Source organism: Canis aureus, chromosome 20 (genome assembly GCF_053574225.1).
Source record: "Canis aureus isolate CA01 chromosome 20, VMU_Caureus_v.1.0, whole genome shotgun sequence".
Classification (NCBI taxonomy): Eukaryota; Metazoa; Chordata; class Mammalia; order Carnivora; family Canidae; genus Canis; species Canis aureus.
This window is the reverse complement of record NC_135630.1, coordinates 26,624,443-26,768,621: the sequence shown is the minus strand read 5'-3', so window position 1 is coordinate 26,768,621 and position 144,179 is coordinate 26,624,443. Positions and strand designations below refer to the sequence as shown.

Genomic DNA, 144,179 nt, shown 5'->3' with positions numbered 1-144,179 from the left:
GGTATGAGTTCTAGCAATCTTATGGTGGAGTCTTTTTGGTTTTTGATGTACTGTATCATGTCATCTGCGAAGGGAGAGAGTCTGAATTCTTCTTTGCCAATTTTAATACTTTTTATTTCTTATTGTTGTCTGATTGCTGAGGCTAGGACGTCTATTTCTATGTTGAATACCAGTGGTAGTAGTGGACATCCTTGTCTTGTTCCTGATCTTAGGGGGAAGGCTCCTAGTGTTTCTCCATTGAGAATGATATTTGCTGTGGGCTTTTGGAATATGGCTTTTAAGATGCTGAGGAATGTTCCCTCTATCCCTACACTCTGAAGAGTTTTGATCAGGAATGGATGCTGTATTTTGTCAAATGCTTTCTCTGCATCTATTGAGGATCATATGATTCTTGTTTTTTCTCTTGCCGACATGATCAATCATATATTCCTGATATATGATGGTATTCTATTCCTTGGATTTCTGGGGTGGACTTGGTAGACAGTATAGTACACTTAATTGTTGCATAACTTGATGAAATTTGACGTATATGCCTGTAGTATAATGGGGATTCTTTTTTGCCTCTCCCTTTAGTTACTTACATACTGATTCAAAGCCTATTGGTCTCTTAAGTGATCAATCTGCTCATTTCATGCCAGTGAGGTGTCTGTTCCCGGGCCCCTACTAAGGCAAAAACCAAGTGTAGGAAGATGTGCTTGTAACATGAGCCCAAATGACCTGTAGAGAGAAGAGGGGCTAGAAACCCTCTCAAGGCACACCTGCGTGTGTCTTTGTAATACAATTGACAATGTAAATAGAGCACGTTCCTTATTTCTGGGCAATACTGAAATGGAGGACCTCGTGATTATATAGCCAACATGTCGGAGACTGGGGTGGCATCCCCACAACACATCTGGTGCTGGTTATAAGGACCATCTTTGGGGGCATTTGCCCTTCTCTTCTGGGGTCTCATTCTAACACAGTGTTCAGCATCAGAATATACTGGAGTATGCCAAGATGGGGAGAAACAACAGAATACTTCATGTCAGAAATTGGGGATGCTCGAGGACTGGTTCACTGACACATGTGGATTAGGAGAAGTAGGGATGAGACTATCGGTAGAAGATACCTTTGATTTCTGTGTGGTCTGAATGTCTTAAATGGTACTGTCAAGAGGCGGTGTCTCAGTCATTTGCATACATCCAAAGTTAAAATGAAAACTAGAGTAAAAGAATTTGTAAATGATGAGTCTAACTCATAGATAGGTGGGATAAGGGAAAGATGTAAGAAAGATTGAATAATAAGGAAATAATAAGTATGCAATCTGTTGCTCCTGATTATCACTAGTAGCTAAAATGACCCAGAGTGCTTAGATCTCAAGGTCAGATGAAGCTCAGACTTCCCTCATTCTCAAACCTTCCCCTCAAGGAAATAATGAACTTGGACAACAGGGATCAACTCTCAGACCCCTGGGCTGCAAAAGGAATTCCAGTTTGGGGGATGACCAAATTAAGAAATCACTGAAAGTAGGAGGTAGGGTGTGATGAAGATGTTGCATTTTAAACATGAGAATCATCAGGTCCCTGGAAACATTTATTAAAATGGATGTGAGAGTAAGTCATTTGGGGGCTGTGTCCTTAGCTTGGAAGGCTACAGAGTGGAAGGGAATGTTTGGGTCTATATATTACACACATCTCATTGCAGAACAATCATAGGTGGCTGTACAAGATCCATACACAGGTTACTCCTAAGTAAGCCATCCAGATTGGAGACAGGACAAAAGGTACTGTTGGTTTTGTGTACTCTGAGGAGATGGGTGCTGCTCTCAGGGCACCAGAGCAGAAAAATTGATCTATTTTCCCTTCCCTCTGGGAAAGGTGGAAGCTGGAAGGGCTCAAAGCAGTGAAAGTTCTGCTGCTAGGCACCCTTCAGTTTGAAAAATCATAGCCTCCACACTGGACACCAGAATATCTAAACCAGTATGCACTTGGAACCTACAGTTCAGTACACATGCAGTGCACCTGGCTTGAGGGTTGGAAATGTGGCCACAGCTATTTTTTGCTCTTCTACTCACATCTGGGAGAGTACAAAGGTGTCACAGAACAAACACCTAGGAACAAAGGTGTCACAGAACAAACACCTCTATGTGGAACCTGCCACCTGGGAAAAGACTGGACATCTCCCCCCAGGCACGGACACATGAGAATCACTGCAACAGACCCCACCCTAAATAGACAGCTGGAAGAACAGGGGAACTGCAAGATTAGTGAGCAGCACTGGAAAACTCCAGGGCTGAGAGAAAATAGTATAGAGACCTCAAAAATTTCTGCTTACAATTCAATTACCTGTCAGATTAAATCTTTCTAATATTGTTTATCTTTTACAACCTTAACTATAATATAATAACAAATATTTGTTTTAATATTTTCCTTTTTGTGTTTCATATTTCTACAAGTACCTCTCTTAGTTTTATTCTTCAGTTTCTAATTCATTTCAATGTACCTAATTGATTTTTGTAGATATATGAGTAATGGGTTTGGGTGGGTTACCTTGTTTCATTTCATAATTGTGGAAGTTAGTAATTTCTACCATACATATTAAAATACACTCAGAGCCATGTGGAGCCCCGTGTTTGTTATTCTTCTGGTTTATCTTCTCTCTTCCTTTCGATTCCACCCTTCTTTTTTATCTTGGTTCTGCCTTTGTAGTTGCTGTTGTGTCTCTATGTACGTTTTGCTGATTAATATGTTTGCATTTAGCACCTACTGTAATACAGAACGACATACACTAAAAATGGAAAATATGGGAATACCAGCAGTCCTCTTGGCTTTTCTGAAGAGCCACCATTAGGTTTAACATTGTATACCTGAATTTTACCTCTAACATGTTACTGAAATAGATATTCATTAGGTTGTGGCAGAGAATTTTACTTCTGGTTCTTTCTGGTTTGGTCTATTATTTTTCTCTTCCTTTAGTGTAGTGCAGAATGGCTATATGAGTGATAAGGTCAAAAATATCAACCAGGACCTAAATAAAATACACCCAGATAATTCCAAAGTGTCTAGGACTGGAAAATAATGGAAAAAGAGAAACAAAACCAAATAAAACAGAAAGACCACAAAAGGGAAAAACAAATTTCAAGGATAGTATAAATAAAAAAAAAAAGTGGGGAGGCTGTTCTATATTATAGCAGGTGCTAAATCCAAATTTAACACCTACTATAATACAGAAGAACATACACTGAAAATGGAAAAGATCAACCTCTAGGCCCACTCTGTGAGATTATTTTCTCTCCCACGCACCACAGACTCCCCACCCTTCCTTTTTTAATTTATACTAGTCTTGAAATTTGTTTTTCCCTTTTGTGGTTTTTCCATTTTCTTTGGTTTTGTTTCTCTTTTTCCATTATTTTCCAGTCCTAAATATCCTTGGAATTATCTGTGTATATTTTACTTAGGTCCTGGTTGATATTTTTGACTCTGCTCACTCCTATAGCCATTCTGCACTACACAAAAGGAGGAGAAGAATTGACAAAAACAGAAGGAACCAGAAGTAAAACTCTGTGCCACAAACCTAAGGAATATGTATTTCAGTAATATGTCACTGGTAAAATTCAGAGATACTATGTTAAATCTAATGGTGGCTCTAGTAAAAAGCAGAGGACTCATGGTATTCCCATACTGCATAATTGGGAAAATCAGGCTGAAATTAAAAGTACATCTATGACTTACAGTTTAAACTGGATGCTACCACTTAGGCATAAAGAGGTAGCAGGGCCACTGAGTGATGTGGAAGACAACTTCGTGGAAACAAAGGAAGCTGGAAGAAAGAGAAAGAAAATTCAGAATTAACAATGGCATATATCAGGATCTAAGTCATATTTGGAGAAGGAATAATATTCATCTTAGTAAGATTCCAGAAGTTTTAGAGCGAGAGATAGAGAAGAACATAAACCATATTGGAACAAACCATAGCTGAAAACTTTTCTGAACAGGTATTCATATCTAAGAGACAAAGAAGAATCCCCCCAAATTACACAAATGTGATCAACACCTGACATATAATATTGGAGCTTGAAATTTCAAAGATCAATAGAAAGCTCTAAAAAAAGGTGGAGGGATCCCTGGGTGGCACAGCGGTTTGGCGCCTGCCTTTGGCCCAGGGTGTGATCCTGGAGACCCGGGATAGAATCCCACATTGGGCTCCCAGTGCATGGAGCCTGCTTCTCCCTCTGCCTATGTCTCTGCCTCTCTCTCTCTCTCTATCATTAAAAAAAAAATTAAAAAATAATAAATAAATAAATAAATAAGGAGACAAGTGATTATAAACTTCTATGGATAGAAATGTTGATTAAAAGCACACCTAATCAAAGAGATCTGGCTTCCCAGAAAAGGCCAGTGAGTTATATTTGGGTAGTAAATGAGAAAAACATGCAACCAGGAATCCTTTATCTCACAAGTCCGGAATTGGGCAGAAGACATGAACAGACGTTTCAGTGAACAAGACTTACTGTTAGCTGACAAACAAATGACAAAATTCTCCACAACCATTGCCATTAAGTAGATACAAATATAAACCACAAGGACATACCAGCTCTCACCCCTGAGAATGGTATCATTCACAAGACAGGAAACCATGCTGGCGAGGATGCAGAGAAAGGGGACCGCTTTTGCACTTCTGGTGGGAATGTAGGCAGGTGCAATATCATATATATATCTTCTATCCTATTTCAGTAACATGTTAGAGGTAAAATTCAGAGACGCAATGTTAAATCTAATGGTGGCTCTTCAAAAAAGGAAAGAGGACTGCTGGTATTCCCATCTTTTCCACTTTCAGTGTATGTCATTCTGTATTATAATAGGTGCTAAATGCAAAGTTATATTAATCAGCAAAATGTACATAGAGACACAACAGCAACCACAAAGGCAGAACCAATATATATGCCACACACACATATGGGGCTGAGATTGTGCATCGCTGAATGTAGGAGCTTCACTCCTAAAATGGAGAAAGCAGTGCCTTGTCCTTTCACCCAACACACCCTGTATGATCCAGCCTTCATTGTTTCTCAATAGATAGATAGATAGATAGATAGATAGATAGATAGATAGATGATATAGATATAGATATAGATACAGATATAGATATAGATTAGATATAGATATAGATATAGAAGATATAGATATAGATGATATATAGATATATAAATAGATAGATAGATGATAGATTAGATAGATAGATAGATTAGATAGATAGATAGATAGATAGATGATAGATAGATATAGATATAGGTATAGGTATAGGTATATAGATATAGATGATATAGATATAGATAGATATATAGATAGATATAGATATAGATGATAGATATAGATGATAGATATATATAGATGATATAGATATAGATATAGATATAGATGATATAGATATAGATATAGATATAGATAGATATAGATATGCCATACACACACTAACATCTTATTATTACTCAGGCCTCAGAAACTATGTATACCTGTCATATGCTTGACATTAAAGATGAGGAGAGTATTCTGCTGAGTGAAATAAGTCAATCAGAAAAAAGACAATCATTGTGGGGAGCCTGGCCTAGGACTCAATCCCCAGACATACAATCATGCCCTGTGGTGAGAAAATTCCTCAACTGCTGAGCCACCCAGATGTCCCAAAAAAGACAGAACATAAGTACTCTTTTATTCAGTTATGTCAGATTAGGGATTGGTGAAAATGACAGATAGAAATGGAAGGTACATCTGATATATTTATCCAGCTCAGACAGACAAAGAAATGGAATATGTAAATAAAGTAGTTAAACAACATGAAGCCTGAATTAGAAGGTTGAAAGATCTAACTTTGCTCCAAAAAGAAAACATGGAGAATGAAACAATGAAAGCATATCAAGACAGAAGAGTGGAATATTTCCTTTTTTTCACAACCATGTATGTTTTCTCAGGATTATGGGACATTTTTTGGATGAACATTTTGAAAACTTATACTAGGAAAAGCCTAGTGAATAAGAAAACACGATCAAGGCATTTAAATATGTAGTAAGCCAGATATACATGGAGTCATAGGCCGTCTTCTGTCTTTAGAATTTCAATACCCTATAATAGTTTGTCTGCATAAAGGGAAGAATTCTAATTCTCACTTCCAAGAACAACTGGTTGCCTGGACTCAGACAAATCACTTGCCTTCTCTGGACGTTATTTTCTACATCTCTCACTGGGAATAATAACACCACCTATCACTTGGTATGGTGAAGCCCAAAGAGATTCAATATATGAAGTCCCCTAGCAATTCCACCATAATGATGGGTCATGTGAATTGACATGAGATCTTCTGGGATACTGGTCACCAGCACTTTACTCTGTGCCAGGAGGAAGTAGGTCCTCAGATTGCTGAAGGCAACAAATCCATTCCTATTGGGGTCTGGGTCCAGGGAGCTGAAGCGTCTACCAGAAATCCAGCCCTATCTGGGCCAGCTATGGGGTGTTTATCCATTCCACTTCCTGAATAGGTGAAAATGGTGCCATGACCCTGTCATAGCCTCTGTACTGAGCCTCAAGGAGGTGGGCTAGTTACTGCTCCTCCTCCTCTCCAGGGAGACTAAAAAGGAAGTAGGGAAATTTGAGTAGGAGTGGAAGTACCTCAAGTGTGAGGACTGTTATTCAATGGAAGGAATCTACAGAGGGGAGATTGAGCTCAGGATAGCATCAGTATACCTTGGTTTGTGTTTGTGAACATGTCACTCCAACTCTCTGAGCAGTGGTTCCAGGACCAGGGGCTCTATATTGTACTGGTGCCCATGAAATGGTTGAGAAGCAATGAAGGCTGGATCATACAGTGTGTTGGATGAATAGACAAGGCACTGCTTTCTCCATTTTAGGAGTGAAGCTCCTACATTCAGCGATGCACAATCTCAGCCTCAAAGAGGTCATTGACATGTCCAAATTCTCACAGGATGTATCTTGCTGGATCCATGTGTGGCCTTAGCTATTCATGCTGCTCTGCACTGAAACAACCAGCAGGGCTGGGCTTCTGGGAAGACCAGGCAGGAGTCTCCTAGGCCTGAGGTGCAGCTTGGGAGGGGTGAGGATGAGCAATAGTTATAGGCCTTTACCCTGCCTTGTTTTCTTATTAAATCCTAAGAACACCAAGTGAGTGCTATTATCCCCCATTTAACAGCAGAGGGACCCTGGGCTCAGAAAGGTGACTCTCACTTACCAAGAATACAGTGGAGAAGGGAAATTCATATCCTCATCTCCAGCGGGCACTTTCCCACAGCCCCACATAAGTTTTTGGAAGCATGTAATGAGGGTACAATACAGAGACATACAGTGAGTTTTTGGCCTCAAGAGATCAGCGGGCCTTCCTCCATCTGGAGATGATAAGAGGTTAAAATGCCCACATCTCTTGGCCTGGGGAGTCCTTACAAGACTCAAAGCTCCAGAGGGAAAAGCCTCATGCCACCCACCCAACCAAGAACACTCTTGTTGACAGAAGCCTTCCGTGCCTTCATTCAGGTGGAGCACATTGGCTTCAGGATACCACAGGAGTTCCAGAGGCAGGTTTGTGTTGCACAGCCTTTCTTACATCTGCTCTACAAGGCAGCACATACAACACCTGTCTTTTTCCAGGGGCCTACCAGGTGGGCTCCTGCAATCCAAAGAGGGACCTAGAGCTTTAGAAGTCCATGTGGTCTTGGAGGGTCCTTTCCTCCCTTCCTGGAGGAGAGTGTGTCTCTCACTGGTGTCTCACAGTGGTGAGAGTGGACATCTATGTCTTGTTCCTGATCTTAGGGAAAGGCTCCCAGTGTTCCCCCATTGAGAATGATATTTACTGTGGGCTTTTTGGAGATGGCGTTTAAGATGCTGAGGAATGTTCCCTCTATCCCTACACTCTGAAGAGTTTTGATCAGGGATTGTGATACTGTATTTTGTCAAATGTTTTCTCTGCATCTATTGAAATGATCATACGGTTCTTTTTTTTTTCTCTTGTTGTTATGATCTATCACATTGTTTGCTTTATAGTGTTGAACCAGCCTTGCATCCCGGGGATAAATCCCACTTGGTCATTGTGAATAATCTTCTTAATGTTCTGTTGGATCCTATTGGCTAGTATCTTGTTGAGTATATTTGCATCTGTGTTCAGCAGATAGATTGGTATATAATTTTTTTTTTGTTGGGGTCTTTGTCTGGTTTTGGAATTAAGGTGACACTGGCCTCATAAAACGAGTTTGGAAGTACTCCATTTCTTTCTATCTTCTGAAAAGATTTAGTAGAATAGGTATTGTTTCTTTAAACATTTGATAGAATTCCCCTGGAAAGCCATCTGACTTGGACTTTTGTATCTTGGAAGGTTTTTGATGATTCCTTCGATATCCACCCTGCTTATTGTTGTGTTCAGATTTTCTATTTCTTCCTGTTCCTGTTTTGGTGTTTTTGGTTTTCCAGAAATGGGTCCATTTCTTCTAGATTTCCTACTTTGTTTTGGTGTATACCTGCTTATAATATGTTTTTAAGATCATTTGTTTTTCCTTGATTGTTATCTCTCATTTGCCATTTGTGATTTAATAATTAAAATCTTTTGTTTTTAATAAGGGTGGCTAATGGTGTATCAATCTTATTAATTCTTTCAAAGAACCAACTCCTGGTTTTGTTGATATGTTCAACAGTACTTCTGGTCTTTATTTCATAGAGTTATGCTTGAAAATTTATTAACTCTCTCTTTCTGCTGGGAGTAGGTTTTATTTGCTATTCTTTCTCCAGCTCCCTTAGTTGCAATTTTATCTTTGTGTATCTGAGTTTCTTCCAATTTTTTGAGGGATACTTGTATTGCAGGGTATTTCCATCTCAGGACTGCTTTTGCTGTACTCCAAAGATTTTGAATGATTGTATTTTCATTCTCACCATAATTCTCATTCATTTTCATTCTCATTTCATTCTAATTTGTTTTTATGAATATTTTAATTCTTCTTGAATTCCCTGGTTGACCCTTTCATCTTTTTGCAGGATAGTCTTTAACCTCCAGATTTCTGAATTTCTTCCAAAATTTTTTTTTGTGATTTTTCAGACATTGTCTGAAAATAGACAGGGACCATCCTAAACTTTTGGTATTGTTTAAGACCTGATTTGTGACCCAGTATGTGTTTTATTCTGGGGAAAGTTCCATGTGCAATTGACAATATATGTATTCAGTTGCATTTGGATGTAAACTTCTGCAAATATCTGAGAAATCCATGTAGTCTAGTGTATCATTTAAAACTGTTGTTTCATGGAGTTTTACTCAGCCATTGGAAACGGCAAATACCCAACATTGGCTTTGACAGGGATGGATTTGGAGGGTATTATGCTGAGTGAAATAAATTAATCGAAGAAGGACAAACATTATATGAACATTATATGGTCTCATTAATTTGGAGAACATAAGAAATAGTGAAAGGGAATAAAGGAAAAGGAGATAAAATAAGTTAAAATATCAGTGAGGGTGACATAACATGAGTGATACCTAACTCTGAGAAATGAAAAGGGGTTAATGGAAGGGGAGGTGGGCTGGGGGTTTGGGTGACTGGATGATGGGCACTGAGGGGGCACTTGGCGTGATGGGCACTGGGTGCTATACTATGTGTTGGCAAATTGAACTCAAAGAAAAAATTAAAGAAATAAAAATCTTGATTCTTGGAAACTGTGTACTTAGAATATCTGTCATTTGCAGTAAGCATCATGTTGATGTCTCCCAGTATTAGTGTATTATTATCAAAGTATGTCTTTGGTTGCTAATTGATTTATATACTTTGCAGCTCCCACATTAGGAGCATAAATATTCATGATTAAGTCCTCTTGTTGGATAGACCCTTTCAGTATGATATAGTGTCCCTCTTCATCACTTACTATAGTCTTTAGGATAAAATTTAATTTATCTGATGTGAGGATTGCTACCCTTCTTTGTTATTAGGATCATTTTAGGGCAACCCTGGTGGCACAGCGGTTTCATGCCACCTGCAGTTCAGGGTGAGATCCTGGAGACCTGGAATCGATTCCCACATCAGACTCCCTGCATGGGTCCTGCTTCTCCCTCAGCCTGTGTCTCTGCCTCTCTCTCTCGCTCTGTATTTCTCATGAATAACTAAAAAAATTTAAAAAATCTAAAACAAACAAACAAACAAACAAAAAACCAGGACCATTTTAATGGTAAGTGGTTCTGCAACATTTTATTTTCAGGCTGTAGATGTCCCTGGGCCTCAAATGAGTCACTTTTAGACAGAAAATAGATGGGTCTTGCTTTTTTATCCAGTCTGAAGCCCTGAGCCTTTTGATGGGGTCATTAAGCCCATTCATGTTAAGCGTTACTTTTGAAAGATATGAATTTAGTGTCATCATAATATGTATTCAATCGCTGTTTTTGTAAATAGTTTCCTTGGCCTTCCTATGTCTTTTACAGAGTCCCCCTTAATATTTCTTACAGAGCTGGTTTGGTGTCGCATATTCTTTCAGTTTCTACCTATCTTGGAAGCTCTTGTTCTCTCCTTCTATTCTGAATGAGAGCCTTGCTGTATAAGGTATTCTTGGCTGCATGTTCTTCTCATTAAGCACCCTGAATATATCCTGCCAGCAATTTCTGGCCTGCCAGGGCTCTATAGAGAGGACTGCTGTTACTATAATATTTCCCCCCATATAAGTTAGGGATCAATTGTCTACCCCTGCATTAAGAATTTTCTCTTTATTTTTGGAATTTGCAAGTTTCACTATGAAATGTAGAGGTGTTGAATAGTTATTTTTTATTTTTTTTTTATTTAGGGGAACCTCTCTATCTTCTGGATCTGAATGCCTGTTGCCCTCCCCAAATTAGGGAAATTCTCAGCTATGATTTGTTTAAGTATGCTTCCGGTTCTCTGTCCCCCTTGGTGCCCTCTAGAACCCTAAATAAACATAGATTTTTCCTTCTAAGGTTATTTACTTACCTCAACCTTTTGTCATGGTCTTTAAATTTTTCCTCTTTTGCCTCAGTTTTTTTTTTTGCCATCAACTTGTCTTCTATGTCACTCATTCTTCTTCTACATTTTTAACCCTCATTGATAGGATTGCATCTCATTCAATTGATTTTTAATTTTGGCCTGATTAGATCTAAATCCTGCAGTCATGAAGTCTCTTGACTCCTTTATGCTTTTTTCCAGAGCCACCAGTAATTTTATAATTGTGCTTTTGAATTGGCTTTCTGACATCGAATTGTGATCCAAATTCTGTAATTCTGTGCTAGAGATTACTGTTTCCAACTCACTTTTTGTGGTTAGTTGTTCTTTCTGCTCATTTTTCTCAGTGTAGAGTGGCTGTTTGAGCAGGGTGAATCAAGAATGTCAACCACGACTTAAGTAAATTACACCTCTAGGCGACTCTGACATTGTCAGAGCCCAGAAAATGAAAACAGTGATCAGAACAAAATAAAACAAAAAGAACAGTAAAGTGGAAAACTAATTTTAATACAAAGCACTGAAATAATACAAGGCCAAGGATCCCAAAGCATATGAAAGGAAAGTAAGAAGAAAAAGGAAGAGAAAAAAAGCAAAAGTAAAGAGGAAAATAGAGAAAAGAAAAAAAGGGAGAAAAAGGTAAAAGGGGGAGGGTGACAGGGAAAAGGTGGTGGTGAAGAATTTGTAGTGGAGGTAGAACCTAGTCCACCTAGGTTGTCCTAGATGGTGATCCTTTTGGTTCTGAGTGCTTTAAATTCCGTATGTAGGAAGATGCTCAGTCCCAAATTTATATAAACCAGAAACCCCAAACATTGACCATCATTTATCTCAAACATAAATGAGATAAGTGATGGGGGGCAGAATGAAAATGAAGAGAGAATATAATCCTACAGAATTATTCAGCATGGTATACCACTTGCTTGTGGGTGCATGGTGGTCATGTTTTAAAAAGTATTAACTTCCACCATTGTATAACAAAATGGAAAGGAAAGAAAAATCACAATGGTCTTCCCCATAAAATCTCATTTATCTCCCCAAATTAAATTGAGTGTGTTGAAGGAAATCTAGATTTGGATAATATATCTAGGACATGTGATTGTAGAAATATGAGAGTCAAAAAGGAAGAAACTTAAAAATGAAAAGGTGGCAAAATATTGTGGTTAAGGTGAGAAAGAGAAAAAATTGGAAAATTTGAGTCTGATATAAAAAAGAGTTGCATGGCAAAAAAGGGAAGAAAAAGGGGATACCCTCTTGTTCTATATACTGTAAATACCTCAACTTGCCCTGGAGTTTTCCAGCACTGCTTGATCCATAACTTGATCTTCCCCTGTCCTTCCAGCTGGTCTTCTGGAGGAGAGGCTGCTGCGCTGATTTGCAAGTGTGTGTACCTGGGGAAGATGGCTCACTGCCACCAGGTGCAGGGCTCAGTGGGATCTGTTTGTCCTGTGAGGCTTATGTTCGTTGGTGGCTCTGCCTCTTCCAGGAACAGGGTGACAGTAGGAAGGACAACAACACTGGTGGTGGCCAGCTCTCCAGGTCTGAAGTTAGCTCCCTGCAGTAACTACCACAGTCTCCCAGTCCACACTGGCCTGGATGCTCTGGGGGCCATGGGCCCTGATTGGCACAGCCTGGGGACATCCAGCAGCAGGAATGCCCTCACTGACCTGTTTCCTCTCGCCTCTGCCTATCCTGGGGCAAATGGGTGATCCTGGGCTGTGTCACACAGTGTCATGGGATCCAGGGCCTGAGCTGCTCAAATTGTGCTCTTGGGGCTGTGACTTCAAAGGCAGTATGGTGCAGACCCATCTATCCTGACCCCATGCCTGACTGACCAGCTTCTCCCTGTGGCCCCCAGGGTGCACACTCCAGCCCTTTACCAAGATCAGCCCGCAGTGTGCGTTGCACTCTCCCCTGGGCACACCTCCTCTGTTAGTGATTCTAGGGCCCTGGAGGCTCCACTGCCCCTCCTGCCATACTGACCAAGTTCACTGCTCAGTGCCATTGTGTCTGGGAAGAATCCAGAGTGGATTTATAAATTTCCATCTTCTCTGGGCTGAGCTTCATCTCCCTGAGGATTTACCACCAGGCTTTAGCACTGCTCTGGCTGTGTCTCTCCCCCTACTTGATTCCTTTTCTTCCTGCCTTCCTACCCTGTTAGAAGCAAAAAATCTTCTCTGTAGCATTCCAGCTGATCTCCCTTTAAATCTCAGGTGGTATTCCAGTATCAGTAATACTTTTAATTCTTGTTCCTGATCCTCCACATGTGAGACCTGCAGATGGGTGACCACATTGATCTCAGAATCCTTTCTACATCATTTTCATCATATTGAAAGGGATATTTCTCCATTGATGCTCCCCTCCTGCATCTCCTCTGTTCACAAACCCTTTTGATTATAGGTGCTTGAGAACGAATCTTCTCCCTTAGCCAGAGGGCTGTGGCAGGTACATCCCCAGGTGCAGCTATATGCCATGCCCAAGGGTGCTTTATGGGGACCCAGGCTGCATGTGATTGCTAAAATAAGTGATACCAAAGGTGAGGGCTCTAGGGTCCCGAGACAGGTCCCCGTGGATTCCATGGGTGACCAAGGAGTTCAGGGTCATGGGCTGAACCTTAAGAAATAGAGAGGCAAAAGGATGCCAAAGAGAGCAAGCAGGCCACATGAGGGTAGAGGGTGAACAATTCAAGGGTTTTAAGGTCAGACCAAGTGTATAATATCTTCATTCAAGACCATCCATGGTCATCTGTATTATGATACAGGCACGTGTCTGAGAGTGTGTAGGTTCTGTTGAGACTAACATAATAAACCAAATGTCCCCATACAGTGGGTCAAATGAGTTTTGGGGTTTTTCCAGTGCATAGAAGATTTACATTTGTACTACACTGTATCCTGTTGAGTATGAAGTAGGTTAATATCCTGATTTCTAGACATACCTATGTATAGCCTCTCAAGATCCTCCCTGGGCTGGGAATTCTAGAGGCCTGTGTGACCCTGCTCATGTAGTCAGTAGCTCTCCATATCATGTTACCACAGAGCTGGTTTCCTAAATCCCACATTGAGGACTGAAACTCTGGGATGAAGGGCCAGGTTCTCTACTCCTGTGTGATTTTTCCATACTAGCTACTGAATGATAGGTCTGTTCTAAACATCAGGGTCATGGACTCATGTTGGGGTCTTTCTTCCACCTGTGAGGGTTATCTCCAATTCTTTCGATGCTGGGATCAAAGGCTGGAAGCCCTTAAGTGTAGGAAAAAGCCTCTGCATTTCTCTCATTTCACCTATAGACTGGGGACTTTGAACAAGATAGATTATTTCTAATGTCATAATCAACTCTTTACATGGCTAGAGTTGTCATAAGAAGGAAGTGGTGGGTTAAGCTCCTAGTCTCCCAGGACACTCAGGTGAGAGAATGGACAAGCTAGTTACAGATTGTGAAGAGTTGTTTTCATTCTCCAAGGAATCTTGCAAACCATGAATTTGCCTCTGCATTGGGAAGAATTCCTTCATTAATTGATAGGTAAGAGACTGTGGTAACATACCCAGGACATGATATTGGAGAAAAACACTAATGTATAGGCCAACTCGAGGGATTTACAGTATACAGAATCAGAGGATAATCCCCCTTGTTCTTTTTTATTTCTGGTTGCTCCCCCCCCTTTTTTCTTCTCTCTCTTTTTTCCTTTTTTTCTTTTTATTCTTTTTTCTTTTTTTAAAATCTTTCTCTTATCTCTTTTTCTCCTTTTCCCAATACAACCTGTTTTTGACCACTCTGCACTGGTAAAATGACTAAAACTAAAACCTCACCTCAAAAGAAAGAATCAGAAACGGTCCTCTCTCTCACAGAGTTACAAAATTGGGATTACAATTCAATGTCACAAAACCAATTCAGAAGCTACTGGTGGCTCTAGAAAAAAGCATAAAAAGACTCAAGAGACTTCATGATGGCAGAATTTAGATCTAATTTGGCAGAAATTAAAAATCAATTAAATGAGATGTAATCCAAACTAGAGGTCCTAACGACAATGTTTAATGAGGTAGAAGAATGAGTGTGTGGAATAGAAGACAAGTTGATGGCAAAGAGGGAAATTGAGGAAAAAAGAGACAAACAATTAAAAGATCATGAGGATAGATTAAGGGAAATAAATGACAGCATGAGGAAGAAAAATCTATGCTTAATTGGGGTTCCAAAGGGCACTGAAATGGACAGAGGCCAGAATACAAATTTGAAAAAATCATAGCTGAAAACTTTCCTAATCTGAGTAGGGAAACAGGCATTCAGATCCAAGAAGTAGAGAGAACCCCCCTAAAATCAATAAAAACCTCTCAAAACCTCGATATTTAATAGTGAAGCTTGGCAATTCCAAAGATAAAGAGAAGATCTTTAAAGCAGCAAGAAACAAGAAATCTCTAACTTTTATCGGGAGAAATATTAGATTAACAGCAGACCTCTCCACAGAGACCTGTCAGGCCAGAAAAGGCTGGCAGGATATATCCAGGGTCCTAAATGAGAAGAACATGCAGCCAAAAATACTTTATCCAGGAAGGCTCTCATTCAGAATAGGAGAGATAAAGAGCTTCCAAGATAGGCAGAAACTCAAAGAATATGAGACCTCCAAAATGACTCTGCAAGAAATATTAAAGGGGATACTGTAAGAGAAAGAAGAAGTCCAAGAAAACAATGTACAAAAACAGGGACTAAATAGGTATCATGATGACACTAAATTCATATCTTCCAATTGCAGGTCTGAAAGTGAATGGGCTTAATCACCCCATCAAGAGGTGCAGGGTTTCAGACTGGATAAAAAAGCAGGACCTATCCATTTGCTGTCTACAAGAGACTCATTTTAGACATAAGGATACCTACAGCCTGAAAATAAAAGGTTGCAGAACTATGGACCATGCAAATAGTCCTTAAAAGAAAGCAGGGATTGCCACCCTAAATATCAACTTAACTAAAGTTTATCCCAAAGTCTGTAATGAGAGATGAAGAGGGACACTATATCATACTTAAGGGATCTATCCAACAAGAGGACTTAACAATCCTCAATATATATGCCCCGAATGTGGGAGCTGCCAAATATATCAATCAATGAATAACCAAAGTTAAGACATACTTAGATAATAAAAAATTTATACTAGGTGACTTCAAAGTAGCGCTTTCTACACTCGATAGGTCTTCTAAGCACAACATCTCCAAACAAAGAAGAGCTTTAAATGATACACTGGACCAGATGGATTTCATAGATATTTACAGAACTATACATCCAACCTTAATGGAAAACACATTCTTCTCAAGCGTACCTGGAATTTGCTCCAGAATAGACCACATACTTGTCACAAATCAGGTCTTAACCAATACCAAAAGATTGGGATGATCCCTTACATATTTTTAGACCATAATGTCTTGAAATTAGAACTAAATCATAATAAGTTTGGAATGATTTCGAACACATTTAGAAAGGGTCAAACAGAAAATTAGGGAAGAATTAAAAAGATTTGTGGAAACTACTAAGAATGAAGGTACAACTATTCAAAATCTTTGGGATACAACGAAGGCAGTCATGATGGGGAAAAACTTTGCAATACAAGCATCCATCCAAAAATTGGAAAGAATTCAAATACAAAAGCTCAACTTGCACCTAAGGAGCTGGAGAAAAAACAGCAAAAATAACAAACACCCAGCAGAAGAAGAAAGTTAATAAAGATTCAAGCAGAACTCCATGAAATAGAGACAAGAAGAACTGTAGAACAGATCAATCAAAACAGGGTTTGTTTCTTTGATACAATTAATAAGATAGATAAACCATTAGCCAGCCTTATTAAAAAGAAGAGTGAAAAGACACAAATTAATAAAATCATGAATGAGAAAGGAGAGATCGCTACCAACACGAAGGAAATAAAAACGATTTTAACAACATTTTATGAGCAGCTATATGCCAATGAATTAGGACATCTAGAATAAATGGATGCATTTCTGGAAAACCAAAAAATACAAAACCTGGAACAGGATGAAATAGAAAACCTTAACAGGGCAATAACCAGGGAGGAAATTGAAGTAGTCATCAAAAATTCCCAAGATACAAAAGTCCAGGGACAGATGGCTTCCCTGGGGAATTCTATCAAATATTTAAAGAAGAAAACAAACGTTTTCTACTAAAGCTGTTCAGAAAGATAGAAAGAGATGGATACTTCCAAACTCATCCTATGAGGCCAGCATCACCTTAATTCCAAAACCAGACAAAGACCCCACCAAAAAGAGGAATTATAGACCAATATCCCTGGTGAACATCGATGCAAAAATTCTCAACATGATACTAGCCAATAGGATACTACACTACATTAAAAAGATTATTCCATGACCAACAGGGATTTATCCTCGGGATGCAAGGCTGGTTTAACACTCATAAAACAGTCAATGTGATTGATCATATAAACAAGAGTAAAAGAAGAACCATATGATCCTCTCAAAAGATGCATAGAAAACATTTGACAAAATACAGCATCCATTCATGATTAAAACTCTTCAGAATGTAGGGAGAGAGGGAACATTCCTCAGCATCTTAAAAGCCACCTATGAGAAGCATACAGCAAATATCATTCTTAATGGGAAAACACTGGGAGACTTTCCTTTAAGATCAGGAACAAGACAGGGATGTCCACTCTCACCACTGCTATTCAACATAGTACCAGGATTCCTAGCCTCAGCAATCAGACAACAAAAAGAAATTAAAGGCATTCAAGTGGAAAATAAGGTGACACTATATATAGAAAACCAAAAACACTCCACCCCAGTATTGCTAGAAGTCACACAGCAATTCGGCAGTGTAGCAGGATACAAAATAAATGTCCAGATATCAGTGGAATTTCTATACACTAAGACTGAATAAAGGGAAATTAAGGAGTCAATCCAATTTACAATTGCACCCAAAAGCATAAGATACCAAGGAAGAAATGTAACCAAAGAGGTAAAGGATCTAGACCCTAAAAACTACAGAAAATTTTTGAAAGAAATTGAAGAAGACACAGAGATGGAAAAATGTCCCATGCTCATAGATTGGAAGAAATAATATTGAGAAAATGTCAATGTTACCCAGGGCAATTTACACGTTTAATGCAATCCCTATCAAAATACCATGGACTTTCTTCAGAAAGTTAGAACAAATAATTTTAAGATTTGTGTGGAATCAGAAAAGACCCCGAATAGCCAGGAAAATTTTAAAAAAGAAAACCATAGCTGGGGGCATCACAATGCCAGATTTCAGGTTGGACTATAAAGCTGTGGTCATCAAGACAGTGTGGTACTGGAATAAAAAAAGAGACACATAGATCAAGGGAACAGAATAGAGAATCCATAATTGGACCCTCAATTTTATGGTCAACTAATATTCAACAATGGAGGAAAGACTATCCATTGGAAAAAAGACAGTCTCTTCAATAAATGGTACTGGGAAAATTAGACATCCACATGCCGAAGAATGAAACTAAACCATTCTCTTACACCACACACAAAGAAACTCAAAATGGATGAAAGATATTAATGTGAGGCAAGATTCCATCAAAACCAGGCAGCCCTGGTGGTGCAGCGGTTTAGTGCCGCCTGCAGCCCAGGGTGTGATCCTGGAGACCCTGGATCGAGTCCTCATCAGGCTCTCTGTATGATGCCTGCTTCTTCCTCTGCCTGTGTCTCTATCTCTGTCTCTCTCTCTCTCCCTCTGTCTCTCCTTCTCTCTGAATAAGTAAATAAAATCTTTAAAAAAAAGATTCCCTCAATACCTAGAGGGAAACACAGGCAACACCTTTTTAGAATTGGCCATAGTAACTTCTTGCAAGATATATCCATGAAGGCAAGAGAAACAAATGCAAAAAAAAAATTATTGGGACTTTCTCAAGATAAAAAGCCTTTGCACAGCAAAGAAACAGTCAACAAAACTAAAAGACAACGTACAGAATGGTAGAAAATATTTGCAAATGACGTATCAGATAAAGGACAAGTATCCAAGATCTATAAAAACGTATTAAGCTCAGCAGCAAAGAGACAAACAATCCAATCATGAAATGGGCAAAAAACATGAACAGAAATATCACAGAAGACATAGTCATGGCCAACAAGCATGTGAGAAAATGCTCCTCATCACTGGCCTTCAGGAAAATACAAATCAAAACCACAATGAGATACCACCTCACACGAGTGAGGATGAGGAAAATTAAAAAGGCAGGAAACCACAAATGTTGAACAGGATGTGTAGAAATGGGAACCCTCTTGCACTTTTGGTGGAATGTGAACTAGTGCAGCCACTCTGGAAAACTGTGTGGAGCTTCTTCAAAGAGTTAAAAATACATCTGCCCTATGACCAGCAATTGGCAGGAGTTAGAAGGGGGGGGTCGGTGGGGTGTTGGGGTGACTGGGTGATGGGCACTGAGGGGTGCACTTGATGCAATGAGCAGTGAGTGTTATTCTATATGTTGGCAAATTGAATACCTGTAAAAATAAATTAAAAAAAGAAAGATGAATGGATAAAGAAGATGTGGTATATGTATACAATGGAATATTACTCAGCCATTAGAAATGATGAATATCGACCCTTTGTTTCAACATGGATGGAACTGGAAGTTATTATGCTAAGTGAAATAAGTCAATTGGAGAAAGACATACATTATATGGTTGAATTAATTTGGGGATTATAAAAATATTGAAAGGCAATAAAATGGAAAGGAGAGAAAATGAGTGGAAAATATAAGTGAGGTTGACAAAACAAGAGAGATACCTAACTCTGGGAATTGAAGAAGGGTTAGTGGTAAGGGGAGGTGGGCTAGGGCTTGGGGTCACTGGGTGATGGGCACTAAGGAGGGCACTTGGTGGTATGAGCACTGGGTGTGATGCGATATTTTGGCAAATCGAACTTCAATTAAATATGTACAAAAAATAAACAATTTAAAAAAGAAAAAAAACAAACCTAATACATGGTTTATTCTATGGAATGCCAATTTCTCAGACACTGCTTTTGTGGTACGTATATGTGCATGAGGAATAAATAATGCACAATGACATTGATTCACACATTTTAACACAAGATTTGATTCTAGTGATTCTACTTTCCTGCACATTACTATTCATCTCATTTGATGTGCTGATCATGAGTCGGGAATTGGAAGGTTGTACAGGACAGTCATGTATGTTTTTGATAAAAGGTCCCAAGAAAAATTTCAGGAAGTAAGCAATAGCTTTCTTTTCTTTCTCTCTCTCTAGGCTCTTAAATCTGTCAATACTAAATTGTCTTAACATAAAATACTTGTATTTAAGCAAACCTCTTTCATGTTAGAGTAAGGATCTGGGATTTCAGACTGCAACATTTCAATCCAGCTCTGGAACTTGTGAAATTGTGAGATCTCAGAAAAGATATTAGCTTTTTCTTAAGCTTCCTGATCACTATCCATACATTTATTCATTCAATGCCCATCAAACACATATTTGATGTTTTGTTGACTCTACCTCTTCCTCAGGTGAAGAAACAGAAGCGGGTAAATGAGGTTCAAGAATTCTGAATTAAGGATCTAAGATATGAATTGAAGCTTGTAGTTCCAAAGCTCATACTCTATTTAATTAAGTAAACTGCAGTGATTACTCAGGCATGGGATCATTGGTTACTGTGCAAAGGAGGTTTAGCGTCTGATTCTATATCAGAAACCACCTGTGCCAAGGGAAATCCCAATATTGTCTACCATTATGAGATCATCTCACTGGTTACATAGTACACGGAAGCTCATAGTGGTACAGATCCTGCCATAGTCACTAAAAGGAAAAGAACATAGAAACATGGTCAATCCAGAGTCATACTTCTGGCCAGTTTAAACCATGATTATGTTCAGCTTAAAGCTGTAACAGTGGCCAATTCAAAGTCATGGTTGTGGTATATTTGCAGATTCTGAGGGTTTGGTGTCACCATTAGATAACCTGATCAAAGTCTGTCAGTGCTGAGCTGTTCCTCAGCACATTACCTCAATCTGCTCAGAATCAAGGAGTTTCTTTCATGGTATTTGATAGCTTTTTATGTATGATGAGTGCTAGTAATGCTGAAATCCTGTGATCCTACCCCTGGGACAAGGAAAGATCAGACTCAAGGGCCAGTTTATGGTTAGCTTGGTATCCACTACCCACATTGATTTCTCTTGTACAGTTGAGATGCACAGCTGATCAAAGCCTGGTCTATCAGCATCATGGTGTCGTCTGACTTCAGGACATAGCACAGATATAATAAGAATTGGAAGCAGAGTTGAATGTCCAGCTGGCTCATTAGTGGAGAATGCGACTCTTGATCTAGTCATGTGTATAGTGTCCATGTATGACATGGAGCCTTCATAAGGAAAAAAAAATTATGAAACACATGTGGTAGTATGTCTGATAACAGCATCACCCTGAGGCCTAAAATATGCTTGAATGTCATGAATTCACAATATATGTTCATCATTGTCAGGCAGTTAAAGGGAAGCTACTTATTGAAAGAGCTGTCATGAGACAGTATTCTTGGAAGGTCCTGGGTTCTGAGTCAGCTTGGGAGCAGTACACTTGTAATTGAAGGTGGTCCACTGTTGCCAGGAAGACTCCATCTGAGGCACCTGGCTGTGTGAACCTTGGGGGAGGATAATCACCATTGGGTGACAGTCGCTATACTTGGGGGCAACTGCTTTGTGTTTTGGGTCAGGGATTGAAACCAGGAGGTGGATGATTGAGCTAGCATGCAAACTTTACTCTTTGCTCAGGCTGTCCTCCAAGTTGTGAAATGTCTTGCACAGGGATCAGGGCAGCATGATTTGAGAAAGAGTATGAGGCAGCCCAAGGTTCTGGAGTGCAGAGCATGAACTCTAGGAGTCTAGACAGGTCTCAGATATTCAGGGATTTATCTCCACAGGGAACTAACTCCAGTCCTCTCCTGAAACCCTTCCTCATGATTTTGTAACTCTTGGCAATTCATCAACATCATGCTTTCAGCTTGTAAAGACATTGTTCTGTATTTCTATATTGCCTCACCTAAAGAAAGGCATGTCTCCACACAGTGTCAGCTAGCGATTTTCTTGTTGTTCTTTGACAGTAAGTGCATTTGGCATCATGTAACTTATTCCTGATTTTCCAACGTATAATAAAGGGTTGTTTATCATAGGTCCTGGATGCAGATAGAATTTCAGAAAACACTGAGTTTGTGTCATTGAAGTTTGTACCATACCTGAACTCTGATAATGTTATCACTCATTTGGATTATCTCCTAACATAAAGACGTCAACATTTCTTTCTATAATCATCCATTTCCCAGTATGTACAATGAAAAACCCAAAACAAATCTATTTATTAAACCAACTTTGTACTCCTGGCTAAAAATTTGTGTGAAAATATTTCAGGTTACCAAAACAGAAAAATTCACCCATCAAAGGAGTCAATGGTAGGTACAATAAAAATTCATTAATTAAATTGACTCCAGAAATATTGTTCTCGTGGCTACTGGATGTTTCTGTCAGCTAAGATTCTGCCTCCTGGTTTCAGGTCTGTTAGTGACCTCAAGGCCCTCAGATTCATCAATTTTCAGCATGGAGCCTGCTTAGTATTCTCACATCCTTTCCATCTGTCACTCTCCTCCTTTCACTTTGTCTTTTCCTCTCTCTGAAAAAAAATCATTATTCAGTGAAAATATCAGGAAGGTGACAAAACTTGAGAGACACCTAACACTGGGAAATGAACAAGGGGTAGTGGAAAAGGAGGTGGGCGGGGGTTGGAGTGACTGGGTAACAAGCACTGAGGGGGGCACTTGACAGGATGAGCACTGTGTATTGTGCTATATGTTGGCAAATTGAACTCCAATAAAAAATTTTTTAATATTTTAAAAATCATTATTCAATTTTGTTCAGGGTACCATTCTAAAGACAAATATATTAAGCCATATATACAAAGCCATATTATGTTCCATGTGTGAAAATCTTAATTTAAATGGCCAGGCATTAGTTTATATCCAAAATAGTAAAATGCACTGAGAAATCTAATATGGTCAAATTAAAAGGTTGCTGTTGAGAAGCTAACATCTGGATATATTAGTTCATCTTAAATATTAGCAAATAAAACTCCTATTATGATTTAATAAATAGACCTTATTACTGATATTAGAGTTAGGCTGATGTAACAATGCAACATATAATATAAAATTTTCCCTATCACCCTATCCTTTGGCACACAATTTCCACAAATACTCACACCCACATCAGTTTGGAATATTCATCACAAAGAACCACCCGGTGTAGACATATTATTATCATTGTCATCAAACACTGCTATTAAGGACTGTTCTATGTTATGCATTAGTGTGTGTTTTGATGTATGCATAATATTATGTATCCCAGGACCCTGGGACCATGACCTGAGCCAAACGGAGATGCTCAACCAAATGAACCACTAAGGTGCCCATGTTATTACTGTTTTACATTTGGGTCAAGATGACCCCAGTTTACATTAATTTAAGTGTACCACACATGTTTGACACTTAAATTTATTGAAACTGCTCTTACCCCAAGCATATATATCATGTGTCCCCATAGAGCACTATTACCATTCCATTCATCATATTCCTTATGCTGTACCTTTCACCCTGTGACTCAATGAATATGTGGAAGCCTCTCCCCTCCACTCCTTTTCACAACTATGGCTATTTGTAAATGATATGCATTCAGTATTAAATCTTTCCCATACTGGATGATTTTAATAACAACAGATTCACGAATAAATACAATAGAGTAAAAGACTCAAAGGAAGGAACAGAAGATAAAAATTGACTAACATTGTAAAGGCCCACCAAAGCTGTTTGAAATCAAGTGCAAAACTGACCAAAAGAGATGACAGCATATGTGGATCTACAGAAGTAGAAATGGTTTTGGAAGACATTAGAAACATTCAACTAGGTTTCACAAAAATCTCTATGAGCAAAGGAAACCTATCTTTGGATTCGATGTGCACAACAGTTCTATTTTACATTGATTATTTCATGTTACTTAAGTTGCCATTACCTTTTATAAAGTTTTTGTTTATTTGAGATGAGAGAGAGAGACAGAGTGAAAGCAAGAGAGAGTATATGCTAGGTGAGGTAGAGAAAAGGTAGAAGCACAAACCTGCTGAGCTGAGTTCCCAAAGAGGAGAGGGATCACAGGTCCATGGACCTTGGCCTGAGCTGAAGGTTTTTCCTCATCCACCAATGACGATGGCCTAGCAGTGCTTCCATTATGCTTATTACCCAGTCATTACCATTCAGTCTTCTCCTGGATCCATATAAAGAGTGATCTCACAAATACCTGAGCACCACCAACAATGAACTGATAGTTATTCTGTGCCCTCCTAGATGTTGCCAATGCTGTGGTGCTGGATATTTTCATAAAATCTAAGTGAATGATTCTCCATCCACTTGTATTATAAGCCTGCCCCATTTGCCAGAATAAGAAAGGCTCCTCTCTTAGTTCTTCTCTTTATGAAGTGAATAAACCTATGATAAGGAACAATATAGTTTTCAGAGTAAGGACCATTTTGGTGGGTTGTTGGAAGGGGAGCATATTAACTGTGCAGTAAGGGACATTTGCTCAGAAGCACTTTCTCCCCCCCTTGAATTCTGTATTTGGAATTGCTGCTTCAGTTACCTTGAGACATCTATCCCCCAGGAAAAGCTCATGCTTTCTCCATGGGTGCAATCTGTCTGCCTTTGGGGGCCTTTGGCACTACTACTGTTGCTCATTTCATGTCAATACTTCCCAGAGGAACCAATGACAAAGTACTCACATGAACTGACACCCATTTATCCGACTTTTGTAACTGCAGGTCATGTCCAAAATCATCCAAACTGATATGTATTCTGGAATCAGTCTGTTGCTTGGGAAAATAGTAAGGCAGATGATGCATCCTTGCTATACTGAGTCTGGACAGACACCCAGATTCCATCTTGCTGAAGCCTCAGAGTGTGTGAGATAGGGAGCATTCCCTTTTGAGAAAATAGGTCCATGGTTCTACACTCCTAGGAAACCAATGTATTCTCTTTCAGTGGACTGGGTATGAGTGCAAAGGTTTGGGGAAGGTGACTTGTTGACTCTATGCTGTGTGTAAGAGTGTGATTGTGAGTGTGTATGTGTGTGTGAGAAAGAGAGAGAGAGAGAGAAGGAGATTGAGGCATAGAGAGAAAATAAACGCAGATAGAGACACAGAGAAATACAGGAAAGGGAGAATGATAAAGAAAGACAGAGGTACTGACACCACACGATAGCCTCAGTACACATTCTCAAAAAAACAAAACAAAACAAAAAACCTCATTAACAGCACATTTCAGAGTCCTGAGACCATGGGTGGCCCAACAGTGCAGATCCGTTTTCTCTGGCCCTCCATGAAAATGAGCAAAAGTCCCAAAATTTGTCCCTAATTTTCTTCAAGATCTAATTTATTATATGAGAGAAAGATATCAGAAGAGGTTGAGAAGGGCAGAAGGAGAGAGAAAAACACATCCTTTGCTGAGCAGGGAACCCAACACTAGGCTTGATTCCAGGTCACAGAAAGCCTGACCTTTGCTGACAGCAGACTGTTAAATGCCTGAGCAACTCAGGCACCGGTACCTGAGTTATTTTTGAGTGGCATGAAAATGTACTGATAGGTACTCTGTGTCTTTCTAGATGCACCCTATGAACTTTTGGTCATTACACTGTTCCAGATGATCAGAGTGGAAGTGAAAATTAATGTTTTCAAGGAGATCTTGAGTATCTTTTTTAAAATGATTTTTTAACTTTATTTATTCGTGTGTGTGTGTGTGTGAGAGAGAGAGAGAGAGAGAGAGAGAGATAGAGAGAGAGAGGCAGAGAGAGAAGCAGGCTCCACACTGGGAGCCCGATACAGGACTCGATCCCAGGAATCCACAATCATGCCCTGGACCAAAGGCAGGAGGCAAACCGCTGAGCCACCCAGGGATCCCCAACTTTGAGTATCTTTAACTGATGAATGAATGTTGCTTTCTTGGTTGCTTTCCACACCACTTCCGATGGAAATCACATAGTGTTCATTTGAGGTAAAATACAAAATCTTCCTTTTGAGAAGTGTGCTGAGTGGTTGCCTCTAGCCAAGCATTACATTTTTTTAGAGGATTTTTACGGTTGGCGATACCAAAGCTGGAAATAAACTGCATGATGGGGCACTTTCCCTCAAAAACAGTTTCTCCTGCTTGCTTCAGATTTGTTGTAGTCACCATTTTGAATGGGCTGGAGAAACACATCCTTCAGGAAGCAACTTCCTCCAGTCATCCTGTGATTTTTTGGGGTACCAGAATCTCAAAAATGATGTTCCATCTGGCTTCCTCAAGTCATTGAGAGCTTTTTTTTTTTCATTGAGAGCTTTAAAATGAATGCAGACCAACAGGATAATGGGAGCTGAGCCAAATGTCCTCTTTTCTGTACCTGCAAGTGTCATAAGAAACTAGTGATAGTGGTACATATTCTGGAACCAGGCTCTTCCTATCTATAGTCAGGAGAAGCAACCTGAATCTGGGTTCTCACTGGAATTAGAATCAAAGCTGTAGAGGAAAAATTGAGTAGGAAAAGTCACAGAGAGTGACAAAATAAGAGACTCCTGTCATAGGAAACAAACAGAGGGTACTGAAGGGGAGGTTGGTGGTAGGATACGGTGTCTATGTGAAAGGCACTGAGGTTGGCACTTGATGGGATATGCACTGAGTGTTATACTATATGTTGGCAAATCAAACACCAATGAAAAATATACAAAAATTAACCACCAGAAAACAGGTCTTCGAGGCGAAGAGCCATGGTCATGCTTTCACAAGCAAACACACAGAATTCAGGTAAGGAGTTTGTGTCCATGGAGATAGGAGGAAGTGGACAGACATAGACTCTAGTGCTCAGTGAGTTCAGCTAAGGGATGGAGGCTGATTCCAGAGGTAACGTGCTCTGCGCAGCTCCATTTTATGGTCCACAGGACATCAATTTGAGGTTTTCCCTGATTATCTTAGGTTCCTCAGTCCCAAACTGTATCTGTGTATTCATAATAAAGGTCACAGGAGGACTGACCCCTGGTGGTCACTGCGAAGTCATCAGCATAACCTCTCTCATTCCTTTTCCCCAAAGTATTTAGCCCTGAGAAGCCCCTGTTCTAAAACCCCTGGGTAGGGATCAAGCTCCAGGTTGGAAAGGATCCTGATCATCTTGTCTGGGGTCTTGGTCCCCAAACTCATCTACATACACACCCAGGTTCTAGCTTGCATCAGAAAGGAAAGAATGAGCTCCTGGAATGTGAGGTGTCCCCCCTCTGCCTCATTCAACTGACTATGAAACAACACATGTGTCTGTGGTCCTAGTCTCCTCTTCTGCCTACAAGAGGCCTCTGCTGGGATTCCTGTAGGACCTGAATGTGGACCTTCCTGTCTGAGCATTGCCAGGACCTCATGTAGTGCCTGCCTCATGGATAGGAGCACAGAGACCAACAGAAGTGTCAGGCCAACAGTCATGTCAGACCAGCAAATTCCACTGCAAGAATACCCAGGGCATGGAGGTCACAGCTTCCTCCTTTTTGGATCCTAGATCTGAGCTATCCAAGAAGGAAGCTGATACCCAGACATGCCTGCATATGTTGAAGTTACATAAAGTCAGTGAAGTTCCATTCTTCATCATACAACCACATTTCTGGTGCCCAGTAGAGTATTTTTAGAAAACAGATTTTTTCCATTTTCACGAATGGCTCTCCTGGGCAGCTGCTCTCTGTCTGACACAGTGGCTCTCATGGACGCCCTCTAACCCGGTATGTGGGCATCATCCATCACAGGTGGATCTCAGGTGGATCCATGTCAAAATGAGAGCTATGGTGATCTTGTGGAAATGGGGAAATGCCAGGTGAAGGGTGCCCTTTCTCTCAAGAAAAGTTTGCATCTGTGGCCAATGTCTTATTGAAGAGCTCTAACTCCCATAGCCCACAGAAGGTCTGAGGATCTCGAGGAAGAACAAATGTTCAGATGGCTTCCTGAAGAGGCCTTAGCTGGAGTAGCAGGAATATGGGGCTCCACTCTCTAATCACATCATCCTCATGCTTGTGTCTCTAAAGATTGGGCAGTGGAGAATACTGAGGGTGCATTTACTGAAGATGAAGAATCCTTAGGTATGGTACCAGAGTGAGGCGTGAATCAAAGGATAGGGTCCCTGGGAGCAGTGGGATTATATCTGTTATTTGTAGAATGAGGGTGGGCAGGGTGATATCAAGAAGATGAAGTGTAGGAATACAATTGTTTCTCCCTTTGTTCTTTTATTACAATTAATTATGAGAGAGAGACAAAGAGAGTGAGAGAGACAGAAAGTGCTGAGGGATAGGGAGAGGGATATTCACAATCCACACTGAACAGGGAGCCTGACACAGGCCTACACTTAGGATCTTGTGATAAGGGATCCCTGGGTGGCGTAGCGGTTTGGCGCCTGCCTTTGGCCCAGGGCACGATCCTGGAGATCCGGGATCGAATCCCACATCGGGCTCCCTGCATGGAGCCTGCTTCTCCCTCTGCCTATGTCTCTGCCTCTCTCTCTCTCACTGTGTGCCTATCATAAATAAATAAAAAAAAATTTAAAAAAAAAAGGATCTTGTGATAATGATTCAAGCTGCAGTCAGATAGTCAGAAGATGTTCTTCTTTGGTCTATTCTATCATAAATATTTGGGGTACTTGGATTAATAGTAATAAACATTCAGACCTGGGATTGTGTTATGCAGTTGGTCATTTTTCTTTTTCATTATTATATATCATTCCTGAAGACCAGTTCCTGCTCCCTTTGCCACTGGGAAACACTAACATCCTTCCTTATATTTGGATAGAATCTCTTGATAAGAGAGCAGGAGAGGTTCTGTTTCAGGTTATTGCCTTTGCTCATGGATGGAGCCAATCTCATGAAATATAGGTCTGCCACGCACATCTGAACTTGCACAAAGAGTGCATATGTTGAAGTCAGGTGCTGGCACAGCCAGGGACCCACTTTCTCTGCACCTATATATCACACAGTACTAGTACTGGGCTACCCTTGTTCTCTCCGGGCGTGTAAGGGTGCTCTAGGATGGGCATCACAGAAATGGACCCTTGCAACACGTGCTTCTTGTTCCAGCAGAAGTGAGGCTGGAGGGATGGCCAGAAGCACAGTTCCCTCCTCCTCTTCTTGCATAATCTTCAGGTCTGGGAAAAGAATAAAACCTGTACTTCCCTGCCTGTGAGAGAGGCTCAAGTGCAGCCACCCTAGGCCTTGGCTGAATGCAGGGAATCTAGAGGAACAGTGTGAAAGCTGCAGGGCTGGTGGCACACACTTGTGCTAAAGGTCCTGTAGAGCTAGTCTCATGGTCTGACCAGGCCCAGGACACAGACCCTAAACAGGGTGGCCAGTGTGTTCCTGTCTTATGTCACTACTATAACTACAGAGTACAGGGTCTGCTCCCCATACCAGGGTCTGGGCCCAGCCTCAGACTTTCCCTCATGCTTACCTGGAGCCAATGGCCTAACCCTTCTTGGGACCAGACAAATTCTGGCTCGTGGTGATAATGATGATGCCTCACTGGCTTTATTAAACCTATCACTCCAGATTTAGACTAAAGGAAATTGGGCAAGATTCCTTACCTCTAGCATCACATTCATCTCCTCCATGAGCTATGATATATATGGGATGTTCTAAAGATTCATTGTGTCCCAGATTTAGGAGTCTCTCATGGTTTGTGTCACTCTCTAATTTTTCCCACTCAATTCCACTCCTTTCCCTCATAATCCCATTCACTATTTCTCATATTACAGGATAAGGGCATTTGATGGGAGGAACACTGGTTGGTACACTATATGTTGGCAAATTGAAATTACATAACACTGAATAAATAAACATTTAAAAAATAAATAAAGGTTAAGTTTGTGTCAAAAACCTAAGAGAACCCCAAGCACAAAGCACTCATGATAACTCAGGAGGATGTCACCCTCATAGGCACATGCAGCCCCATCCCCTAAGCCTGCAGGCCCATTGCAACTATTCCAGCACTGCCTGGTTTGGCTCTTTGATCAACTGATTAAGAAGGGTCACATAATAAGCTGATCATTCCCTGAGCATTCCCATGCCATAGAATATAATGGTTGGGCAATTTTGAGCAAGTAATGTTTGGGAAATAGGAGAGTGAAGCAGGAGTGAGCAGAAAGAGGGAGCAAACCATGGGAAGAGAAAGGCATAGGCAATTTTGCAGCTTCTTTATTCAAAACATTTTATTTTTATATTAATGAGAGATACAAACACACACAGAGAGAGAGAGAGAGAGAGGCAGAGACACAGGCAGAGGGGAAGCAGGCTCCATGCAGGGAGCCTGATGTGAGACTAGACCTGTGTCTTCCATATCAGGCCCCAGGCTGAAGGCGGCACTAAACCGCTGAGCCATCCTGGATGCCCATGGTCACTTCTTTGAAGGATGGAATGACAAGCCTTCTTTCCTGGTTGAAGATATGGAATCTGAGACTCTGGAGGCCATTCCTCACATAAAGTTGAAAGGATCATTGAATTCAGGGTTGTATACCTGAGGATACTAGAGCAGAAGGCAAAATTTAGTTCGGGGGGAGGGATATCAATCCTAGAAACTGTGACTAATATCCTCTCCCCTTAACTGTCCCCTCTTTTTTCCCCAGGCCACCCCAACCCCATTCCTATGCTGCTGCACAAGGAAGATGGTGACTGTGAAGACTCAGATCCTTAAATCAACATCATATGTAATTTATTTTCTCTCATGCGTTTTACACTATTTTGTTATTTATGTAGTTATTTATTATATTTTGAGAGAGAGAGAGAGACTCTGTTTGTGGGTGGAGGGACAGAAGGTGAGAGAGAATCCCATGAAGATTTCCTGCATATCCTGCTATTGAGCTCAAACCAGCACCCTGAGTTCAGGACCTGTGCCAAAATCTTTAATAAGACACCCAACCTACTGAGTCACCAGGCACCACTATACTCTCCCTTAATGATATGCTCCTTGGTAGTATCTTCATCGTGAAGCGTTTGTTCTCATCCAGCACTTGAAAACGTTGGATCTTCAAATGTATAATCTCTTTTCAGCTATGCTCAACTTCCCTAGCCTTCTCCAGGTAGGTGGTCCCAAGTATACTAGGAAAATTGAAAGTATAAATCATAGTCACTTCATTCAGAGAGATTTATGACCCAAAGCCAATCAAGGAACCAGCCCATTATCTTACAATCAGCCAAGGGAGAAGGAATTGTCTATAAAAGTTAGAGGGTAGGAGTTTTGGTGGCTGTACCCTGCACCTGTGCATGGTTTACACCAGAACCTTCAGTCCAACTGGTTCAAGCTTCTACCGAATAACACTTAGACCACTGTTGCCATAGGCTCAGGATTCTACATCATAACCATTGTCCCACTAGGACCTATGTATAACTGAGAGCTTTCCTAACACTTGTCCCAATTTCTTACCTAGGGCCCATCTATCAGAAAGAATCACCATTCACAATCGTATAGGGTACCTCACTTCTGGACAGCTCACTCTAGTCTCTCCATACAATAGCTTTCGTCAAGGCATAAATTAAGCCTTCCTTTTACCCCCTTGAGTGAGTTTGCAACCTTCTTTCTGATGCTGGGGCTCTGCTCAACACAAATAATACTGAATGACTCCCTGCTCTAACAAGAGCTGAGTAAATATTCTTTGCTTATTTTCATTTGATTAGCCATTGTTCATTGTACAGGCAATCACAAAGGATCCACAGGATTTCTTCAGAGCCTCCTGTTGCTTTGAGCAAGGGTAGTGCTCAGAGAGGCTCCCTATGTCTTTCTCCCAGCAGCTATGGAGTCCCTGATGACATGAAGAGGGAGCCCTGGATCTGAAATGTGTTCACTGAGGCAGTTCCTAGTCAGATTGTAATGAGTCTGGCACCTGGGACTTATTTTTGTTCCCATTTCTTTGGACTCTTTAGTGGAATAGACTATTACTATAGGTCTCTTTCTGTTGTGTTGCTTTGTTACCACTTTGTCCTGTGCTGTGTAAAACTGGTTTCTGTCATAAGAAGTATAATCTGAGCATAGAAGCAGGAATCCTGCCCTGTGAGTTTTCTCTGAGCCAGCCTCACAGAGCAATGAGTGTGAGGATCTCACAGGACTGGCACCCACCCTGAAGAAGAGCTTTGCTGAGGGTCCAGAATCCTATCAGTTGAGGTTGTCTATCTGAATTTTGTGTCCTGAGAGTATTCACTGTGAGGTTGTGACTGCTGGGGTGGACAACAGCATTGGCTATTTGTTCTTTGGTGTCCAGTTGGCATTTTGGGTAATGGCCTGAGGTACACAAATGTGATATTTCCATCAAATGTCACCAGCTATATTGAGATCATCTAAACCTGAACCCTCCCCTCTACCTGAAAAATTGTATGTTCCTCCAATGTCTGCTTCTCACGTCTTAATTCTTGATCCTCACCACATCACCAATGATGTTTTGTGTTTTCAAGACCAACTATAGATCACCGGAATGGAATGGAATCTCTCTAGAGAAATCTCTTAGAAAAGAAGTAAGATGAATGGGCAGCATGGTTGGTTAATACACTGAGGTCTCACAAATGATATCAGCATCAAAAGTTTTCATTAACCATTTGTTGGCCAAAGCTAAAGAACAATTTGACAAGGTGAGGCAACAATAAACTAGACCCACCTCTTTAATAAATGCTCCCTCTCCCCTTCTTCCTGTTGTTATTCTATCTCCACTTCTGTTCTTGATGTACTGGTCACTCTCCCCCCTGAATCTCCAAAATGGGGGACTGCAAAATGAAAACACAAACAGGCAGTTGCATGACCAAAGATAATATTGAACTCTGGCTTGAACTCATCAGCAAGCCGCCAAGAAAACCAACTGATTCTCTAGGCTTTCCTACTTAGAGGAAGTCAGAACAGTACTTGGGTTAGTAGCCCAGGGAGCTAACAAATAACCCTTGTCATAATTGGTTTCACAATATATTAAATAATGGCATACAAGATCCCTTATGCCAAAAAAATCCATTTTCAAATCACCCAGAAAGCACGACTGGCTTACTAGCTTGGTGATAGCAGGCAGCCTTTCCTCAAGGGAAGCTATTTCTGACTTTTTGCAGCATTTTCTGAGGAAAAATATTAGACTGTAGGGGTGAAATGTGGACAAAATTACTCCAAATCTGTCTAGATAGCCCTCTGCCTCTTCAGATCCCTCTAGGGATGGGCTTGGAACGAAGCTGCAACTGTGCCTGCACAGCAGCCCTCTGGGTAAGGGAGAGGATTCTTTCTCAGAATCCTTTAATCAAATGAGTTTGGGAACAACAGGAAGCAGGAGGGAACTATCAGTGGAGAAATATCACTTTCATTATGAAGGAACTGATGAAGCAAGGATCCTAGGATCAGAGTAGTTTCCAGTTCAGAATCCCACATGTGGAGGATCAGGAACAAGGTTTAAATGGATTACTACTGTTACTAAACATAAAGAATAAATTTAGAGTTTTCCCACACACATAGAGATGTGGATAAGGTGCATTGGATTGTGTTTAAATGGCCTTGTCCCAGAGACTGAATCCCCATTTGCTGAAACATAGTTGTTAAGTTTTCAGGAATTTTGCCCCCATGCCTTCTTTTACACCAACTGTTTGTTCCTATAAGAACTCCATGCTGTTGGGGGGGGGGGGGGACGAGCAAGATGGCGGAAGAGTAGGGTCTCCAAATCACCTGTCTCCACCAAATTACCTAGAAAACCTTCCAATCATCCTGAAAATCTATGAATTCGGCCTGAGAATTAAAGAGAGACCAGCTGGAATGCTACAGTGAGAAGAGTTCGCGCTTCTATCAAGGTAGGAAGACGGGGAAAAAGAAGTAAAGAAACAAAGGCCTCCAAGGGGGAGGGGCCCCGCGAGGAGCCGGGCTGAGGCCGGGGGAGTGTCCCCAGGACAGGAGAGCCCCGTCCCGGAGAAGCAGGAGCTGCACCAACCTTCCCGGGGGGAAAGGGGCTCGCGGGGAGGTGGAGCAGGACCCAGGAGGGCGGGGATGCCCTCGGGCTCCCGGGGACAGTAACAGCAACTGCGCCCCGGGAGAGTGCGCCGAGCTCCCTAAGGGCTGCAGCGCGCACGGCGGGACCCGGAGCAGCTCGGAGGGGCTCGGGCGGCGGCTCCGCGGAGGGGGTTGCGCGGCCCGGGAGCGCGAATCCACCAGCGCAGGCTCCGGAGCACAGGGCGCCGGGACACAGCCCAGGATCCCGCCTCCCCCGGGACAGGCAGAGGCCGGGAGGGCCCAGGACAGCAAGGATGCTCCTGCCCCAGCTGAGCAGATCAGCGGCCCCGCCCCGGAGCCTCCAGGCCCTGCAGACGGAGAGCTCTGGAGTTCCTGCCGGAGCTGAATCCAGGTTTCCAGAGCTGGCCCCGCCACTGGGGCTGTTCCTCCTGCGGCCTCAAGGGGTAAACAACACCCACTGAGCCCTGCACCAGGCAGGGGCACAGCAGCTCCCCCAAGTGCTAACACCTGAAAATCAGCACAACAGGCCCCTCCCCCAGAACACCAGCTAGACGGACAACTTCCAGGAGAAGCCAAGGGACTTAAAAGTACACAGAATCAGAAGATACTGCCCCGTGGTTCTTTTTTGTTTGTTTGTTTTTGTTTTGCTTTTTGATTTGTTTGCTTCCTCCACCCCCTTTTTTTCTCCTTTCTTTTTCTTTCTCTTTTTCTTCTTTTTTTTCTTTTTTATTCCGTTTTTTTTTCTTCCCTTTTTATTCTCTTTCTCTTTTCTTTCCTTCTTTCTCTCCTATCTTTTTCTCTTTTTCCCAATACAACTTGCTTTTGGCCACTCTGCACTGAGCAAAATGACTAGAAGGAAAACCTCACCTCAAAAGAAAGAATCAGAAACAGTCCTCTCTCCCACAGAGTTACAAAATCTGGATTACAATTCAATGTCAGAAAGCCAATTCAGAAGCACTATTATACAGCTACTGGTGGCTCTAGAAAAAAGTATAAAGGACTCAAGAGACTTCATGACTGCAGAATTTAGAGCTAATCAGGCAGAAATTAAAAATCAATTGAATGAGATGCAATCCAAACTAGAAGTCCTAACGACGAGGGTTAACGAGGTGGAAGAACGAGTGAGTGACATAGAAGACAAGTTGATAGCAAAGAGGGAAACTGAGGAAAAAAGAGACAAACAATTAAAAGACCATGAGGATAGATTAAGGGAAATAAACGACAGCCTGAGAAAGAAAAACCTACGTTTAATTGGGGTTCCCGAGGGTGCCGAAAGGGACAGAGGGCCAGAATATGTATTTGAACAAATTCTAGCTGAAAACTTTCCTAATCTGGGAAGGGAAACAGGCATTCAGATCCAGGAAATAGAGAGATCCCCCCCAAAATCAATAAAAACCGTTCAACACCTCGACATTTAATAGTGAAGCTTGCAAATTCCAAAGATAAAGAGATGATCCTTAAAGCAGCAAGAGACAAGAAATCCCTGACTTTTATGGGGAGGAGTATTAGGGTAACAGCAGACCTCTCCACAGAGACCTGGCAGGCCAGAAAGGGCTGGCAGGATATATTCAGAGTCCTAAATGAAAAGAACATGCAACCAAGAATACTTTATCCAGCAAGGCTCTCATTCAAAATGGAAGGAGAGATAAAGAGCTTCCAAGACAGGCAGCAACTAAAAGAATATGTGACCTCCAAACCAGCTCTGCAAGAAATTTTAAGGGGGACTCTGAAAATTCCCCTTTAAGAAGAAGTTCAGTGGAACAGTCCACAAAAACAAGGACTGAATAGATAACATGATGACACTAAACTCATATCTCTCAATAGTAACTCTGAATGTGAACGGGCTTAATGACCCCATCAAAAGGCGCAGGGTTTCAGACTGGATAAAAAAGCAGGACCCATCTATTTGCTGTCTACAAGAGACTCATTTTAGACAGAAGGACACCTACAGCCTGAAAATAAAAGGTTGGAGATCCATTTACCATTTGAATGGTCCTCAAAAGAAAGCAGGGGTAGCCATCCTTATATCAGATAAACTAAAATTTACCCCAAAGACTGTAGTGAGAGATGAAGAGGGACACTATCTCATACTTAAAGGATCTATTCAACAAGAGGACTTAACAATCCTCAATATATATGCCCCGAATGTGGGAGCTGCCAAATATATCAATCAATTATTAACCAAAGTGAAGAAATACTTAGATAATAATACACTTATACTTGGTGACTTCAATATAGCTCTTTCTATACTCGATAGGTCTTCTAAGCACAACATCTCCAAAGAAACGAGAGCTTTAAATGATACACTGGACCAGATGGATTTCACAGATATCTACAGAACTTTACATCCAAACTCAACTGAATACACATTCTTCTCAAGCGCACATGGAACTTTCTCCAGAATAGACCACATATTGGGTCACAAATCGGGTCTGAACCGATACCAAAAGATTGGGATTGTCCCCTGCATATTCTCGGACCATAATGCCTTGAAATTAGAACTAAATCACAACAAGAAGTTTGGAAGGACCTCAAACACATGGAGGTTTAGGACCATCCTGCTAAAAGATAAAAGGGTCAACCAGGAAATTAAGGAAGAATTAAAAAGATTCATGGAAACTAATGAGAATGAACATACAACCGTTCAAAATCTTTGGGATGCAGCAAAAGCAGTCCTAAGGGGGAAATACATCGCAATACAAGCATCCATTCAAAAACTGGAAAGAACTCAAATACAAAAGCTAACCTTACACATAAAGGAGCTAGAGAAAAAACAGCAAATAGATCCTACACCCAAGAGAAGAAGGGAGTTAATAAAGATTCGAGCAGAACTCAACGAAATCGAGACCAGAAGAACTGTGGAACAGATCAACAGAACCAGGAGTTGGTTCTTTGAAAGAATTAATAAGATAGATAAACCATTAGCCAGCCTTATTAAAAAGAAGAGAGAGAAGACCCAAATTAATAAAATCATGAATGAGAAAGGAGAGATCACTACCAACACCAAGGAAATACAAACGATTTTAAAAACATATTATGAACAGCTATACGCCAATAAATTAGGCAATCTAGAAGAAATGGATGCATTCCTGGAAAGCCACAAACTACCAAAACTGGAACAGGAAGAAATAGAAAACCTGAACAGGCCAATAACCAGGGAGGAAATTGAAGCAGTCATCAAAAACCTCCCAAGACACAAGAGTCCAGGGCCAGATGGCTTCCCAGGGGAATTCTATCAAACTTTTAAAGAAGAAATCATACCTATTCTCCTAAAGCTGTTTGGAAAGATAGAAAGAGATGGAGTACTTCCAAATTCGTTCTATGAGGCCAGCATCACCTTAATTCCAAAACCAGACAAAGACCCCACCAAAAAGGAGAATTAGAGACCAATATCCCTGATGAACCTGGATGCAGAGATTCTCAACAAGATACTGGCCAATAGGATCCAACAGTACATTAAAAAAATTATTCACCATGACCAAGTAGGATTTATCCCTGGGACACAAGGCTGGTTCAACACCCGTAAAACAATCAATGTGATTCATCATATCAGCAAGAGAAAAACCAAGAACCATATGATCCTCTCATTGGATGCAGAGAAAGCATTTGACAAAATACAGCATCCATTCCTGATCAAAACTCTTCAGAGTGTAGGGATAGAGGGAACATTCCTCGACATCTTAAAAGCCATCTATGAAAAGCCCACAGCAAATATCATTCTCAATGGGGAAGCACTGGGAGCCTTTCCCCTAAGATCAGGAACAAGACAGGGATGTCCACTCTCACCACTGCTGTTCAACATAGTACTGGAAGTCCTAGCCTCAGCAATCAGACAACAAAAAGACATTAAAGGCATTCAAATTGGCAAAGAAGTAGTCAAACTCTCCCTCTTCGCCGATGACATGATACTCTACATAGAAAACCCAAAAGTCTCCACCCCAAGATTGCTAGAACTCATACAGCAATTCGGTAGCGTGGCAGGATACAAAATCAATGCCCAGAAGTCAGTGGCATTTCTATACACTAACAATGAGACTGAAGAAAGAGAAATTAAGGAGTCAATCCCATTTACAATTGCACCCAAAAGCATAAGATACCTAGGAATAAACCTAACCAAAGATGTAAAGGATCTATACCCTCAAAACTATAGAACACTTCTGAAAGAAATTGAGGAAGACACAAAGAGATGGAAAAATATTCCATGCTCATGGATTGGCAGAATTAAGATTGTGAAAATGTCAATGTTACCCAGGGCAATATACACGTTTAATGCAATCCCTATCAAAATACCATGGACTTTCTTCAGAGAGTTAGAACAAATTATTTTAAGATTTGTGTGGAATCAGAAAAGACCCCGAATAGCCAGGGGAATTTTAAAAAAGAAAACCATATCTGGGGGCATCACAATGCCAGATTTCAGGTTGTACTACAAAGCTGTGGTCATCAAGACAGTGTGGTACTGGCACAAAAACAGACACATAGATCAGTGGAACAGAATAGAGAATCCAGAAGTGGACCCTGAACTTTATGGGCAACTAATATTCGATAAAGGAGGAAAGACTATCCATTGGAAGAAAGACAGTCTCTTCAATAAATGGTGCTGGGAAAATTGGACATCCACATGCAGAAGAATGAAACTAGACCACTCTCTTGCACCATACACAAAGATAAACTCAAAATGGATGAAAGATCTAAATGTGAGACAAGATTCCATCAAAATCCTAGAGAAGAACACAGGCAACACCCTTTTTGAACTCGGCCATAGTAACTTCTTGCAAGATACATCTACGAAGGCAAAAGAAACAAAAGCAAAAATGAATTATTGGGACTTCATCAAGATAAGAAGCTTTTGCACAGCAAAGGATACAGTCAACAAAACTCAAAGACAACCTACAGAATGGGAGAAGATATTTGCAAATGACATATAAGATAAAGGGCTAGTTTCCAAGATCTATAAAGAACTTCTTAAACTCAACACCAAAGAAACAAACAATCCAATCATGAAATGGGCAAAAGTCATGAACAGATATCTCACAGAGGAAGACATAGACATGGCCAACAAGCATATGAGAAAATGCTCTGCATCACTTGCCATCAGGGAAATACAAATCAAAACCACAATGAGATACCACCTCACACCAGTGAGACTGGGGAAAATTAACAAGGCAGGAAACAACAAATGTTGGAGAGGATGTGGAGAAAAGGGAACCCTCATACACTGTTGGTGGGAATGTGAACTGGTGCAGCCACTCTGGAAAACTGTGTGGAGGTTCCTCAAAGAGTTAAAAATAGACCTGCCCTACGACCCACCAATTGCACTGCTGGGGATTTACCCCAAAGATACAGATGCAGTGAAACGCCGGGACACCTGCACCCTGATGTTTATAGCAGCAATGGCCACGATAGCCAAACTGTGGAAGGAGCCTCGGTGTCCAACGAAAGATGAATGGATAAAGAAGATGTGGTTTATGTATACAATGGAATATTACTCAGCTATTAGAAATGACAAATACCCACCATTTGCTTCAACGTGGATGGAACTGGAGGGTATTATGCTGAGTGAAGTAAGCCAGTCGGAGAAGGACAAACATTATATGTTCTCATTCATTTGGGGAATATAAATAATAGTGAAAGGGAATATAAGGGAAGGGGGAAGAAATGTGTGGGAAATATCAGAAAGGGAGACAGAACGTAAAGACTGCTAACTCTGGGAAACGAACTAGGGGTGTTGGAAGGGTAGGAGGGCGGGGGGTGGGAGTGAATGGGTGACGGGCACTGGGGGTTATTCTGTATGTTAGTAAATTGAACACCAATAAAAAATAAAAAAAATAAAAATAAAAATAAATAAATAAATAAATAAATAAATAAATAAATAAATAAATAAATAAAAATAAAAAAAATTAAAAAAAAGAACTCCATGCTGTGGAACTTAGAACTTTTAATGTACCCTATGTATGCATGTTCAAGTTGCTATCAATTACTGTTCATCTTTTGTTTTCCTATTCCTCTTGTGATAGTACAATATCTCCTGATCTGTTTTCATGTCCACTGCCGACTTTGTTTCTTCATCATATTTCTGTGCCTAATCTGGTGAATTTTCAACCTGGATAGTGCGTGTCAAGTTTTAAAATTTGCATTTGGTCTTCTGACAGGAAGATGACCAGAGCTCTTTCTACGGTAATGAGTTTCCCATGTTTACAACCAAAATGCTAAGGCAACAAATGATTGGGTCTCTGTGGATACAAACCTGGACCATGATATTTCATGCTTGGGGAAAAACCAAAATTCAACCCGTAAATGAGACAATTGAGAGTAACTAGGATATTCATTCCTTAAGTTGATTCAAGAAAAGGTATTCCAGGGGCATCAAGTTAGTTTATTCAGGTATATGTCTGCCATCTGGATTAATCTCAGGTCATGACCTCAGGTCATCAGATTATCCTAGTTTGGGCTATATGCTGCGGGTGAAGCCTCCTTAATATTCTATTTCCTTTTTCCTCTACTTCTCTCCTCCTTACACTTACTCTTTTGCTCTCTTTAAAAGAAGAATAAGTAAGAATAAGAATAAGTAAGAAGAAGAAGAAGAGGAAGAAGAAGAAGGAGAAGGAGAAGGAGAAGGAGAAGGAGAAGGAGAAGAAGAAGAAATCATTTTTCTTCTGGGCTGAAAATAACATAATGAAGACAAAAAATTCAAAGCCATGTTATTTATGTTTCATATGTGAAACTTGTAATTTAAGTAGCCAGTGACTAGTTTATAGCCTAAAGGGGAAAACTGCTTTTACCACTCAAAATCAGTCAGATTAAAAGGCAGGTGTTTTGAAGCTAATATTTGTACACTAGTCTGTGTAGAATATTAACAACAGAATATCTCTGATTATGTTTCAAAAACAGATGTTGATACTGAGATTAGGGTTAAAGTGATGTCATAATGCAGCATATAATTTATAAATTTCCATATCACCCTATCCCTTGGTACACAATCCCTATGATCATACATGCCTCCTCTAGTGTGGAAAGTTTATCACAAAGAACAAACCAGTGTGGAGACATTATTATCAATGAAGTTGCCCACACATATTAAGGCTGCTTTGTGTTATGAATTCGTGTGTGTTTTGACAAATGCAAAATATTATGTATCCAAGGACCCTGGGATCATGATATGAGCCCAAAGTAGACACCCAACCAAAGGAACCAGCCTGATTCCCACATTATTACTGTTTTTTAATTTAAGTTGAGATGGCACACAAGGATACATCAGTTTCAGGTGTATCAAATAGAGATTCAATACTTATATAGGTTAATATTGTGCTCACCATGGGTGTAGATATATGTGTCTCTACAATACCATTGATCATATTCCAATGCTGTATTTTTTATCTCTGTAACTTCTTTAGTGGATAACGGGGAGCCTGTCCTTCCCACTCTATTTCACTACTATTGCTATTGGTAAATGGTATACTTCCAGTATTTAAATCTCTCCAGGATGGAATATTTTCATCTATCTGAATAGCGGTACACTTGGGTGGCTCAGGGGTTGATCGTCTGCTTTTAGCTCACTCAGGTCATGGTCTCATGGACCTGTGATCAAGTCCCACATCAGGCTTCCCACAGTTTGCCTGCTTCACCTCTGCCTACATCTCAACCTCTCCCTGTGTGTCTCTCGTGAATAAATAAATAAAATCTATTTTTAAAAAACTGATTAGGGGGACCCCTGGGTGGCTCAATGGTTTAGTGCCTGCCTTTGATCCAAGGTGCAATTCTGGAGTCCCAGGATCTCGTCCTGCATTGGGCTCCCAGCATGGAGCCTGCTTATCCTTCTGTCTGTGTCTCTGCCTCTCTGTCTCTCTTTCTCTCTCTCTCATAAAAAAATGAAAAAATCTTTTTAAAAAGGCTGATTAACGAATAAATGCAAGAGACTAATAGAGTAGATAGAAAAAAAATAGAATAATTGATAGCACTGAATCAAACGTACAAAGATTATGGGTAAAATCAGGTGAAAAAACTTACAAAAGTCAAGAGAGTATGTGGATCTACAGAGACAGAAATGGTTTTTTCAGATGTCCAGAAGGTAGGAACTTTTAGTTGCATTTCACAACAAGCTACATGAACCATAGGAGCTCATTATTGGAATCAATGTGCATATCAGTTCTATTCATGCATTGACTATGTCAGGCTATTTGAGGTTGCCACTGACTTTTTTGAAGATTTTAATTATTTATCTGAGAGAGCATAAGAAAAGAGAAGGGCAGAGGGAAAGGGAGAAGCTCATTTAAAGCTGAGCAAGGCCCCAAATAGGGTATGGATCCCAGGACACTGGGACCTTGGCCTGAGCTGAAGGCTTTTCCTCATCCACCAAGAAGAATGGCCCTCAGACCCTTATGATGCTTATTAATCATTGACTACAATACAGTCTTGCCCTGTATCCATATAAATAGTGATTTCTCAGTAATTCTTGAGCACCACAGCCAATGAATTGACAGTTATTCTATGTCCTTCTAAATATCGCTAAGTGTGTAGTGAAGGAATTTTTCCACATGAAGTCAAAGAAGGAATCTCTCCAGTTTCTTCTATGGAATGCTTGCCTGTTCTCCTGAACTAGAAATGGGGATTTTTTGCTCTTTGGAGTAAATTCAGATATGACAAAGAACAGTGTATTTTTTTTAGTTAGAAGGACCATTTTCATGGGGTGATGGAAGGGGAGGTTATAAACCATGTAGACGGGGACCTGTTTCTCATGTATATTTTTTCCATCTTGAGTTAAGAATTTCAGGTTGCTCCTTAAGTAAACTGGAGAGGTCAATCCCCAAGGAATAGCTCATTCTTTTTCAAGGGTACAAACTGTGCTTCCTTTGGAGGTCTTTTGCCTTACTACTGTTGCTCATGTGCTGTTGAAGACTCACCAGGAGAACCAATGATAAAGTACACACATGACCTGTTCCTCATGGTATCCTCTTTTGTATAAGTGCACGTCATCTCAGAAAGCAGTGAAAGTAGTTTGTATTCTGGAATCAGTCTCTTGACAAAACCTCTAAATAATAAGGCAGGTGGGGCAACAATTGCTGTTCTCAGGACAGCCACCATGTTCCATATTCCCGGAACTTGGGAATGTATGAGATAGGCAGCTTTCCCAGGTCAGTAAATATGTCTATGATTCTACAATTCTTGGAAGCTACTATATTCACTATTTGGTGTGGTTGTGAGTGCATGAAGCTTAGAGTTGAACGACTTGTTTAACACTGTGCAGTGCAATAGAGTTGTGTATGATGATGCATGTGTGACACAGAGACATGTAATTGAGAGACTGAGACACAGATATAGACACTGAAATCCAGAGAAACAGAGAAGGAGAGAGAAAAGAATAAGAGATTTCTCCAGGACCTATGTCCCACTGACACTGCACGACACCCTCTCTCATCATTCTCAAAAAATAAAAAATCCCATAACAGCATATTTTACAGCCCTAACATCATTAGTGGCCCAACAGTGGCAGTTCATTGCAAGCTTCATAACCAAAGCCATCTTGTTCAGTAGCCTTCTATCCATAGTGAACCACTATCTGAGAATTATTATTTTAGTTTAGTAAAATTCTCCTTCATGTGTGTGAGAGATATGGGTAGTTGGACAGATAAAGACAAACACGTTACTGATAAAGGAGACCCACGCTAGGTTGAGTTCAGATCCCAGACTGCCTGACCTGAATCAAAGGAAGACTCTTAACTGACTGACTCAGGCACCCCTACCAGAATTATTCTTGTGCACGATGACCAACATGCTGTTGGGTACCATGTGTCCTGCTAGAAGCACTCTATGATCCCTTCTGAATGAGAGTGTTCATCTAGAATTTCATAGAAGAAGATCAAATAAATATTGTCAAAGTGAGCTTGAGTATCTTTGACCAAGGATCAAATATCGCATTCTTGGTTGCTTTTCACAGAAATTCCGATGAAAATCAGACACTTTCCATATGAGATGAAATACATATCTTCCTGGAGGGAAAAGTGTTGAGTTGTCTCTTGACAAGTATTACCCTATTTGAGAGGATGCTTACCATTGGCAACACCGAATCTGATTATAAAGTGTGTGATGGGGTATTTTCCCTCAACAAGTGTTTCTCTTGCTTGGTTGAGAAATGTTGTAGTCACCATCTTGAGTTGACTGCAGAGACACATTCTTCAGGACAAACAAATTCATCCAGGTATCCTTTCACTTACTTTGGAGCATTATCTCAAACACTATGTTCCATCTGGCTTCCTAAAGTCATTCATAGTAGTAAAGATAACTTTTATTTTATATAATACCATCTATTGATTAAAAACAATGAGACTTAACATTTGCCAATGTTTTACACTAGACGAATGTCCAAATATTGGATTCAAAATAAGTGCCATTAATGATGATCACATTTGAGTTGTAGGGTGCTAGTGGAAACAATCTCTTAATTCCCCTCCCTGGGGACAGTACATGATCTCATGTTCAGGATTCAGCTGAATGTTGTGTTCTTCCCTTATGGGTAGACAAATTCTCCTTCTAAATGTGTCCCAACTCATATTCTCTGTCTATTTCCATCCTTTTGTTTTTCTCTCCAGTAAATTAATTAATTAATAAATCCTAAGTAAAGATAACTGAACATGTTTTGAAAATGCCTATTGACTACTCTGGTTATAGAATAACATCTCACCAGAATATTGGATTTATTGTCATGTAAAAGAAAAAGAATGTGGCTTAGTACTTTTAAGAATTGGACAATAAGCAAACTAGAATAATGATTCTATTTTTATTTTTGCACAACACAGTGATAGAGATAGTGTGAGCACTGGAGAGGAGAGGAAAAGACTAAGGGATCCTTTACAGATGCCATACACAGCACAGAGCTACTCCCAAAGCTACGTCTCATGAGCATGAGAATATGATCTAGGGCAAAATCAAGAGTTGGACACTTACATGACTGAGTCAGTCAGGTGTCCCTAGTAGAGTTCAAATCCATAATTGAATTTCCATGGTAACTTCAAATAAGCCATTTATATGATGTCCCTTGTTTTCTCAGCAGATGAATGTTCTGACTCAATTGAGGAGACACACAGATTTACAACCCCTGCTATGTATTATTTTTGGAAGCTGTTGAACTTAGACCCTTCAAAATGTAATGAAATAGAATGAAATGTTAATATCTTACTTTCAGAAGACCATAAGGAGTGACTGATAACCTTTACAGAGTTCAAAAATTTGATCCATTCGTCATTGTTTGCCTAAAAGGATCAGAGGATCTGATTCACTTTGGCTTTAAATAGGACATGTAATTACTGTATACTTAAAAGACCCAAGAGAGAATGTAAAATGATGCAGTCGCTATGACCAATAATACGGAAATCCCTCAAAAATGTTTTTAAAACCTGTGATATGCAGCAGCATAATCACTTTCAGAAACAAATCTCAAAGATTGAAAGCTGAACTTCAGAGAGATATGTGTGCATATTCTGCACTAATCACAACAGAGGAGATCACAGGAACAAGATAGAGGAGGGGCAAGATGGCAGAAGAGTAGGGTTCCCAAATCACCTGTCCCCACCAAATTACATAGATAACCTTCAAATCATCCTGAAAATCTACAAATTCAGCCTGAGATTTAAAGAGAGACCAGCTGGAATGCTACAGTGAGAAGAGTTCGTGCTTCTATCAAGGTAGGAAGATGGGGGAAAAAGAATTAAAGAAACAAAAGGAATCCAAGGCGGAGGGGCCCTGGGAGTAGCTAGGCTAAGGCTGGGGTGAGTGCCCCCAGGACAGAAAAGCTCCATCCCGGAGAAGCAGGAGCTTCACCAATCTTCCCGGGCGGAAAGTTGCTTGCAGGGAGTTATAGCAGGACCCCAGGAGGTGGGGGGGGGATGCCCTTAGGCTCCTGGGACACTAACACATCAACTGCGCACCAGGGAGAGTGTGCCGAGCTCCCTAAAGGGCTGAAGCATGTGCATGCATTGACCCCGGAGCAGCTCCGAGGAGCTCAGGCGGTGGCTCTGTGCAGGGGGGCTGGCTGTCCCAGGAGCAGCTAGGAGGCAGCTCTAGCACAGGAAGAGGCTCCTTGCAGAGGGGGCTGTGGGGTTGCGGAAGCAGCTCGGAGGGACTTGGGTGGCAGCTCCGCAGAGGGGGCTGCTTGGGAGCACAAATGCAACAGCACAAGCCCAGAAGCACTGGGCACCGGGACACAGCCCAGGATCTGGCCTCCCCCTGGGACAGGCAGAGGCCAGGAGGGCCCAGGACAGCAAGGACACTCCTGCCTTGAGCCAAGCAGATCACGGCCCCATCCCCAGAGCCTCCAGGCCCCTGCAGACTGAGAGCTCCATTGTTGCTGTAGTGAGAGATGAAAAGGGACACTATATCATACTTAAAGGATCTATCCAACAAGAGGACTTAACAATCCTCAATATATATACACCGAATGTAGGAGCTGCCAAATATATAAACCAATTAATAACCAAAGTGAAGAAATACTTAGATAATAATACACTTATACTTGGTGACTTCAATTTAGCGCTTTCTACACTTGATAGGTCTTGTAAACACAACATCTCCAAAGAAACAAGAGCTTTAAATAAAACACTGGACCAGATAGATTTCACAGATAACGACAGAACTTGACATGCAAACTCAACTGAATACAAATTCCTCTCAAGTGTGCATGGGACTTTCTCCAGAATAGACCACATAGTGGGTCACATCAGTTTTAAACCAATACCAAAAGATTGGGATCATTCCCTATATAATCTCAGATCATAATGCCTTGAAATTAGAAATAAATCACAACAAGACATTTGGAAGGACCTCAAACACATGGAGGCTAAGGACCATCCTGAAAAAAGATGGTAGGGTCAACCAGGAAATTAGGGAATAATTAAAAAGATTCATGGAAACTAATGAAAATGAAGATACAACTGTTCAAAATCTTTAGTATGCAGCAAAAGCAGTCCGAAGGGGGAAATACATCGCAATGCCAGCAACCATTCAAAAACTGGAAAGAACTCAAATACAAAAACTAACCTTACACATAAAGGAGCTAGAGAAAAAAAAATCAAATAGATCCTACACCCAGCAGAAGAAGAGAGTTATGAAAAATTCGAGCAGAACTCAATGAAATCGAGACCAGAAGAACTGTGGAACAGATCAACAAACCAGGAGTTGGTTCTTTGAAACAATTAATAAGAGAGATAAATCATTTGCCAGCCTTATTAAAAAGAGGAGAGAGAAGACTCAAAATAATAAAATCATGAATGAGATAGGAAAGATCACTACCAACACCAAGGAAATACAAAGGATTTTAAAAACATATTATGAACAGCTATTCACCAATAAATTAGGCAATCTAGAAGAAATGGATGAATTGCTGGAAAGCCACAAACTACCAAAACTGGAACAGGAAGAAATAGAAAATCTGAACAGGCCAATAACCAGAGAGGAAATTGAAGCAGTCATCAAAAACCTCACAAAACACAAAAGTCCAGGGCCAGATGGCTTCCCAGGGGAATTCTATCAAACATTTAAAGAAGAAATACCTATCCTACTAAAGCTGTTTGGAATGATAAAAAGAGATGGAGTACTTCCAGATTCGTTCTATGAGGCCAGCATCACCTTATTTCCAAAACCAGACAAAGACCCCATCAAAAAGGAGAATTACAGACCAAAATCCCTGATGAACATGGATGCAAATATTCTCAACAAGATAATAGCCAATAGGATCCAAGAGTACATTAAGAAGATCATTCACCATGACCAAATAGGATTTATCCTGGGGACACAAGGCTGGTTCAACATTCATAAAACAATCAAAGTGATTCATCATATCAGCAAGAGACATGATGAGAAAAAACAAGAATCATATGATCCTCTCATTAGATACAGAGAAAAAGATTTGACAAAATACAGCATCCATTCCTGATCCAAACTCTTCAGACTGTAGGGATAGAGGGATCATTCCTCATCATCTTAAAACCCATCTATGTAAATCCTACAGCAAATATCATTCTCAATGGGGAAGCACTGGGATCCTTTCCCCTAGGATCAGGAACAAGACAGGGATGTCCACTCTCAGCACTGCTATTCAACATAGTATTGGAAATCCTCGCCTCAGCAATCAGACAACAAAAAGACATTAAAGGAATTCAAATTGGCAAAGAAGAAGTCAAACTCTCCCTCTTCACCGATGACATGATACTTTACACAGAAAACCTAAAAGCCTCCACCCCAAGATTGCTAGAACTCATACAGCAATTTGCTAGTGTTGCAGGATACAAAATCAATGCCCAGAAATCAATGGCATTTCTAGAAACTAACAATCAGACTGAAGAAAGAGTAATTAAGGAGTCAATCCCATTTACAATTGCACCCAAAAGCATAAGATACCTAGGAATAAACTGAACCAAAGAGGTATAGGATCTATACCGCAAAAACTATAGAATACTTCTGAAAGAAATTGAGGAAGACACAAAGAGATGGAAAAATATCCCATGCTCATGGATTGGCAGAATTAATATTGTGAAAACATCAATGTTACCTAGAGCAATTTACATGTTTAATGCAATACCTATCAAAATACCATGGACTTTCTTCAGAGAGTTAGAACAAATTATTTTAAGATTTGTGTGGCATCAGAAAAGATCCCGAATAGCCAGGGGAATTTGTTTATTTTATTTTATTTTATTTATTTTATTTTATTTTATTTTATTTTATTTTATTTTATATTTTATTATTTTATTTTATTTATTTTATTTTATTATTTTATTTTATTTTATTATTTTATTTTATTTATTTTATATTATTATTTTATTTTATTTTATTTATTTTTTATTTATTTATGATAGTTACACAGAGAGAGAGAGAGAGGCAGAGACAGAGGCAGAGGGAGAAGCAGGCTCCATGCACCAGGGGCCCAACGTGGGATTTGATCCTGGGTCTCCAGGATCGCGCCCTGGGCCAAAGGCAGGCACCAAACTGCTGTGCCACTCAGAGTTCCCACTTGGGGAATTTTATTTTATTTTATTATTTTTTTAAATTTATTTTTTATTGGTGTTCAATTTACTAACATACAGAATAACCCCCAGTGCCCGTCACCCATTCACTCCCACCCCCCGCCCTCCTCCCCTTCTACCACCCCTAGTTCATTTCCCAGAGTTAGCAGTCTTTACGTTCTGTCTCCCTTTCTGATATTTCCTGCTTGGGGAATTTTAAAAAAGAAAACCATATCTGGGGGCATTACATGCCAGATTTCAGGTTGTACTACAACCTGTGCTATAGTCATCAAGACAGTGTGGTACTGGCACAAAAACAGACACAGAGATCAATGGAACAGAATAGAGAACCCAGAAGTGGACCCTGAACTTTATGGTCAACAAATATTTGATAAAGCAGGAAAGACTATCCATTGGAAGAAAAACAGTCTCTTCAATAAATGGTTCTGGGAAAATTAGACAGCCACATGCAGAAGAATGAAACTAGACCACTCTCTTGCACCATACACAAAGATAAACTCAAAATGGATGAAAGATCTAAATGTGAGACAAGATCCCATCAAAATCCTAGAGGAGAACACAGGCAACATCCTTTTTGAACTTGGCCACAACAACTTCTTGCAAATTTCATCCATGAAGGCAAGAGAAACAAAAGCAAAAATGAACTATTGGGACTTCATCAAGATAAGAAGCTTTTGCACAGCAAAGGATGCCATCAACAAAACTAAAAGACAACCTACAGAATGGGAGAAGATATTTACTAATGATGTATCAGATAAAGGGCTAGTTTCCAAGATCTATAAGGAACTTATTAAACTCAACACCAAAGAAACAAACAACCCAATCATGAAATGGGAAAAAGACAAGAAGAGAAATCTCACAGAGGAAGACATAGACATGACCACCATGCACACGAGAAAATGCTCTGCATCACTTGCCATCAGGGAAATACAAATCAAAACCACAATGAGATAGCACCTCACACCAGTGAGAATGGGGAAAATTAACAAGGCAGGAAACCACAAATTTTGGAGAGGATGCGGAGAAAAGGGAACCCTCTTACACTGTTGGTGGGAATGTGAACTGGTGCAGCCACTCTGGAAAACTGTGTGGAGGTTCCTCAAAGAGTTAAAAATAGGCCTTCCCTACGACCCAGTAATTGCACTGTTGGGGATTTACCCCAAAGATACAGATGCAATGAAACGCTGGTACACCTGCACCCTGATGTTTATAGCAGCAATGTCCACAATTGCCAAACTGTGGAAGGAGCCTCAGTGTCCAAGAAAAGATGAATGAATACAGAAGATGTGGTCTGTGTATACAATGGAATATTACTCAGCCATTAGAAATGACAAATACCCAGCATTTGCTTCAACATGGATGGAACTGGAGGGTATTATGCTGAGTGAAGTGCATCAATCAGAGAAGGACAAACATTATATGCTCTCATTCATTTGGGGAATATAAATAATAGTGAAAGGGGAAATAAGGGAAGGGAGAAGAAATATGTGGGAAATATAAGAAAGGGAGACAAACATAAAGACTCCTAACGCTGGGAAATGAACTAGGGGTGGTGGAAGGGGGAAAGGCCAGGAGGGGGGGGAATGGGTGATGGGTTCTGAGGGGGGGCATGTGACAGGATGAGCACTGGGTGTTATTCTGTATGTTGGTAAATTGAACACCAATAAATAGTAAATTTATTGGTAAAAAACATAATAGGAATAAATTCATGTCAACATGGCTTTAAAATATAGTAAAAAGATATAGATTTAAAAAAGAAGAGGTGATAAACCAGAAACTAGTTTAGATAAGAATAAACAAAAAGAAGAAGACAATTTTATCTTGAAAGAAAAACATCCTAAAAGGAAAACCTTGAGTTGCTTTCCTATGTTCCCCCAGTGCTGGAAGTTCCAGTTCTGTTTGGTCAGGAAATGTGCTGGTCACCTCTTCTTCCAGGTGATCCTCTAGGAAATGCCTGCTGTACAGATTCTCAGATGTCTGTGCCTGGGTGCTGTTCCACCGACCTTGTCATGGAGTCAGGCTCACTATAAGCTGCTCTGTGAGCATTTTGTTCCCTGAAACCTTTCATACCCCTTCTTGGGGTGAGAGGAAAAAAGACAACGCTTCGATCTCCAGCCCGGGAGATGAATGAAGTGGTGATTGACAAATCTATAGATTCCAGTCATGCCTGCCTCCTCCAAGTCTCCCCTAGCAGATGTGGGGAAACACTGAAATGTACAATGTTTAGGTTTCCTCAGGAAGCATCTTTGCTTCTCTTGCTGTCACCCCCTTTTCCTGGATGAAAGGTAAGATTTTTTTCTGCGGTGGCTGGACCCTACGTGGAGAACGTTCAACCCCACATGTGAACGTTATGTTCACATAATCTGCCTTCCAGAGGAAAAAGGAGGATGTGTTCAAGTCCCTTGTATGGACCCAACATGGACCATGGTCTCCTGGCCAAGCCTGAAAGCATGGATGTTGGCGCCTCAAGCTGAACATTCTCCCAGGCTCAATGATCTAGCCCATTTCCCTGAACCAATACATGGGGACTCTGCTGGCTCAAGTGCTCGGGTACTTTCTGGACTCCAGGAATATTGAGACCCCACTCACTTCCTGTGATTCTGCGCCCTTTAACCTATGGCAGGACAGGGAAGTCTCTGGAAGAGCACATCTAAAGATCCAGATTTTGAACTTCAGGGCTCTTTCACTTTCAAGCAACTGGCTCACACATGCTACCTCCCACCCCGCCCATTATCCTCTGATAAATCCCTTCCATTTTGCTTTTCCATATCCACCCTGCTTAATTTTTCACTTTTCTATTTGTAGAGTCACCCATTCTTGCTTAGATTTCAGCTTGAATTCACTAGTGTTCAGAATGGCTTGATAGTTATATAGCTAAGTTTAGGGGACTACCTGACATGAGGACCTCTGCTCCACCAAACATCATTCTTTTGAAAATAATTTTTAAGGGCTTAATCCAAACTAATTCAGATGGTTATTCCATGAAACCTGTCTCTTTACAAGAAATTCAAGTTTCCTTTGCAAATAAATTCAGCTTTATTTAGTGTCATCCAAACTAGAAACTACGAAGCTGTCACTCTTTAAGTGAATGAAAATGAATCTTCAAATCAATCCGTACAAGGAATTGTTATTCTGTAATAAAAAGTGATTAAGCCTTGTGGAGCCTCTATGTCTCAGTTGGTTAACGTTGGTGACTCTTGATTTTTGCCACAGATCATGACCTAAGATTCTTGAGATGAACCCATGTGACAGACACTTGCTGTGCCTGGAGCTTGCTTAAGATTTTCTCTCCCTCCTGACAAAACATGAGAGATACCTATCTCTGGGAAGTGAACAAGAGGTAGGGGGAAGTAGTTGGACGAGGGATTGGGGTGACTGGATGATGGGCACTGAGGGGAGCACTTGGCAGGAAGACCACTGGGTATTATGCTGTATGTTGGCAAATTGAACTCCAACAAAAAAATAAATAATAAATGCTACTTTACAACATACTCAACTTGGATGTTAAAGGAAAAAAATATATACTTTCCTGGAAAAAATGTCTGTTTGAGTAGCTTTCTTATTATGTCCAATTCTGAATTTTTTTTGTTAGTTATGTTTGAACCTCCTAAATTTTCATTGCTCTTTTTACATAGACCTCATAAAGACCCTTTTAGAGATGTGTCAGGGTAGGTTTACACATTTATCTATTCCTTTAGAAACATCTCCAGTTGATGAGCAGGACAGCCATGCTAGGAATATTTGAGGAACATTGGCTTACCTTGGTGGTGAAAAATTTGGGTAATACCCTAAGTGTTTTAAGATGTGGCCATCTCTGAAGGTAGTAGAGTAGTCCCTTCTAGTCTGGGTGCTGAAATTCCTAGATTTATGGGTATTCCAGCCCATAATTTACAGTGAAAGATCCAGTATTGCCAAAGGGAATGGACTGGATTAACATCCTTGCTACTCTGTACTTGCACCAAGGGAACTCACAGGATTGAAAGTGTTTCCTACTTAAATGAATAGCTAAAAATATTTTCTGCTCTTTAAATAGGTTATATCTTAAATAATGAACTGTGTTCCAGCAAAATTTTACTTTCTTTTGAACTCTATATTACTTCTTGTGAAGATTGCAAGCAAATACATGGATACATTTCACATTCTACATTTTTCTTTTTTTGAATGTCATTACTTTGAATCATGAACCATTTTGCTTTCTCAGACTCACCTCTTTCATTTTGATGAATATACATAGCATTCATTAAGGTCTTTTGGATGGCTTGAAAGGTCCATTATTTTTTATTTCATTCTTGTTTTATTATTTTCCTCTTGAAAGAGGGAAAGAGTGTATGTCTTGATGGGGGTATGGGTAGATGTGGATGAAGGGAATGTCTTAGGATCCTTGCTGAGCATGGAGCCTGAGGAATGGTTTGATCTCAGGAGCCTGAGATCATGACCCAAGGAAAAATCAAAGGCCTGGCACTACCCCCATTATCTGTATATGTTGTTGATCATTAATTTACTGTAGAAAAGGGGATCTTGTAGGTAACTTTCCAGATCAGTCCAACGAGCTTTGCTATTCAAAATGGATCATCTGAATGTCCAAATCATGAATTTGTATAAGCAGGTAGCACCAGGTCATACCTGTAACTAAAAGAATTCTAAATTGCATAGGAATATGCCTTGCCTTTTTGGGAGTGTTAGAAAAAATTTCAAATGCATCTCTTCATTAAGCTCAGGTTCTTTTCAACTGTATACTGTTTCCTCACACCTGGCTATGGGACGGGTTGATTTTTAGAGGCAAGTGGCACTTCGGTGCTTCTGGTGAATTGTCATAGAAAATATGATATCTGGAGAAGGGAAGGAGTGGGAAGGAGGGGAAGGAGAAAGAGGACAATATGAATAGAAGTGGAGACAAAGAGCTAGAGGAAGGCGTGTGGGAGCATTTACTAAAGAGGTGCTTCTAGTTTATTCTTGCCTAGCATTGTCAAATTGTTCTTTAGCTTTCGCCAAATGGTTAATGAAAAAAATTTGATGCTGAATTCCTTTGTGAGGCCTCAGTGTATCAATCAAAGGTGCTGCCCATTCATCTTCCTTCTTTTCTAAGATATTTCTCTAGAGAATGAATTTGTTCAGTTCCATTGATCCAAAGTTGGCCTTGAAGACCCAAAACATCATTGGTGAGGTGGTGTGGATCAAGAATTAAAATTGTGAGAACCAGACATAGGAGAAACAGACATGATTTCAGGTAGAGGAGAAGGTTCAGGCTTATACTATCCCAATACAGCTGGTGACATTTGATGGAAATATCACATTTGTGTACCTCATGCCATGAGTACCCAAGAATGACAACTGGACACCATGGAAAAAACAGCCTATGATCTGTCCTCACCAGAAGTCACAACCTCCGAGTGAATACTCTCAGGATACAAAACTGAGACAGTCAGAGAAACTCAACTGATGGGATTGCTGATCCTCAGCAAAGTTCTTCTTCAGGGTGGACTCCAGTCCTGTGAGATCTTCACACTCACTGCTCTGTGAAGAAGGATCAGTGAAGACTCACAGGGCACTATTCCTGCTTCTGTGCTCAGATACTTCTACTTATGACACACAACAGTTTCACACAGCACAGCAAAGCACAAAATGGTAACCAAAAAAGACAGCATAAGGGTACCTAAAGGAATAGTCTGATTCCATAAGAATGCAAAAAAGTGGGAACCAAAACAAGATCCAGGTGCCATACTGAGTACAAACTGCCTTGGAACTACCTCAGAGAACACACTTCAGATCAAGGGCTCTCTCTTCATGGGAGGGCCACTCCCATGGACTCAATAGCTGCCAGGAGCAAGGCACAGTGGGCTTCTCTGAACGCTACCCTTTCTCAAAGTAACAGGAGGCTCTGAAGATGTCCTGTGGACTCCTTGTGATTGCCTGTACAATGAACAATGGCCAACCAAATGAAAATAATACCACTAAACCTAACTCTAACCCTAACACAACCCTAACTCAAACTCTGTTATGGGAACACAAACCCTAACCCAATCCTACCCTTACCCGATCCTGAACCTGAAACGGAAACCGAACCCTAACCCTAAGTCTGAACCCTAAGCCCTAACCCTAACACTCACCCTAAATGCTAACCCTAACCCTAACTGTAAAGCTAACAATAAATCACAATCCTAACCCTAACCCTAAACCTAAACCTAAGCATAGTAGCAATTGGAACTTAGATGTGACATGCCATTGTTTTGGCTGTATGTTTATATTTCATTATATTATATTTCATTAAAATATAATTTTCATTATATTTCAACAGTTGAAGTGTCCTTATCTTGACAATAGCCAAATCTTCAAGTTCCTATAAGACCCTGCTTTCAACATGAATAAATTCCTTAGAAACCTACATAATGTCTACCACCGTGTCCTCGACAACACTTAAAATATGGTATCAGCCACCTGTCACACTTGCAGGTGCAGCTCTTTCTTCCTCAAGGATCTTGTCACTGTTGTATAATAAAATCACCTTTTGCACACACAAAAAATTCTCAGGAATTATTTATTAGTCATTTGCTCCTTGACCCAAAACTTCAAATCATATCATTTATATCCCTCATCCCCAGGGAACAAAAGTAAAAGATTAAAAAAGAAAAGATTGCATGTAATTATTTGAGAGCAAAATTAAAGCGTAAAGAAGGGGAGAGGCAGAGTGAGAGGGAGAAGCAGACTGCCTGCTGAGGAAGGAGCTCCAAATAGGGTTCAAGATTCCAGGACCTGGGGATTATGACCTGAGCGAAGGGACAGGCAGACCCTTAACTGACTGAACCAGCCAGGGGCCCCCAAAGTAAAAGGGTTTTACAGACAAAGGAAAAAAAGGAATTCTACATACTTTATTTACTAAGAATTCAGATACAAAGATTGGTGTTGGTAGCAGAGAACTAATCTTGGCTGCACATACCTGGTTTCAAAGTCTATCACTAACCAAACTGTCTTACTATAGCAAGTTAGCAAGTTCCAGGTGTTTGGGCTGAGTCCCTGGAATATTTGCAGTTTGGCCCCGTTCAGACAATCATGGTTCTCCTACCTGTAAGGATGTATATGAGGCCGGTCTCCTGACTGGCCTCCTGTTCCATTTTAAAACAACTTGACATAAGTAATCATTTCACCAATGATAGTGTAATAAGTTGGAAAAGATAATATTAATAAGAAGACAAAAATAAAGCTTGGCCTCATGTCCATGTTATGTTACAGCTACCAAGGTCCCAGTAAAACTTCAAAGAGGAAAGTAAAAAGGATGGATATGCACTGATGCTATCACCTGTACCTTATAGTGTAAATATACATGATTTATAAGTGAAGCACTTGTTCCCACCAGCTCATGGCTGGATGATGGCAAGACCATATAGTGTCCAGCTGAATTACCCATCATTATCAGGAGCACTTGAGATTGTCTGAACCCACCTGTGTAATAAATATTAAATAGTTTTGTATCCCAAGAGATCGGGGGAAAACCTCAGGTCCAATTCAAAAGCTATGGGTGTGTTGGCAACTAAAACACACTCAGACTGGAGTTTCTGAGACAATTCAGTGCAGCTCCCTAAGATGACAGCTGAATTTTTGGATTAGAATACTTCCTGATTCCAGGGCTGAATGTGACCTCTTAGGCATACATGTTATCGGCATAAAGGACCTCAGGTTATAGAGAAGCATCAAGGAACAATTAGGCCTTGAGTGGCATTGAAAAGTCATTCTAGAAAGATGTATGTGACAAAATTACCCTATCAAACGACATATTGCTAAGAGTGGTGGTATTTCTGGAAGAATGCAAGCAGATCAAGTCTCTTCCTCAAGGACTGGTAGTAGAACAACCTGAGGACCTACCTCCATTGTAGAGCCTAATGTTCTAGACCTTGTATCTTTCCCATACTGAAGCAAAGCAACACACTTAGCTCTGAGGGAGTTGTCATATGGTAGGATGTCATCTCAAGTTTCGCTATTTGCTCTGTGGATGGTAGGACTAGTTGATGTACATAAGATAAATCTGTGCAATGGGTAAGGTAAAGAGCAGTATATATGGTAGTAAAGGAAGAACACGGTTCTCCCAAAAAGGGTAACATTTTGGTAATCAAAGATTCCTCAGCCCATTAAGGACCATACCACATGGTCAAACAACCTATAGATAAATGTAGCTAAAAAATTTCTCTGGGGCAGCCTGGGTGGCTCAGCAGTTTAGTGCTGCCTTTGGCTCAGGGTGTGATTCTGGAGACCTGGGATCAAGTCCCATGTTGGTTTCTCTGCATGGACCCTGCTTCTCCCTTTGCCTGAGACTCTGCCTCTCTCTCTCTGTCCCTCTCTCTGTCGCTGTCTCCCTGACTCTCATGAATAAATAAATAAAACCTTAAAAAATACTCTTGTGTAGGGACACTTGCGTGGGTCAGCAGTTGAGTGTCTGACTTCTGTGCAGGATGTGACCCCCTAGTCCTGGGATCAAGTTCAACATTATGCTTCCTGCATAGAGCTTGCTTCTCCCTCTACCTATGTCTCTGTCTCTCTGTGTGTCCTGTGTGTCTCTCAGAAATAAATAAATAAAATCTTTTAAAAATACTCTTTTGTGGTGTGGGGAAATCAATTTGAAACCCCATAAAGCTTCTGAAAAGATGAATGTGGGCCACATAATTGTCCACCATAATAATAGGCCTCCCTGAGGCTAGGATGTCAAAGTGGGTGCCTTTGTTCAGCCCCTGAAGGTGATTGCTTGCATAAGTGAGATGAATAGGCATAGTGGTACCCAAGACCTCTAAGGACAAAGGGATCTAATCCTTAGAACCGGACAGTACATATTGACTGAAAATGTGGAGAAATCCCTGAAATCCCTGAAATTGACTGAAAATGTGGAAAACCCTGAAATCCCTGAAATTGACTGAAAATGTGGAAAATCCCTGATTTATCTGGGGAAAGAGCACTCTGGATGAGGATGTGAAATGGTGCAGCAGCTGTGGAATACAGGATAGATATTGCTCAAGAATTTGAAACTAGAGTTACCATAGGATACTGCAATCCTGCTTCTAGGAATACATCTCAAAGAAATGAAACTGGGATCTCAGGGAAGTAGTGTCTGCACACACATGTTCCTTGGAGCATTATTATTCACAATTATCCACAACGTGGGAGGAAACTACGGGTGTCTCAACAGATGAATGGAGAAAACAATGTGGTATGTACACACAATGTGCCCATCCTGATGGTTATGAGTTTATATTTCATTGTGGTTTTGATTCGCCATTTCCACTAATGACTAGAGGTGTTAGGCTTCTTTTCATATGCTGTTGGCTGTTTGTATATCTTCTTTGGTTCTCCCTGCAGGGCTGTGGGTGCACCTCAGTCAGAGGTTTTGACTACCAATGAGCCAACCTGAAAGCATCTCATGGTGATTCTTACAACTCAGGGCCCAGATCCTTGGACTTTTTTTCTTCGAAGCAAAAGCCTGAGGACAGGAGAACTTACCCCAATGGGAAGGACCCAGTCAGGCACCTGCCTCAGGCCAATCATATAATTTTGATCCCAAGGTGTTTATGACATCCTTTGAAAAATGACATTATGAGTTGCCTGTGATTGGGACTCCATTGTTTGGGCATTCCTTGTTCTAGGCACCCAGTAACATCTCTTATTTTTTTATTAAAGATTTTATTTACTTATTCATGAGAGACGCACAGAGAGAAGCAGAGACACACAGGAAAGGCAGAGACACAGGCAAAGAGAGAGAAGCAGGCTCTGGGCAGGGAAAATGATGTGGGACTCAATCCCAGGACCCCAGGATCACACCTTGGGCTGAAGGCAGATGATCAAACCCTGAACCCCCAGGTGTCCCAACATCTGTTAATTGAATGATACACATGTGACACATAATTACCTTCTCTTCTTCCAGTTCTAGGGCCCTTTGTTAGCATTCTATTCTGCCACTTGAATTCTGGCTTTCATGATGTGACTACAGAAGTTTCACCATGGCTGGTGGAAGTGAACCAAATTGCAAAGTCTGGGCCATCCCTCCTCCTGGCATTGACGTCCTACAGTCTCAGAATCTGATTCTGAGGAGGAGGCTCACCTGAGGGGTGTCCTTCATCTCCAATCAACTGAACTCTGTGCAAACACTGTAAAAATTAGCCTAAGAGCCTCCTCCCCATGAGGTCATGTGACCACAGACCTTGGCTCTTTAGGCATCTTGAGCAGTGATGTCCCAAGACAAAACACACAGGGAACATTGTCTAATGTATGGAAGTGTTGAATCACTATGCTGTATACCCAGAACCACTACAACATTGTATGTTGACTATACTTCAGTTTAAAATAATAATTAGGAGGGTGGGGAAGATGGCAGAAGTATAGGGTCCCCAAGTCACCTGTCCCCAACAAATTACCTAGAAAAATTTCAAATGATTCTCAAAATCTACAAATTTGGCTTGAGATTTAAAGAGAGAAGAGCTGGAATGCTAAAGTGAGAAGAGTTCACGCTTCTATCCACATAGGAAGATGGAAAAAAAGATAGAAACAAAAGGCATCCAAGAAGGAGGGGCTCCAGGAGGAGCTGAGCTAAGGTCAGATGGCGAGTGCCTCCAGGACAGGAAAGCCCCCTCTCGGAGAAGCAGGAGCTTCACCAATCTTCCTGGATGGTAATGTGCTGGCAGGGAGCTTGGGCAGGATCCCAAGAGGGGTGGGGATGACCTCAGGCTCTCAAGGACAATAACAAAGGAGGGGCGCCCCAGGTGACCAGGCCACACCCCGCAGCTGAGCTCCCTCAGGGGTGCAGCACGTGCCTGTCTGGACCCAGGAGCAGGTCAGAGGCGGCTCCAGCAAAGGATCCACGGGGAGGGAGCTGGTGGCTGGGAATGCGATTCTAGTAGCACAGGCCCATGAGCACTGAGAGCCAGGGACACAGCCCAATATCCCGCGCCTCCCCCAGGACAGGCAGAAGCCAGGAGGGCACAGGACAACAAGGACACTCCTGCCTCCCAGTGGCTCTGAGCTGTGCAGATCAGTGGCCCCTGCCCCCAGAGCATCCAGGACCCTGCAGACTGAGAGTTCCAGTACTTACTATAGGAGCTTAATCCAGGGCTGGAGAGCTGGCTGCTGCCACTGTTGTTGTTCCTCCTGGGGCCTCACACAATAAAAAACCCCAGTGGGCTTCACAGAGGCCTTACAGGATAAACAGGTTAAAGAACTTTCATGAGCCATGCACGAAGCAGGGGCTAAGCAGTTCCCTCAAGTGCTCACACCTGAGAATCAGCACAGAAGGCCCCTCCACAGAAGACTGGCTAGAAGGACAGGGGAAAAGCAGGTTATTGACCAAGCAGCATGGGAAAGTTCCAAGAGGAGTTGAGGGATTTACAGTATACAGAATCAGAGAATATCCTTGTTTTTCTGTTTTATAGTTTTCTGTTTGCTTCCCCCCTCTTTTTTTCTCCCTTCTTCTCTTATTATTTTTCCTTCTTCTTTTTTCTTTTTCTTTTCTTCTTTCTCTTCTCTCTTTTTCTCCTTTTCCCAATACAATTTGTTTTTGTCAAATGCACTGAGCAAAATGACTAGAAGTAAAACATCGCCTCAAAAGAAAGAATCAGGGGAGTCCTGGTGGCACAGTGGTTTAGCGCCACCTACAGCCCAGGCATGATCCTGGAGACCCTGGATAGAGTCTCACATTGGGCTCTCTCCATGGAGCCTGCTTCTCCCTCTGCCTGTGTCGCTGCCTCACTCTCTCTCTCTCTCTCTGTCTCTATGAATAAATAAATAAAGTCTATAAAAAAGAGAGAATCAGAAACAATCCTCTCACCCACAGAGTTACAAAATTGGGATTACAATTCAATGTCAGAAATTCAATTTAGACGCACAATTATAAAGCTACTGGTGGCTCTAGAAAAAAAAGCATAAAGGACTCAAGAGACTTCATGACTGCAGAATATAGATCTAATCATGCAGAAATTAAAAATCAATTAAATGAGATGCAATCCAAACTAGAGGTTCCAATGGTGAGGGTTAACAAGGTAGAAGAACGAGTGAGTTACATAAGGATAAATTGATGGCTAAGAGGGAAACAAGAAAAAGGAGACAAACAATTAAAAGATCATGAGCATAGATTAAGGGAATTAAATGACAGCTTCTGAAAGAAAAGCCTACATTTAATTGGTGGTCCCAAGGGCGCTGAAAGGTCCAGAGGTCCAGAATATGTATTTGAACAAATAATAGCTGAAAACTGTCATAATTAGGGATGGAAAACAGGAATTCAGATCCCAGAAAGAGAGAGATCTCCCCTAAAATCAAAACCCCTAAACACCTCGACATTTAATAGTGAAGTTTGCAAATTCCAAAGATAAAGAGAAGATCCTTAAAGCAGCAAGAGACAAGAAATCTCTAATTTCTATGGGGAGAAATATTAGAGTAATAGCAGACTTTCCCAGATACCAGACCAGCCAGAAAGTTCTGGCATGATACATCAGGGACTTAAATGAGAAGAACATCCAACAAAGCTCTCCTTCAGAATAGAAGGAGAGATAAAGAGCTTCCAAGATAGGCAGAAACTGAAAAAATATGTGACCACCAAACAAGCTCTGCAAGGAATTTTAAGGGGGACTCTGTAAGAGAATGAGGAAGACAAATAGAACAATGCACAAAACAGGGACTGAAGAGGTATCATGATGACAATAAACTCATATCTTTCAATAGTAACTCTGAACATGAATGGCCTAAATGACCCCTCAAAAGGCAGAGAGTTTCAGATTGTATAAAAAACCAGGACCCATCTATTTCCTGTCTCCAAGAGACTCATTTTAGACAGAAGGACACCTACAGCATGAAAACAAAAGTTTGGAGAAACATGTAGCATTCAAATGGTCCTCAAAATAAAGCAGGGTAGCCATCCTTAGATCAGATAAACTAAAGTTTATCCCGAAGACTGTACTGAGAGATTAAGAGGGACACTATATCACACTTAAAGGATTCATCCGAGAAGAGAACTTACCAATCATCAATATATATGCCCCGAATCTGAGAACTGCCAAGTATATCAATCAATTGATAACCAAAGTTAAGACATACTTAGATAATAAACACTTCTACTTCGGGACTCAATGAAGTGCTTTCTACAATTGATAGGTCTTCTAAGCACAACATCTCCAAAGAAACAAGACCTTTAAATGACACACTGGACCAGATGGATTTCACAGATATTTACAGAACTTTACATCCCAACGCAACTGAATACACATTCTTCTCAAGTTCACATAGATCTCCAGAATGGACCAAATACTGTGTCACAAATCAGGTCTTAACTGATACCAAAAGATTGGGATTGTCACCTGCGTATTTTCATATGAAAATGCTTTGAAATTAGAATTAAATCACAACAAGAATATTGGAAGTATTTCAAACACGTGGAAGTTAAGGACCATCCTGATAAAACATGAAAGGGTCAACAGGAAATTAGAGAAGAATTAATAAGATTCATGGAAACTAATGAGAATGAAAATGCAACCATTAAAATCTTTGGGATAGAGCAAAAGCAGTCCTGAGGGGGAAATACATGGCAATACAAGTATCCGTCCAATAACTGGAAAGAACTCAAATACAAAAGCTAACCTTGCACCTAAAGGAGCTGGAGAGAAAAAAAAGCAACTAGATCCTACACCCAGCAGAAGAAGAGAGTCAATAAAGATTCGAGCAAAACTCCATGAAATAGAGACCAGAAGAACTGTGGAACAGATCAACAAAACGAAGAGTTGGTTCTTTGAAAGAATTAATGAGAGATAAACAATTATCCACCCTTATTGAAAAAAAGAGAGAAAAGACTAAAATTAATAAAATCATGAATGAGAAAGGAGAGAGCACTACCAATACCCAAGAAATACAAACAATTTTTAAAACATATTATGAGCAGCTTTACGTGCATAAATTAGGCAATCTAAAGAAATGGATGCATTTCTGGAAAACCAAAAACTACCAAAACTGGACCTGCAGGAAATAGAAAGCCTGAACAGGCCAATAACGAAGTAAGAATTTGAGGCACTCATCAAAAACCTCCCAAGACACAAAAGTCCAGGGCCAGATGGCTTCTCTCAGGATTCTATCAAACAATTAAAGAAGAAACGTATTACTTGGCCATTAGAAATGACAAATACCTACCACTTGCATCGACATGGGTGGAACTGGAGGGTATAATGCTGAGTGAAATAAGTCAATTGGAGAAGGACAAACATTATATGGAGTCACTCATTGGGGAATATAAACAATAGTGAAAGGGAATAGAGGGGAAGGGAGAAGAAATGGGTAGGAAATATCAGAAAGGGAGACAGAACATGGAAGACTCCTAACTCTGGGAAATGAACTAGGGGTGGTGGAAGGGGAGGAGGGTGGGGGCTGGGGGTGACTGGGTGATGGGAACTAAGGGGGGCACTTGACAGGATGAGCACTGGGTGTTATTCTGTATGTTGGCAAATTGAAAACCAATAAAAAATAAATTTATTATTAAAAAGAAGAAGAAGAAGAAGAAGAGGAAGAAGAAGAGGAAGAAGAAGAAGAAGAAGAAGAAGAAGAAGAAGAAGAAGAAGAAGAAGAAGAAGAAGAAGAAGAAACCATACCTATTCTACTAAAGCTCTTTGGAAATATAGAAAGAAATAGAATACTTCCAAACTCATTCTATGAGGCCAGTATCATCTTAATTCCAAAAGCAGACAAAGACCCCACCAAAAAGGAGAATTATAGACCAATATCCTTGATGAACATGGATGCAAAAAATTCTCAACAAGATACTAGCCAATAGGATACAACAATACATTAGGAAGAGTATTCACCATAACCAAGTGTGACTTCTCCCTGAGATGCAAGGCTGATTCAGCACTCGTAAAAAAAATCAATGTGATTCATCACATCAGCAAGAGAAAAAACAAGAACCATAGGATCCTCTCATGGAGGATGCAGAGGAAGCCTTTGACAAAATACAGCAAGATTCCTGATCAAATCTCTTCAGAGTGTAGGAAACATTCCTCAACATCTTAAAAGTCCAGAGCAAAATTCATTCTCAATGGGAAACACTGGCAGCCTTTCTCCTAAGATCAGGAACAAGACAGGGATTTTCACCACTTTCACCACTGCTATTCAACATAGTACTAGAAGTTTAGCTTTAACAATTAGACAACAAAAAGAAATAAAAGGCATTCAAATTGGCAAAGAAGAAGTCAAACTCTCCTTCTTCATCAATGACATGATACTGTACATAGAAAATGCAACTGACTCCACCCCAAGATTGCTAGAACTCACACAGCAATTTGGCAGTGTGGCAGGAGACAAATTCAATGCCCAGAAGTGAGGGGCATTTCTATACACTAACAGTGAGACTGAAGAAAGACAAATTAAGGAGTCAATCCCATTTACAATTGCTCCCAAAAGAATAAGATACCTAGGAATAAACCTCACCAAAGAGGTAAAGGATCTAAAAACTACAGAACACTTCCGAAAGAAATTGAGGAAGACAAAAACGGATGGAGAAATATTCCATGCTCATGGATTTGAAGAATTAATATTGTGAAGATATCAGTCCTACCCAGGGCAATTTACAAGTTTACAGCAATCCCTATAAAAATACTACGGACTTTCTTCAGAGAGTTTAAACAAAATACTTTAAGATATGTGTAGAATCAGAAAAGACCCGAGTAGCCAGGGGAATTTTATTTATTTATTTTTAACAATACATTTATTTTTATTGGTGTTCAATTTGCCAACATACAGCATGAAACCCAGTGCTCAAGCGGTCAAGTGCCCCCTCAGTGCCCATCACCCAGTCACCCCCATCCCCCCCTTCCACCACCCCTAGTTCACTTCCCAGAGTTAGGAGTTTTTATGTTCTGTCTCCCTTTCTGATATTTCTTACCAGTTTCTTCATCCTTCCCTTCTATTCCCTTTCTTTTTTTTTCCTTCTATTCCCTTTCACTATTATTTATATTCCCCAATGAATGAGAACATATAATGTTTGTCCTTTGATTGATTCATTTCACTCAGCATAATACCCTCCAGTTCCATCCACGTTGAAGCAAATGCTGGGTATTTGTCATTTCTAATGCCTGAGTAATATTCCATTGTATACAGAAACCACATCTTTATCCATTCATCTTTCGATGGACATTGAGGCTCCTTCCACAGTTTGGCTATTGTGGACATTGCTGCTATAAACATTGGGGTGCAGGTGTCCCAGTGTTTCATTGCATCTGTATCTCTGGGGTAAATCCCTAAGAGTGCAATTGCTGGGTCATTAGGCAGGTCTATTTTTAACACTTGAGAAACCTCCTCACAGTTCTCCAGAGTGGCTGCACTAATTCACATTCTCACCAACAGTGTAAGAGGGTTCCCTTTTCTCCCCATCTTCTCCAACATTTTTTGTTTCATGCCTTGTTAATTTTCCCCATTCTCACTGGTGTGAGATGGTATCTCATTGTGGTTTTGATTGTATTTCCCTGATAGCAAGTGATGCAGAGAATTTTCTCATGTGCGTGTTGGCCATGTCTATGTCTTCCTCTGTGAGATTTCTGTTCATGTCTTTTGCCCATTTCATGATTGGATTGTTTGTTTCTATGGTGTTGAGTTTATTAAGTTCTTTATAGATCTTGGAAACTAGCCCCTTATCTGATATGTCATTTGCAAATATCTTCTCCCATTCTGTAGGTTTTCTTTTAGTTTTGTTGACTGTATCCTTTGCGGACCATACAACCCTGAATGCACCCGATCTCGTCAGATCTTGGGAGCTAACCAAGGTAGGGTCTGGTTAGTATTTGAATGGCAGCCAGCATAATTTTAAAAAGAAAACCATAGCTGGGAGCATCACAATGCCAGATTTCAGGTTGTACTACAAAGCTGTGGTCATCAAGACAGTGTGATACTGGCACAAAAACAGACATATAGATCAATGGAACAGAATAGAGAATCCAGACGTGGCCCCTCAAATTTATGGTCAACTAATATTCACCAAAGGAGTAAAGACTATCCACTGGGAAAAAAACACAATACCTTCCATCAATGATGCTGGGAAAAATAGACATCCACATGCGGAAGAATGAAACTACACTACTCTCTTGCACCATACACAAAGATAAACTCAAAATGGATGAAAGATCTAAATGTGAGACAAGATTCCATCAAAATCCTAGAGGAGAACACAGGCAACACCCTTTTGGAATTTGGCCAGTAACTTTTTGCAAGATACATCCATGAAGTCAAGAGAAACAAAAACAAAAATGAACTATTGGGACTTCATCGAGGTAAGAAACTTTTGCACAGCAAGCTATACAGTCGAAAACACTAAAAGACAACCTACAGAATGGGAGAAGATATTTGCAGATGACGTGTCAGATAAAGGGCTATATCCAAGATCTATAAAGAACTTATTAAACTCAAGAATAAAGAAACAAACATGAACAGAAATCTCACAGAGAAAGACATAGACATGGCCAGCAAGCACATGAGCAAATGTTCCACATCACTGGCCATCAGGGAAATACAAATCAATACAAAACAATGAGGTACTATCTCACACCAGTGAGAATGGGGAAAATTTGCAAAGCAAGAAACCATATATTATTTTGGAGAGGATGTGGAGAAAGGGGAACCCTCTTGAACTCTTGGCGGGAATGTGAACTTGTGCAGCCACTCTAGAAATCTGTGTTTAGGTTCCTCAAAGAGTTAAAAATAAATCTGCCATATGACCCAGCAATTGCACTGCTGTGGATTTACCCCAAAGACACAGATGCAATGAAAGGCCCAGACACCTGCACCCCGATGTTTATCGAAGCAATGTCCACAATAGCCAAACTGCGGAAAGAGCCTCAGTGTCCATCAAAAGATGAGTGGATCAAGAAGATGTGGTATATGTATACAGTGGAATATTACTCAGCCATTAGAAAGGACAAATATCCACCTTTTGCTTTGACGTGGATGGATCTGAAGGGTATTATGCTGAGTGAAATAAGTCAGTTGGAGAAGGACAAACATTATATGGTCTCATTCATTGGGGGAATATAAAAATAATGAAAGGGAGTAAAGGGAAATGGAGAAAAATTAGTGGGAAATATCAGAATGAGAGACAGAACATGAAAGACTCCTAACTCTGGGAAATGAACTAAGTGTTGTGGAAGGGGAGGTGGATGGGGGTTGGGGTGACTGGGTGATGTGCACTGAGTTAGGCACTTGATGGGATGATCCCTGGATGTTATATTATATGTTGGCAAAATGAACACCAAAAACATATATTCATATAAAAAAAAGAAACAGGGGATCCCTGGGTGGCGCAGCAGTTTGGCGCCTGCCTTTGGCCCAGGGCGCGATCCTGGAGACCAGGGATCGAGTCCCACATCAGGCTTCTGGTGCATAGAGCCTGCTTCTCCCTCTGCCTGTGTCTCTGCCTCTCTCTCCCTCTCTCTCTGTATGACTATCATAAATAAATAACTAAAAAAAATTTTTTTAAAAAGAAACAAACAATCCAGTCATGAATTTGGCAAAAGACATGAAGTGAAATCTCACAGAGGAAGACATAGACATGGCCAGAAAGCACATGAGAAAATGCTCTGCATCATTAGCCATCAGGCTAATACAAATCAAAACCACAATGAGATACCACCTCACATCAGGGAGAATGGGGAAAATTAACAAGGCAGGAAACCACAAATATTGGAGAGTATGTGGAGAAAGGGGAACTCTCTTGCACTCATGGTGGGAATGTCAACTGGTGCAGCCATTCTGGAAAACTGTGTGGGGGTTCTTCAAAGAGTTAAAGATAGATCTGCCCTATGAACCAGCAACTGTTTTGTTTCTCAAGTAGTTGTTTACTATATTTTGGAGATATAGAGAGATTCTGTGGAGGGAGGAGCAGGAGGTGAGAGAGAATCCACGAAGATTTCCTGCAAATCCTGCTATTGAGCTCAAACCAGTTCCCTGAGTTCAGGAGCTGAGCCAAAATCTTGAATAAGACACTTAACATACCGAGCAACCAGGGACCACTATCCTCACCGTTAATGATATGCTCCTTTGAAGGATTCTCACCTTGCAGCATTTGCCCTCATTCAGGCACTTGACAACTTGGGATTTTTAAGTGTATAATCTCTTTCTTCAGCCCTGCCCAATATTTCTTCATCCTTCTCTTGGTAGGTAGTCCCGTCTACATGGTAAATTTAAAGTATAGATCATAGCCATGTAGTTCATTCAGGGAGATTTCTGACCCACAGCCAATCCTTGAACCAGCCCATTGTCTTGCAGTCAGTCCAGGGAGAAGGCCTGGTCTGTATAAGATAGAGGGTAGGATATTTGGCAACTGTATGTAGCACCTGGTGCTTGGTTTACACCAGAACCATCGGTCCAACTGGTTCAAGCTTCTACTGAATGACCCTTATAAACTCTAGCTACAGGCTCAGGATTCTACCCCATAATTACTGTCCCACCTACACCTCTCTATAACTGAGAGCTTTCCTAACACTTGTCTCACTTTCCTAATTCGGACCCACCAATCAGAAGGATCACCATTCAGAATCACATAGGTTGCCTCACTTCCGGACAGCTCACTATAGCCTCTCCATACAATAGCTTCTCCTCAAGGCATAATTAAAGCTTTCCATTTACCCCTTAGCATGAGTTTGTACCCTTCTGTCTGATGCTGGGGCTCTGCACAACAAAAATAATAGTGGCTGACTCCCTTTCCCTAAGAAGAACTGATGAATATTCTTTGCTATTTTTATTTGGTTGGCCGTTGTTCATTTTACATGCAATCACAAGGGGTCCACAGGACATCTTCAGAGTTTCCTGTTGCATTGAACAAGGGTAGTGGTCAGAGAGGTCCCTGTGCCTTGTTCCTGGCAGCTATGGAGTCCATAGGAGGGAGCCCTCCCATGAAGAGGGAGCCCTGGATCTAAAATGTGTTCTCTGAGGCAGTTTCTAGACACTTTGTACTGAGTCAGGCACCTAGGTCTTGTTTTTCTTCCCATTTCTTTGGACTGTTATGGAATCAGCCCATTCCTTTAGGTCCCCTTATGCTGTCTTTTTTGGTTCCCATTTTGTGCTGTGCTGTGCTGTGTAAAACTGGTGTGTGTCATAAGAATAAGTATCTGAGCATAGAAACAGGAATAGTGCCCTGTGACTCTTCTCTTAGCCAGTCTCACAGAACAGTGAGTGTGAGGATCTCACAGGACTGACATCCACCCTGAAGAACTGAGCTGACCTCACCAATCCCATTAGTTGAGTTTCTCCGACTATCTCAGTTTTTTGTCCTGAGAGTATTCACTCTGAGTTTTTGCCTGCTGTGGTGGACACATCATTGGCTGTTTGTTCAATGGTGTCCAGCTGTCATTTTTGGGACTCACAGTATGAGGTACACAAATGTGATATTTCCATCAAATGTCACCAGCTATATTGGGATAATAGAAACCTGAACCCTATCCTCTACCTGAAAAAGTGTAGGTTTCACCTATGTCTGCTTATCACGATTTTATTCCTGATCCCACCACTTCATCAATGATGTTTTGGTTCTTCAAGGCCAACTGTGGATTAATGGAACTGAACAAATTCATTCCTAGAGGAATCTCTTAGAAAAGAAGGAAGATGAATGGCCAGCACTGTTGGTTGATACACTGAATCAAAAAGGAATTCAACTTTGAAAGTTGTTTCATTAACCATTTGCTTGGCCAAAGCTAAAGAACAATTTGACAATGCTAAGCAAGAATAAACTAGAGGCACCTCTTTAGAAAATTCTCCCCTCGCCTTTCTCCAGCTGTTTGTCTGTCTCTACTTCTATTATTATTTTCCTGTGTCTCTTCCTACTGAACATCCTTCCCACTCCTCCCCAACTCGCGATACCTCATTTTCCCCGAAAATTCACCTGAAGCACCAAAGTGCCATTTGACTCTAAAATTGACCCCACACATAGCCAGGTGTGAGGAAACAGTATACAGCTGAAATTTGAATCTGAGCCTAATGAAGAGATGTACTTAAATTTTTTCCTAACCCCTCCAAAAAGCCAAGAGATATCCCTATGCCATTTAGAATTCTTTAAGATGAAGGTATGATCTGGTGTTACGTGACCAATATCAGCTTATACACACTCGTGGTTTGGATATTCAGGTGATCCATTTTGAATGGCAAAGCTTATTGGACTGTTCTGGAAAGTTACCTACAAGATCCCTTATTCTACAGTAAACTAGTGGTCATAGATGTATACAGAGAATGAGGGGAGTGGCTAGATTTTTGATTTTGCCTTGTGTCATGATCTCAGACTCCTGAGTTCAAGCCCCTCCTCATGCTCCATGCTGAGCAAGGATCTGGCTAAAGATTCCCTTCCTCCTCCTCTATCCACACCCCTATCCAGACTTACACTCCTTCCCTCTATCAAGAAGAAAATAATAAAACAAGAATGAAATAAAACATAATTGAGCTAAAAAAATAATTGTGCTTTCAAGGCATTAAAAAGACCTCAATAGATGCTATGTGTATTCATCAAAATAAAAGAGGTGAGTCTGAAAAGGCAATATGGTTCATGATTCAAAGTATATAACATATTCAAAAAAAGAAAGCTATAGAATGTGAAATATATCCATGTATTTGCTCTGAATCTTCACAAGAAGTAATATAGAGTTCAAAAGAAATTATAATTTTGCTAGAACACAGTTAATAGTTCATCTTATAAATAAGATATAACCTATTTAAGGATGGGAAAATGTGTTCAGTTTTCCATTAAATAGAAGAAACTTTCAGAATCCTGTGAATTCCCTTGTTGCAAGTAGACACTAGTAAGGATGGTTATCCAGTCCATTTCCTTTGGTAATACTTGTTCTTTCACTGTAAATTCAGAGCTGGAATATTCATAAATGTAGGAAATTCAGCACCCAGACTAGAGGGCACTACTTTACTACATGCAGAGATGGTAACATCTTAAAGAACCCAGGATATTACCCAAGTTTTTCACCACCAAGGTAAGGTAAATGCTCCTCAAATTTTCATAGCAGCCTTGTCCTGCTCTTCAAATGTATCTGAAGGAAGAGACAAATGTGAAAAACTTCCCTGACACATCACTGAAAGTGGTCTTATGAGGTCTATGTAAGAAGAGCAATGAAACTCTAGGAGGTTCAAACTTTTAATTAACTTTTAAAAAATTCAGAAGTGGACAAAATAAGAAAGCTACTGAAACAGGCACCTCAACCATCTTCTGGAAGTAGTCAATCATTGGAAAAAGGCATTGACCCAAGACTTTCAGCACAGGCAAATGATGATAGATATTGGGCAGCTTCCACCCAAGATAATGGGACAAGATTGTCATCTAATTCATTTCAATTTTCTCTTAGCTCAGTTAAAATAATTCTTCTCTCTTTCCTCAGACCTTTTGTGGCCCTTCATCCAGAATGACCCATTGCCCCCATTTTCTTCTTATTATACTTGCTATACTAATAATAATCATTGCCAGATGAGAACATAGCCAAACAGGGTCCATGACTCCCTGTTTTTCTGACTGCTGGATATGGCATTCATCACTGAACCTCATGGTAAATCCCTCTGGGAAATGTGTATTTCATCCAATGAAATGAATCACCAAGGCTGGAATTTCCAACTTATGTGTGTATTTCCAAATAAGGCCACTTTTGTTTGTTCAGGCACAAGACATGGAGGAATTACTATTTATGCGAATATTAGAAAACTGTTCCCATAGGAGGAAATTGCACCAATCAGGAAGCCAGAAAAGGAGCGATCTCTAATTATGGCAAATGCTACTGGTAATACAATGTATATCCCAGATGGAATACGGATCAGCTGAATCCATATTGGGATTCAATAGAGATGGGATTAATAGAGAATGACGATCACATTGCCCTAGATATCCTGTTGGCTGGGTTTGGAGGAATCAGTGTTATTGTTAACAACTTCTGTACTTGGACCAATAAAGTCGTGTAGGCCAAACAAGCTGTGAGGTACATTAAGGAAGGATCTGTCTAGCTTTCAGGTTAATTCTTATGGCTTCCAGGATTTTTTCTCTTGATCTGGTTTGGGCAAATGTCATTCCTCATTTTGAAGCACTTTTTTATGTACTCTTAACTTGTTTATTGTTTGTTAGTTTGCTTTCATCGTAGACATAGCCATGGTCTATTGCATTCTATCTGGAGCCTTAACGGCTTCTATCCAGATGATCTAGCATGACATGAATAGTCAAGAAGATCTTCCAATTCAGCTGAATATGAAGATGACTAGACCATATGCAGCAGCACATGTGGGTCTCTGTTTTCTCTGAGTGAGTCAGCCTCTCCCAAGTGAGACAAGGACCAAAATGGGAACTGCAAATAGAAAATACACACAGGCATTGCTGAACAAAGGTAAATTTGAACACTGGCATGAACTCATCAGTAACACGTCAAGGAAACCAACCAATTCACTAGGCTTTCCTACTTACAGGAAGTCAGAACAGTATCTTGTGTAAGCAGCCCAGGGAGATAACCAATAGCCCTTGTCATAATTGATCACATTATTTGTCTGTGAGATAGTCCCTGATTATTCTCCCTTGGCAACAATCCACCAGCAGAAGATCCCAAACCATGACAATGGAAGCCCTGCCATCAGATTCCCAACCCTGTTCCCTGCATACCACGCATGACTGATCAGTTGCATTCAATGGTCCAAACCCAGCTCAGAATTCAGGGGGACACCAGTAGGTTAGGTGAGGTGATCAGCACCAGGTATACTATAGAAACAGAGATGCCAGGCGCAAAGCATCAGGTTGGGACCGTGTCCTCCAGAGTGATAATCATCCATGAGAGACACACAGAGAGAAGCAGATGGAGAAGCATGCTCCATGCAAGGTGTTCAAAGTGGGACTCGATCATGGCTCCTAAGATTGTGCCCTGAGATGAAGGAAAATACTCTACTGCTGAGCCACTCAGGTGTCCCTAGAATGGTAATCATCCAAATGTAGAATGGAATAGAGGCACAGAGGTAAATTAGGGTTAAGTAAGAAATAGAAAAAAGGAATGCTCAATGACAGATGTAAGTGTCATGCATATGGCTGGGGTCTGTGTCCTAATCCTCAGGATTTGTAAGACAGACTTTTGTGTACATTGGGCCAGTAACAGACACAGGATGCCCTTGGGAAAGAGATAATGGAGTCACAGCTGATGAGTGAACTTGGATCACTGCTCCTAGGATTGTGTCTCTGAACCTGGAGTACTACTCTGTCCTCGCCACTGCATTCCTCCAGGGACCAGGATCTGTTTCCCAGGAGGAGAGGAGAAGATCTATATCTCAGGATGATTTTCTGTCTCTGATTTTATAAGTGAGGCCAACAAGCAGCCTCTGAACCACCCTGTCCCTCCAAGAAACAGTCACTGTCCCCAAGACATTATGTTGGGCATATTGACTGCCTCCATGCTCAACCCTCGCTCCACGAACTCATTCCTGTCACATTATTCCTGCCCTTTTCTCTTCTCTGAGTTGGCCTTCACCTTGGTGTTTCTCTATAATATCAAAAAAGCAGAGAGGAGTGGTCATGGGTATGTTGACACACTCCCTTAGCAAACAATCAATCAGTTAATAAATCTTGCCAAATCCGGGACACCTTCATGGTTTGAATGCTGCTTGGAGAATGAATACAACTCTGCACAACCTGTCACTAGCCTGTGCCTTCTCTTTCCTCCATGTCTTGGAAGACAAGGAGCTTCACCCAACCCTTCCTGCCCATGGCACCTTTGGCCACAGAGAGAGATGAATATATTAGCAGTAATATATCTCGTTCAAAATCCCCCAGTCTGCAGGTGAAGGGAGGGAAAAGTCAAACCTTGTCTCCTGCCCCTGGGAAGGGTACCAGCCCTTGATGTCCTTTTGGTCCTCTGTTTCTTTTTCCTCTTAATGTGTAGTCCACAGCTCTGCACTCCTTGGTCAGCGATGGAATCCATGGGGCATCTGTCTCTAGATCCCTAGAACCCTCAATCTTTGTATCACTCATTTTAAAAATCACATGCTGCCTAGCTTTCCAGAAATCACCACTGGGGGAAACCACGATGTAGATATTAAGGATCTCCAGTAACAAGAAATATGATTCTGAGGAAAATAATTGGTGTTTTCAATGAGGCAGAATATCTCTCTCTCTCCATGGGGGAAATATCAACATCTGTAGTGCAATCCAGTTCAATTTAAAGAGTATGTGTTGCATACAGGAGTCATATTGCAAAAGGATCCTCAAATCATGATTGAGAAAATTAATTGATATTATTGTTAATTCAACTAAAACAACTACCCTGAATTGTTTCCTTGTAATGGTCTCCACAATAAGCCAAGAATCCAATTCAAATTGTAGGCCTTCCAGGATGTGAATGGCTATCCTGCTATCACGTACTGAATGTCTGAGTCTTACGCCATGCCACCTTCCATCTGCCCTCCTAGGTGGGAACCCAAATACCTACCATAACAGTAATACCATGGACAAGACCTTGTGCTTCTCTTCATCTGTTTCTTGTCCCATCAGAGACCACAACTGGCTTGGTGATAGCAAGCTGCCTTTCCTTAAGGGAAGCCTTTTTCTGACTTTTGGCTGCACTTTCTAAAGGAAAATATTAGACCATGGTGGGTGAAATCTGGACGGAGATTGCTCCAACTCTGTCTAAATAGCCTTTCTCCTCTTCGGTTCACTCCAGAGATGGGCATGGAATGTAGCTGCAACTGGAGCTGCATGTAAAAGCCCTCTGAAAAAGGGAGAGGATTCTTTCTCAAGATCCTTTAGTCAAAAGGTTTGGGAACAAGAGGAGGGAAAGGACTGAAGTATCAGTGGGGAAATATCCCTTTCATCCTGAAGGAACTGATGAAGCAATTATCCTGGGATCAGTGTAGTTTCCAGTGTGCAGAGTCCCACATGTGGAGGATCAGGAACAAGGCTTAAAAGTATTACTGATACCAAATATAAGGTGGAAGTTTAGAGTATCCCCCACAGAACATAGAGATGTGGACAAGATGCATTGGATAGTGTGTAAATGGTTTCGTGCCAAAGACTGACTCCCCATCTGCTGGCACATAGAAGTGAAATTGTCAACATCCTTGTGGATTTGGGCTAGCAAAACCCATATTTTGGAGATAACCAAGTATATACTATACAAATGATTCAATGGAAGATACCATGGAGATTCATTCACTGAGTTGATTGAGGATTAAATATTCTAGCGGCACCTGGGTGGCTTTGTCACTTAACTGTCAATGGCCTGGGTTCCAGCAACATAATATCACAATGGTCACTTTCCCTCTGGTCTCATTTTAATGGGGGCACCACGATGAGGTGGAAATGCTCAAAGATGCAGACATGGTCATCTTCTGTAGTAAAACTGGCCGATTGTTTCCTGTTATATTTAGAAGAGACATAGTTGCCTCATTCTGGCCTCTGAGGGCTGCTGCCTTCACAATGGATCCCAGCAATCCTGACCTGTAGCATAAGTATCCCTGTGTAACCCTGAGGTGCTTAGTGACTGGCTCCTGACCAATGCGATATGGCCAACACAATGGCATGTCACGTCTAAGTTCCAATTGGAATTATGCTTATGGTTAGGTTTAGGGTTAGGGTTCGGGTTAGGATTACGATTTAGGGTTAGGATTAGGATTAGGCTTTGGGATAGGGTTAGGGTTTAGGATGAGGGTTATTGTTAGTGTATAGGGTTTAGGGTTATGATAAGGGTTAAGGTTTAGGGTTAAATTTAGGGTTGGGATTAGGTTTCAGGTTCAGTTTCCGGCTCTGGTTTGGGATGGTTTAGGGTCAGGTTAGGGTTCGTGTTTGTTTTAGGGTTAGAGTTGTGGTCAGGTTTCTGTTTCGGGTTCCAGTTAGGTCTTACGGTTTGGGTAATGGCTCATGTTCAGTTTAGGGTTAGTGTTCGGTTTCATGTTAGGGTTAGGTTTTGGGTTCTGGTTAGTGTTAGCATTCATCTTATGTTTGGGGTTAAGTTTCGGTTTCGGGTTCAGGATTGGGTTTGCGTTAGGACTCAGGTTAGGGTTAGCATTAGGTTTAGGGATGTTAGGGTTTGGGCTTGGGTTAAGGTCAGGATTAAGCTTCAGGTTATGGAATAGGGTCTGTTTAAGAATAGGGTTCGAGTTAAGATTAAGGACCCCATCTGCTGCTGTATATGACTCATTCGTCTCTTCACAGGAAGCCCCTAAAATGATGCCGTCCCAATGGAAATCAAGAGACCTATGAGATCCAGGGCTCTGAGAGTCGCTCCCCAGTAACAACCACAGGAGTCTCACAATGTGCTCTGTGGAGGCATCAAGGTTCTCCTTCTGGATCCAAAGACTTATCCGAGTTTTACTTGATATTTTAAAATCATTTTTAAGGGAATTTATGAAATTCTAAGAGAGAGAGACAGGATAAACAGGTTGAGCTGCAGAGTGAGCAGGAGAAGCAGGCTCCCAACTGAGCAGGGCTCAAAGCCACGAGCCTGGGATCATGACCTGACCTGAAGGTATAGGTCTTACTGACTGATCCACCCAGTGCCCTTAATATCATTGTCCACCCTAACGGTCCAAATGTGGGTGGATCCAGTATTCCCATGAGGCAGACATGAAGATGTCACATCTAAATAACTGGACATGCATGCCTATGATGGGTAGAGTGATTGACTCCCTGACACTCGATTAGACTTGAGACTGAGTCATGTTATCTATTTAGTGACTTCAATAATCTTAGTGACTGGAAATCTGTCTAATCATAGGTGCTTAAACTATATTCTTGGATGAAGGATTCCCAACCTTCATCCCAACCCCAGCATTTTCACTATATTGAATGCACCTTGAGCTGTTCTGCCTTCCCCCAGTCCTCTCCTCTGGGCAGATAAAGGACAAGAAACAGGACAAGTTAGATGGAGTCCCAGAAGTCCTTTGCAAACAGGAAAACTGCCTGCTTTCCACAGGCTCCTGAGGGTTGATGTGGGAGCTTTCATGCTGGGCAGAGACAACTGCTACACATTAATATGCCCAGCATCCCTTTTTACAGGGCCAGACACCACATAAGTATACACCATGTTTTCTCCTAGGATTTCCCACAGTACCCCCATGAGGTTCATCCTCTTAGCACAGCACTTTTCAGAGGAGGAAAAGGAAGCTCAGAGAGATGCAGTGACAGTCCCAAAATATACTGGTAGTAGAGATGACCCTCAGCCCCTGTGCTGTGTATGGTGTGGTGACTCACCAATGGATCTGCTGGCCTAGGACACACTGTGGTGAATACCTGGTAGATACAGGAAATTTTTCTGTTGATTGTGAGGTTTCCATACTGGAAGGATGGCACCAGGGACTGTATAAAAGTATTCATTCTGCCTTCCTTGAGCATCAGTGTGGTCCAGGCCTCAACAAGCTAAGATCTAATGATTTCTTTTCACTTCTTACAACGAGGGGCATTGTAGTTAACTTCCAAATCATGAAAAAGTGGGAAGATCAGGGTCTGTCGCTCAGGAAGGGCATGTTACTCTTTATGCACTCTACACAAGCACACACACATGCATACACACACAAACACACACACAATGAGGAGTAAAGAAGTGTGAGTTGCCTCACCTGAGATCACAGTGTGTTCTGCTCTGCAGTGGGCTGCCCCAAGTTGCCTTTTGCTACCTGTTGAGGTCTCCAGACACAACCAGCAGCATTGGAGATAAAGGATGAGCTGACGTCAACAGTAAGATGAACATTTCTCTGTCAGGACTCTCCTGAGCCCAGAGATCCTGAATGTAGGACAACAGCAACAAAACATCATGTTCTCTTGACCATCTCCAGTTATGTGAGCTGGGAAGCGGGAATTTCTAGAATGCAGTGTCCTGGTTACCAGAGTTCCAAAACAGTTGTCGGCCTATCACCAAGGAAGTGAAGTCACTTCTTCAAGATTCCAACCTCTGGGCCCCTTCCTTCAGTCAGCCCTATCCATGACCCCTTCTGGTCAGATGACTGCTTACCATTGTCATCGCCTTCACTGACATCATGAGCCAAAAATGCCATAGCCACAACTCTCTCTCCTAGTTTTTGGAGATGGAGCTGAATTTGGAACTTTATTTTTCTACTTGCTTTCCTGGTTCTGTGTCCTGTCTAACCCACGGTGTCTCTCACATATTCCCCACTTTCCCAACCTGCATGGTGGGAGAATCAGGCTATAGTCTACTTCTTAGAGAAATCATCAGGGGTCTATTGATATTTATTTCGCATATGAGCTGGCATCCTGTGTATCTGAGGTGCAGATTTAAGGATAGAAAATTGAAAAGAAGCACTGGGATGTGGCCTGGAGTGCCACTAGAATGTGCCCTGGGTTCCAACAATGTAATATCACAATGGTCACTTTCCCTCTGGCCTCATTTCAATGGGGTCACCACGATGGGATTGTATAGCTGCCCATAATACGTTTTTAAAATTGTTTTTATTTCCTTGATGTTGGTGGCGATCTCTCCTTTCTCATTCATGATTTTATTAATTTGAGTCTTCTCTCACTTTTTTTAATAAGGCTTACTAATGGTTTATCTATCTTATTAATTCTTTGAAAGAACCAACTCCTAGTTTTGATGACTTGTTCCACAGTTCTTCTGTTCTCTATTTCATTGAGATATGCTCGAATATTTATTACCTTTCTTCTGCTGCTGGGTGTAAGATATATTTGCTGTTTTTTCTCCAGCTCCTTTAGGTGTAAGTTTTGCTTTTGTATTTGAGTTCTTTCCAGTTTTTGGATGGATGCTTTTATTGCAATGTATTTCCCCCTCAGGACTGATTTTGCTGAATCCCAAAGAATTTGAATGGTTGTATCTTCATTCTCATTAGCTTCATGAATCTCTTAAATTCATCTCTAATTTCCTGGTTGACCCTTTCATCTTTTAGCAGGATGGTCCTTAACCTCCAAGTGAGTGAAAACCGTACAACTTCTTGTGATTTAGTTCTAATTTCAAAGCATGTGGTATGAAAATATGTAGGGGACCATCCCAATCTTTTGGTACCAGTTAAGACCTGATTTGTGGCCCAGTATGTGGTCTTTGCTGTAGAAAGTTCCGTGTACACTTGAGTAGAATGTGTATTCAGTTGCATTTGGACGTAAAGTTCTGTAAATATCTGTGAAATCCATCTGGTCCAGTGTATCATTTAAAGCTCTGGTTTCATTGGAGAAGTTGTACTTAGAAGATCTGTCAATTGTAGAAAGCGCCACATTCAAGTCACCAAGTATAAGTGTATTATTATAATAGTATTTCTTTTTTTTTAAGATTTTATTTATTTATTCATGATAGTCACAGAGAGAGAGAGAGAGGCAGAGACACAGGCAGAGGGAGAAGCAGGCTCCATGCACTGGGAGACTGACGTGGGATTCAATCCTGGGTCTCCAGGATCGTGCCCTGGGCCAAAGGCAGGCGCCAAACCGCTGCACCACCCAGGGATACCTATAATAGTATATCTTATCTTTGGTTAATAATTGATGACATACTTGGCAGCTCCCACATTCAGGGCATAAATATTGATGGTTGCTAAGTCCTCTTGTTGGATCGGTCCTTTATATATGATATAGTGTCCCTCTTCATCTCTCACTATAGTCTTCGGGATAAACTTTAGATTAACTGGTATAAAGAAGGCTATCTCTGCTTTCTTCTGAGGACAATTTGAATGGTACATGTTTCTCCAACATTTATTTTCAGGATGTAGGTGTCCTTATGTCGGAAATGAGTCTCTTGTAGACAGAAAATAGATGTGTCTTGCTTTTTTATCTAGGCTGAAACTCTGTGCCTTTTGATGGGGTCATTAAGCCCATTCACGTTCAGAGTTACTATTGAAAGATATGAATTTATTGTCATCATGGACCAATCCAATCCCTGTTTCTGTGGATTTTTTCCTTGCACTTCTTCTATTACAGAATCCCCCTTAGTATTTCTTGCAGAACTGGTTTGGTGGTCACATATTATTTCAGTTTTTGCCTCTCTTGGAAGCTTTTTATCTCTCCTTCTATTTTTAATGAGAGCCTTGCTGGATAAAGTATTTTTGGCTGCATATTCTTTTCATGAGGATCCTGAATATATCCTGCCACCCCCTCTGGCCTGCCAGGTCTCTGGGGAGATGTCTGCTGTTAATCTAATAATTCTCCCCAGTAAATTTTGGGATTTCTTGTCTCTTGCTGCTTCAAGGATATTCTCCTTATCTTTGGAACTTGCCAGCTTCACTATGAAATGTCAAGATTTTGAGTGGTTTTTATTGATTTTAGGGTGGGGTCTCTATTTTCTGGATCTGAATGCCTGTTTCCCTTCCCAGATTAGGAAAGTTTTCAGTTATGATTTGTTCAAATACATATTCTCATCCTCTGACCCTTTTGGCATCCTTGGGAACCCCAATTAAACAGAGATTTTTCTTTCTGAGGCTGTCATTTTTTTTCCCTTAAAGGATCCTCATGATCTTTCAATTGATTTCTCTTTGCCATCAACTTGTCTTTTATGTCACTCACTTGTTCTTCTACTTCATTAACTTTTGTCGTTAGGACCTCTAGTTTAGATTGTATTTCATTTAATTGATTTTTAATTTGTGCCTTATTAGATCTAAATTTGCAGTCATGAAGTCTCCTGATTCTTTCATGCTTTTGTCTAGAGCCACCATAGCTTTATAATAGTGCTTCTGAATTGGCTTTCTGACATTGAAGTATAATCCAAATTTTGTAACTCTGTAAGTGAGAGGACTGTTTCTGATTCTTTCCTTTGAGATGAGTTTTTCCATCTAGTCATTTTGCACCATGCAGAGTGGCCAAAAACAAGTTGTATTGGGAAAAGGAGAAAAAGAGAGAAGAACAAAAGAAAGACAATAAAAAGATTAAAAAAAAGGAAAGGAAAAAAAGATAATAGAAGAAAAGAAGAAAAAAAGGGGGGTAAGCAAACAAAACAAAAAACAAGGCATGGTATCCCATGATTCTATATACTGTAAAACTTCAAAATCTCCTAGAACTTTCCAGTGCTGCTTGGTCAATAACTTTCTTTTCCCCTACCCATGTAGCTGGTCTTCTGGGGGATGGTCCTGCTGTGATGATTCTCAGGTGTGAATACTGGGGGGAGCTGTGCCCCCTGCCTGGTGTACTTCTCAGTAAAAGTTTTTTATCCTGTTTATCCTGTGAGGTCACTGTGAGACTAAGTGGGAGTCATTTATCCGTGAGGCCCCAGGAGGAACAACAACAGTGCAGCGGCCAGTTCTCCAGCCCTTGAGTCAGTTCCTGCAGTAAATACTACAGATCTTATTCTGCAGGAGCCTGGATGCTCCGGGGGTGGGGTCGCCGATCTGAACACCTCAGGGCCACCCAGTGGCAGGAGCGTCCTTGCTGTCCTGTGCCTCCCGGTCTCTGCCTGTCCACCAGGAGTGATGGATCCTGGGCTGTGTCCCCCGGGACCCTGGGCTCTGGGGCCTCCAATGCTGGAATCAAGCTCCAGGTGCTGTACAGCCCCCTCCATGTGGAGTCGCCTGAGAGTTGCTCCCATGCCCAGCAGCCCGCATGCTGCAGCATTTTAGGGAGCCTGGCCATGGTGTGTGATGTACTTTCCCCCAGGGCGCATGTCCTCCATTAGTTCCCCTGGGAGCCTGAGGGCATCCCCGCCCCTCCTGTGATCCTGTTACAGATCCCTGTGAGTGTTTTTCCTTCCAGAAGATTAGTGAAGCTCCTGCTTCTCTGGGATGGGGCTTTCTTGTCCTGGGAGAAATTGACTTGTGGCCTTAGCCCAGCTTCTCACTGGGCCCCTTCCCCTTGGATGCCTTTTATTTCTTAATTTTTTTTCCTGTCTTCCTACCTTAATAGAAGTGTGAACTCTTCTCAATGTGGCATTCCAGCTGTTCTCTCCTTAAATCTCAGGCCGAATTCATAGATTCTCAGGATGGTTTGAAGGTTATCTAGGTAATTTGGTGGGGACAGGTGACTTGGGGACCCTACTCTTCCGCCTTCTTGCCCCCTCCCTCCAATATGTATTATTGGATGAAGGAATCCCAACCAACACTTTCTATATACTTAGTGGAGCTTGAGCAGCTTAGTGGAGCTTGAGCAGCTCTGCCTTTCCACAAAGACCTCTCCTCTGGGCATATAAAGCAAAAAAGCAGCACTGGTTAGATGGAATCCCAGAAGTCCTTTCCAAACAGGAAAACAGCCTGCTTTCCACGTGCTTCTCTAAACCCACAGTGCCATGGGCCCATGAGAATTGATGTGGAGAGCTTCTTCACTGGGGAGAGAATTGCTACACATGAAGATGCCCAGCAGCCCTTTCTAGCTAGGCACAGATATGTCTATGCAATGTTTTCTCCAAGGATTTCCCACAGCAGCCCCATGGGTTTCATCCTCTCCACAGCACTTTAAAGAGGAGCAAAAGGAAGCTCAGAGATGTGAAGTGACAGACCCAAAATATACCATTAGTAGAGGTGAACCTCAAACCCAGTGCTGTGTATAGGGTGGTCACTCACCTGTGGAACTGCTTGTGCGGGACCTATTGGGCTCTGGTGAACACCTCGTAGAAACAGGAAATGATTGTGTTCTTTGAAAGGGGTCTCCCCTGGAAGCATGGCAACAGGGACTGCATAAAATTATCCATTCTGCCTTCCTTGAGCATCCGCATGTTCCAGGCCTCACCCAGAGACAGAGTTGATGATTCCTTTTCACACCAGAGGCACAGGAGGGGCACTGTAGTCAGCTTCCAAACCACAAAACACTGAGACTATCAGGGTCTGGCGTTCAGAAAAAAGACAACCATCCCTTCGGGAAGTTGTACAGGACAAAGGACTTCAGTGCCAACACAGGAAAAGGTTCTAGGCTTCCAAGTAACATTGGTTTGAGGGGATACATGGAAAAAAAGTGGTAACTTCAACACATTCTGTTATCTGAGTAACAGCATTTCTCTCAACTAAGAGCTTTTACAAAGACCAATATACCATGGAGTCATCTGTAAACATCCCTACTACAGATAGAATACAGAGGGTTAGAACCTCAAATGCTGCTGAAGATCACATATGTTGGGACTGAGAAGAGACCAAAGCATGGGACACATGGCATTTCCCCTAAGCTGAAGTAGCTTGGTCTGTTCCTGACATAGAGAGAAAGGGTCAGGGGAGAACCACCTTCTTTGCAGGCCCCAGGAGAGTCAACTGTTTCTAGGCTGGGTGTTTGGCTTGACCTGATCAAATGGGTCCTGACCTTGACTATGAATGTGACCTGTTTTCAGCCCAGATCCACAACTGATTTAGTTGGTGAGCTGATTCACTTGTGTTTGTCAGTGTGAGATGAAGTAATCTATCCCTTGGAGCAAATCATTGAAGATTTCTTGTGTGGATTCCTACAAAAAAGACAGAGCCAGCTACTTGGGTCAGGAGTTATCAGAGGCCTTCCACTGAATCTGAAGTTCCAGGATATGGTGGATATAGCAATATAACACTCAGGGGGGACACATCAGCTCTTCCTTGCAGCACTGCAGAAATGAAAGAGAATGGCATTGGTAAAGTGCCAAGGACCTTGCAAGGCTGAGTCACTTTGGCAGACTGCCCATTGATGGAGTACTATACAGATCTATAAGGGCATAACTCATGACCTGCAGAGCCTACAAAGATCTGATGTGTTCTGACAGACAACAAAGACAACAAAAGATAGAAAATATATTGAATGGCTTAATCTTACCAGTCCTTTAGTGTTAAATCACTCTCATTAGTGTGATGTTTTGTTAAGGCTGAAGATGTTCTACAAGGACTGTAGAGCTGTGTTCTACACGGGATATCTGGGACGCGTAGGTGAAATAATAAAAATAGTAGTAAAACACAAAGATATGGTCTTTGTGTCTTTACACATATGGTCTTTACAATCACTCTACCCATCGGGGACACCCATGTCCCCAGTTTGTTCTATGTGACATTTTCATGGCCGCCTCATGGAATGAGTGGAACACACATATTTGTACCATAAGGATGGACGAAAAGATCTAGTAAGGGCAATTGGGGAGATGGAGCTTAATTGAGATCATTATTTCTCTGCTTGGTTTCCCAGTTCTGTGTCCTATCTAACCCACGGTGTCTCTCACATAGTCCCCAGTTTGCCAATCTGCATGGTGGGAGAAGGCTAGAATGTACTTCCTAGGGACACCATCAAGAGTCTATGAATAATATTTATAATGCATGTGAGTTGGTATCCTGTGTATCTGAGGAGCAAATTTAAGGATGGAAGTTTGAGGGATCCCTGGGTGGCACAGCAGTCTGGCGCCTGCCTTTGGCCCAGGGCGCGATCTTGGAGACCCGGGATCAAATCCCACTTTGGGCTCTCAGTGCATGGAGCCTGCTTCTCCCTCTGCCTATGTCTCTGCCTCTCTCTCTCTCTCTCTCTCTCTCTCTCTGTGTGACTATCATAAATAAAAATTAAAAAAAAGGATGGAAGTTTGAGAAGAAGGGGTGGATGTGGCATGGAGTATCACTTGATGGTGGCCTGGGTTCCAACAACTTATTATCACAATGGTCACTTTTCCTCTGGCGTCAATTCAATGGGGGCATCAAGATTAGGTGGAAATGCTCCAAGATGCAAGCATGGTCATCTTCTGTAGTATACAGTCCAGTTGTTTTTCTGTTACATTTAGGATGAGACCCAATTGCCTCGTTTTGGCTTCCGAGGGCATCAGCCTTCACAATGGCTCTCAGCAATCCTGACCTGTGGCATAAGTATCCCTGTGTAACCCCGAGGTACTTAGTGACTGGCTCCTGAACAATAAAATACAGCCAACACAATGGCTTGTCACTTCTAAGTTCCAATTGCTACTATGCTTAGGTTTAGGGTTAGGGTTAGTGTTAGGATTGTGATTTATGGTTAGCTTTATAGTTAGGGTTAGGGTTTAGGGTGAGTGTTAGGGTTAGGGCTTAGGGTTAGGGTTTAGGGTTAAGACTTAGGGTTAGGGTTAGGGTTCAGTTTCTGGTTCGGGTTCAGGATCGAGTAAGGTTAGGATCGGGTTAGGATTTGTGTTCCCATAACAGTTAAAGTTCAGGTTAGGGTTGTGTTAGGGTTAGAGTTAGGTATAGTGTTAGGGTTGTGTTCTGGGTGTGGATTAAAGTTAGGGTTAGGTTTCAGGTTAGGGAATAGGATATGTTTAGTGTTAGGGTCCGTGTTCAGATTAGGGAACCCATCTACTGCTATCTTTGACTCATTTGTCTTTTCATAGGAAGCCCCCAGAAATGGAAATCAAGAGACCTATGAGATCCAGGGCTCTGGGAGTTGCTCCCCAGCAACAACCCCTGTAGTCTCCCAATGCGTTCTGTGGAGGCATCAAGGTTTTCCTTCTGGATCCAAAACCAATCCAAGTTTTACTTGATTTATTTGTGTTACTGCACCTCTCTAAGCTTTCTTTTCCTCCTCTGAATGTCACTGACCTCTCTAATCTTTCTTTTCCTCCTCTCATTGTCACTGTACCTCTCTAAACTTTCTTTTCCTCCTCTGAAAAGTTTTGTGCTAAGAGGATGAACCTCATGGGGCCACTGTGGGAAATTCTGGGAGAAAACCTGGGACAATCTTATCTGGAGCCTGGCTCTGTAGAAAGGGCTGCTGGACATATTCATCTGCAGAAGTTATCCTGTCCCAGGGAAGAAACTCTCCACATCAACCCTCATGTGCCTGAGGCACTCTGGGTTTACAGAAGCACATGGAAATCAGGCCATTTTCCTCTTTGCAAAGGTGTTCTTGGATTCCATCTAGCTGGTCCTGCTACTTGTCTTTTATGTGCCCAGAGTAGAGGTCCCTGGGGGAAGGCAGAGAAGCTCTGGTCCACTCAGTATATGAAAAGGGCTGGTTGGGATTCCGTCATCCAAGAAAATTAAGCACCTAGGATTTCAGTTACATTTCTAGTCACTAAGGTCTAATAAATAATGGAATAAAGTAGATACAGTGTCTCAGTCTCAAGACTAATCAGAGTGTCAGACAATCACTCTACCCATCAGGGGCACCCATGTCCCCAGTTTGTTCTATGCGGACATTTTCATGGCCGCCTCATGGAATGAGTGGAACACGCATATTTGTACCATCAGGATGGACGAAAAGATCTAGTAAGGGCATTCTGTGGCTCAGTCAGTGAGGCCTCTGCCTTCAGGTCAAGTCATGATCCCAGAGTCCTGAGTTTAAGCGCTACACTGGGCTCCCTGCTCAGTGGGGAGCCTGCATCTCCCACTTCCATTGCAGCTCACACAACTTATTCTCTCTCTTTCTCCAATAAATTAGTAAATTTCCTTGACAATTTTTGGAAAATATTAAGTAAAACTTAGACTTGTCTTTGGATCCAGAAGGGGAACCTTGATGTTTCCATAGAGCACATTGGGAGACTACGGTAGTTGTTGCCAGGGAGCAACTCTCAGAGACCTGGATGCTATTGATTTCTTTTTTTTTAATTTTTTAAAAATTTTTATTTATTTATGATAGTCACAGAGAGAGAGAGAGGCAGAGACACAGGCAGAGGGAGAAGCATGCTCCATGCACCAGGAGCCCGACGTGGGACTCGATCCTGGGTCTCCAGGATCGCACCCTGGGCCAAAGGCAGGCTAAACCGCTGCACCACCAGGGTTCCCTGATTTCTTGATTTCCATTGGGAGGGCTTCAGTTTGGGGCTTCCTGTGACAAGCCAAATGAGCCAAATGAGCAGCATATGGGGTCCCTAACCCAAACCCAAACACTCACCCTCAACAAACCCTATTCTCTAACATGAAACTTAACCTTAACCTCAACCCAAACCCAAACCCTAACCCTACACCTAAATCTAACACTACACCTAACCTGATCCCTATTGGAACACAAACCCTAACCAGAACACGAACCATAACCTTACCCTTTCAGGTCCCAAACCCGAATCCAATCCCTATCCCGAACCCTAACTCTCACCCTAACCCTAACCCCAACCCAAACCTTAACCCTAAACCCTAACCATAAACCTTAATCCCTAACCCTACACACACCCTAAACACTAACACTAATGCTAAACCTAAACCTAAACCGTAATCCTAACCCTAACCCTAAACCTAAAACAAACACTAACCTCATCCTTAAACCTAATGCTAACCCTAACCTTAACAGTTACAGGAACAACCCATCCCAGCTGGTCCCATAACACAACACAAAACCAATCTGTAACCCAAACCCGAAACCTAACCCTAAAATGAACCCTAACCCCCACCGGAATGCGAAACCTAACCCGACCTTAACCTGTCCAGGTTAAGGTCCTGTTCGTCCAGAACACGAACAGAAACCCGAACCCTAACCCTAAACCTATCCCTAAAAAATAACCCTAAACCCTATCTTGAAACCATAAACCCTACCCTTAATACTCAACCTAAACCCTAACCCTCACTCTACCCCTAACACTAAACTGTAATCCAAACCCTAAACCTAACCCTAGCCAAAACTCTAACACTAACCCTAAGCAGAGTTCCAATTGGAATTTAGATGTGACATGCCATTCTGTTGGCTGTATCGTACTGGTCAAGAGTCATTCGCTAAGCACCCCGGTGTTACCCAGGGATTCTTATGGCACAGGTCAGGAATGCTGGGAGCCCTTGTGAAGCCTACAGTCCTCAGAGGTCAGAACAAGGCAACTGGGTATCATTCTAAATACAACAGGAAACAATTGGACAGTTTGACTACAGAAGATGACCATGTCTGCATCTTGGAGCATTTCCACACCATCGTGGTGACCCCATTGAAAGGAAGCCAGTGGGAAAGTGACCATTGTGATATTATGTTGCTAGAACAAAGGCCACATTCAAGTGGTACTCTGTGCCACATCCAACCCCTTCTTGTCAAAATTCCATCCTTAAATTTGCGCCTCAGATACATAGGACACCAGCTCACATGCATTATAAATGTCATCCATAGACAGGGATGATGTCCCTAGGAAGTAGAATCTAGTTGATTCTCCCTCCACGCAGGTTGGCAAACTGGGGACTATATGAGAGACACAGTGGGTTAGTTAGGACACAGAACTGAGAAACCAAGCAGAGAAATAATAGTCTCAATACAGCTCTATGTCCTAAAAGGTAGAACTTACTTGCATTTTCAGATTTGGGACTATGGTATTTTTGCCTCAGGATGTACAGTTAAGGAAATGACATGGTGTAAGCAGTCATCTACCAAGAAGGGACCCTGGATAGGTCTGACTGAAGGAAGGTGTCCAGGGGCTGGAATCTTGTAAAAGTGACTTCACTTCCTAGGTGAGAGGCCCACAACTGATTTATAACTGTGGTAACCAGGAAGCTGCATTCTAGAACTTCCCACTTTCCAGCTCACTTAACTGGAGATGGTCAAGAGAACAAGATGTTCTGTTGATGTTGTCCTACTTTCAGGCACTCTGGGCACAGCAGAGTCCAGACAGAGAGATGTTCATGTCAGTGTCGATGGCAGCTTGGCCCTCTTCTTCGAAGGTTCTGGTTATGTGTCAGGAGACCTCAACTGGTACCACAAGGCACCTTGGGGCAGCCCACTGGAGAGCCGACCATACGGTGATCTCAGCTGAGCCGGCTCACACTTCTTTACCTAGCATGTGTGTTTATCTGTGTGTGTATGTGTGAGAGTGTGTGTGTGTGTGCACGCACATGTGTGTGTTTGCCTGTGAATGTGTAGAGGGGGTAGAGGGGAGGAACACACCCTTCCTGGATAGAAACCTTCTGCAAGGTTTGGAAGCCTGACACATCTTTGGGATTCAGACCCCAGGTCATAGCATGCAAGTAGAGAAGTTGAGTGCTGAGTACCAAGCTCAACTATGAATATGTTAGTCTTGAGGAAGAGTCTCTTTCACTTAGTTCTTCCATGCCACATGTCTCTTCAGGTGCCCTTGCGGTCTGAACTAGATAACATGATTACTAGTGTGGGTGTCCCCTTGGTGTGATATTGAGGGAGGACACTTATGTCTCTTGGCCCTGTATATATGGGACACTGCATTTACAGAGCTGCACCCAGGAGATCGCGGAGGAGATGGTCTGTGGCTTCAATTATTCTAACTCCCTTGATAATTCTTGGGTGCAAGAGGAAAACAAGGATCAGTGCTGTTCTGAGGTGAGAATGGAATGAGGGTTCTCCACACAAATACGGCCCCCACACAAACATGGAGACCTGAGGCCTTCCCATAGTGTTTTCACATGAGTGCCCCACAGGCCCAACCTCAAAGAGGTCTGAACCTCCACTCCTAACTTCCAGCTATGTATGAGGTGGGAAGACACTCTTCACATATGTTGGCATTGTCCAGAATATATTTTATGTTTTTTAAGGAGTGGGGATTGTTTGTTTCACTCAGAGCAATGAGTATCTTTGTATTTTACAAACATTTTTTAAAATTTCACCCACGCTTCCCAGATATCCTCTGTAGAACACAGCTACACTGTCCCTGCAGAACGTCTCCAAGACCTTACAAATTATCACAATAAAGAGGGTGAATTAACACAAAAGTAGGGGTGGGAGGAAGCCATTCTGTATGTTTATCTAGCAGGTGTCATTTGTCAACAAACATCAGATAATTGTAGGTCCAACAGGACATGAGCTATGTCCTTATAGACCTTCATAGCACTCCATCAATGGGGACGTCTGCCACAGTGATTCAGCCTTTCAAGACCCTTGGCACTTGACCTGATACCATTGTCTTGCTATTTCTGCAGTGCTGCAAGGAACATTTTACGTGTCCCAACATAAAATGCTAGATCTGCCATACCTGGAACCCCACATTAGGTGGAAGGCCTCTGATGCCTCCTGACCCAACTAGCTGGCTCTGTCTTTTTTGTAGGAATCCACACAGGAAATCTGGGATGAGTTGCTCTAAGGGTTCAAATAGTCCATCTAACCCTGACAAGCACAGGTGCATCGGGACACAAGTAATATCAATTGCCAGTCTGGGCTGAGAACGGGTCACTTTCATGGTCAAAGTCAGGACATTGAGGTGATCACGGCAAGCCAAAACCCAGACTAGAAACAATTGACTCCCCTGGGGCCTGCAGAAGAAGGTGGTCCTTCCCTGACCCTTCCTCCCTATGTCAGGAACAATCCAAGCTACATCAGCTTAAGGGAAATGCCATGCAGCCCATGCTTTGGTCTCTTCTCAGGCCTTACATATGTGATCTTCAGCAACATTTGAAGTTCTAACCCTCTGTGTTCTATCTGCTGTGGGGATGTTTATGGATGACTCCATGACGTACTGGTCTTCATCAAACTCTTAGTTGAGAGAAATGCTGTTGTTGCTGCTAAAGAATGTGTTGAAGCTATCAATGGTTTACCATGTTTCTCTTAAAACCAATGTTACTTGGAAGCCTAGAACCTTTTTCTGTGTCGGCACTGAAGTCCTTTGTCCTGTACAACCTCACGAGGGGATGGGTGTCTCTGGTTTGAAAGCCAGACCCTGAACATCCCATTGGTTCATTGTTTGAAGATGACTACAGTGCCCCTCCTGTTTCTCTGGTGTGAAAAGGAATCATCAACCATGTCCCTGGGTGAGGCCGGGACCATGCTGATGCTCAAGGAAGACAGAATGGATTCTTTTGTACAGTCCCTGGTGCCATCCCTCCAGGATAGAAGCCTCTCAAAGAACCCAATCATTTCCTGTCTCTATGAGGTGTTCATCACAGCCCAACATGGCCTGAGCCAGCAGTTCCACAGGTGAGTGACCACCCCATACAGAGCACAGGGGTTGAGACTCGCCTCTACTACCGGTATGCTTGGGGAATGTCACTGCACCTCTCTGAACTTTCTTTTCCTGCTTTGAAAATTGCTGTGCTAAGAGGATGAACCTCATGGAGGTACTGTAGGAAATCCTGGGAGAAAACATGGCATAGACTTATCTGGTGGCTGGCCCTGTAGAAAGGGCTGCTAGGCATATTCCTGTGTAGCCGTTGTCTCTCACCAGTGAAGAAGCTTCCACATCAACCCTCATGGGCCATTGGTGCTCTAGGCTTACAGAACACGTGGAAATCAGGCTATTTTCCTGTTTGCAAAGGACTTCTTAGAGTCCATCTAACTGTTCCCGCTACTTGTCCTTTATGTGCCCACAGTAGAGTTCACTGGGGGAAGGCAGAGCAGCTCAAGGTCCACTCAGTATACTTAAAGTGCCGGTTGGGATTTCTTCAACCCAGAATATAGATTAATCATATAGGATTGCAGACACATTTTTAGTCACTAATGTCTTTGAAGGAATACAGTAGATACAGTGTCTCAGTCTGAAAGCTAATCAGAGTGACAGTCAATCACTCTACCCATTGTAGGCATGCCATGTCCATAGTTGGTTTCATGTGACATCTTCATGTCCACCTCATGGGATGAATGGATCCACCCACATTAGAACCATTACGTGGACAATAAGATCAAATAAGGACATTGGGTGGCTCAGGTAGTGAGGCCTCTGCCTTTAGGTCAGGTCCTGATGCCAGGGTCCTGACTTTGAGCCCTTCATTGGGCTCCCAGCTCAGTGGGGAGCCTGCTTCTCCTGCTCCCTCTGCAGCTCACCTGCTTATTCTCTCTCTCTTCAAGAAATTATTAAATTTCCTGAAAACTTCTTGTAAAATACCAAATAAAACTTGGATTGGTCTTTGGATCCAGAAGGGGAACCTTGAGGCCTTGACAGAGCACGTGTTTCAGACACTATAGGGTTTGTAGCTGGGGAGCGAATCTCAGAGCCCAGGATCTCATAGATATCTTGATTACCATTGGGAGGGCCTCATTTTGTGGCTTCCTGGGAAGAGAAAAATGAGCCCAAGGGAGCAGCAGATAGGGTACCTAACCTGAACCCAAACATTAAACCTAAACAGACCCTATTCCCTAACCCTAAACAGAACCGGGTCCCGAAGGATAACACGAACCCTATCCCTACCCTGAATACGAATCCTAACTCGACCCTGAGCTTCTGAACCTGAACACGAACCCAAACCAGAACCCTAATTCTTACCATAAACCCTAAACTTAACCCTAACCCTAACCCTAATGTAAACCCTAAACTGTGATCCTGAAACCAAACCCAAACTCTAACCCTTAGCATAGATAAAGTTGGAACTTAGATGTGATGTGCCATTGTGTTGGCTGTATTGTATTGGTTAGGAGCCAGGAACTAAGCACCTTGCAGTTATACAGGGATCCTTATGCCACAGGTCAGGATCGCTGGGAGCTATTGTGAAGGCTGCAGTCCTCGGAGTCCAGAACATGCAACTGGGTCTCATTCTAAGTATAACAGGAAACATTTGGACAGTTTGACTACAGAAGATGACCATGTCTGCATTTTGGAGCATTTTGAATGCATTGTGGTGCCCCATTGAAATGAGACCAGAGGGAAAGTGACCATTGTGATATTCCCTTGCTGGAACTCAGGCCACCTTCAATTGGTAATCCATGGCACATCCCACCCCTTCTTCTTAATCTTACTTCTTTAAATTTGCACTTGGTTCACAGAATACCATATCACATGCAATAAATATCATCCATAGACCCCTGATGATGTCCCTAGGAAGTAGATTGTAACATGATTCTTCCACCTGCAGGTTGTGAAACTGGGACTATGTGAGAGACACTGTGGGTTAGATAGGACACATACTGGGAAAGGAAACAAAGAAATAAAGGTCTGAATTAAACTCTATCTCCTCAAAAGTAGGACCTTACTTGCATTTCAGTGTTGTGGCTATGTAATTTTTGGCTCAGGATGTTTAGTTAAGGAGGTGACATGGGGTAAAAGGTCACCTTCCAAAAAGATACTTGGAAATCTTTGACTGAAGTAAGGTGCCCAAGGACGGGAATATTGAAAAAGTAATTTCACTTCCTTGGTGACAAGCCCATAACTGATTGAGAGCTCTGGTAATGAGGAAGGGGCGTTCTAGAACTTCACTCTATCCAGCTGACCTAAGTGGACACAGTCAAGAGAACAAGATGCTCTGTTGCTGCTGTCCTACTTTCAGGCACTATGGGCTCAGGAGAGTCCAGACGGAGATATTTTCATTTTGTTGTTGATGTCAGCTCAGACCTCTCCTCTGAAGCTTCTGATTATGAGTCGGGAGAAATCAATGGGTACCACAAGGAAATTTGGGGCAGCCAACTGGATAAGAGACCACACAGTAATCTCAGCTTAGTGGGTTTGCACGTCTTTACCCTCATTGTGTGTGTCTTTGTGTGTGACTGTGTGTCTGTGAGTGTGTGTGTGTGTGTGTGTGTGTGTGTGTGTAGAGGGGACAGAGGAGAGGAACATGTCCTTCCTAGGCAGAAACAAGCTGCCAGGTGTTGGGAGCCTGACACATTTTTGGTGTTCAGACCCCAGATCATAGCAGGCAAGAAGAGAAGGTGAGTGATGAGGACCAAACTCAATATCGAATATGTTAGTCATGAACTCAAGAGTCTCTTTCATCTGGTTTCCTCCATGCCAGATGTCTCTTCAGTTGCCCCTGTGATCTGAACTGGAGAACATGATTTCTAATGGCCATGTCCCCTTGGGGTGATGTCAAGGGAGGATCCTAATGTCTCTTGGTCCTGTATTGTGGGGCACTGTATTTATAGAGCTGCACCCAAGAGATCTTAGAGATGGTCTGTGGCTTCAACTATTCTACTCCCTAGACAATCATCGGGTGCACCAGGAAACAAAAACAGTGCTGATCTAAGGTGAGAATGCGATGAGGGTTCTCCACACAAATATGGCCCCCACACAAACATGGCAATAAACCTGGGACACTCCTGTAGTGTTTCCACATGAGTGGCCAACAGGCTCAACTGCAAAGAGATCTGAAGCTCCACTCCTAACCTCCAGCTAGGTATGAGGTGGGAAGACACTCTTTATGTATGTTGGAATTGTGCAGAATATATTTCATGTTACTGTGGAGAGGTGGTGATTTGTTTGTTTCACTCAGAGCAATGCGTTTTACTTTGCATTTTACTACCAGTTTTATTATTTCACCTACATGTCCCAGATATCCTGTATAGAACACAGCTCCACTGTCCTTGAAGAATGTCTCCAAGCCCTCACAAATCATCCCACAAAAGAGGGTGATTTATCACAAAAGGAGGTGTGGATGATGCCATTATGTATGTTTGTCTATAGTGTGTCATCTGTCAGAACACATCATGGTCATGAACTGTGTCCTTATATATCATTGTAGTACTCCATCATTGGGGTGTCTACCACAGTGATTCAGCCATTCAAGGCCCTTGGCTCTTTACTTGATGCCATTCTCTTTCCATTTATGAAGTGCTGCTAGAAACATTTTATGTGTCCCCACAGAATGCTTTAGTTGCTAGATCTGCATTGCCTGGAAGATTAGGTTCAAGACCTCTGATGCCTCCTGACCTAAGTAGCTGGCTCTCTCTTTTTGTAGAGATTGACACTCTCCCCATGACAAGCACAGGTGCATCAGGCGACCAAATACATCAATTGCCGGTCTGGGCTGAGAACCCGTCACTTTCATGGTCAAAGTCAGGACCCTGAGGTGATTAGGGCAAGCCAAAAACAGAGACTAAAAACAATTGGCTCCCCTGGGACCTGCAGAAGAAGGTGTTTCTCCCCAGGCCCTTCCCCCTATGTCAGGAACACCAAATTACATCAGTTTAGGGGAAAAACCATGCAGCCTATGCTTTGGTCTCTTATCAGGCTCAACATATGTGATCTTGAGCAGCATTTGAGGTTCTAACACTCTGTGTTCTTCTGCAGTGGGGTTGTTTATAGATGTCTCTATGGTACACCTGTCTTTGCCAGAGTTCTGAGTTGAGAGAAATGCTGTTGTTGCTCAGCGAACAGAATGTGTTAAAGTTACCAATGGTTTACCATGTCTCCCCTCAAACCAATGGTACTTTGAAGCCTAGAACCTTTTTCTTTGTAGGCACTGAAGTCCTTTGTCCTGTAAAACTTCCCGAGGTGATGGCTGTTTTTGGTCTGAGCGCCAGACCCTGAATTTCCCATTGGTTCATTGTTTGGAAGCTGACTACAGTGTCCCTTCTGTGTCTCTGGTTTGAAAAGGAACCATCAACCCTGTCCCTGGGTGAGGCCAGGAACATGCTGATGCTCAAGGAAGGCAGAATGGATATATTTGTACAGTTCCTGCTGCTATCCTTCCATGATAGAAGCTTCTCAATCAACCCAATCATTTCCTGTCTCTACCAGGTGGTCACCACAGCCCAACAGGTCCTGGGACAGCAGTTACACAGGTGAGTGACCAACCCATACACAGCACAGGGCCTGAGGCTCCTCTCTACCACCAGTGTGTTTGGGGAGAGTCACCGCACCTCTCTGAGTTTCCTTTTCCTCCTCTGAATAGTGCTGTGCTAAGAGGATGAACCTCATGGGGTTGCTGTGGGAAATCCTTTGAGAAAACATGGCATAGATTTATCTGGTGTCTGGCCCTGTAGAAAGGGCTGCTGTGCATCTTCATGTGTAGCAGTATTCTCTCCCAAGCGAATAAATTCTCCACATCAACATTCATGACCTTGTGGCGCTCTTGGTTTACACAAGCACATGGAAAGCCGGCGGTTTTCCTGCTTACCAAGTATTTTTGGGATTCAATCTAACTGGTCCTTTATTTGTCCTTTATGTACCCAGAGTAGAGGTCACTGGGGGAAGCCAGTGCAGCTTATGGTACACTCAGTATAAGGAAAGTGATGGTTGGGATTCCTTCATCCCAGAAAATAGATTAAGCGCCTAGGATTGCAGACACATTTCTAGTCACTAAGATCATTGATGGAATACAGTAGATATATTGTTTTGGTCTCAAGTGTAATCAGACTGTCAGATGGTCATCAATCTCCCCAGCATAGGCACGCATGTACATACTTGGTTAGAAGTGATATCTTCATGGCTGCCTCATGGGATTAATGTATCCACCCACATTCTGACCATTGGGATGGGCAATAAGATCAAGTAAGTGCACTGAGTTGCTCAGTCAGTGAGGCCTCTGCCTTCAGGTCAGGTCATGATCCAAGGGTCCTCGCTATGCGCCGTACAATGGCCTTGATGCTCAGGGAGGGGGGGGTCTGCTCTGCTGCTCCCTTCTAGGCTCATTCTGCTTATTCTCACTCTCCCTCTCTAAGAAATTAATAAAATTCCTTAATTTTTTTTTGTAAAATATCAAGTAAACTTGGATTGGTTTCCATATCCAGATAGAGAACTTTGATGCCTCCACAGAGCACATTGGGTGACTACAGGGGTTGTGGCTGGGAAGCGACTCAGAGCCCAGGATCTCATTGGTTTCTTGATTTCCACTGGAAGGGCCTCATTTTGGGTGCTTCCTTCTAAGAGACAAATGAGTCAACTGGAGCAGTAGAGGGGGTCCCTAACCCAAACCCAAACCCTAAACAAACCCTATTCCTTAACTGGAAACAGCCCTAACCATAACCGGAACCCTAAAACTAACTGGACACGAAACCTAACCTGACTCTAACTTGTCCCGAACTTCACCAGAAGCTGAACATGGATCCTCACCTTAACACTAACCCTAAACCATAACATGAAACCATAACCCTAAACCCTAAAACCTAATCTATCACTCAAACTAAAACATAACCCTAACCATATTCAAAAGGCTAACCCTAAAAGGTAATCGTAACCCTAACCTTAACGTGAAGCCCAACCCTAACACTAACCCTAAGAATACCTCCAACTGGAACTTAGATGTGACATGTATTGTGTGGGCTGTATCATATTGGTCAGGAGCCAGTCACTAAGCACCTCAGGGTTACACAGGAGTACTTATGCCACAGGTCAGGACCACTGGCAGCCATTATGAAGGCTGTGGCCCTCAGAGGCCAGAATGAGACAATTGAGTCTCACTCTAAATAGAACAGAATACAATTGGACAGTTTCACTACAGAAAATGACCATGTCTGCATCTTGAGCATTTTCACCCCATCGTGGTGACCCCAATGAAATGAGGACAGAGGGAAAATGACTATTGTGATACTACATTGCTAGAACAAAGATCACTTTCAAATCATTCTCCATGCACATCCCACCCCTTCTTGTCAATATTTCATCCTTAAATTTGTGCCTCATATACACAGGATACCAGCTCACATGCATTATAAATTATTATTTATAGACCCCTGATGGTGTCCCTAGAAGTACATTCTAGCCTGATTCTCCCACTGTGCAGTTTGGCAAACGGGGGACTTTGTGAGAGGCACCATGGGTTAGATCGGACACACAACTTGGAATGCAAGCAGAGAAATAAAGGTCTGAATTCAGCTTCATCTCCTCAAAGTCAGGACCTTACTTGCATTTTCAGAGAGTTGTGTCTATGGCAGTTTTGGCCCCTGATGTACAGTTAAGCAGATGGCATAGGGTAAGCAGTAGTCTGCCAAGAAGGGGCTCTGGGTAGGTCTGACTGAAGGAAGGGGTCCAGGGGCAGGGACCTTGAAAAAAGTGACTTCACTTCCTTGGTGACAGGCCCACAACTCATTCAGAACTCTGGTAACCAGGGAGCTGCATTCTGGAACTTCTTGCTTTCCAGCTCACTTAACTGGAGACAGTCAATAGAACAAGATGTTCTGTTGCTGTTGTCCTACTTTCAGGTGCTCAGGAGAATCCAGATGGAGAGATGTTCACATCGCTGTCGACATCAGCTCGGCCCTCTCTCCAGTGCTCCTGGTTATTTGTCAAGAGACCTCAACAGGTACCACAAGGCAACTTGGGCCCACCCACTGGAGAGCAGAACACACTGTGATCTCAGTGGAGCAGGCTCGCACTTCTTTACCCCACATTGTGTCTGTGTATGTGTGAGTGTGTGTGTGTGTGTGTGTGTGTGTGTGTGTGTGTGTGTGTGTGTATGGGACAGAGGAGAGGAATATGCCCCTCCTGGGCAGAAACCAATTGCCAGGTGTTGGAAGCCTGACACATCTTTGGTGTTCAGACCCAAAGACATAGCAGACAAAATGAGATGTTGAGTGCTGAGGACCAAGCTCAATTTTGAATGTTTGTCATGAGCCCAAGTGTCTTTTTCATCTGGCTTCCTCCTTGCCACATATCTCTTCAGCTACCTTTGTGATCTGAACTCGAGAACACAATTTCTAATGGTGGTGTCCATTGGGGTGATGTCTAGGGAGGACCCTAACGTCTCTTGGCCCTGTATTTACAGGAAACTGCATTTGAAGAGCTGTGCCCAGGAGATCTTGGAGGAGATGGTCTGTGGCTTCAAATATTCTAACTCCCTAGACAATGATCGGGTGCACCAGGCAAACAAGGATCAGTGCTATTCTGAAGTGAGAATGGGAAGAGGATTCTCCACACAAATATGGCCCTCACAGAAATATGGTGAGAAACCTTGGGCCCTCCTGTCATGTTTCCACATGACTGTCCCTCATGCCCAACCACAAAGAGATCTGAACCTCCAGCTATGCTACGAATGAGGTGAAAGGTACTCTTCACCTACGTTGGAATGGTGCAGAAAATAATTCATTTTTTTGAGGAGTCACAGTGTTTTGTTTGTTTCACTCAGAGCAATGAGTATCTTTGCATTTTACTACTATTTTGATTATTTCCCATATCCTTCTCAGATATCCTGTATAGAACACAGCTCCACTATCTTTGCAGAGCATCTCCCAACCCTTAGATATAATCACACTAAAAAGCGTGATTTACTACAAAAAGAAGGATGGGATGAAGCCATTCTATATGTTTATCTATAAGGTGTCTGTCAGATCACATCAGATCATTGTAGGCCCAACATGTCAAGAGCTGTGTCCTTATAGATATTCATATTACTTTATCAGTGAGGTAAACTGTTTATATTACTCATTCAGCTATTCCAACTTATTCTAAGTAATAAAGTATATTCATTAAAAGTAATGAGATCAATTTTTGATGTTTAACAACAAACTAATACTCAAACGCTAGCTTCATAATATCTACCATGGAATGAGATCAAACTTGAGTTGAAAATTTTATTTTCTACTCTGGTTATAAACTAAAATCTCACCAAAAATTTAAAGTGTACACTTGAAACAAAAATAACATGCCTTTATATGTTTGCCTCAGTACACCACACTGAGTAAACTAGAATAATCATACCTATTATTTTTTAATGCAGAAAGAGAAAGTACAAGGATAGGAGGGGCAGAGGGAAAAAGAAAACATCTTCAGCAGGCTATATAGCCAACATAGAGCCCAAAATGAGGCTCAATTTTAGGACCTGGAGATCATGACCTGAGTCAAGAAATAGACACTTACCTGACAAAGCCACCCAGGTATCGCTAGAATAATGAATTTGAATCAACTTAGTGATTGAATCTCCATGGTATCTTCCATTGAATCATTTGCATAGTATATACTTGGTTATTTCCAAAATATGGGTTTTGCTGGCCCACATCGACAAGGATACTGAACATTTCACAACTCTGTACCAGCAGATGGGGAGTCCGTTTCTGGGATGAGACCATTTACACACAATCCAATGTACCTTGTCCACATTCCTGCATTCCATGGGGGAGACAGTTTCTTTTGCTGTGCAGAAGCTTTTTATCTTGATTAAGTCTCAATAATTCATTTTTGCTTTTGTTTCTCTTGCCTTCATGGATGAATCTTGCAAGAAGTTACTGTGGCCAAGTTAAAAAAGGGTGTTGCCTGTGTTCTCCTCTAGGATTTTGATGGAATCTTGTCTCACATTTAGATCTTTCATCCATTTTGAGTTTATCTTTGTGTATGGTGAAAGAGAGTGGTCTAGTTTCATTCTTCTGCATGTGGAGGTTCCTTAAAGAGTTACAAATAGACCTGCCCTATGACCCAGCAGTTGCACTGTTGGGGATTTACACCAAAGATACAGATGCAATGAAACACCAGGACACCTGCACCCCGATGTTTAGAGCAGCAATGTCCACAATAGCCAAACTGTGGAAGGAGCCTTGATGTCCACCAAAAAGTGAATGGATAAAAAAAGATGTGGGTAATGTATACAATGGAATATTACTGAGCCATTAGAAATGACAAATACCCACCATTTACTTCATTTTGGATGGAACTGTAGGGTATAATGCTGAGTGAAATAAGTCAATCGGAGAAGGACAAACATTATATGTTCTCATTCATTTGGGGAATATAAATAATAGTGAAAGGGAATATAAGGGGGGGAGAAGAAATGTGTGGGAAATATCAGAAAGGGAGACAGAACATAAAGACTCCTAACACTGGGAAATGAACTAAGGGTGGTGGAAGGGGAGGAGGGCAGGGAGGTTGGGGTGACCGGTTGGCGGGCACTGAGGGGGGGCACTTGATGGGATGAGCACTGGGTGTTATTCTGTATGTTGTCAAATTGAACACCAATAAAAAATAAATTTATTATTATTATTAAAAAAAACTTCATAAACTATCCACTTTTATGCATGTAACAACATGTTTGTAATATTGGTGCCCAAATAAATGACAGGACATCTGGAGCAAGTTGCTTTTCCTGAAGGACGTGTGTCTTCAGACCATTCAGGATGGTGATTACAACAAATCTGAGCTGAGCAGGAGAAAATGTTGCTGAGGGAAAGTACCCCATCATGCTGTTTATTTCCCACTTTGCTGTTGCCAAAGGTAAACATCCTCTCAAATAAGGTAATCCTTGGCTACAGGCAACCACTCAGCACTCTTCCCACCAAGAAGATTATGTATTTCATCAAAATGAACAAATTCCATTACAATAGAATTTGTGTGTAAAGCAACCCAGAAAGCGACATTCATTCCTTGGTTGAAGACACTTAAGCGCACCCTGACAACATTAATTTTCACTTCCACTCTGATCATCTGGAAGAGTGTAATGACCAAAGTACCATAGGGTGCATCTAGAAGGACACAGAATACCCGTCAGTACATTTTCATACCACTCAAGAATAACTCAGGTAGGGGTGCTTGAGTTGCTCAGGCATTTAAGAGTCTGTCTTCAGTTCAGGTCAGGCTGTCTGTGACCTGAAATCAAGCCTAGGGTGTGGCTCCATACTCAGGAAATGGTGTGTTTCTCTCTCCCTCTGTACCTCTCAACCTCTTCTGATCTCTTTCTATCAAATACATAAATTAGACCTTGAGGAAAATTAGAGAGTGATTTGGAGCTACTACTCATTATAAATGGAGGCCTAGAGAATATTGGGGCAATTGGTTATGACACATGGACTGATATGCACTGTTGGGCCACCCATCCATGATCTCAGGATTCTAAAATGTGCTGTGTAATGAGGTTTTTATTTTGTTTTGTTATGTTTTGTTTATTTTGGAATATTTACTCATCGTATGGTGTCAGTGGGACATATCTACTAGAGAATCTACCTCACTCTTTCCCTCTACATCTCCCATTCCTTGTATTTCTCTGTGTCCCTATCTGGCTATATTTTCTCTCTCTGTCTCAATCTCCTCTCTCTCTCTCTCTCTCTTTCTCTCTCTCTCTCTCTCGCTCTCACACTCTCTCTCTCTCACACACACACAACACACACACACACACTCACATGCTCTCACACACTGCATAGAGTCAACAGGTCACCTTCCCAAGCCTGTTGCACTCACACCTACTCCACGCACAGAGAATACATTGGCTTTCTAGGAGTGTAGAAACATAGACCTATTTTCTCACCTGGAAAATCTGCCTATCTCACACAGTCCCAAGCTTCAAGACCATGGAAACTGGGTGTCTACCCAGATTGAGTACAGCAAGGCTGCCCCATCTGACTTACTATTTAGATATTTTCCCAAGAAAGAGACTGGTTCCAGAAAACAGAACAGTTTGGATGGTTTCTGAGATGACCTGCAGTTACACAAAAGAGGATAAGATAGGCATCACTTCATGTGTGTACTTTGTCATTGATTCCCCTGGTAAGTAGTGAACACCAAATGAGCAACAATAGTGTCAAAGGCCCCCAAAGGAAGCACAGATTTCACCCATGGAGAAAGCATGAGCCTTTCCTGAGGATAGATATCTCAAGTTGACTGAAGCAGCGATTCCAAATACAGAATTCCAGGTGGAGAAAGTGCTTCTGAGCAAATGTCCCCCACTGAACACTTAACATCCTCCTCTTCCAACACCCCACCAAAATGGTCTTTACTCCAAAAAATACACTGTTTCTTATCACATGTGTATTCACTTTGTAAAGAGGAAAACCAAGAGAGCAGCATTTCTCATTCAGGCGAAATGGGGCAGACTTATCATACAAGTGTTAGGAGAGTCATTCTACGAGTTTTGGTGGACAAAATACAGCACCACAGCCATGTCAACATCTAGGAGGGGACAGAATGACTATCAGTGCATTGGTGGTGGTGCCCAGGTATTACTGAGATCAGTGTTTATATGTATCCAAGGGAAGACTGGATGATAATAACTGGGTAATAAGCATAAAGGGAGCTACTGCTAGGTCATTGGTGGATGAGGAAAAACTTTCACCTCAGGCCAAGGTCCATGAGCCTGGGATCACTCTCCTCTTTGGGAAAGCTGCTCAACGGGGTTGTGCTTCTACCTTTCCCTCTACTCTCCCTTAGCATATGCTCTCTCTTGCTGTCTCTCTGTCTCTCTCTCTCCAAAAAATAAAAACTTCAAGAAAGGCAATGGCAACTTTAAGTAACATGAAATAATCAATGTAAAATAGAACTGATGTGCACATTGAATACAAATATAGGTTCCCTTCACTTATAGAGCTTGTTGTGAAGCCCAGCTGAATGTTCCTGCCTTCTTGACGTCTTCCAAAACCATTTCTGCCTCTGTAGATCCACATACACTGTCATCTCTTTTGGATGATTTTGCCCTTGATTTCAACAATTTTTGGGTGGGCTTTTTCCATGTTAGGCAGTTGTTGTCATCTGTTCTATTGAGTCTATTACTCTATTGTATTTATGCCAAATCTGTTGTAATAAAAATCATCCACTATGGGAGAGATTAAATACTGAATGTTTATCATTTACAAGTAGCCATAGTTGTGAAAAAGAGTGGAGGGGTCAGGCTTCCACATATTCATGAATAGAGTCACAAGTGAAATGTACAGCATAGGGAATATGACCAATGGAATGCTAATAGTACTCTTAGTATATTTTTCTTTAGTATGGCACTCTGAGCAAAATTTAATAATAATCTTTTTTTTTCAGAGAGAGCAAAATAGAAAGTGTAAGGAGCAGAGGAGCAGATGGAATGGAAGAGAGAATACTAAGCAGGCTTCATGCTGAATATGGGTGAATTTGATGACTTGAGGTCATGACCAGAGCTGAAAACCAGGAGGCAGAAACTTAGTGGACAGAAACACCCAGTAGCCCCTAGAATATTTCTTGAGTCAATTTAATGAATTAATTTTTATTGTACCTTCTATTGACTCCTTTGATGGGTGAATTTTTCTGTTTCTGTTTCTGTAATCTTGAAATATTTTCACCCACTTTTCAGGCTAGTTGTACCCAATCGATTTCATAAATAGTTTTTGTTTGTGTTTTTAATTGTACATCCTGGGAAATGGAGAAGCATAGAGAGAGCTGTTGACATCTTTATGCTAGAAGACAGTCAACATGATTGATAACATAATCAGAGTTCAAACTTTTGATCCCATTACACATCATTGCTTTGCAGAGCCACCTGATTCAGTGAGCTGTACAAAGGCCTTGGAATTGCAGTATTCTTAAAGTAGCCAACCAAGAATATAAACTGATAAAGTCATGATAAAAAACAACATTGAGTGGTCCCCCAATAATTAAAAAGATCTGTCATATATCTAGCCATCTAGTTTTGGCAAATAGGTCACAAAGTGTTGAAATCTGAATTACACAGAGTATCTGCACATGTTCTGGAGCACCATTTACAACACCGAAGAAAAAAAGAAATGACTTCATGACCACTGATGAACAAAAGGTTAAAAAAAATTAGTCTATCTGTAGAATGAAATATTTTTCCATGTTAAGAGGAAGGAAATCTCAACAATTGTGATGACATGCATGGCTATGGAGGCCATTATGTTAAGAGAAATAATTAGGCAGTGCAAGACAAATACTGCATGATGGCACCTATATGGGGAATCTAGAATATTCAATACACAGCATCAGAGAATAAAATAGGAGTGAGAAGGAGGGACAAAGTGGAAAATGTTGCAGGTAGGGTTGAAATTTCAATAATACAAATTCAGTATGTTCTGAAATTCTGCATGAAACCAAGGGCATGTAATAAGCAACACTGTATCATACGCTTGAAAATCATGAAGAGATGAGATGATATCAAATGCACTTACTGTCAAGAAAGGACAAACAAATTGCTAGCAGACACCATGTGGGGACATACCTTTCTTTAGGTAAGGTAATATAGAATACAGAACAACACAGTCATTGAGAGCTGAAAGTGTGGTGTTGATGACTTGCCAAGAGTTAGAATATGATGAGGAAGGGGTCCAGGACTGGACTGGAGTTGGTTCCCTGTGGAGAGAGGACCTGAATACCTGAGACCTTCCAAGGGTCACGGATATTATGCTCTGCACCCCTGAACCAAGGGCTGCCTCAATCTCTTTCTCAAATCATCTTGCCCTTTGTTCCCTGTGCAAGATATTTTATAACCTGGAGGGCTGCCTGACCCAAGAGTAAGGTTCACATTGTAACTCAGCCATCCACCTCCTGATTTCAATCCCTGACCCAAAACACAAAGCAGTTGCCCCCAAGTCAAGATCTGGAATGGCAATGGTAGCCCAACTGTGGTCATCCTCCTTAGTGTTCACACTGCCATCTGTCTCACAAGGAGCCATCCTGGGCACCAGTGGACAACCCTAAATGAGAAGTGGGCTGCTCCCAAGCTGACTCAGAACCCAGGACCTTCCAAGCATAATGTCTGATGAGAACTCTTCAAAGAAGTAGCTTCCCTTCTAGTGACCGACCATGATGAACAGTTATTGTGAATTCGTGACATTCAAGAATGTTTTAGGCCTCAAGGTGATGCTGTCATCACACATACTACCACATGTTTCTCATAATTGTTTTCCTTATGGAGGCTCCATGTCAATCATAGAAACTAGACACATGACTCTAGACCAAGAGTCACACTCACCAACAATGAGCCAGCTGGCCAATCGCCACTCTGCTACAAAATTCTGAATATTTTTATGATATGTCCTGAAGTCATACCATGCCATGACACTGATTTGTCAGGCATTGATCAGCTCTGTATCTCAGCTGTAAAAGAGAAATCAATGAGGGTGGTGGATACCAAGCTAACCATAAACTGGACCTTGAGTCTGATATTTCATTGCCCTAGGGGTAGAGTCACAGGATTTCAGCTTTACTAGCACTCCCCATACATAAAATGCAATCAAATACCATGAAAGAAACTCCTTGATTCTGAGCAGATCGAGGTTACGTGCTGAAGAACAGCTCAGCACTGACAGGCTTCGACCAGGTTATCTAATGGTGCGACCAAACGCTCAGAACCTTCAAACTGACCACAACCATGGATTTGAATTGACCACTATTGTAGATTTAAGCTAAACATAGTCATGCTCTGAACTCACAAGAGCTATGGCCCAAAAGTGATCAGTCTTCTTTGTCCTTTTCCTCTTAGTGACTATGGAAGGATCTGTACCACCATGGCTCAAGAGCTCCCCTGTGCTATGTAACAACTGAGATGACATCATAATTATAGACAGTGTTGGGATTTCCCTTGGAAAAGGTGGTTCCTGACATAGACTCAGACGCGATAGCTCCTTTGCAAAATAACCAACGATCCCATGCCTGACTAATCACTGCAGTTTATTTCAGTAACTGGAGTCTGAGATTTGGGGCTACAAGCCTCAATTCATATCCTGGCTTCTTAATACAGAGTTCATGAATCTCATTACTGTGCCTCTGGTTCTCCAGTCAAGGAGTAAGAGTCAACAAAACCTCACATATGTGTTTGTTGAGCATTGAATGAATAAATGTACGGATAGTGATCAGAAAGCTTAAGTAGAAGCTAAATATCCTATCTGAGATCTCACATTTCAGAACATCCATAGCTGTGTTGAAACCTGGATGTTTGAGTTCCCAGACCATTACTCTCTAACACGAAGGAGGTATGCCTAAATACAAGTATTTTACCTTAACACAAATTAGTTTTGACAGAATTAAGCATGTTGAAAAAAAAAAAGCTATTGATTTCTCCCCGAATATACTCTTGGGACCCTTGAACAAAAGTATACATGACTCTCCTGTACAGCCTTCCACTCCCTGAGTCATGATCAGCACATCAAATGAGATGAATAGTAGTGCACAGGAAAGTAGAGTCACTAGAATCAAATCTGTTAAAACGTGTGAAAAAATTTTCATTGTGCATTATTTATTCCTCACACACATATACATGCCTGAAAACAGTGCCAGAGAACTTGGTATGTCATAGAAAAAAAACATGCATTAGTTTTGAAAAGAGCTCTGGAGTGCAGTTCAGGAGAACTGAGAAACAGGTAATATGAAACCACTCAAATGAATTCTAATTCTGTTCTCAATCGACATTTGTAGGTTCAAATGCTTGCCATTATCCACTTCTGTAAAAAAAATTACTTTGTCTACTCGTGTGTACATCAGCATTTTTTTGTATGACTAATAAGTCTTACATGGTTATCTCTCAGTCATTAAATCAATTAATTAACTAATTATCCATGTTTGAATGCAAGTATAAAGACTGGCTATTTGTTGCAAAAATGATAAAAATGTCATATGTTCACAAGCTTGTACCTTACATGGGGAGGAATGGGATGACAGTTAGCATAAAATTGATATCTCAATAAAGTGTAATTAGGGAAAATGCCCAAAATGTAAAAGGAAATGTGTGTTGGGACATTAATTGAAAAATAGACACTGATTCCTTTTTTTAACATTAAGTCAACCTTTATTCTTGGAGAGGGGCACACACAATTTTCAAGATGAGGAAGAATAGCTAAGAGATGTTTCATAAACCATTTTACCTAACTCAAAAGACACTTGGCCCCAGTTCCCAAGCACTCATGGAGTAAGACAGGAGGCCTACAGAGTTTCAGAAAGTTTATGTTGGGACATTGAGAACCTCAGATTCTTTTTTTTCTGCTTTTGATTTTTTAATTGGGAAAGGATAGTTTTATTTATTTATTTTTATTTTTTTATAAATTTATTTTTTATTGGTGTTCAATTTTCCAAGATATAGAATAACATGCAGTGCTCATCCCATCAAGTGCCTCCCTCAGTGCCCATCACCCAGTCACCCCACCCCCTGCCCACCTCCTTTTCTACCACCTCTAATTCTTTGCCCAGTTAGGAGTCTCTCATGTTCTGTCTCTCTATCTGATATTTGCCACTCATTTATTATCCTTTCCCTTTCATTCCCTTTCAATACTTTTTATGTTCCCCAACTGAATGAGACCATATAATGTTTGTCCTTCTCTGCTGGACTTCTTTCACTCAGCATAATAATCTCCAGTTCCATCCAAGTTGAAGTAAATGGTGGGTATTTGTCGTTTCTAATGACTGAGCAATATTCCATTGTATACATATACCACATTTTCTTTATCCATTCATCTTTCAATGGACACCAAGCTTCCTTCCACAGTTTGCCTATTGTGGACATTGATGCTATAAATATTGGGGTGCAGGTGTCCCAGCATTTCAATGCATCTGTATCTTTGTTGTAAATCCCAAGCAGTGCAATTGCTGGGTCGTAGGGCAGATCTATTTTTAACTCTTTGAGGAATCTCTACACAGTTTTCCAGAGTGGCTGCACCATTTCACATTCACATCAACAGTGCAGGAGGCTTCCCCTTTCTCCACATCCTCTTCAACATTTGTGGTTTCCTGCTTTGTTAATTTACCCCATTCTCACTGGTGTGAGATGGTACCTCATTGTGGTTTTGATTTGTATTTCCCTGATGGCAAGTGATGCGGAGCATTTCCTCAAGTGCTTGTTGGCCATTTCTATGTCTTCCTCTGTGAGGTTTCTGTTCATGTCTTTTGCCCTTTTCATGATTGGATTGTTTGTTTCTTTGCTGTTGAGTTTAATAAGTTGTTTATAGATCTTGGAAACTAGCCCTTTATCTGATATGTCATTTGCAAATACCTTCTCCCATTCTGTAGGTTGTCTTTGAGTTTTTTTGACGGTATCTTTGGCTTTCCAAAGGCTTATTATCTGGATGAAGTCCCAATAGTTCATTTTTGCTTTTGTTTCTCTTGCGTTAATGGATGAATCTTGCAAGAAGTTACTGTGGCCAAGTTCAAAAAGGGTGTTCACCTGTGTTCTCCTCTAGGATTTTGATAGAATCTTAATCTCCCATTAAGATCTTTAATCTCCCCCCCCAAAAAAAAGATCTTTCATCCCCTTTGAGTTTATCTTTTGTATGGCGCAAGAGAGTGGTCTAGTTTCATTCTTCTACATGTGGATGTCCAATTTTGCCAGCACCATTGCTTGAAGAGACTGTCTCTTTTCCAGTGGATAATCTTTCCTCCTTTATCAAATATTAGTTGACCCTAAAGTTGAGAGTTCACTTCTGGATTCTCTATTCTGTCCCATTGATATATGTGTCTGTTTCTGTGCCAATGCCACACTGTCTTGATGACCACAGTTTTGTAGTACAACCTGAAATCGGGCATCGTGAGGACCCAGCTATGGTTTTCTTTTTATAAATTCCCTGGCTATTTGGGGTTTTTATGATTCCACACAAATCTTATAATTTTTTCCAACTCTCTGAAGAAAGTCCATGGTATTTTGATAAGGATTGCATTAAAAGTGTAAATTGCCCTGGATAACATTGAAATTTTCACATTAATTCTTCTAATCCATGAGCATGAAATATTTTTCCATCTCTGTGTCTTCCTCAATTTCTTTCAGAAGTGTTCCATAGTTTTAGGGCGTAGATTCTTTACCTCTTTGGTTAGGTTTCTTCCTAGGTATCTTATGTTTTCGGGTGCAATTGTAAATGAGATTGGCCCCTTAATTTCTCTTTTTTCAGTCTAATTGTACGTGTATAGAAATGCTACTGACTTCCGGGCATTGATTTTGTATCCTGCCACACTGCCTAATTGCTCTATGAGTTCTAGCAACCTTGGGGTGGAGTCCTTTGATTTTCTCTCTAGAGTATCATGCTATCTGGGAAGAGGGAGAGTTTGACTTCTTCTTTGCCAATTTGAATGCCCTTTATTTCTTTTTGTTGCCTTATTGCTGAGGCTAGGACTTCTAGTACTGTTTTCAATATCAGGGTTGAGAGTGGGCATCCATGTCCTCTCCTGATCCTAGGGGAAAGGCTCCCAGTGCTTCCCCATTGAGAATAATATTTGCTGTGGGCTTTTTGTAGATGGCTTTTAAGATGTTGAGGAATGTTCTCTGTATCCCTATACTCTGAAGAGTTTTGATCAGGAATGGATGCTGTATTTTGTCAAATGCTTTCTCTGCATCTAATGAGAGGATCATATGGTCCTTTTTTTTCTCTTGCTGATATGACGACACATTGATTGTTTTACGAGTGTTGAACCAGCCTTGTGTCCCGGGGATAAATCCTAATTGGTCATGGTGAATAATTTTCTTAATGTGTTGTTGGATCCTATTGGCTAGTATCTTGTTGAGAATTTTTGCATCCATGTTCATCAGGGATATTGGTCTGTAATTCTTCTTTTTGGTGGGGTCTTTGGTTTTGGAATTAAGGTGATGCTGGCCTCATAGAACGAGTTTGGAAGTACTCCATCTCTTTTTATCTTTCCAAACAGCTTTACTAGAATAGGTATGGTTTCTTCTCTAAACATTTAATAGAATTCCCCAGGGAAGCCATATAGCCCTGGACATTCGTGTCTTGGGCGGTATTTGATGACTACTTCAATTTCCTCACTGGTTATTGGCCTGTTCAGGTTTTCTATTTCTTCCTGTTCCAGTTTCGGTAGTTTCTGGCTTTTCAGAAATGCGTCCATTTCTTCTAGATTGCCTAATTTATTGGTGTATAGCAGTTCATAATATGTTTTTAAAATCATTTTTATTTCCCTGGTGTTGGTAGTGATCTCTCCTTTCTCATTCATGATTTTATTAATTTGAGTCTTATCTCTCTTCTTTTTAATAAAGCTGGCTAAAGGTTTATCTATCTTATTAATTCTTTCAAAGAACCAAACCCTGGGTTTGTTGATCTGTTCCACAGTTCTGGTCTCGATTTTGTCAAGTTCTGCTCGAATCTTTATTAACTCTCTTCTTCTGCTTGGTGTAGGATCTATTTGCTGTTTGTTCTCTAGCTTCTTTAGGTGTAAGGTTAGTTTTGTATTTGAGTTCTTTCCAGTTTTTTGATGGATGCTTGTATTGAGATATATTTCCTCCTCAGGACTGCTTTTGCTGTATTCCAAAGGTTTTGATTGGTTGTGTCTTCATTCTCATTAGTTTCCATGAATCTTTTTAATTCTTCCTTTTTTCCCTGGTTGATCCTTTCATCTATTAGCAAGATGGTCCTTAACCTCCACGTGTTTGCCTAGAAGACCTATCTAGTATAGAAAGTGCTAGGTTGAAATCACCAGGTATAAGTGTATTATTACCTAAGTATGTTTTAGTTTTGGTTATTAATTGATTGATATATTTGTCAGCTCCCACCTTCGGTGCATATATATTTTGATTGTCAAGTCTTCTTCTTGAATAGATCCTTTAAGCATGATATAGTGTCCCTCTTCATCTCTCACTACAGGTGTTGGGAGAAATTTTAGTTTATCTGATATAAGGATGGCTAACCTGGGTTTCTTTTGAGGTTTGAGGACTATTTGAATGGTAAATGGTTCTCCAACCTTTTTTTTTCAAGCTGTAGGTGTCCTTATGTCTTAAATGTGTCTCCTGTAAACAGCAAATATGTGGGTCCTGCTTTTTTGGCAGTCTGACACCCTGCGCCTTTTGATGGGGTCATTAAGCCCATTCATGTTCAGAGTTAATATTGAAAGATATGAATTTAGTGTCATCATGATAACTATTCAATCCCTGTTTTTGTTGATTGTTCCATTGGAGTTCTTAAAGAAGAATTTTAAGAGTCCCCCTTCATGACTCTTCTTGGGGTGAAAGTTAGAAAGACTACACTTCAGTCTTCAGCCCTGGAGATGAGGGAAGTTGTGTTTGACAAATCTGCAGAGTACAATGGTGTCTGGATACTCCAATTCTCCCCTAGCAGACATTGGGGGGCATTGAAATGTGGAATGTTTAGGTTTCCTCAGGAAGTCTTAGACACCCTTGCTCTCAAGTTCTCTTCCTATAGGAAGTGGAGGTTTCTCCTTTTCTGTGGTTGCTGGTCCCCGGCAAGGAGAACATTCAATCTGTTCAATGGTCACCCAATCTGCCTTTCCCATAGGAAGGTGGAAGCTGTGTTCCAGTCCCTTGTATGGACTCAACATGGACCCCAGTTTCCTGGTCTGGCTGAGATCGTGGCTGATGGCACCTCAATCTTAATATTCTCCCAGGATCGCTAATTTAATCCATTTCCCTGAACCAATATGTGGGCACTCTACTGGCTCAGGCACATGGGTAATTTCTGCATTCCAGGAATATTGAGACTTCTCTCACCTCTGTTCCTGCAACCTTTCACTAATGAACCCCTTTTAGGCAGAGAAGTCTCTGGAGGAGCAGATTTCTAAAGGTCCAGTTTTTGAACTTCAGGGCTCTTTCACTTTCCTGCAGCTGGCTTATAGATACTCCCACCTCACACCACCCATGATCCTCTGATAAATCCATTCCATTATACTACTCCACACACCACTGTGCAAATATTTTTCACTTTTACATTTGTAGAGTCAGCCATTCTGGCTTATAATTCAGCTTGAATTCACTGGTATTCAGGATGGCTTGATAGTTATGTAGCTAAAATTAGGGGACGAGCTGACATAAGGACCTCTACTGCATGAACTTCAATCCATCTGAAATTTGTTTTTTAATCAGCCTAATCCAAACTGAATCATAGTTAGTCTATGAAACCAGTCTTTTCCCAAGAAGTTCAAGTTTCTTTTCAGTAAAATTCAGCTTTATTTAGGTTTACTGAAGCTAGAGACAACTAGGCTGTCCATCTTTATATGAATGAAAAAAAACTTCCATTCAATCCATTCAAGGAAATATTATTCTGTAATGAAAAGCAATTGAGCTCTTGGGGAGCCTGGTTTTCTTAGATGGTTAAGCGTCTGACTATTAATTTTGCTAGATTTTGCCTCAGATTCTTGAGATCAAGCCACATGATAGCCACATGGTCTGTCTGGAACCTGCTTAAGATTCCCCCCAATAAAATATCCTCTCTCCCTCTTCCTCTGCCATTTCTCCCTACACTTGCACTCTTTCTCTCTAAATAAATATTAGCAATAGAAATAACTGATTTATCAAACCACAAAAAAGTCATGGATGAACATTAACTGAATAATTAAAAGTGAAAAAATTAAGGAAATCCCAAACATTGACACGTTTTATGTCTCTAATTTGCCAAAAGGAGAGCCATACAGATGACAAATCTCAATGATTAAGAAGATTTCTATGCAAAGTGCAAAAGCATGAATAGTTGAATCCTGGGAATTAAAGACAGTCTCCAGAGCCAACATGGAGCCAAACATGAAGCTCAATTTCAGGACCTGGAGATCACCACCTGAGTAAAAATCACAAGCTAGACACTTAAACAACAAATCTGATGAAGTGCTGCTAGAATAATTAATCTTGAATCAACTCAGTGAATGAATTTCCATGGTATCTTCAAATGAATCATTTGTATAGTACATATTTTGTTATCTCCAAGATACAGGTTTCACTGGCCCACATCCCCAAGGAGATAGCAGACTGATTTGACCTGTTAGGAATATTGTCCCATGTACTTGAATAAGACACTGAAAAATACATTGAAATACAATGGACTGTTGTCACCTTGCTGTCAAAACCATACAACACCACAAAAATAAAACCATACAACAATGAGTGATACTTTTCTCAAAGTTCAAATATTTGATGCCATTACTCATCATTTACCTTGCAGAGCCACCTGTGTGAGAGTATGTTTTAGAAAGGTCTTGGAGTTGACACAGATTTAACCTACCCAACACATAATGTAACTGCTGACTTTAGTACGAAAACCAAAAGGGAATCTTCAAAGGCCTATAAAAAGCACTACCATTTGATCCAGTAATCCCAATTTTGGGAAATATATCCCAAAGTCTCTGGGATATATCTCTGACATACAGACTTCAGAGAGATATCTATGTTCAAAAGCATTGCTCAAAAATAGCACCTGGTCCCAACAACTTTCAAACCATCCTGAAAACCTACAAATTTGACCTGATATTTAAAGAAAGAACAGCTGGAAGGCTACAGAGAGAAGGGTTTTCGCTTCTAACAAGGTAGGAAGGCAGAAAAATAAAATAAAACATAAAAGAATCAAGTGGGGGAGGGGCAACACAAGAAGCCACGCTAAAGTCTGTGGAGAAAGCCTCCAAGACAGGAAAGCCCATCCTGGGAGATGCAGGAATGTTAAAAAATCTATACCATATTTTTCCCAGATGGAAAAGTGCTCAGCAGGGAACTCCAGCAGAACCGCAGGAGGGGCAGTGTAGCCCTCAGTTTTCCCAAGCCACTAACAGAGGAGTTGCATCTGGGGGAAATCGCACCACATACCAATGGCCAATTTTGGTATAGGGTTGGAGGGGGCATCCGGCAGGGCCTTGGGAGAAGCCGATCATTCAGGTGGAGGCTCAGGATGGATGGGTCTGGTACAGATGCAGTGAAATGCTGGATCACCTGCACCCCAATCTTTATAGCAGCAATGTCCACTATACCCAAACTGTGGAAGGAGCCTCATTGTCCATCGATAGATGAATGGATAAAGAATATGTGAGATATATATAAGGAATATTAATCAGCCATTAGAAAGAATGAATACCCACCATTTACTTTGTGGTAGATGGAACTGGAAGGTATTATGCTGAGCGAATTTTGTCAATGAGAGAAGGATAATTATAATATGGCTCACTCATACAGGGGATATAAAAAATAATGAAAGGTATCAAGGGGAATAATAGAAAAAGAGTGGGAGGGATCCCTGTGTGGTGCAGCGGTTTGGCGCCTGCCTTTGGCCCAGAGCATGATCCTGGAGACCTGGGATTGAATCCCACATTGGGCTCCTGGTGCATGGAGCCTGCTTCTCCCTCTGCCTGTGTCTCTGCCTCTCTCTCTCTCTCTCTCTCTCTCTGTGTGACTATCATAAATAAATTTAATTTTTTTTTTAAAAAAGAAAAGGAGTGGGAATAATCTGAGAGTGTGACAAGGCATGACAGGCTTCTAAGTCTGGGAAACTAACAAAGGGGAGTGGAAGGAGAGGTAGGCAGATGGTTGGGGAGACTGGGTGACGTGCACTGAGGGGGGACCTTGACAGAATGAGCACTGGGTGTTATATGTTGGCAAATTGAACTAAAATAAAAAAAAATACCAAAAAAAGTATTATTGATACCAAAACCATTGTAGAAAGTTAGGGTCTACCCAGCAGAAAGTAGAGACATGGAAAGGTGCATTGCATAGTGGTTAAATACCCTTATACTAGAGACTGACTCCCCATCAGCTGATTGAGCACTTCTGTATGATTTGCCACCATTTGCGAACCTGATTTTCTCATAAGTCTGAAAAATACAGCCTGTGTCTTTGTTGTAATGTAATCAACAAAAATGTCCCATGGCGACCATAAAGGCTGATTCATCCTTGAGTTTTATTATCTCAAGGAGTGCTTATGACACAGTAAGAACTTGGATATATGACAAAAGGAAATCTCACTTGAGATGTAATTGGTAAGCCATAGGAGAAAACATGTGGCCAAGAAGCCTTTATCCAGCAAGGCTGCAATTGGGCAGAAGATATGAACAGAGATTTCAGTGAAGAAGACTTACTGTTGGCTCACAAGCACATGACTAAATGCTGCACAACCATTGCCATCAGGTTCACATACATCTAAACCACAATGACATACCAGCTCTCACCCCTGAGAATGGTATCATTCACAAGACAGGAAACAACTAATGCTGGCGAGGATGTGGAGAAAGGGGACCACTTTTGCACTTTTGGTGGGAATACAAGCAGGTGCAACACTCTGGAAAACAGTGGAGTTTCATCAGGAAGATAAAAATAGAGCTAGTCTATGACCCAGAAATTGCACTACTGGGTATTTATCCCAAAGATACAGATGTGGTGAAACAACTGGACACCTGCCTCCCAATGTTTATTTTATTTTCTTTTTATTTTCTTTTATTTCTCTTTACCGGCAGCACTAGGATTTATTAAATGGTCTTATTAAAGGCGCTGAGGTTTGCTCATGGTGCTCTTGATGTACAAAGCCTGGACGTTCTGCCAATTCTTCTTGAGCATGGACACCAGGAATTTGACAGTTAAGTGAATATGTTACACGAGCTCATCGTCTGCCATCTCTATGTGGCCAACAGCCACTGCTAGACATAGCATATTCTTCATCTGGAATTTGATGGTGGACTTCACTTCATCCACTTTGGCCACCATGTTCTCATTGTGGGTCAGGAAGGAAGGGAATTTGCCAGCTTTATTCAGGCCTGGACCCAGGATTTGTGAGATTTGCTTGATCAGAGATTTGAAGCCTAAAAGGCATCATACTTGTTGGCCAACTTCTTAGCTAGGTTTTTATTCTTGTTGAATTTATTCAGTGACTCAATGTCCATGTGGGGAATATCCACTGCCTTGGCCTCATCACAGTGCTGCTAGTCCCCCAAAACACACAGGGAGAACTTGGGGCAGGGAGGGACTAAAGCCTGATGGTGTCCGTGAAGCATTTGTCCTTCTGAGGGTCATAGTTCCTCCATATCATCTGCAGCTCCAGTCACCAGAAACTTCCAGCGCTGTGCTGGTTCCTGTGCAGGGCCTCCCACATAGCCTTATACAGGGTGTTACGGGAGACTTTGCTGCTCATGGTAGCTCATGCCCAGTAACCGGAAAAGAGAACCCAATGTTTGTTTTATAGCACAAATGTGTACAACAGCCAAACCATGGAAGGAACCATCATGTCCTTCAACAGATGAAGGAATAAATAAGATGTGGTCCTGTAACACAGAGTGACAACTGATTATTTCTTGTGCGTGGAAACAAAGTATACATATCATTTGCTCGATATGAAAGGATCTGGAGAGTATTCTGCTGAGTGAAATAAGTAAATCAGAAAAAAGGCGATCATTGTGGGGATCCTGGATCAGGATTCAATCTCCAGGCTTGAAATCATGTCTTGTGCTAGGTTATCACTCAACTGCTGAGCCACCCAGTTGTCCCAAGAAAGACAGAATATAAGAACTTCTTTATTCAGTTACATCAGATTAGGGATAGGTGAAAATGACAGACAAAAACGCACGGTACACCTGATATATTTACACAGTTCAGATAGAAAAAGAAATGGAATATGTAGGGCAGACTGGGTAGCTCAGCTGTTTAGCGCCTCCTTCAGCCCAGGCTGTGATCCTGGAGACCAGGATTGAGTCCCCTGTCGAGCTCCCTGCATGGATCCTGCTTCCCCCTCTGCCTGTGTTTTTGCCTGTCTCTCCCTCTGTGTCTCTCATGAATAAATCAATCAAGTGTTTTTTAAAAAGTAATGGAATATGTAAATAAAGTAGGGAAATAATGTGAAGCCTTAACTAGAAAGTCAAATGATCTAAATTTGCTCCAAGAAGAAAATATGGAGAAAAGAAAAGAGAAAGAATTTGAAGACAGAACAGTGGAGCATTTCCCTGATCAAAATCATGTCTGTTTTCTCAGGATTATAGACATTTTTTGGACGAACATTTTGGAAACCTATATGAGGAAAAGCCTAGTGAAAAAGAAACACAACTGAGGCATTTAAATATATAGTAATCCAGATATATATGGAGTCCTAAGCCATCTTCTGTCTTTAGAACTTCAATGCCACATAATAGTTGGTCCACATAAAGGGAAGGATTTTGATTCTCACCTCCACCAGCAACTGGATGTGTGGATTCAGACAAATCACTTGCATTATCTGGACCTTATTTTCCAGATCTATCATTGGGAATAATAACACCACTTTTCACTTGGTATGTCCAAATGTTAGCTTCACAACACCTTCCTTTTAATCTGACCAAATTTGAGTGGTAAAAGCAGTTTTATTATTTTGGGTATTAACTCATGACTGACAATTTAAGTTATGAATTTCACAACTGAAAAATAATATGGCTTAGGGTGATGTTTTTCAGTATGGTATCCTGATTATAGTAGAAGAATGATTTTTTTTTTGTTATGATAGCAAAAGAAAAAGTGTAAGGAGAGGCGTAGAGGAAAATGGAAAGAGAATATTAAGGAGGCTCCACCCTCAACATGTAGCCCAACCTACCAACGTGTTTTTTACTCATTGTATTTTGTTTCTCCAAGCATAAAGTCGTTTGGTCGAGGTTTGTATCCACATAGATCCACTTCCTGCCCACAGCATGGAGTTCTTACAGGAACAAACAGTCAGTGTAGAAGAAGGTACTGGGGCAAAATGACTGAAAATTTCAAGTATGTGACTGAGTTTGAGCTTTATGGGTGGAAGGTGAAAGTCCAATCACCCATGGCAGAGTTAAAGAAACCGAGGGTCTGAGAGGGTCAGGAGGCTACTGGATGTCAGAGAACACATGAGCAGTAAGAATGAAAATGAATTTTCCACCAAAAAACATTACTTGGAATCTGTTGTTCCAATGAAGAGGTGGATATTCCTGTTGGATCTTGGGAATAGGGGACCTCCCTGGGGAAATGGGGGTTTAAGAGCCTCCCAGTGTCCCCTTGGGGGCACAATGGAGACACTACACTTAGAGGGTGGCAGGCACACAGGCCCCAAAGACTAAACCCTCACCCTGGAGCCACTGGGCACAGGAGGCACAAAGAAGGGAGAGACACACTCTCCATCGGGCAGGGAGGAGAGGAACCTCAAAGACCACATGGGCTGCTAAGTCTCTACATCCCTGTGTGGATGGCTGGAGCTGACCTGGTAGCCTGTGGGAGAAAGCCTGGTGAGTCTCTATGTGCTGCCTTGTGGAGTGGGTGGAAGAAAGGTCGTGCAGGTTCAACCTGCCCCTGGAACTCTTGTGCCATCCTGAAGCCAATGTACTCCTCCTAAAGAAAGGCATGGAAGGATTTTGTCAACCAGAGGTGGTTTGGTTGGGTGGGTGGCATGAGGCTTGCCCCTCTGGAGCTTTGAGTCTTATAAGGACTTCCAGGGCCTAGAGATGCTGGCATTTTGACCTCTTATCTTCTCCAGATTGAGGAAGGCCTATTGATCTCCTGAAGCCTAAGGACTCACTGTATGTCCCTGTATTGTACTCTCTCACTTCATTCTTCCAAAAACTTACTTGATGCTGTGGGCAAGGGCCTCCTGGGGCAGGGAGTATGAACTTCCCTTCTCCAATGTATTGTTGGTAAGTGAGAGTCACCTTTCTGAGCCCAGGGTCCCTCCGCTGCTAAATGGGGACAATAGCACTCATTGAAGTTCTTAGGATTTAATGAGAAAACAAGGCCCTGGGTAATGGCCTATAAATATTGCTTTCCCCACCCCTCCCAAGTGCCTCCTCAGGCTTAGGAGACCCCTATCTGGTGTAACCAGAAGGCCAGCCCTGCTGGTTGTTTTGGGGCAGAGCAACGAGAATAGCTATGGTCACATGTGGATCCAGCAAGATTCATCCTGTGAGAAATTGGACATATCCCTGGCCTCCCTGAGGCTGAACTTGTGCATCTATAAAAGTAGGAGCTTCACTGCCAAAATGGAGAAAGCAGTGCTTGGTCTATTCATCCAGCGCAACCTGTATGATACAGCTTTCATTGTCTTCTCAACAATTTCAGGGGCACCAGTGCTATAGAAAGGCCCTGATCCAAGAACCATTGCTCAGAGAGGTGGAGTGACGTGTCCGCAGGCACAAAGTGAGGAATAGTGATGCTATCCTGAGCTTCACTCTCCTCTCTGTGTAGCTCCCTTCCATTGGATAACAGTTCTCACACTGAAGGTACTTCCACTCCCACTCAAATTTCCCTACTTCCTTTCTAGGCCCTTGGGAAAGATGATCCCTGGAGGTGAGGTTACTGGCCCATCTTCTAAAGCTCAACACAGAGGCTGTGATAGAGTCATGGCTTCATTTGCACCTACTTGAGAAGTGTAATGGAGAAAAACCCTAGAGCCAGCCCAGGTAGGTATGGAATTCTGGGAGATGCTCCAGCTCCCTGGGTCCAGAGCCCAACAGAAATGGATTTGGTGCCTTCAGCAATCTGAGCACCTACTTCCTCCTGGCACAGAGCAATGCACTGGTGTCACGTAGCAGGGGGAGAAAGCATGTCATTTAACATAACCCGTTATTATGGTGGACTTGCTACAAGGGCTTCCTATGTGGACTCTCCTTTATGTCTCACCCATATACCACATCTTCTTTTTTTTAATTTATTTTTATTTATTTTTTATTATTTTCCTTAAAATAATAAATTTATTTTTTATTGGTGTTCAACTTGCCAACATACAGAATAACACCCAGTGCTCATCCCATCAAGTGCCACCCTCAGTGCCCATCACCTATTCACTCCCAACCCCACCCTCCTCCCCTTCCAACACCCCTAGTTTGGTTCCCAGAGTTAGGAAGCTTTATGTTCTGTCTCAATTTTTGATATTTCCTACCCATTTCTTCTCCCTTCCCTTCTATGCCCTTTCACCATTATTTACATTCCCCAAATGAATGAGAACATATGTTTGTCCTTCTCTGATTGACTTATTTCACTCAGCATAATACCCTCCAGTTTAATCCACGTCGAAGCGAATGGTGGGTATTTGTCATTTCTAATGGCTGAGTAATATTCCATTGTATACATAAACCACATCTTCTTTATCCATTCATCTTTCGATGGACACCAAGGCTCCTTCCACAGTTTGGCTATTGTGGACATTGCTGCCAGAAACATTGGGGTGCAGGTGTCCCGGAGTTTCATTGTATCTGTATCTTTGGGTAAATCCCCAACAGTGCAATTCCTGGGTCATAGGGCAGGTCTATTTTTAACTCTTTGAGGAATCTCCACGCAGTTTTCCAGAGTGGCTGCACCATTTCACATTCCCACCAACAGTGTAAGAGGGTGCCCTTTTCTCCGCATCCTCTCCAACATTTGTAGTTTCCTGCTTTGTTAATTTTCCCCAATCTCACTGCTGTGAGGTGGTACTCATTGTGGTTTTGATTTGTATTTCCATGATGGCAAGTGATGCGGAGCATTTTCTCATGTGCACGTTGGCCATGTCTATGTCTTCCTCTGTGAGATTTCTGTTCATATCTTTGCCTATTTCATAATTGGATTCTTTGTTTCTTAGCTTTGAGTTTAATACTTTTTTTTTTAGATCTTTGATTCTAGTCCTTTATCAGATACGGCATTTGAAAATATCTTCTCCCTTTCTGTATGATGTCTTTTAGTTTGTTGACTCTTGCTTTTGCTGTGCAAAGGCTTGTTATCTTGATGAAGTCCATATAGTTCATTTTTGCTTTTGTTTGTCTTGCCTTAACCGATGTATCTTGCAAGAAGTTATTGTGCCGAAGCTCAAAAAGGGTGTTGCCTGAGTTCTCATCTAGAATTTGATGGAATAGTGTCTCACATTTAGTTCTTTCATCCATTTTGAGTTTATATTTGTTTATGCTATAAGAGAAGGGTCCAGTTTCATTCCTCTGCATGTGGATGTCCAATTTCCCAGCACCATTTATTGAAGAGACTGTCTTTTGTCCAGTGGATAGTCTTTCCTCCTTTGTCAAATATTAGTTGACCATAAAGTTGAGGGTCCACTTCTGGATTCTCTATTCTGTTCCATTGATCTATGTGTCTGTTTTTGTGTCAGTACCATACTGTCCTGATGACCACAGCTTTGTAGTACACCCTGAAATCTGGCATTGTGACTCCCCCAGCTATCTTTTTTTTTTAATATTCCACTGGGTATTTGAGGGTTTTCTGTTTCCACAAAACACTTAAGAAAATTTATTCTGACTCTCTGAAGCATGTCCATGATATTTTGATAAGGATTGCATTAAATGTGTAAATTGCCCTGGGCAGCATTAACATTTTCACAATACTAATTCTTCCAATTCCTGAGCGTGAAATATTTTTCCATCTCTTTGTATGTTCCTCAATTTCTTTCCGAAGTGTTCTGTAGTTTTTAGGGTATAGATCCTTTACCTCTTTGGTTAGGATTATTCCTAGGTATCTTATGCTCTGTCCCTTTTGGCACCCTCGGGAACCCCAATTAAATGTAGATTTCTCCTTCTGTGCCTGTTATTTATTTCCCTTAACCTATCCTCATGATGTTTTAATTGTTTTTCTCTTTTTTTCCTAAGTTTCCCTCCTTGCCATCAATTTGTCTTCTATGTCACTCACTCATTCTTCCACCTCGTTAACCCTTGTTGTTAGGACTTCTAGTTTGGATTGCATCTCATTTAATCGATTTTTAATTTCTGCCTGATTAGATCTAAATTCTGCAGTCATGAAGTCTCTTGAGTCCTTTATGCTTTTTTTATGATAGTCACACACACACACACACACACACACACACACACACAGGCAGAGACGCAGGCAGAGGGAGAAGGAGGCTCCATGTACTGGTAGCCCGACGTAAGACTCGATCCCGGGTCTCCAGGATTGTGCCCTGGGCAAAAGGCAGGCGCCAAACTGCTGCATCACCCAGGGATCCCCCTCCTTTATGCTTTTTTCTAGAGCCACCAATAGCTTTATAATAGTGCTTCTGAATTGGCTTTCTGACATTGAATTGTAATCCAAATTTTGTAACTTTGTGGGAGAGAGACTATTTCTGATTCTTCCTTTTGAAGTGAGTTTTTCATTTTGCTCTGTGCAAAACAAGTTTTTATGGAGAAAGGGGAAAAAGAGAGAAGGGAAAAAAAAAGAGAAAAAAAGGTTAGGGTAGCATCAGAAATCAAAAAACAAGGGGGAGTATCTTCTGATTCTATATACTGTAAATCCCTTGGATTCCCCTGGAACTTTCCAGTGCTGTTTGGTCAATAACTTGCTTTTCCCATGTCCATCAAGCTGGTCTTCTGGGAGAGCTGTCTTCTGTGCTGATCTTAGATGTGAGCACCTGGGTGAGCTGCTCAGGCCCCTGCCTGGGGAATGGCTCAAGAGAGATGTTTATCCTGTTTATCCTGTGAGGCCAATGTGAGGCTCAGTGGCTGTTTTTTATCCTATGAGGCCCCAGGAGGAACAACGGTCATGGAGACCAGCTCTGCAGACCTGGAGTCAGCTACCACAGTAACTACCACAGCTCTCAGGCTGCAGGGGCCTAGATGCTCTGGGGCAGGGGCAACTGATCTGCACACCTCAGGGGCCCTCCAGTGGCAGGAGCATTCTGGCTGTCCTGGGCCCTCCTGGCCTCAAGGAAAACCTTGAGTTGCTTTGCTATGTTCCCCCAATGCTGGAGGTTCCAGTTCTGTTTGGTCAAGAAATGTGCTGGTCACCTGTTCTTCCAGGTGATCCTCCCAGGAAGGGCCTTCTGCACAGATTTTCATGGGTCTGTGCCTGGGTGGTGTTGTGCCGACCTTGTCAGGGTCCAGGCTCACTGTAAGCTCTTTGCTCTGTGAGCGATTTGTTCCCTGAAACTTTTCATACTCATTTTCCGGGTGAGAGGAAAATAGACCACACCTTAATCTCCAGCCTTGGAGATGAGTGAAGTGATAATTGACAAATCTGCAGACTCCAGTGCAGACTCTACAATTCTCCCCTAGCAGACATGGAGGGACACTGAAATATGCAATGTTTATGTTTCCCCAGGGAGAGTCTTTGCCACTCTTGCTCTTACCCCCTCTTCCTGGAGGAAAGGGAAGTTTGTCCCTTTCTGTGGTGGCTGGTCCCCCACAAAGAGAACATTCAACCTGTCCAATGGTCACATAATCTACCTCCCAGAGGAAGGGAGAGGATGTGTTCCAATCCCTTGTATGGACCCACCATGGTCTCCTGGCCAAGCCTACGACAGTGGGTGATTGCACCTCAAGTTGAATATTCTCTCATACGTGCTGATCTAAACCCACTTCCCTGAACCAATACATGGGAACTCTGCTGGCTCAGGTGCTTGGGTACTTTCTGGCTTCCAGGAATATTGAGATCCTACTCACTTACCTGTGGTTCTGGGCCCTTTCACCTATGGGAGGGTAGGGAAGTCTCTTGAGGAGCACATTTCTAAAGGTCCAGATTTTGAACATCGGGGCTCTTTTACTTTCAAGCAACTAGCTTACACATGCTACCTCCATGCTGCCCATTATCCTCTGATAAATCCCTTCGTTTTGTTTTTTTATATCCACCAGGCAAAAATTTTTCACTTTTCTATTTGTAGAGTCAGTCAATCTTGCTTAGATTGCAGCTTGAATTCACTGGTGTTCAGGATGGCTTTAGAGTTATGTAGCTAAATTTAGGGGCCTAGATGACATGAGGACCTCTGCTCAACCATCTTCTATCCATCTGATAAAAAATTTTAAGGGCTTCACCTAAACGGATTCAGATGGTTAGTTCAAGAAATATGTCCTTTCCCAAGAAATTCAAGTTTCTTTTGCAAATAAATTCACCTTTATTTAGTATCATTCAACTAGAGACCATGAAGCTGTCCCTTTTTAAGTGAATGAAAAAGATTCTTCAGATCAATCCATACAAGGAATTGTTATTCTGTAAGAAAAAGCGATTGAGCATTGGGAGGCCTCTGTGTCTCAGTTGGTTAAGCTTGTGACTCTGGATTTTTGCCACAGATCATGACCTCAGGTTCTTGAGATAAAGCCACATGACAGCCACTTGCTATGCCTGGAGCCTGCTTAAGATTCTCTCTCCCTGGGATCCCTGGGTGGTGCAGCGGTTTGGCGCCTGACTTTGGCCCAGGGCATGATCCTGGAGACCCGGGATCGAATCCCACATTGGGCTCCTGGTGCATGGAGCCTGCTTCTCCCTCTGCCTCTGTCTCTGCCTCTCTCTCTCACTGTGTGCCTATCATAAATAAAAAAAAAAGAAAAAAAAGATTCTCTCTCCCTCTTGAAAAAGACATAAGAGACACCTTTCTCTGGTAAATGAACTAAGGGAACTGGAAATGGAGTTGGGTGAGGGATTGGGATGATTAGGTGATAGGCACTAGAGGGGCACGTGATGGGATAGCTCTGGGTGTGATGCTATATGTTGGTAAATTGAACTCCAACAATAACAACAAATAAATAAATGCTACTTTATGAGATACTCAACTTGGATAATAAAGAACCAAAATAGCAATTTTCCTGAAGAAAAAAAGAGATGCCTGTTTGAGTAGCTTTTTATTATGTCCAATTCTGAATTTTTTTAAAGTTAAAGTTTGAACCTCTTGGAGTTCCATTGTTCTTTTTACATAGACCTTATAAGGTCCCTTTTAGCGATGTATCAGGGAAGTTTTTCACATTTCTCTCTTACTTCAGAAACATCTCCAGTTGAAGATCAGGACAAGGCTGCGAGGAACATTTAAGGAACATTTGAGGAACATTTGCCTTACCTTAGTGGTGAAAAACTTCAATAATATCCTAGCTGTTCTTTAAGATGTTTCCATCTCTGCATGTAGTATAGTAGTGTCTTCCAGTCTGGGTGCTGAAATTCCTAGATTTATGGATATTCCAGCTCCTAATTTACAGTGAAAGAACGAGTATTACTGAAGGGAATGGACTGGGAAACCATCTTTGCTTCTGTGTACTTGCACCAAGGGAACTCACAGGATTCTGAAAGTTTTTCCTATTTAAATGGACAGCTGAAAATATTTTCCTCTCTTTAAATAGGTTATATCTTAATGAACTGTGTTCCAGGGATCCCTGGGTGGTGCAGTGGTTTAGCGCCTGCCTTTGGCCCAGGGCGCAATCCTGGAGACCCGGAATCGAATCCCACATCAGGCTCCCGGTGCATGGAGTCTGCTTCTCCCTCTGCCTGTGTCTCTGCTTCTCTCTCTCTCTCTCTCACTGTGTGCCTATCATAAATAAATAAAATTTTTTAAAAAATGAACTGTGTTCCAGCAAAATTGTAATTTCTTTGAACTCTATATTACTTCCTGTGAAGACTGATCGAAAATACATGGATACATTTCACATTCTACAGCTTTATTGTTTTGAATATGTCATATACTTTGAGTCATGAACCATATTGATTTCTCAGACTCACCTTCATTTTGATGAATACACATAGCATTCATTGAGATCTTTTGGATGGCTTGAAAGCTGAATTAATTTTATTTCATTCTTGTTTTATTATTTTCTTCTTGAAAGAGGGAAAGAGTGTGTCTAGATAGGGGTATAGATAGATGAGGAAGAAGGGAATCTCTTAGCAGGATCCTTGCTCAGCATGGAACCTGAGGATGGCTTGATCTCAGGAGACTGAGATCATGACCCAAGAGAAAATCAAGGGTCTGGCCACTCCCCTGTTCTCTGTATATGTCATTGACAATTAATTTACCATAGAAAAGAAGATCTTGTAGGTAACTTTCCAGGTCAGTCCAAACAGCTTTGTTATTCAAAATGGGTCATCTGAATATCCAAACCATGAGTGTGTGTATAAGCTGATAATGGATAGGTAACACCAGGTCATACCTGCATCTAAAGAATTCTATTAGCATAGAAATATGCCTTGGCTTTTTTGGAGGGTTAGAAAAAAATTCAAGTGCATGTTTTCATTAAGCTCAGTTCAATATTTCAACCATATACTGTTTCCTCACACCTGGCTATGGGAGGGTTAAATTTTTAGAATCAAGTGGCAGTTTCCTGCTTATGGTGAATTGTGGAAAATGAGGTATCTGGAGAAGGGGAGGAGTGGGAAGGAGGTGCATGAGGAAGCGACACAGGACAACAACAATAAGTGGAGACAAACAACTAGAGGAAGGAGAGTAGGATCATTTACTAAAGAGGTGCTTCTACTTTATTCTTGCCTAGCATTGTCAAATTTTTCTTTAGCTTGGCCAAACAAATGGTTAATGAAACTAATTTGATACTGAATTCCTTTGTGAGGCCTCAGTGTATCAACCAATGGTGCTGCCCATTCATTTTCCTTCTTTTCTAAGAGATTTCCCTAGGGAATGAATTTGTTCAGTTCCATTGATCCAGAGGTGGCCTTGAAGACCCAAAACATTGGTGAAGTGGTGTGGATCAAGAATTAAAATCGTGAGAAGCAGACATAGGAGAAACAAACACGATTTCAGGTAGAGGAGAGGGTTCATGTTTAGATGATCCCAAGACAGCTGGTGACAATATGGAAATATCACATTTGTGTACCTCATGCCATGAGACCCCCAAAATTACAAATAATCACCGCAGAACAACAGCCAATGATGTGTCCATCACAGCAGGCACAACCTCAGAGTGAATACCCTCAGGACACAAAACTGACATAGTCAGAGAAACTCAACTGATGGGATTGCTGAGCCTCAGCAAAGTTCTTCTTCAGGGTGAACCCCAGTCCTATGAGATCTTCACACTCACTTCTCTGTGATGCTGACACAGTGAAGACTCATAGGGCACTATTCATGCTTCTATGGTCAGATACTTCTTTTTATGACACACACCAGTTTTACACTGCACAACACAGCACAAAATGGTAACCAAAAGACAGAATAAGGGGACCTAAATAGTCTGATTCCATAATAGTCCCAAGATGTGGGAACAAAAACAAGATCCAGGTGCCATACTGAGTACAAACTGCTTAGGAACTGCCTCAGAGAACTCATTTCAGATTGAGGGCTCCCTCTTCATGGGAGGGCTCCTCCCATGGACTTGATAGCTGCCAAGAGCAAGGCACAGGGGGCCTCTGTGAACACTACTCTTGCTCAAAGCAACAGGAGGATCTGAAGATGTTCTGTGGACCCCTTGTGATTGCGTGTACAGTGAACAATGGCCAACTAAATGAAAGTAATTAAAGATTATTGACTCAGGGATCCCTGGGTGGCGCAGCGGTTTGGCGCCTGCCTTTGGCCCAGGGCGCGATCCTGGAGACCCGGGATCGAATCCCACGTCAGGCTCCCGGTGCATGGAGCCTGCTTCTCCCTCTGCCTGTGTCTCTGCCTCTCTCTCTCTCTCTCTCTCTGTGTGACTATCATAAATTAAAAAAAAAAAATTAAAAAAAAATTAAATAAAATAAATGTGTGAAATGACAATATTGTGTAAAACAGTAAGATGCTTTGACCCTAAATGACAGCCTGTTAGTTTTCCTACATCTCTCCCCTTGCTTCTTTATTAACTATCTCCTGAAAGCCCTCAGGGCTTTAGTTAATTGTTAATCTGCAAACATTACCTTTGGCTTTGGGTTAATTAATTTTTCCAAGTTAGAAGGGCTAATAAATAGTACAGCACAGACTCAAACCTCGTACTATCTGATTCTCAAGAAAATTCCCACAAAATTCCCTAAAATAATGCTACCTCCTTTCTTGTATTAAAGTCTGAAATTTTAAACATGTTGTTGCCCATCTTGCACTACAATTTATTTTAACTTCTAAATGCTCTGTCCTTACCTGAAGAGACAACCGCCTCTACTGCAGTACAGCCATAATTAGCTTGTCTTTAGTATGATGGTTCAAAGTAGCAGGTAAGAATTGTGGGGGATATAGTATAGTGAGAGGCACAGGGTAGGTGTTATTTTTTTTTAAAGATTTCATTTATTTATTAATGAGAGACACACACAGAGAGAGAGAGAGAGAGAGAGAGAGGCAGAGACACAGACAGAGGGAGAAGCAGGCTCCACTCAGGGAGCCTGATGTGGGACTCGATCCTGGGTCTCCAGGATCAGGCTCTGGGCTGCAGGCAGCACTAAACCACTGCGCCACTGGGGCTGCCCAGGGCTAGGTGTTAAATGACATAAAACCTAGTTCCAGATGCACCACTTAATATAAATAGTTAACATTATAGGCTCTTTAATGTAACTCTGGGCAAGTCCCTTAACTGTCTGTCTGAGTAGCTCCAAAGTTAAGGAAGAGCAAGCCCTCCTCTTCCAATCATATGAAACTGAATCATATCAAACCTGTAAGAATATCGTGAAATACTGCAGATCTAATGCATACGAACTGATGATCAGCCGACGGTATGGATGTTGATAAAATATTTCAAAATAAATTTGGTAAATTAAGTTGCTAACAAAGTTTTCTCCAGATATTATTTTAAAATGTTACCTTTGCAAAGTCCTCCTGAAAATCAAAGTCATCCTTTGAATGACTACTGCTCTTTTTCAAATGATATAAATAAAAATTATTGGCAGAGTTAAGTGTTACATTTCAACCTTTATGATTAAAGATGTATTCACTAGCCTGCCATTCACAGGGCTTGCAGAACACTAAAAAGACAAAACTGGAAGTTTAGAAAGCATTCTCTGCAGACTTCTCATTTTAAAGTTCAGAAATTAGAAGCTAAATGCGTTTGATTCAATGATTTTATACAAAGTTACATAAGTGGAAATAATTCCATCCTTTTCCTAGTAGCAACAACAACTTCCCTAAGAAGTCTAACTTGAAGTTGCAATGAATGATTATGAAAATAGCCAGGTCCCCAGCATAAATGCTGATACAGGTCATGATTTGGAGAAGCCTCAGAATTTGGAATCAAATGAGATATATATGAATTCTAGTTCTTATTCCAAATAGCTGCATGATCATAGGCAAATTATTTGCATTCACTGAACATCAATTTTCCTTTTCGTTGTAATGGGAGCAATGAAAGGAATAAAAATGTGAGCAAAATAAAAGCAAGAAAGATGAGAGTTGGTATTGAGAACTGAATGAGATAAAAGCTAAATTCTCATGGTATGTAGTAAGCATTCAACCAATGACAGCTTATTTCTGGACTCTTAAAAATTATGCTTTAACAAAATGAGCTAAATGAATAGGCTGTTTTCCTTTAAAACCATTAGTAAATTAGCAGAAGCTGCATTTTAGCTTGGAAAACATCGAGGTCAGTATCTAGGAAATCTGACTACTAATTTCAATTGCATTTATCAGTATTTGTGAGCAAATCAAAATCCAAATTATTCTGTTTGTTCATATGTTGCAATCAACAACAATCTCACTCCCCGTAAATAAAACTTTGAAAGATTTTGTGTGTGTGAAGGTCAAATGAAACAACATATGTGAAAATGCTAGGAAGATGCTCCTCCATAGAGAAGCCAAATTACTATCAACAAACAAAAGAGTAAATGTAAATTATAACAATAAAGTATAACCTCCTCAGCATTGTATCAAATAGTCAAATTCATCTGCTTGTATTTGAGGGAAGCAAAATCACACTGAAAATTCCATTCTTCTACTCTTTGAGGATTTTATTCAGTCCTTTAATTAGATATGTCAAATGTAGTAAGAAATATACCAAAATAACAGATAATTCAATGTATTTGCTGCATAGAGCATTTAGTTAAAAGAACAAAAAAGGTAGAGTAAGGAGTCATGTAACTTTTTTTTAAACTTAAGCTCGAAACAAACTTTGTTTGTTGGAAAGTTTGTGAAAAGTAGAAAGTAGAGTACTCCATGCCCTGAGTTGATGATGCAGTGGGTAGGGTACCGGGCTATGTATACAAACACTGCCCACGTGAGTTTGAGGAGTAGCTTGATTATAATATCCCTGATCTACCAACGTACCAAAAATTAATATGTAGGAAGAGAAATAATCCATCCTCAAGAGCTTTCCATGCTTGAAACCCCTTCCAGGGATCCCTGGGTGGTGCAGCGGTTTGGCGCCTGCCTTTGGCCCAGGGCGCGATCCCGGAGACCCGGGATCGAATCCCACATCGGGCTCCCAGTGCATGGAGCCTGCTTCTCCCTCTGTCTCTCTCTCTCTCTCTCTCTCTCTCTCTCTGTGACTATCATAAATAAATAAAAATTAAAAAATATATATGTATATATAGAAACCCCTTCCATAAAGTAAAATAATAAATTCTTAAGATTAGAAAGACTTAGGCTATCATATAATCACAAATAATCAAGTGGTTCTGAAAGTGTACACAGCTTTACTAGATAAAATAGAAAAATCGCTGATCGTCTATTTCCAGATGCTTTGAAAGGGCTACACTCTGAAATACCTAAGGGGCAAGTAAATTATGCAAATAAATGGTGTGAGGATGTGGAGCAACAGGAATTCTCATTTACTGCTAGAGAGAATGCCAAATGGTACAGCCACTTTGGAAGATCCTTTGGCGGTTTCTTACATAAATAAACATACTCTTACCATATGTTTCAGCAATCACACTTCTCGGTATTTATCCAATTGCATCGAAAACTTATGTCCAAAAAAAAAAAAAGAACCTGCACAAGATTGTTTATAGCAGCTTTATTCATAATTGCCAAGACTTAGGAAAAACCCAGAAGTCTTCCAGCAGGTGCCTGAGTAAATAAACTCTGGTACATCCAGATAAGGGAATATTATTCAATGCTAAAATGAATCGAATTATGAAGCCAGGGAAACACACCGGCCCAGGGCAGCACCGTGGGAGCCCGTGCCTCTGCTGTGAAGCAGGCACAGCCCCAACCCCTGTCCCCGCCACTACCATCGCCACCCTCTAAGGACAGGAGAAAATTAGTAACCCCCCCCCCCCAGCCGTCAACAAGTGGGGATGCAACTCATGCACGGGAAGGTGCAGCCACGTGTTGCTCGAAGGGAGAGAGAAGTTAGGGCTGTGTGTGCTCAAACCCTGGTCCTTTTCAGTTTGGAGAATGCGCAGAGGCGGGGAGCAGTGAGCAGCTCTGCTCACTGGGGAGCACAGGCTCGGAGGGGCCTGCTCAGCTCCTCCCCGCGGCAGAGGCCACGGCCAGAGGTCACGGCCAGGGGTCACGGCCAGGGCCTTAGGCCGGGCCTGCTGGTGGCGAGGGGTGTGCCACAGAGGGGAGCTGGCTGGGTGGGCCGGGGCCCCACAGAGGCGGGGCGGCCCAGCCCGGCCCGGGGCCGCCGTCTTTGCGGGTGCAGCCCCGGCCTCAGAGCCGCCACCCTGGGCCCAGGCCAGTGCGCACCTGCCTCTGGCGGAGCGGCCGGCCCAGCCCTGCGGTGGCCCCAGCACACCCGCGGGACACACCAGCGCTGCCGGGCGGACCTGCCGGGACCTCTCTGCATCCATTTAGCTGCAGCTTCGTTCTCACTAGGCCGCTGACTGCCCCACTGCCACGGGAGGCCCCGGGGCACAGCAGGATCAGGGAGACGCGGACAGAGCCCTGCTGCCCCGACCACGTCGCCTGGGGGCCTGGAGATCACAGCCCGCGGAGGACAACTTTCCAATAGAAGGTATTCCTTGTGCACACGGCACCTCAGCACCTGCAGATTATCTAAACAGCTGATAGGAATTCCTGCTAGAAATGTCGATGACTTACCCATTATAAACCCAAATTAATCCATGGCCAGGGACCCCTGGGTGGCTCAGCGGTTGACTGTCTGCCTTCGGCCCAGGTCATGACCCCGGGGGTCCCGGGATCGAGTTCCGGGTCAGGCTTCCTGCAGGGAGCCTGCTTCTCCCTCTGCCTGTGTCTCTGCCTCTCTCTCTGTGTGTGACTCATGAATAAATAAAATCTTTGTTAAAAAGTCCATGACCTAAAACAAGGCAGGGTTAATGAAATGAAAAGGAAAACAGTGATTTTTTTGAAATTATATTTTATTCTTTTACAAAGATACTCATTTATTTGAGAGAGAGCGTATACTAAGCAGGGGGGTGTCAGGCAGAGGAGACAGTGGCTCCCAGCGGAGTGGGGAGCCTGACCTGGGGCTCCATCCCAGGACCTGGGATCATGATCTGAGCCAAGGTCAGACCCCTAACACACTGAGCCACCCAGGTGCCCCAAAAGTGATTTTTTTCAAAGTTACAGCCTATCTAAAGCTCATTAAATTGTGTAAAATCTTGATCATGCCACCACTGTATAGTTTCATCCGTGCATTTACCCTCTAAATTTGTCATAGTAAACAGTAAATTTTCATGTCATATTCAAGAAGATGCATGTCCTCATTAAAACTCTCTTTCAGTCAATTTCTGTTGTGTAAACTCATGATTAGCCACACTAATGAACAGAAGCAATGGCACAGAGGATCCTATGTGAGGAAATACAAAGGAGTCTATTTTTGGCATACCATATTTTTGGTATGATTTCCTTTATTATAAAGCAGATTTTATCACACCAAAACAGTTGTACTTGAATTTATTTGAAACTATTATATTTTCCTAAAACTCTTACTATTTTACTAGTAAAACAAGCAAACAAACAAAAAACAAAAACAATGCTGATATATTGTAATTTATGAAAAGTAACTCAGAAGAGGAAAAACTCTTCAATGGTAAACCACGAGGTAGATAAGCTATATATGAACAATCAGTTGGGTCCTAGTCAGATAGAAGAAAGTTTATAGAGGCAAAGACGTGTGTGTCTACACATGTGTAAATGATGTATCTGCTCACGCATGTACACTTGTGCATATTTATGCATATATGTAGAAATGGTTTGGTGATGAGAAATTGCACCATTTGTCATGAAAAATTATTTTTCCATTAGTAATATTTTAATTCTGCATATTTTGTGGACCATTCTGTAGAAAAGCAAGATATAATTCACAATGTGGATGGTTAAAAGGGTATAAATTTCGGCACAAAAATATAATGCTAAAAAAATGTTATGCTAAGGCAAGATTTTCTTCATTTCTTTCAAAAAATATGCAAACAGTCCCCAAGAGACTGGAGAAAATCAACTGATAGTGATATGTGATATGGATGTCCACATACCATGAGAGTATATTAAAAATTATAAATACTTCTAAAAAGTCATAAAATGTTTCATGTCCAAAAGTTCAGATTTTGAAAATGGTACTTAGCAAGATTCTTTCATCACAAAAACACAAGAAACATTACAAATCAGCAAATCTCAAGCCTCTTCTGTCCAAGTGATGCCCACCATCTATCTTAGTTAGAGACAGATGAGAAGAGGACAATTTGTCTCACCCCTCAGGGAGTAACCCAGGGTCCACCAACGGGTTAATATGACTCAAAACCAAAACAAATGCATGTTTATCAGTCTAGTTTTTTGCGTTTTTCTTTTTTCTTTTGATACAAGAAAAAAAAAGACTTCCCCATATATGTTTATCAACTATGCATGTTCAATCAATCAGAACCCCGACCTGAAAATCAAAAAAAAAATCCTTTAAAATATAGAAACACAGCAACTAGATCTATTTCTAATGTTCACTCAAGCAAATACTCATTTTTAAAGCATAAACCTCAAAATACCAGCAGGTTGTCATTATTTCATTTTAATGCTATCGTAGGAGTGGCAGTGTCACACAGTAGTTAGGAAATGGGGCTCAGGGGTCGGGTTGCCTGGACCCAAATCCTGACTCTGCCACTTTGTGGGACTATGAACTTGAGCAGGAGCTTAAGCCTCTTAAGTGCCTCACTTTCCTCCTCTACTTGACAGGGTTACTGCAGAGATTCAAAGGACTCATATACTGAGTACTTAGAATAGCGACTGTAACTATTAGCTATTATTATGTAGGGAGCTTCTCTCTACCTAATAAATAGGATATTTTTGACAATTAGTAGGTTAAAATCATCTTTGAAAAATTAAAGTAAATCAATCTCACCAGGGTTTGGAAGCCTCCTATAACAATCTTTTTTTTTTTCCTCTTTTTTTTTTCTTTTTTAAACAGGAGACAAATAGTAAGTCAACAAATTATCACACATAGATGCACACACACACACACACACACACACACACACACCACAATCTTTATTGTAATTGGATGCATCCAGTATGGAAAATTTAAGTGTTAAGATCCATTTCATAGATAATTCTGGTTTTTCCAAGGTTTATGATTCCATCATAAAAATTAATTCCCCAAGAAAGTTTGCAAATGTATCTCAGTCTATATCTCATTATTTCTTTATTACCTGTCTTTTAGTACATTTGGCTTGGTTTATATATTGTTAGCAAGAACAAAAATACTTTTCAGAAGTATAAAATGAAGATTCCCCAGACACTCTAGATATTACTAGTGAAATCAGGTGAAGTATAGCAGATAGAAACTAATATTAATGAGGGAACTGGATGTGAGCGACTCTTTGAGAGTGCACGCCAACATCAGTGTTGATGGACGTCCCTAGCTAGGACCGCTCAGGTCAGTCTCATGCAAGGTTGGCTGTTGTAGCCGACCTTGCGCATGTGAAGTCAAAAATTGGGAGACACAGCAAAATCCCTGATTCCTTTAATAACTTACAAGTCATACTTAAAAACTTCTATTTTTAATTGGTCCCACTTCAGGAAGTCCTATCTTCTATAAGGTTTACCATAGTCAACATAAAGTAGAAAATTCTTCTGTACTAGACTCTAGGAGTCCCTGGTCCTAATGCTGCAGAATTTCACAAACAAGTGTGCGTAATTGTCCTTATCATTATGATTGCATTGTGCTGGATGTTTCTGTTCTCATGCACATCTTCCTTTCCCAAGCATCTTTCCTGCTTTCCCTTCTCAAGGGGAAACCGTGTATGGAGGTGAGAGAACTTTGGATTCTTCCACGACTTCTTCTTTGGGGTCTTACTAAGACCCTGACTGAGTCTAATTACCAGTCTGTGCTGTTTTAAATGAAAGCTTTTATTAACTGAAACACAGACTGCAAAGTCATTTGTTTTGAAATTTTGCACAAATAAGTCTATTTCCTAGTGAATGCGCTCGAGTGTATTTGAGAACTGGATGAAGTGATTCCTATCAGCTAATAAAAATGGGCAGGATGAAGCTCAGAAGCCCAGATCGGGCAATCTAAGATATGAATCTAAAAATGAAAGACGTCCTGACATTATCAAGGCATCTATTTCGCTTATTCCTGACTACACTATTCTAGTAATGAATTAATTGTTGTATGAATCTGTCCATGATCTAAGCTTTCCTATTTAGTATCGGAAGAATCTAACAAACAATAAATATCAACTTAAAGTATGGTGATTATAAACATGTAAAGATTTTTATTTAAAATAGATTCTTACCCTGATCTAAGGCCTTTCCTGGACTCCAAGTGTGGAAATAATCATCCTAAGGAGGAAAATAATGTGAATTGAGTGGATGTGAGTAACTCGATTGTAAAGATTCATATAAAATCTAGAATAAAATATGAAATACAGAAACTGAATACAAAACTCTACTTCCTGCAATGGCAAGCAGCAAATTATAAAAATAAATAAATAAATAAATAAATAAATAAATAAATAAATAAATAAATAATAAAAAAGGAACAAGAGAAAAACAATAGTTATCAAAAGGAAACACGTTGTTTACATGTCATAGAAATGCTTTTCAATAAATGTGTTCATTTTCATTGCAAGTCAGTTTACTATGATAATTCAATTATATTTCCTTGCCACGTCACATATATATTATAATGCAACACTTCAGTTGCAATTCAATGTGCAATAGAACATGCAGATAATTCCCCTAAGCTAATAAGCGACAAAATATGCCACCAGTGTCTGGTTACACGACTTCATTTTCCACTAGTATGACGCAGCAGCGAAATACCAAGGGGTCTGCACTAGCCCGTACAGTATAAATAGAATTTGCAAGTCAGTTACATGATAATTGAATATCTAAGGAGTTCATCAAGATGCAATTGGAAGCTTGAAAAAAATACACACCTAATTAAATCTTGCCTGAAGTTTAACTCTTTAATATGGAAAAGAATCATTACAATATACTTACTATATATACACTTAATAAATATGAGTATATGACACTACGGAGGAGCCATGTCAACTGAAAAGATTTTTTAGAAAGCAAAAACAAAAAACAAAACAAAACAAAAAAAACCAAAAACATTTACCGACTATTGTATTTGCTGTTTTACCTGCCAGGCTCCACAGGGATGCTGCTCTGCTTCCCCCTTTCCCTCTGCCTCCTCCCCGCTCCTGGGCCCCTGCGCTCTCCCCTCTGTCTCTCTCAGTCCCCACCTCTCTCAAATAAATAAGTAGAGTCCTAAAAAAAATTATGTAGACCTCAGATCCTGGACTGAAGTTGGGAAAAAATACCTGCGCCTCTGAGCAAGGTGCCTGCGGTTAGGTGCAGAGTGTAGATGTGGTCTGGCCCGTGTGTGCACGAAGGGGCTGCCAAGGCCTCCCTGCTCCACAGAGGCACTGGCCCCCGTACTGCCCGGAACGACCCGGGCTGCAAGTGCCCCCCCAAAATACCCAGCAGTAGACACGTCGAGCTCCCGGAAAGCCGGCCTCTCATCACTGGGGTCACTGTCAGGAGGCCAGGCCTCCACTTCCAGCCGAGCCTCTCATATAGCACAGCCGCCGGAGACCCAGCATCCGGTTCCCTGCACTCAGGCGTCAGCGGGAGGAGGAGGAGCAGCGCTGAGCTCCTGGCACCTTCAGCACTGACGCTCAGCCATGGCGAAGCAACATGGTTGGGGATTGTTTAGGATTTTATTATTCATTCAGGGGAGACCCAGAGAGAGAGGCAGAGACCCAGGCAGAGGGAGAAGCAGGCTCCCTGCAGGGAGCCCGATGCAGGACTCGATCTTAGGACCCGGGGTCACACCCTTATGCCCTGGGCCCAAGACAGGTGCTCGTCCGCTGAGCCCTCTGGGCGCCCCTGAAAGCAACATGTCTCATGCAACACACGGTGTTTGAAACACCAGCTTCCCACGCGGAGGGGGCTGCGTGGCCCCGGGAGCAGCTCGGGAGCTGCTTGGGCGGTGGCTCCAGCAGAGAAGGCTGCACAGCCAGGAGCGCGATTCCAGCAACGCAGGCCCGGGAGCACAGGGCGCCGGGGACACTGCCCAGGACCAACGCTCCCCCTGCGACAGGCAGAGGCCAGGAGGGCCCAGGACAGCAAGGACGCTCCTGCCGCTGGAGGCCTGGAGCTGAGCAGATCAGCGGCCCCGCCCCCAGAGCATCCAGGCCCCTGCACACCTAGAGCTCTGTAGTTACTGCGGGAGCTGACTCCAGGTTTCCAGAGCTGGTCACAGCCACTGTTGCTGTTCCTCCTGGGGCCTCACAGGGTAAACAACTCCCACTGAGCATCACAGTGGCCTCACGGGATAAACAGCTTAAACGTCTTTCACTGAGCCCTGCAGCAGGCAGGGGGCTGAACAGCTCCCCCAAGTGCTAACACCTGAAAATCAGCACAGCAGGCCCCTCCCACAAAAGACCAGCTAGATGGACAGGGGACAAACAAATTATTGACCAAGCAGCACTGCAGAGTTCCAGGGGAAGTCGAGGGATTTAAATTATACAGAATCAGAGGATACTCCCCCTTGTCTTTGTTTGTTTGTTTGTTTATTTCTGTTTGCTCCCCCCATTTTCTTCGACATGGATGGAACTGGAGGGTATTATGCTGAGTGAAATAAGTCAATCAGAGAACAACAAACATTATATGGTCTCATTCATTTGGGGAATATAAAAATGGTGAAAGGGAATAAAGGGGAAAGGAGAAAAAATAATTGGGAAATATCTTAAAGGGAGACAGAACATGAGAGACTCCTAACTCTGGGAAACGAACTTGGGGTGGTGGAAGGGCAGGTGAGTAGGGGATGGGGGTGACCGGGTGATGAGCACTGAGGTGGGCACTTGACGAGATGAGCACTGGGTGTTTTTCTGTATGTTGGCAAATTGAACACCAATAAAAAATAAATTTAGTAAAAAAAAATAGGAAATCTTGTCCATTTATTGGGATTTTTTACTTAGACAACGTTGTCATCTCTGAATACGCACAGTGCATTGGGGTTCTTTAAGGGAACAGAATTAATAGGATATATATTTCAACTCATGCAATAAATTTACTTCTGATAAAGGAAAATAAATTATTCTCAAAACAGTCCTAATGTTTCTATTTCATTTTATGCTAATGATAACTATTTGCTACATTTGTTCTTCATTTTTAAATTTTTTTTGTAGATTTTACATATTTATTCATGAAAGATACAGAGAGAGAGGCATAGACAGAGGCTCCCTGCACAGAGCAGGGCCAGAACACAAGGCGGGTGATTAACCAGTGACCCACCCAGGTGCCTCACATTTGTTCTTTAACACCTCTTTCTCTGACCTAATTTGACATGGGCACCTAAATTATTCCTTTTTCTCTTTTCTTGCATATCAATGATACTTCTCCTCTCATGTCCTTGCTGTTCTTTCCCTGTTGACTATGGGCTCCTTCCATTCACCTCCTCGGCGTCCATGTCTTGCACCTCCTTCTATTATAATGAGGTACTATTGTATCAACCTCATTCATGTGTTGGTAAAATGTCAGTGAGGGGATGTATTCTATTACCTTATGATGTAATCTCAATCTTTCTGTGGGCCTGTGTCTCTAGTCTGTGACATTTGTAAATGTTTCTCTAGTAGTTTTTCTTCTCCTTTCAGGAAATCATAGGAAAGCTAGAGTATCCATTAGGAGGAGATAGGGCCTTATCCTAGAGCTCTAGGAAGGAGAATCTGTAAAAACTTTTTCTCTTAAGACTACAGATTGTGTGGAGTCAGAAAGACCCTGAATAGCCAGGGGAATATTGAAAAAGAAAACCACAGCCGGGGACATCACAAAGCTGGATTTCAAGTTGTACTAGAAAGCTGTGGTCATCAAGACGGTGTGGTACTGGCACAAAAACAGACACATAGATCAATGGAACAGGATAGAGAATCCAGGAATGGGTCCTCAACTCTATGGTCAACTAATATTCAACAAAAAAGGAAACAGTATGCACTGGAAAAAGGACAGTCTCTTCAATAAATGGTGCTGGGAAAATTGGACAGCCATGTGCCGAAGAATGAAACTAGACCATTTTCTTAAACCAGACACAAAGATACAGTCAAAATGGATGAAAGATCTTAATGTGAGACAAGATTCCATCAAAATCCTAGATCAGAACACACAAACCCTTTTTGAACTTGGCCACAGTAACTTCTTGCAAGGTACATCCATGAAGGCAAGGGAAACAAAAGCAAAAATAAACTCTTGGTATGTAATCAGGATAAAAAGCTTCTTCACAGCAAAAGGAACAGTCAACAAGACTACAGGACAACCTACAGAATGGGAGAAGATATTTGCAAATGACCTATCAGATAAAGGGCTAGTTTCCAAGATCTATAAAGAACTTATTAAACTCAACACCAAAGAAACAAACAATCCATTCATGAAATGGGCAAAACACATGAAGAGAAATCTCACAGAGGAAGACATAGACATGGCCAACAAGCACATGAGAAAATGCTCTGCATCACTTGCCATCAGGGAAATACAAATCAAAACCACAATGAGATCCCACCTCACACCAGTGAGAATGGGGAAAATTAACAAGACAGGAAACAACAGATGTTGGAGAAGATGTGGAGAAAGGGGAACCCTCTTGCACTGTTGGTGGGAATGTGAACTGGTGCAGCCACTCTGGAAAACTCTGTGGAGGTACCTCAAAGAGTTAAAAATAGATCTGCCCTAAGACCCAGCAATTGCACTGCTGGGGATTTACCCCAAAGATACAGATGCAGTGAAATGCCAGGACCCCTGCACCCAAATGTTTATAGCAGCAAAGTCCACAATAGCCAAACTGTGGAAGGAGGCTCGGTGTCTATTGACAGAAGATGGATCAAGAAGCTGTGGTCTATGTATACCCTGGAATATTCCTCAGCCATTAGAAATGACAAATGTCCACCATTTGCTTCGATGTGGATGGACCTGGAGGGTATTATACTGAGTGAAATAAGTCAATCGGAGAAGGACAAACATATGGTCTCACTCATACGGGGAATATAAGAAATAGTGAAAGGGAATAAAGGGGAAAGGAGAGAAAATGAGTGAAAATTACAGTGAGGGTGACACAATATGAGAGACTCCTAACTCTGATAAATGAAGAAGGGTTAGTGGAAGCGGAAGTGGGCTGGGCTGGGGGTGACTGGGTGATGGGCACTGAGGGGGGCACTTGGCGGGATGAGCACTGGGTGATATGCTGTATGTTGGCAAATGGAACTCCAATAAAGATAAATAAATAATAAATAATAAATAAATAAATAAATAAATAAATAAATAAGACTATGTCTTTGTTAGAATACTCTGGATGTATAAGTAAAAAAAAAATTAAAAACAGACTTTGTTCCTACTAAGACAGCCTACCATAGGTGTTACACCATTCTTATGGTAGTCTTCACTCAGTCTCCAGGAATTTGTCTCAAATACTATTTTTTATTTTTTTGTGTCCATAACTATATTTAATTTTTTATTTTATTTATGATAGGCACACAGTGAGAGAGAGAGAGGGGCAGAGACACAGGCAGAGGGAGAAGCAGGCTCCATGCACCAGGAGCACGACGTGGGATTCGATCCCGGGTCTCCAGGATCGTGCCCTGGGCCAAAGGCAGGCGCTAAACTGCTGCGCCACCCAGGGATCCCATGTGTCCATAACTATGAAGTGTTCCTACCAGTTAATGGCTCTTACCTGGCTTCTTTCCAGGTAAGAAGATAAATTGTTATTTATTTAAATCAATAAATTTATTTTAAAATAATTTTGTTTACTAAATTTATTTTTAAGGAAATGTTTATGTTTGTTATCCGATTTTTTTGCATAACAATTATCTACTAAAACACTAAATCATTCAACGGTGATGCCTGGGTGGCTCAGTGGTTTAGCACCTGCCTTTGGCTCAGGGCCTGACCCCGGGGTCCTGGGATTGAGTCCCCCATTGGGCTCCCTGTAGGGAACCTACTTCTCCCTCTGCCTGTGTCTCTGCCTCTGTCTCTGTGTCTCTCATGAATCAATAAATAAAATATATTTTAAGGGATCCCTGGGTGGCGCAGCGGTTTGGCGCCTGCCTTTGGCCCAGGGCGTGATCCTGGAGACCCGGGATCGAATCCCACGTCGGGCTCCCGGTGCATGGAGCCTGCTTCTCCCTCTGCCTGTGTCTCTGCCTCTCTCTCTCTCTCTGTGTGACTATCATAAATAAATAAAAATTAAAAAAAATATATTTTAAAAAGCATTCCACAGTTACAGGACTAATCTTGATGCACAGCTGTCATCATCATCTCATAGCCTTGTTTAAATCTTTAAAGCTCCTCACTGCCTACAGAAGAAAACAAGTTTAACCAATTCCCCACATCATTTTATCAATCAGTTTTACATCTGTGACCCTCTGACTCAGCTGAGCCTCCTGTTTCAGGACTTTAATGTATTCACATCCTTGTCTTTTTCTTGGTAGGTCCATTCCTATCTTTGCTACTGTCACCAATTGCGTATTTTAGCTGTCCTTTGATGACCAACTTCATTCCAATTTTTTTCATAGAGTCTTTTCAAACCTCTCAAAAAAAAAAGCAAAGAAACAAAAACAAAAGCTTTATTCTTTTTTTAAATGCCCAGGACATTTTATCCATAACTCTCTGATGCATGGGCCCTCTTCTACCAAATGTTAGGGTTATTTATCCCATGAATTCTTTCTTTTGCTCAGTTGTATGCCCCTCTACGTTAGGGATCAGTGTCTAATCCATTTCTATAATCTCTGAATCATCAAGTAAAGTTATTCACATAGAATATGTATAACTATGTTCTGAAAAGGTAAAAATATATTTGGTTTTGATTCTTTTTAGAGGATGTTTCCATTTATTTTCATTCTGCCTGCCATAGTTAATATAAACAATTATGAATGTGAATCTTGGTTAAGATATTGAAACCACGGCAAACTGAAACATTTCAATATTTCCCTCATTTGTCAGTAAACAGGTTTATGATTTTCAATTCATTTTTTACTTATATATTTAAAAACCACTCGGAATAAAATATCGCAACCTTCACATAGCATTTGTTTCCTGATTGCCTACCGAAGTGATTGGAAAGGCACAAAAATATGCGCATACAAGGGCACGTGTAATGCAGAGCAGAACAAAAAAAGATGTATCAACAGGGCTTCTGTCGTTGAAAACGGGATGCATGCGTGCACTGACCCAGCCGATCAGAGGTAGGGGGACCTTAATCACAGAGTCGGAGCCAAGGTGAAGCGCACATATTTGCCTGACAGGACCTCGTGGGGTTCGGAATCAGTGGCACACACGCAAAAACACCAGTTCAGGTTTATCTCTGCATTTGCACCATGAGTTGAAAGCTTCTCCTGATCACGGCTTGTCCTACCCTTACCCTCTGAAGCCAACAAAGTGTGCTGCAAAAAGCACGGGTCATTAAAAAGTGTCATATCATTCTACTCTTCTCTCTTAATGTAGAAACATCTTGAATGGCATTTAATGGACTCGCAATCACGTTTGCTCAGTGCCGGTGATTTCTTTTCTTCTCTTGGTTTATCCCCCGCCCCTTTTTGAAGAATTCGTGTATTACTTCAGAGAGAGGATGATATTAGATAGTATATTCAAAATCACTTTGGAAAAGAGTTGAAAATCTTGTCAAAATTGAAGAACAATTTAATGTATTAATTTCTTTCTACATCGCACTCAACTATGTAGTTTGGTCTCAACTCTCAAAATAAGCATAAACGAGTATCACCCTGTACTTACTTTCTGTCTTATTATGTGTTTGGAAGTTCATTTATTCTCACATTTTGTATCAATGTATGCAGGTGCTGTTGAAACATAAGCTTGTCCTTTTAAAAGTAGTGAATCCCAAGGTCCCACTCTCAACTTACTTCTTCTAAAATATTCTATTTCCATCAATAAATAATGTGACACAAGATGTACTGTTACCAAGATCTCTTATCTCAGTAATTTCAAATGCCATTTAACTTGGGTAAGTTATTGTTAGATGTTCTCTCTCTCTGACTACTGACCTCCTCCTACCAGCTTCTTCTATTAAGTAGCTGCCAACTTTCTCTTCTCTATTGCTAAAAGTGCTTTTCCTACTGCTTGCTCAGCTCAGTGACCAAAAAATATTCTGAAAGATGACCTGTGCCATCTCACTCCACTTCTCTGCCTCCCTACTTCTCTCTCTGTCTCTCTCTCTCTCACACACACAAACACTACCTCATTCTCTACTCAAGAAATTATTTCTTGGATTTAATAAAGAGTTAATGTCAATTCAACCTTATGTCCCCTCCCACCCATCCCAATCCTATCCCATTGGAAGTCTGCAGTAATAAGTAGAATGTACTGAAAAAAGATATATCAACTCAAAAGCAGTAAGTGTACCCCTGCTAGAGAAAAATGAAAATATTCTCAAAACAGTTCAAATGTTTCTATTTATTCACACTAATTATTTAAATCTTTGTTAGTTTATAAAGAGATGATCTCAGTTAGGCAAAATATTCATCAATCAAATCATTTTATTCCCAAACCAAATTATTTCCAAACAAGTAACCAATGGAATTTATTTCTAAAATTTATTTCTAAGAAACAGAGCATGTAGCAGCATTAAGCAAATCTTCCTAGTTTCTTACATTTGCATAATGACTTTCTAGGATCTAATCCCCAAATATGTTAACATCAGTCTCGAATTCCCGTTCTGTTAGGTGATACTCCTACATCTATATCCTGACACTGTTGCACAGTGATGTTCAGAATTCATGATCAGGCTTTGCTAAAACTGCCTGTATCTCTAACCGCTACCCCAAAGTTCTTATCAATATTTTTCCCTACTTGAAACTGTCTCCCCACTGAGGACATCGCTTCCCCTAAAGTCTTCTCAAGTGAAGGCTATTTCCTCCATTGCACGATTCCCACAAATGCCTGGATGGCAGAAGGCAGGAGGTGGGGAGAGGTGGGTGGGGTTGGGGGCATAGTTGTTCCTCTGGGGGCTCAGGAATTGTCACAAGACCTGCTAATCATTGCTGTGACCAGGCTCTCTCCCTCCTCCTTTCTAAAATTTCATGTTTTTTATAATAATCTTGAAGAATTACCCATCTGTATTGCACTCACTATATTCCTCCCTACTTATAAGCCTCTTATTACTCCTTTGTGTTTCCTCTTATTCCTTGAAGACTTACACCACAATTCTTATCAAAATCCTTCTTGATAATTTTATTATCTACATTGATGACTTTTGCCCTGGTGTCTCACTCAGTGACTCCATATCCTTCTCTCCAATGGATTTGGCTCTCAGCATGCTTCAGCTACTCACATAATCATGCCTATGTTTGTAATTACTAATTTCCACTGCCTTAAGAACCTAGGTCACCAATCACCAGCTCCTATCTTTCCAGCTTACTTCTTCTAGTACTCTAATTCCAAAAATGCCACAGACTCACTTGGACTTTTGGTCCATCATTTCTACTGCATTTTCAATGTTCTTTATGACCTCATCCTTGTGCCTTCCTTTTCTTTTTTTTTTAATTATTTATTTATTTATGATAGTCACACAGAGAGAGAGAGAGAGGCAGAGACACAGGCAGAGGGAGAAGCAGGCTCCATGCACCGGGAGCCCAACGCGGGATTCAATCCCAG

At 41.5% G+C, this 144,179-nt stretch overlaps 2 long non-coding RNA genes and 1 pseudogene across 4 annotated transcripts; 1 reads left to right on the top strand and 2 right to left on the bottom strand.

Moving 5' to 3' along the window:
- Nucleotides 1-30,217: 30,217 nt before the first annotated feature.
- LOC144291595 (uncharacterized) lies at nt 30,218-131,241 on the bottom strand. 2 transcript variants are annotated; one of them, XR_013358930.1, is made up of 5 exons: nt 131,166-131,241; nt 124,350-124,474; nt 77,549-77,712; nt 32,668-32,773; nt 30,218-31,120 (listed from the first exon to the last, which is right to left on the bottom strand). It is a non-coding gene; the product is annotated as an uncharacterized LOC144291595 (long non-coding RNA). The 2 variants fall into 2 exon arrangements; XR_013358929.1 differs by lacking the exons at nt 124,350-124,474; nt 131,166-131,241 and having other exon boundaries at nt 77,549-77,811.
- Nucleotides 97,479-112,735, top strand: LOC144291593 (uncharacterized). 2 transcript variants are annotated; one of them, XR_013358928.1, is made up of 5 exons: nt 97,479-97,576; nt 98,039-98,214; nt 100,322-100,473; nt 103,000-105,923; nt 112,290-112,735. It is a non-coding gene; the product is annotated as an uncharacterized LOC144291593 (long non-coding RNA). The 2 variants fall into 2 exon arrangements; XR_013358927.1 differs by lacking the exon at nt 112,290-112,735 and having other exon boundaries at nt 103,000-106,564.
- LOC144291594 (large ribosomal subunit protein uL1 pseudogene) lies at nt 115,121-115,766 on the bottom strand (annotated as a pseudogene).
- Nucleotides 131,242-144,179: the final 12,938 nt, after the last annotated feature.